At 44.2% G+C, this 115,944-nt stretch overlaps 3 protein-coding genes, 1 long non-coding RNA gene and 1 pseudogene across 10 annotated transcripts; 3 read left to right on the plus strand and 2 right to left on the minus strand.

Annotated features, from left to right (window-relative positions):
* The first annotated feature begins 6,990 nt into the window (after positions 1–6,990).
* Positions 6,991–10,667, plus strand: GPR173 (G protein-coupled receptor 173). The gene has a single exon (XM_028523271.2). The coding sequence runs from the start codon at positions 7,304–7,306 to the stop codon at positions 8,423–8,425; it is 1,122 nt and encodes a 373-aa protein (XP_028379072.1). The 5' UTR covers positions 6,991–7,303; the 3' UTR covers positions 8,426–10,667.
* Positions 10,668–12,577: 1,910 nt separating this feature from the next.
* On the plus strand, positions 12,578–18,735 carry TSPYL2 (TSPY like 2). The gene is made up of 7 exons (XM_028522532.2): positions 12,578–13,546; positions 14,768–14,845; positions 14,972–15,083; positions 15,153–15,298; positions 15,426–15,523; positions 15,819–16,477; positions 18,058–18,735. The coding sequence occupies exons 1-7, from the start codon at positions 12,761–12,763 to the stop codon at positions 18,195–18,197; spliced, it is 2,019 nt and encodes a 672-aa protein (XP_028378333.1). The 5' UTR covers positions 12,578–12,760; the 3' UTR covers positions 18,198–18,735.
* A 2,802-nt stretch (positions 18,736–21,537) lies between these two features.
* Positions 21,538–22,242, minus strand: LOC114505710 (annotated as a pseudogene).
* Positions 22,243–25,214: 2,972 nt separating this feature from the next.
* On the plus strand, positions 25,215–52,717 carry LOC118498477. Its single transcript, XR_004900963.1, has 3 exons — positions 25,215–25,344; positions 25,456–25,529; positions 51,751–52,717. It is a non-coding gene; the product is annotated as an uncharacterized LOC118498477 (long non-coding RNA).
* Positions 52,718–79,707: 26,990 nt separating this feature from the next.
* Positions 79,708–111,168, minus strand: KDM5C (lysine demethylase 5C). 7 transcript variants are annotated; one of them, XM_036016775.1, is made up of 26 exons: positions 110,510–111,168; positions 106,386–106,463; positions 103,886–104,008; positions 103,403–103,573; positions 102,735–102,866; positions 101,853–101,976; positions 101,564–101,745; positions 100,407–100,565; positions 98,507–98,626; positions 98,217–98,375; positions 97,440–97,621; positions 97,184–97,346; positions 90,167–90,286; positions 89,862–90,056; positions 86,418–86,599; positions 86,204–86,328; positions 85,927–86,074; positions 85,199–85,304; positions 84,138–84,496; positions 83,411–83,549; positions 82,755–82,934; positions 82,454–82,591; positions 81,683–82,282; positions 81,365–81,434; positions 81,025–81,224; positions 79,708–80,920 (listed from the first exon to the last, which is right to left on the minus strand). In XM_036016775.1, exons 1-26 carry the CDS (start codon positions 110,657–110,659, stop codon positions 80,555–80,557), a joined length of 4,671 nt encoding a protein of 1,556 aa, XP_035872668.1. In that variant the 5' UTR covers positions 110,660–111,168; the 3' UTR covers positions 79,708–80,554. The 7 variants fall into 7 exon arrangements, with proteins under 7 accessions (XP_035872668.1, XP_028378635.1, XP_028378636.1 ...); XM_028522834.2 differs by having other exon boundaries at positions 81,356–81,434; XM_028522835.2 differs by having other exon boundaries at positions 102,735–102,869; positions 110,510–111,167.
* Between the last annotated feature and the right edge of the window lie 4,776 nt (positions 111,169–115,944).

The following is a 115,944-nucleotide window of genomic DNA, read 5'->3' on the forward strand; positions in this document are numbered from 1 at the left end:
CTTTGAATTTTGTGTTTCCAAGGTAGGATGATTCTTAAATCTAATGCCTTTTTCTTTTGTTTCAGTCAAATGTGGAGTTTAAATTTTTTTGTAACAAATGCTCATGAATTTTGAACCCAACAGAAAATTTCCATTTTGAATATTTCAAAATAACTATAAAGCTTTTCCCCTAAGTACACACATACATTGCTGTACTCATCTTAATACGTCTTTTTTTAATACTCAACTTCGAATGCCAACTAAACATCATCAAGGGAGCCATACTTGACCTCATTTCTTTTAAGTTGAAGTTTGGCTTCAAACCCATAAAACTTGTCAGTATACCCTTATGATATTTTCGAGTGACTTCAAAATTTGTATGTAATTTTATTCATGTGCTCAAAGAGCCATTGTTTGAAACTAGTAAGCATGAGATCTGGGAAGTGAAAATCATTCACAAATAAATGCTGAAATTTTTCTTGTAGCTCCTAAATCTTTTACAAAATCTTTACACACTTAGGTTTTAAACAATAGAGAATGGTGTACTGATCCCAGTGCTTCACAGAAAATTGACACACAGGTGGGTAGTGCTTTGAATTTAATTAAGTTCACTTAGGATCGTTAACTGTGGAGATTAGACCTACAGGCAAGCTTTTATAAGGTAAGGGCCCCTCAGTGAATGAATCTTGGTATTTTTCAGAACAAATTCCAGATGTAAACTTCCTGTCATCACAACAGCAGCATCAGTCCACAGACTTAGAGTTTCCACAATGTTTCAAAATATTCATTATCACTTTGAATATTTCAATCTTAGTTTATTTTGGTGCTTCTTGCATTTATTTTCAGGACTTCTGACTAATCCTATGAACCAAGCAAGTTAATTAACATTCAGAGATGCATCAATAAAAAATGAAACCTCTTTGATTCAACAGTCTTCTGGGTTAATGTTATCTTGATGTCCTTTGACCTGTTCACACAGTCTCCTAACAGTAGTAATTGAAAGTGGCCCCTCTCCTATTCTTTTTACCTCATTGGTTTCAATGATAGTGTGGACAATTTCCTGACAGACTGCTAACATGTGAGATTCTACTGGGAGGGGCATCTTAGCTTGTTAATTGTGCAGTCCCATCACTAGCTGGTTGAGCTCTATCTAAGAATGTTCTAACCCATCTCAGAAACGAACCTGGTTTCTTAATTTGCACTTCCAGTTGCTTTAAAAAGTCCAAGTCTTTCTCTGCGTGACAGTGTTCTGTGGTCAGTTGACCAGCATGCCCTACTGGGAAATGAGTTTCTTTTGATAACCTTCCCACACATATCAGATATTTAGGCTGAGGAAGAAAGGACTAATTTGGCAGTTAAATCCAAATTTGAGACAACCTTCACTAAATTGCTTAATTTAGGGATAGTCTGGATTTTTGGGGGGGACGGGACAGGAAAGTATTGTTTGTCTTGTGCATTTCCTGATTTTGAAGCTTTAATAAAAAAGTCCATGATGATGGAGAAAGTATCTTAAAAATTAAATGTACTTGAGTATAAGATATAAAAGAGGTCAGCAGACCTTTGTGACTTCTGAAAACAGTTTTTCAATAAACAAATTTTAGGTCTGCATTCTTAAGAAAGCAGCACTCCACAACAGCCATAAAAGGCTGGCTTCCCTTCCAATGAGTCAATTGAATTCAACAACAGCCAGCCTTCATTCATTTATTGACAAATGTTTTTACCCAAGATCAAAAGAAAATGATTAATTATGAAATCCCACAAGAATCAGACTTGGCTAATTGTTAATATTAAAAGCCAGTAGCAAATAAATCAATAAATAATCTAAGAAATAACAAAAATAACATTATTGCAATGCTTGAAAGTGGTCTTGTCTTTCAGAAATACTTTCTGAAATGCTTATGTATGAAATTATATAACAGATATGCTTCAGAATATTCTAGAAGTGGGGGAAGTATGTGAGGTTATAGGTGAAATAAGGCCCTATGAGTTGATCAGTAGTGAATCTGGGCAATAGATGCACTGAGGTTCATTACAGGATTCTTTCTACTTTTTCTCTGTTTCAAATGTTCTAGAAAAAAGTTTCTTTTGTAAAGCAGCAACAATCAAGGAAATTAACGAACTAATTGCATTCCTCTAAGGAAAACCTCATACCATATGAGAGTAACAACAGCAACAATCATACAGCCCTTATATTTCTGTGAGAAAAAAACATTGTGGGAAAATAAGAATGAGATCAAATTAAAAGAAAAATAAACATTGTACACTTATAAGGGAAACAAAACAAAAAACCCCTCACTGATGATGAATGAGTGGCAATCAAAAGAATAATCAGAAAACAATCTGGGATGTTTCAACAGGAAGAGACCCAAATATTTACAACCTCTCTTTTCACATGGCCCCCCTAGAGCCCCATCTTTATCTAGCCTCCTGCTATGACAGGTGCCCACCAGCCTGGCAGCTCTGCTAATGTTTCCACCTGTGTGTGCAGGCTTTGGCTGGAGTACACATACACAGGGCTGTCTCTTGGTGTATACCTGTTGCAGGATGTGTATATCATGTAAATGTATCTATGTGTTGTGAACAAGTTTGTGTGTACACGTCTGTGAGTGTCTATACACGGGCAGTTTTTCTCTGTGTTTGTGTGTATGTCTATAACAGAGTTCAAGTGCATGTGAGCATGCTGGCCTATTTAAGTGACTTTGAATCTGAGTGTTAATGTGTGTAACAGTGTTTGTATAAGTGATGACATAGGTATGCCGCTGTTTATATACATGTATTGCAAGAGTTTGTCTGAATATGTGAGAGGATCTAAATAATCAGGTATGATGAGACAAAGGGGATATGAGTCTATGTGTGAGTAACAGTGAGTAGGTTTACAGGTGTGACTCTATTGGGATTTGAGAGTTTGAAAGTGTGTGTGTTAAGGGCATTATAATTGTTGGTTTATGAACTATTGCACGTGTATATGTGTGAGTGTGTCTGCCTGTCTGTGTATGTAATTCTCAGCCCTCTCATACCTAACACCCTCTTTCATGGAACGTATTTTATAATGCCCCCGTACTATCTGGACACAAAGATCTTAAATAATATAAGCTCTCTGCACATATAATTTCAAAAGAAAACCCATATAGTATTTTACACAATAGCCACATTGTATTCACTCTTACAAAGAAATAGAAAATAAAATGAAAGTGATATAGAAGAAAATAACTTGTATTTCAAATGTAAATGGTTGGTCATGATTCTCTCCAGGAGGTTCAGTGAAGTCATTGGAGCCATGTAACACAATGAGTACACACGGGTTAAGGAAAAGGGGAAAATCAGAAGCAGCCCCATGCAGGAAGTGCAGAAAGGTCCAGGGCTGAGATTTTTCTGAAATAATGAACAGCTCAAGGAAAGTGCTCCACAGAACAAAGTACAGGCTGCTGTGGACTTAACAGCCACGTTCCTGGATAATTCGGTGTACAGTAAGTCCTCACTTCATGTTGTCAATAGGTTCTTGAAACTGCGGCAAAACGATGTATAACAAAACCAGCTTTACCATAGGCTAATTGATACAAACAAGAGTTAAGTTCCTATGGTATCTCATCAAAGTTATAACCAAACAACATTGAATAAAATGTTATCGAGGACCTACTGTACATTAAAAGCAGGGGGGAATTGTGTTTATCTGTGAAATAGAGGTAGATGTTATGTTCAGTTTATTACAAGTCCAAAGTCCTAGGGAATGCAGGACATGATGGCTGTGTGGGACTGCCCCGCACATCTCTGGATGGCCAGTATTCTCATCCTGGGTCCTTAAATGTTAGAAAGACACCCTGCACTCCAACTATGTGACAACCAAAAATGCACCACAAATTTCCAAAATGTCCCGTAGAGGGCAGTAACGCCTTTATTGAGGATGAAGCACTGGCATTTAGGCAGGGTATGTGGTATACCTTCCGTGTGTGTGTGTGTGTGTGTGTGTGTGTGTGTGTGTACGCACAGGCATGTCACTCACACTCCACACATGGTGTCCCTGTGTGTGAGCTGGGTGCGCTCCACTGGTGCCGTTGCTGTAAGCTATGTGTCTGTGTGCATGTGTAGGTGTCTGTGTCAGGGCATCTGGGACCCAGGCTGTGCTACCAGTCTGTGCTCAGAAGAACCCTCCTCCATTGTTTGTACAAGTGCCCCAGCTTTCCAGGCAATACCAGGGTTTTGTTTGCTGTGTTTGTTTTTGTTTTCACTGAAACTCTGCACTACACACTATTTACCTTTTTGGTCTTAGTGTGTTTCTCTGTCTCCCTCTTTCTATCTTTATCTATTTCTCCCTCTCTCTGCCTCTGTCTCCACCCCTACCCCCATCTTTATTTCTCTATGTCTTTCTTTCCTTCCTGGTATTATCCCTCCCCTTCAATCTATCTACTTCAATATCTACCTATCTCTCTCCCACTGTCTCTATCTTTTTCTCTCCCTTCTCTGTCTCTCCCACTCTCTCCATTTCTCTCTGTGTATCTCTCTTTTTTCTCACTCTCTTTTTCTCTTCTTCCCTTTTCTATTTCCATCTCTTTCTTTCTGTCTATAAGTCTGTCTCCCCTTTCTGTGTCTCTGCCTTCGCCCCCTGATCAATTTCTGTTTGTCTCTGTCTCTCTGCTCCTATCTCTTTGTTACTCTATGCCTCTTTGACTGTCTCTTACATTCACTTTCCCTCTGTCTCTGTAACTCTCACCCCTGCTTCCTCTCAAGGCTAAAGAGAGTGTGTGTGCGTACACATTTACACATACCCAGCTGTCTGTGGGCTGGTCCACAGTTCTGTGTGAGCTGTCAGGCCTTCAGGGCCAGCTGAAAGGGGCCTGTCAACCCCACTTCTCCTGAGCCCCTGTCCCAACACTTTCTTTTGGCCTACTGGCCCTGGCTCTGAGACTTCAGGGCGCCATCCAAAAAGCCTGGCCCCAGGTGGCTGTGGCAGGCCAGCCTGCATTGAGCTGGAAAACAGTGCAGACAGGAGACTTTTTCCTGGGACAGAGGCGGCTAGAAAGACACCCACTCAAGCCCTGCCTCCCCCAACCTCAGGCCCATCCCAGCCCCAACAGTAGTTCTGATCTTCTCTGGCTTCTGCAAGGCCACCTTTCCTCTGCTACCTGCCCTGTTACCTTATCGCGCTTCACACCCTCTCCCCGAGCCCACACACACCAGGATTCTTCCCATTCCCTGCCAAGTGTTGCCTGTGCCCTCCTACTCATGCACTGCCTGGGCTATCCTTTCAACAAATCCTACCTGGATGCCTCCAGGCAGCCCTCCCTGAGCTACCAGCCTATTTAGTCCAAATCAGTTGGTTAACAGCTCTGGACTGAGGGCCTACCATGTGCTATGCAGCGCTCTTCTAGAGGAAACTGCATGAGTCTATAAGCCCTGCCCTGTGGAGCTTTTGTTCTCACAGGGAGAGGCAAGCAATAAAGCAAATTTTAAAAGTAAATTAATATAGTGAGTTAAAGGAGATAAATTCTAGGAAAAGAAAATAAGCAGGGCAAAAGGCATGGGTGTGCTGTTATTTCTCACCTGGATTACTGCAGGAGCCTCCTGAGTAGTCTCCTCATTTCCACATTTGCCCCCAAGGTCTGTACTCCTCACAGCATCAAGTGGGATCCTTCTCAGCCTTGAGTTATATCACACCTCGCCTCTGCCCACAGCCCCTCCCATGGCTCCCATCTCACACAGAGTAAAAGGCAGAGTCCTTACCATGGCCTACGTGATCTGGCCCTTGCCGCTTTCTAGCCTCACCTCCCACCACTTTCCTCTCACTCTGTTCTACCTACAGTGGCCCCCTTGTACTTCTTCAAAGGTACCTTGTCAGGTCCTGCCTCAGGGCCTTTGCTCTGACTGTTCCTCCTGCCTGGACTTCTCTTCTGCTAGGTACCCACATGACTAACTCACCTCCTTTACGTCTTTGCTCAGATGACACCTCCATGAAGCCTTCCTTGTCCACCTCATCTAAAATTGCATCTCTCCACCTTTAACTTCCTATCCCCCTTTCTTTCTTTTTTATTTTGAGGAACTGATCATCATCTGACCTACTGTACATCACTTCATATGTATTGTCTTTATTATCTAGAATGTCAGCTTCACAGGGGCAGGGATCTTTGTCTGGTTCACAGCTGTATCCCCAGTGCCTGGCACAGTAGATATTCAGTAAATGGTTTTTCAATGAATGAATACACACAAGCATACCTACATCTTTGTATCCATACACTCTCCACCTCACTTAAAGTAAAAACCAAAGTCGTTGTCATGGCCCACAGCCCTAGATCACCTGGCCCTGGACATCTCTGTGAACTTACCTTCTACCACAGCCTCCCTCACCTGCCCTCTTCCAACCACACTGGTTTTCCCACTGTTCCTTCAGCAGGCTAAGCACATTCCTGATCATGAATAAAGAAATTTATTTAATGAGTGGCTACCAGCATGAACAAAAAAATATGAAATAGAATAGAAACTGATGGGAGTATTAGACATAGACTCTACTATTCTTTGAAACTTTTGATTCATCAGTGTTGCATATGTGTGTGTATGTGTGTGTACCGGGTTGTGATGTAAACTCTTATGATGGGTGGTAGTCAGAAAAGTTTGAAGAGCACAACCTTAGGACTTTACACAAAGGGAAAAGAGCCACATCAGCATCCGTGCCCCACAGATCCACCAATGTAGGAAACAGGTAACCAAAGACATCTAGAGATATGGTGTGCACTCACTCGGTGAGGAGAGAGTAGAAGCAGCAGTTGGCCACCGGCAGGGCCTGAGACCAGCCAGGGAGGAAGTAGGGGGCATGGGAGGTAGGGGGCTTCACAGTCACACTAACACTGCCTTTTCTGTTTCTTCCTCACTTTTTGAACTTTCCATCTGTTTCTCCCTGTCTTTTTCTTGTTTCTTTCTCTCCTTTCCTCTCTCCTGCCTCTCTCCCTCCTCTTCTCTCCTATCTCCCTGTCCCTCTCCCTCTACTGTCACCCTCTCTCCCCCTCTTTTCCCCTTTCCTTGTCTCTCTGGTTCTGTCTCTTTATCTCTTCTTACTCTTTTCCATCCCCTCCATCTCTGTCTCAATTTTTTATCCATTTCTATCTTTATTGCCATTTTCTATCTCTTTGGTCTATCCTTTCTCACTTTGTCTCTATGCCTCTGTGTGTTTTTTTCTTCCTGCCTTTCTCTTGCCCTCATCTCTCTGTCTCTATGTCTGTGCCTCCTCCATTACCCCTATTTGCAGGTTCGGCCCAGCAGGTCAACTGATGGAGTCCCCCATCCAGTACTGGACTGGCTGACTCCATAGGGTTGGGAGCAGCCTCTGCCCCTCATTATGGCCAACACTACTGGAGAGCCCGAGGAGGTGAGCGGCGCACTGTCTCCGCCATCAGCATCGGCTTATGTAAAGCTGGTGCTGCTGGGACTGATCATGTGCGTGAGCCTGGCGGGCAATGCCATCTTGTCGCTGCTGGTGCTCAAGGAGCGTGCCCTGCACAAGGCTCCTTACTACTTTCTACTGGACCTGTGCCTGGCCGATGGCATCCGCTCTGCCGTCTGCTTCCCGTTTGTACTGGCTTCTGTGCGCCATGGCTCCTCATGGACTTTCAGTGCACTCAGCTGCAAGATTGTGGCCTTTATGGCTGTGCTCTTTTGCTTCCATGCGGCCTTCATGCTGTTCTGCATCAGCGTCACCCGCTACATGGCCATTGCCCACCACCGCTTCTACGCCAAACGCATGACACTCTGGACATGTGCAGCTGTGATCTGCATGGCCTGGACCCTATCTGTGGCCATGGCCTTCCCACCTGTCTTCGATGTGGGCACCTACAAGTTTATCCGTGAGGAGGACCAGTGCATCTTTGAGCATCGCTACTTCAAGGCCAATGACACACTGGGTTTCATGCTTATGTTGGCTGTGCTCATGGCAGCTACACATGCTGTCTACGGCAAACTGCTCCTCTTTGAGTATCGTCACCGCAAGATGAAGCCAGTGCAGATGGTGCCGGCCATCAGCCAGAACTGGACATTCCATGGTCCTGGGGCCACTGGCCAGGCTGCTGCCAACTGGATCGCTGGCTTTGGCCGTGGGCCCATGCCACCAACCCTGCTAGGTATACGGCAGAATGGGCATGCAGCCAGCCGGAGGCTGCTGGGCATGGACGAGGTCAAGGGTGAAAAGCAGCTGGGCCGCATGTTCTACGCAATCACACTGCTCTTCCTGCTCCTCTGGTCACCTTACATCGTGGCCTGCTACTGGCGAGTGTTTGTTAAAGCCTGCGCTGTGCCCCACCGTTACCTGGCCACCGCTGTTTGGATGAGCTTCGCCCAGGCTGCTGTCAACCCGATCGTCTGCTTCCTGCTCAACAAGGACCTCAAGAAGTGCCTGAGGACTCATGCCCCCTGCTGGGGCACAGGAGGTGCCCCGGCTCCCAGAGAACCCTACTGTGTCATGTGAAGCAGGCTGGTAGGCAGACAGACAGGGAGTAGGTCATGGCCACCATGATGGGGCCAACAGAAAGGGAGGAGTAGGGGCCCATATAGGAGCCTTTCTTCCTGAGCTCCAGCTCCAGCCCCTCAAACCACCCAGAATCTAGCACCTTTGCCAACTCCTCCCCACCTGTGGGGGACTTGGGAAGGGGTGTTTCTAGTTCTAGGGCCTGTCTCTGCTGCCTCTTTTTCCACTTCTACAATCAATCAGAATCAATCAGTCTCTCTCTCTTTCTCTCTCTCTTTCTCCCTCCAATTCAGAAAAAGAAAACAAACTGAAAATGCAGGTTTTTCTACTAACAGCTAAGGAGTCAGGCTTTCTTGCTTTAATGTCTCTCCTTCTGACATTGTCCAGAATGGGGAAATTTATCCTGTAAAATAGACTTCCAGATCTCTTCTGGCCCCCTCTGCTCCCATGCACCCTCCCCTTCCAAGTCCTTTAGCAAGGCCTGGATATTTAGGGAGAAATTGATCTGTTGACAAGAGGGACCAAAGGGGGTGCAGGTTCCCCAGGGAGCAGGGATGTTTAATTGCTATGTTGTGTGCAATGTTGTTTTAGGCTAACCCTGGTCCCAAGCCCAGTCTCCTCTTGCTTCCCACTATGTCCAGACATCCCAAGTGTTTCTTGAGCATCTGTCTGAGAAGCCAGGAGAGGAGGGAGAAGGCCCCCCAGGATGGGCCCAGGCTAGGTGAAGAGCAGGATGTGAGCTGCACACCTGGAGCTGAAGATATGAGCTTAGCTGTGTTCTCTCAAGCTGCCTCCTGGATTCCCAGGCTCCATCTCTTCTTTCTGAGGATGGAAATCCACTTCAGTCCCACTAGGGCTGATGTGGGTACCATACAGGCAGGAGCAGCCCCCCAGGGAAGTGTGGGGAGATAGTCGAACTCCCCAGAGTAGCTGGGTCCCAGAGCCTGGCATCAGAGGGGAATTCAAACCCAGAATTGTCTCCTGAGTTCACACTACTCTCCCAAAGATGAAAATTCTTTTGGGGCCTTGGCATCTCATCGTGGATAAGCTCCAAGGTACTGTGGATTTGAGTTCATTTCTATCTGACCTCTTTTTGTCCTCCTTAAGCCTCAGGGGCCTCAAGCCCCTCCCTTGGTCTTCTGGGCCCTCAACTCCTGACTTCCTTCCCTCCACCCTTCCCTCCACCCAAAGTGGAACAGACTAGCCAGATTCCCCAGGTGGGTGATTCCCAAGCTTCCCTCCCAGGGCAGAGTCCACTCTGGGATCACTCCAAGGCCAGTTCTTGTGGACTGGAGATCCAAGCTGGCACTCCTTTTACCTGGTCTTGCCCAGGTTCTCTATCCCCTTCTCATTCCCTGGGTGGAGGGGGGAGAACTATATTTATCCTTTCCCTTGCCTATTGAAACCCTTGTCCTAAGTTCCTGCCCTACCCTAACATGGCCCCAGAAGTGGAGAAGCCTTGACCCCCAGGAGAATGGGGAGGGCACTCTAAGCAGGAGAGACATTAATAAGCCTGGCTATGGAGTTGCCCTGGAAAGGCAGGCCAGAGTGGCTGAGAGGCTGGGGTGGGGGGTTACCTGTTCTCTCAGTGATAGTGATGGGGGTGCCTTTTCCAGGGGGTGGGGTGGGGGGATCACAGGGGTGGGGGTAGATAGGGTGCATTCAGGAGGGTTTTCCTCCATTTCTTTTTTCTAACTGCCTGGATTCACCATTGGATTTTGTAAATGGAAAACTGAAATGAACAATGCTATATTGGATGTTTTCTCTTTCTGACTGTGTGTATGTGTGTGTGTCTGTGTGGTCTGTGTGTCTGTGTGTCCTGTCTGCATGACCACATGTGGAGAGGTATGATCGAGTGTGACAGTGTGTCTGCGTGACTTTGTGTGGGGAGGCACCCCTGCTTGGTACACACATGTGAGTAAATGCCTGTATGTGGAGACATATGGCATGCACACACATACATGTATGCACCTAATTGAAAGGAGACAAACTATATGTGCCTGCAGTGGAAGGAGAGTGGTTGGAGAGATGGAACTTGAAAACCGTATGCATGTATGTAGCAGGAGGGAGACTCCTATCTCATCATGTCTTCCTCCCTTGGTCCATACTCTGAACATGGCAGATAGAATACTTGAGAACCCCATCTCTTCCCAAAGCCTGGAGCCCCCAGGTACCACTTTGAACTCCTGAATCAATCTCCTTTCCAAAACACAAACAACGTGTTCCTGAAAGTGGACCACCATAGAGAATGGGGATTGGGAATTAGGGATCCAACTTGGGGAGAACTGATAGACAGGAAATGCCCCCGACAAAGTAATGGCTTCTAGAGGGACTGCGCAGTCAGGGATAGGAGATCTTCTGAAGGGTCTACTTGATACAGCTGGGACTTTGGTAAACTTTGGCTAAATTCAGAGGGAGGGATGTCACAGGAGGAGGGAACCCAAGCCTGGGAGTCTACCCAGCCAGCCTGTTGCCTGGACACTCGATTACTTTATTTATTTACTTATTCTCTCAGAGGTGCACAGAATTGAGTTGACCATACTCCTCAGTTCTTGGCACACTGTATCATCACTGATCCATGTGAAGCCCTTTTATTCATTATTTTGTTGTGTTTTGTCCCCTTCATCACCCATTCCTGATCCCATTCCCCCCTCCAACACAGGCACCTAGTCTCCTGTATTTAACATACATCCTTCCAATCTACCATTCATGTGTTTATTTACATATATGTGTATCTGTGAAAAATATATGGTATTGTTATGTGTTTTAATTTACATAAACAGTGTTGTACTATAAATCTTGTTCTGTTTCTTTTTTCACTCAACATTCTGTTTTTGAGAGATCCAGCCATGTTGCCGTACATAGATTTAATTCATTCTAGTGGTCCATCTTATACACATATATCACATTTTCCTTATCCATTCCCCTGGTGATGGGTCTCTAGGTTGCCCCCAGTTCTCTGCTACAACAAGGCTACAATGGGCAGTTTTCCTACACTTCTCTTTAAGAATGCTTCATCTAGAGGAGGTGAAACTGAAGCTCAGAGAGAGTGTGAGTTATAAAGTAAGGAAGACATCCATGATTTGAATCCCACCCCAAGCCAGAACCCCACCACCATGGCCACGGAGACTGTCCATCTGGCCAAAATAATTTTTGAAATACAGTTAAGAACAGTAGACTGGGGACAGGGAGAGGAGAAAGGAGGGGAAGAAATATTGAGTAGATGAAGACAGAAAGTCCTAGAAAAATCTAATATATGAACTGAATCACACCATTTTAATGACGCATAGGGAGCTACTTTTTTTTTTTTTGCGTGATTATTATTTCTAGAGCCATTTTGCAGAGATGGAAAATGCCACGTCAAAACCTGACCCCAAACCAAAGGTCCTAGTTTTCTAAAGCCCAGGCTCATTTAAAACATCCTAAGCCCCCAGGAGCCTCATCAGTTTGCTGACGGACGAAAAGCTGGGGACTGAAACAGGGGCGGGGGTAGATTTTTAAAGTGCGTAGTTGCCTAAGGGAAATGGAAAGGAGGGGAGGGGAAGGAGGGGAGGGGAGGGGAGGGGGGGGATGAACGACAGCTAAGCTCTCCAATTTGATTTGAACACGTCGTACTCAGCCTGCGTTTGTTTTTGGTTTTGGGGTTTTTTTTTTTTTTTTTGGTCCTAAGAACCACTGGCAACATTGGTTAATAAAACTATATAGGTTTCAGGGGTACAACTCTATAATACATTATCTGTATATTGCATTGTGTGTTCACCACCCCAAGCCAAGCCTCCTTCCATCCCCATTTATCCTCCCTCTACCCTCTAATTCAATAAAAAAATAAGAAAGAAAGAAAGAAAAAAGAACCACTGGTACTTTTCCCATTGGATGAAACGTTGAAAGGTGAGGAAGAAGAGCTTCTTCCCCTTAGCTTTTCTCACAGCCAATTGCCCCGCAGTTTCCCTGTGGTCGCTGGGGGCGGGGGGCGGGGCCCGGGAGTCAGCCCGATGATTGGCGGGCCAAGGAGAGCCAATGGGAAAGTGATGAGGTGGGGTGTCGGCTAGCAGGTTGCTGAAGAGCGAGCAGTAGTCTGGGGAGCGTGAGTGCCGCCTCTGCGGCCAACAGCCAATGGCGAGGCATACAGGTCCCTGACGTCAGGGAGGGGCGGGGCCTGGGCGCTTGGCGCGGTGGGAATTGGGCAGGCGCTGTGGGAGGGGACGCCAGAGCGAGGCTGTGAGCTGAGCTAGTCGCGTGAAGCACGGTGGCTCCGCTTCAGGTGTGACGGGCAGCAGCGACCTGGCTGAGAGAAGTGGCGAGTGCGGTTCCTCTTGCGGTGTGAGAGCGGTCACTATGGACCGCCCGGATGAGGGGCCTCCGGCCAAGGCCCGCCGCCTGAGCAGCTCAGAGCCCCCTCAGGACGACGTGCCGCCGCCGCCGCCACTCCTGCGACTGCCCCTGCCTCCACCCGAGCAGCGCCCGAGGCTCCGGGAGGAAACTGAGGCGGCACAGGTGCTGGCTGACATGAGGGGGGTGGGACTGGGCCCCACTCTTCCCCCGCCGCCGCCCTATGTCATTCTGGAGGAGGGGGGAGTTCGCGCATACTTCACCCTGGGTGCTGGGTGTTCCTGCTGGGATCCTGAGATCGAGTCTGGGTATGGGGGGGCGCCCCCTCCCACGGAGAGCCTAGAAACACTCTCTCCTTCGGAGGTTTCTGGGGGAAGCCTGGAAATCGACATTCAGGTTTCGGAGCCCGGCAGCTTTGATGGAGAAAAGGCCCTAGAAACCTGTAGCATAGGGGGGCGGGGGTACCAGATGTTAGCCGATCTACAGGGAAAGGAAGAGACCATCATCATAGTGGAAGATGATGAGGAGAATGAAAAGGAAAGTGTGAGGAAGAGGAGGAGGAGGAAGAGGAAGCACAGGAAGGTGAAGAAGGAAAGCAAAGAGATAAATGCCGAGAAGATAGAGTACATCCTGCAGGCACTGGAAAACATTCAGCTGGACCTGGAGGCGGTAAACATCAAGGCAGGCAAGGCCTTCCTCCGTCTCAAGCGCAAGTTCATTCAGATGCGGAGACCCTTCCTGGAACGCAGAGACCTTATCATCCAGCATATCCCAGGCTTCTGGGTCAAAGCAGTATCCTTGTCATCTATACTCATGGGTCAGGAGCCCATGACAGAAAGGGGGGATGTGGGAACAGGGACAGAGTGAAAAGTGTGGGGGCTGGCCCCTATTGAAAGAATGACTAGGTTTGGTGGAGGAGGGATGGAAGGAGGGGGGAAAAACATCAGAGAAACTGGACTAGAGATGGTGAAGGGGGAGGGACACAACATAAAAACTGGACTATGGATGGGAAAGAGGAAGAATATAATGTTTAAAAATGCATCATTGACAGTGAAGGGGGGAGGGTAGTAGAGGGGCATACAGCAGAAAAATTGGACCAAAGATGATGAAAGGATGGGGGAGGGGCATGCAGAAAATAAACTGACTCAGAGACAGTGAAGAGGGAGGGGAAGGGCACCATAGCAGAGAAATTGCCCAGAATGGGTGCTTAACTCACACATGGCTCTGCAAATCCTAGGTATCTACCTAGATACTAGGGAGACCCCAACCCTGGCTGGAGAAAAGGGGGCTAGAAAGTTGCTGGAGCCCCTGAAGGGTCAGAGGAGTACCTAGGAACGGAGATCAAGAAGTTAAATGAAGGAAAGGGGAGAGTAAGAAAATCCCAGTCACTACTCAGCTCATCTCAGGGATACATACAGACATGCAACATGTTAGGAACACATAGGTTTAACATCCTATCAGAATTACATAGATACAGATCCTTGGCATCCTCATGCAAAGTATACATGATCACAGACCCTCAGTACCTAGTGTCATTTGGACATAAACCCTCAGATCCAGACACATAATATCATGTGGTCAAAGACCCATAACACCCAAATATATATTATGTGACTATAGTCCCTCAACAACCAGATATAGCTTTACTTGGACATGGACCTTCAGCCTCCAGACATACAGTGTCTTGTGAGCACAAGCCCTTGGCATCCAGAGACACATCACATGGACATAGATCCTCAGCACCCACACACAACAAACAAGAACTGTGGCAGAGCCACCTGATGCAGAGGTTTGACAGCATAAACACAGGCTCTCACCATATAGCATCATGGAAATAAAAGTACAGGTTGGGTCCCATGATGCACTTGCCCCACACATATCAAATGAACACAGAAGGAATTCTGCTCCAGCTTCTCTTTTGTTTTGCCCTGCCTGACCCGCTCTGCTTGGCCTTCCCTCCCTCCTTCTCTCAATGAACAGTCACTCCTTGACCTAAACTGCTCCCTCCCTCAGTTCCTCAACCACCCCAAAATTTCAATCTTGATCAACCAACGTGATGAAGACATTTTCCGCTACTTGACCAATCTGCAGGTCAGGCCAAAGAGATTTTCTTTTTTACTAAGACTGGACAAGGAATCTGGTCCTTGGAGGTGAGGGAGGATTGGGGGGGGGGTATGGTAAGGTGAGGATTCCATCATTACCCTCCACCCTGAGCAGGTACAGGATCTCAGACATATCTCCATGGGCTACAAAATGAAGCTGTACTTCCAGACAAACCCCTATTTCTCAAACATGGTGATTGTCAAGGAGTTCCAGTGCAACCGATCGGGTAAGAGGCACTCCCAGGGCAAATCCATGTACACTTGGCCAGTCCCCTCTCCATAACCTTTTCCTCTAGGCCGGCTGGTGTCTCACTCTACCCCAATCCGTTGGCACCGGGGCCAGGAACCCCAGGCCCACAAGCACAGGAACCAGGACACCAAGCACAGCTTCTTCAGCTGGTTCTCAAATCACAGCCTCCCAGAGGCTGACAGGATTGCTGAGGTGGGCCCTCCTGGTAGTACCAGAGAAGGACTTGCTAGGCTTGCCTCTGGGTGCCTGGGGAATTGGGAGTAGGTTCTGGGGCTTGTACTTACAGTTCTGTTTTCCCTTCCCCCTTCTCTTCCAACAGATTATCAAGAATGACCTGTGGGTTAACCCTCTACGCTACTACATGATGGGTGAAGGTGGCTACAGGGCCAAAAGAAAGAAGCAAGAAAAGAAAGAAAGGTGATGGGGGGGGTTGGAGGCTGAGAAGTGATTTGTTAGTGTCGCGTAGGATTTATTAAGCCAAAAGGGACCTTGGAGATAACTCAGTCCAATATGTTTTACAAGTGGGAAATGATGCCCAGAAATGGGGTGTGATTGGCCTGAAATTACACAGTCAGGGGCAGAAATGGGACTCTCCCCACCCTAGTTTAATCCCTGGGATCCCTTGTAGCCTACTGCCTCCCCAGTTACTTACCACCTTTCAGTAGTCTGTTTTGGGTACAACACCTCTCACCAAACTTCTGTTCAACCCCAGGCTTTCCCACAGTAAAAAGAGGAACAAGTATGAGGTGGTGATCATGGAAGACTTTGATGACTATCAAGTAATGGAAGATATTATTGGCGAGACCTCAGACAGTGATGTTATCACTGACAATGAGACCATTCATGACATCAAGATATCTGATTTCATGGAGACCACTGACTGCTTCGAGACCACTGACAACGAGATAACTGACATCAACGAGAGCCTCTGTGATAGCGAGAGCCTCTGTGACAGCGAGATCCCAGACCACAGTGAGACCACTGACAACAATGAGATTGCCATTGATTACAAAAATCCTGATGACAACAATGAGAACACTGACGGTGATGATGAGAACCCACAGGGTGGCAGCTACAGCAACAACCTGGGCAGCAGTGATAGTGACAATGATGGAGACAACGAGGCCAGTGATGATGAAGATAATGATGGCAATGAAGGTGACAGTGAAGGCAGTGATGATGACGGCAATGAAGGTGACAATGAAGGCAGTGATGATGACGACAGAGACGTTTATGATTATGTGAATGACACTGAAGAGTCTGAGAAGGATCAAGTTAACAGCAGCTACCTGTATGAATATGATAATGAGATAGAGACCTTCTTCGAAGAAGAGTCATCAATGGAGGAAGAAGAGGAGGGTAGTGAGGAAGGTGAGCTAGATCCCTCTCTTGTCTTCCCTCCTTTTTCTTTTCTCAGAGAAAAGCTGGCCAGTGTCAGGGAATCAAGACATGAGCACAATCTGCCCTGGTGGAGAAAATGAAAAAGCATTCTGTACAACTTTTAAAACAAAGGCCAGGGAACATTTAACTCACAAATGTAACAAGATCAAAGAAACATTTCATTTGTAGGTGATGGGTAACAGCAAAAGACAAAGAAGAAGGAAGAGATAGGAGAGTGTAGGTCGAAAACTGAGGACTGGTTCACATATGGGGGCGGGGGTGGGTACATGGAAAGTAGCAAACACATTGCAATTCAGTACACTTTGTACCCAACCCTGGCCTTCTGGCAATTCCCAGTTCTGTTTGGGGAGCTGAGGCTGAAATGGACATTATGCTTTGTGATCCCAGAGGAGGGAACAGTTAATTCTACCTTAACGAGGAAGGGGAAAACTAGAGAAAGGAAGTGGCATTTGAATTGGAGGCTGCATTCGTCTTAAGGAGTATTATGGGGCATTCTTGGTGGAAGGGATCACATGAACATGGAAGGGTGAAAATGTGTGGTATGTTGGGCACAGTTTCTCAAATTGTCTTCTGAGAACCCTTCACCAGTTCTGAAAGCTGCTTTACACAAAAAGGTTTAGTGACCAAATATGTTGGGGAGATACTACATATAGTAATATCTTCATGTAGTCACCTGTACATTAGCACCTTAAAGGCTCTGAGTAGTCCCACTGTAAGAAACCTATTTAAACTTTGTGGAACCCAATATTTTTTAAGCTTCTTGACCACAGAAGCTACTGCTCACCAGAAAATGTGTTTTGGGAAGTGCTATGTTTGAAGGAAAAGATGGTATTTAAGGTGACTCTCAGGTTTGGTTCTGGCCTGGATGACTGGTGAAAGGAGGTGCCATTTCCTGGGATGGGGAATGGCACGGTGCTGAGATTGATGGGATGCAGGGAGAAACACAGAGTGGAAGGGCTTGTCGGACATAAGGCGGGCCTCTGAGGGAAGAACAACCACTCCTGTGGGTTTTGACCATGCAGTCAAAAACTTCCATTGAGGGCAGGGGCAGGGGACTGAGGAAGGAGGCATTGAATGAGTGAGTAGACCCAATCTAGACATTTTCAGGTTGACTGGGGAAATTGAGGAAATTGCTGGCCCCATACCCTCCCACCAGATGACACTTCTGTTGGAGGAGAGGCAGAGTTAGCTGCCTAGCCCTAGGATGGGAGTGGGGGTGGGGAATTGGGCTGAAGAAGACAGACTGGGGCCTGTTTCCGTCACACTATGGAGAAGGAGCTGACTCCACATGAATAGGTTTATTCAGCTGAGGTCACAGCTCAGGAAAAGACACATTTGATGCATACAGTGGGAGAAAAGGCTACTTTAAGAGATATAGGAACTTTGTTTGGATAGAGGCAAAGAACTCATCCTATTCTTCCTGAGCCCCCCATCTATCCATGGTTGCTTGTTCCAAGCAGAGGTGCTTGGGGAATGATCCTTCCCCACCAATACCCATCTAACCACTCTCTTACATTTTCTGGTCCCCCCTCTCTGCCCTGTGCTGCCAGGAGGTGAGGACAGCCATGACGAGGGAGAAAGTGAGGAGGAGGAAGGAATCGAAGAAGAGTGGGAAGACTCTGACATGGAGGAAGTCCTTCAGGTCCAAAACGCTTGGGTGGACCCCGTGAAGAGAGGCAAAATCGGATAAACAAACATCCCACCCTTGCCATTGTAGGGGCTGCCTCTGTATTCCTCTCCCTCTCTCCCATTTGTCCTCCCCTTCAGCTAGGGCCTTGAAGCCCCACATTGCACTTCTGGGGGGTGACCAACTTCGTACACGGGTTCGAAGTTTATTTTTATGGTTTAGTAATTGCAGAGTTCTTTTGGGGAGCAGGGGGAGGGGGATTTCCCCTTTCCTTTGGCCCTCCCTCGCAGGCTTCTGTGTGCTGCTATGTATTTATTGTGATGCCTTGGTCAGGGCCCCTCTGTTCCCCTCCTCGTGCTGTATGGAGTGGACACCCTTGATCTTGAAGTGGGGCAGGCTGCTGTGGCCTTGGGGGCTCTGCTGCCACCCTGTTGTCCCAAGTCTCTTTCCCTCACCTTTTCCCCGCTATGCCCGCTAGCCCGCATCGGTGTCTATGCAAGGCCGCTTTGCCATTGCGGTGTTCCTATCCCCCTCCCCCAGAAGCCCTGCCTCATTCCCTGTGAACCCTGGTAATCCCAATAAAATTCAGAGCAAATTCAAAGTGCTGCTTTGAGTCTTTTGTTCCGCCAAGTGCGCTGTCCCCAGCAGTCAGTCTCCCTTGCTACAAGCCCTCAGGTACCCCGCTCTTCAAAGCACTAGCCTGCAAGATGGTAGTTGATAAAGAGTCAGTTGGGGATGGATTTGGCTGGCTGGAGTCGCGCTCGGCAGGGCCGCAGAGGTGTGGCGTCAGGCCATTGCGGACCATTCTGGCCAATGGCAGGGCGAGGTTGAGGAAGCCCCTCCCTCTCCCGTTGGGCCCGCAGTAGACTCAGCCAGGTAGCAAACAGCTTCCCACGCCTTCTCTCGCGCAGGCGCACAGAGACGCTTCGTGCCTTGTAACATCCATTTATTCAGTGATTCATCTTTTAATTTATCGTGCGTCAAACCTTTCCTCAGACCTAGTGTGAGTTGGGTGGTGGAGGGGAGAGCCAGAGGAATCCATTTTTCTCATTCGCATGTAGCAGGAAGAAATCATGTCAGTTGGGACATCACGATCTAGTATTGCAGGAGTGCTCTCTCCTTTTAGGGCAGGGGTTCAGGGTCCCTGGAGCTGGGCCAGGGAGAGAAGACAAGAAAAGATGGGTCAGGCAGAGGAGTTTGCATAGAGATAAGGGCAAAGCAAAGGGAAATTACTATGTAGCTGTGTGAGGGGGGGTGGGGTTCGGGAGTTGAGAGTCTGAAAGGCAGACATTATCTGGGAGACCTGGGAAAGGCTGAGATGTTTTAAATATTGGATACAGTAACTTTATTTCAAGGGACACCAGAAATACCTCCCAGATTCTTTCTGTATCGTAATGACAACTTATGTAGCCATCTGGGTTGGTCTTCTGCAATATACTTACAGAACTCTCCATCCAATGCCCTTCCTTTGCTGGGGGGATTCAGATTTGTGTTTTAGAGAATGCCCTCTGCTGGCTGCCAGAAGAAAGGATTGGAGAAGAGAGTGAGCAAAGCTCCACCTCAGGTTGAGAGTGGCATGATGGGGATGTATATAGGAGGCTTTTTAACTTTTTCCTTAATTTTAGAAGTTTTTAATATATAGAATTATTGCAAAGATAATAGAGAGTTCCCATATACTTTACAGCCAGTTTCCCCTAGTATTAACATCTTTCATTAGTATGGTACATCTGTCACAAGTAGTGAACCAGTGTTAATACTGTACAGTTAACTAAAGTCCATACTTTATTCATACTTTATTAGTTTTCACTTAATTTCCTTTGTCTATTCCAGAGTGCCATCCAGGATACCACATTACATTTAGTCATCATGTCTCCCTAGGCTCCTCTTGGCTGTGAGAGTTTCTCAGATTTTCTTTGTTTATGATGACCTGGAGTCATCAACATTTGAGGAGTACTGGTCAGGTATTTTGTAGAATTTTCCTCAATTGGGATTTGTGTGATGTTTTTCTCATGATTAGAGTGGGGTTATGGGTTGAGGAAGGAAGACCACAGAAATACAGTCCTATTCCCATTGCATTCACATAGTTAAGGCATAGCTATCAATATACCTTATCAGTGTTAATATTAACCTTGCTCTCCTGGCTGAGGGCATGTATGTCAGGTTTCTCCACTGTAAAATTACTCCTCTGCCTCCTATCAAACTTTGGAAGGAAGCCACTAAGTCAACGGTGTCAAATTCATTTTCACGGGGGGCCAGGTCAGCCTTGTGGTTGCCATCAAAGGGCCGAACGTAATTTTAGGACTGTATAAATGTAACTACTCCTTAACAGTTAAGCAAGAGCTTGGCACTGTCACCAGGTAGAAACAAGGTACCCGGTAGATAAAACAAGGTGGAGAGCTGGACTCGGCCCACGGGCCTTGCATTTGCCACCTGTGTACTAAGTGTAGCTCATGCTTAGGCAGTGGAGAGTTATGTTCTTCATCTCCTCAAGGGCAAAGTATTTACAGAAATGAATTAGAATTGTTCCACACTAGAAATGTGTCTGTTCTATGAGAGCTTTTAAGATACTGGAATTGACGGGCTTTATTTTTTCCATCTTAAACAAGATGTTTATTAAACAACAAGACACTGGACATAAAGGGAAAACTGTCTAGGATTCATTTCTTTTAGAGTAATGTATTCCTACTTAAAGATAGATTGCCCTACATGTGACAGTTATGTACAAAATATTATAAATTTGTCCTTGGTTTTACAATGATAGATTAAAAAAAAACCATTAAAACTCTCCAATTGAACAAAGCATGCAAGAATTTTGTATTTTTCTTTTTTCTTTAAAGATTTTATTTACTTATTTTTAGACAGGGGGGAAGGGAGGGAGAAAAAGAGGGAGAGAAACATCAATGTGTGGTTGCCTCTCGTGCACCCCCAACTGGGGACCTGGGCCTCAACCCAGGCATGTGCCCTGACTGGGAATTGAACCTGCAACCTTTTGGTTCACAGGCCGGTGCTCAATCCACTGAGCCACACCAGCCAGGGCTTATGTTGTTCTTTTTTGTTAAAAACAGAGAGAGCAAAATAACTTGCTGGAATATAAAGATAAGGGCTGAATGTGCATTCCACTAATGGAGAAAGTGGGTATTTTCACTGAACTAGTATTTATCCCCATCCTATCTCCATTTGATGTTGATCAAAACATACAATTGGTTTTCTAGCTCTCAAAGGAAATTAAACTTTTGTGTGAATAGGTAAACTGATTAAAAATGTGAAAAATAAACAATATACCATTGGCCATTTGTTGTAATTAAAAATGCAAATTCTTGCACATATACATCAGTTACTTTATGTACAAGAAAGGAATGGGGAAGGGGAAAGCAAAAGAATAGAGAAAAGTATGCTGTAGTAGTCAGGATGTGGTGAAACAAAATTGTGGTTTTCTAATTAAGAATGTCTTCTTGGTCTGGAGGAACAAAGTTCTGGAGTAAAGTAGTGGGTTCTCTTTTTGGTAGCTACCTCCTGTCTGCTGCTGCCAGAATGCATCAATTTTATTTTCATACTCCATTTCCAATTGTGCAGGTGTGTCTGTTTCATTGATTGGCTGCCTGTCAAATTGGAATCTGATCTGCCTCATTCACAAACCCTGTAGTTCACAATAGGCTTTCATTAGTTTACTATGTGGTTTATGCCTCAATCTTAAACTGCACCACAGAACCATCCTACCCCACCATCTTCAAATTAATGATAGTTATTCCCAGTCTTGACTCCCTTGGGCTTTTCATCGGCCTTGGCAAGTGCGAAAGTCTCCTCGGCTGCCACGAGATGAGCGCACAAGCAGGAACAGGAGCAGTAGAAGCTGACAGGCTTTAGATATGAAAAAAGAAGGATTGCAAGAAGCCAGGGATGACTACAAGGTTGCTGTGGATCCTTTGTCAAAGCTCCTTCCTCTCTGGGCCTCCTCTCTGAAATGGTTGGAATACCAGATCTTGGACATACACCATGATTCTGATAAATGTTTTGGGAAGAGTGTGGAGGTTTGGATGCCTCTTGTTCTTACCTGGGACTGCACTGTCAGAAGTGGGTAGAGGAGACTGTGGCCCAGAAATGGGAACATCTGGCCTCAGGGCCAGAGCTGAGAATGCAGGATCCTGAGTCAAGGCATTCTGTGCATAGGGAAGAGACTACTATGTGCAATATCTGGAGCCAGTCCCAATGAGCACATGGTGAAGTGTAAGGGAGGACAGAGCAGCAGGGACAAAGGCCTGGAGTGGGCTGGGAAGAGGTCATCCTGGCAAGAGGATGCCAGCCAGTGTGAGAGACAGACAGACTCGGTATCCTTGCTTCAATCTGCTGTGCCTCACAACATGACTCCCTGGCCCCTTCTAGAGGGCCTCAATTTTCCCATCTGAAAACTTAGGCTAATCATGCTTGGGAATCAGTCCAGGAGAAGCAACCTGCCTAAATTCCCAAGATGGAGTCCAGCCTTAAAGTAGATTCCTGAAGCTTGGTCTTCATCACGCTCTTCCCTGGTTCCTCTCAGTCTTCCTAATCAAATCCCCAGCTCTTCATCCTCTATTTGAGGCTCCTCTTCACCCACACTGTCAGAGAGGGCCTCTGGCTTCAGGGACACTGTTCAGAACTAAGTACGGGATCCTAATATGCAATAGTTAGCTAGGCTGTTCATGTCCTGCCTGAGGCATGGGAGAAGATGTTCTTTGCCTAAAGTGATATCTTGTTCCCTGTGTCCTCACACCTCAGAGTATGGTGTGGCTTCAGGTTCTGCCCAGTCTGGGCCTCCAAAAGGAATGGTCTGTTCTAGAAGGTCTTTAAGGTCATGTCCAAACTCCAAACTACAGTCCAAACTACAGGCCCCATTTGCTGGGACCCTGAACAGAAAATAGGAGGAAGACCAGGAGAAGAAGGAGGGGTTGTAAACCCAACGCACCCCAGGGCCTGTTCCCATGTTGAAGTTAATTGCCTTTGTGTCTTTCACAGCTCACCCCATTCCCCTGCAGCAGAGGGCCCTGCTCCTGGGGCTGAAGTTCCCAGGATCTCCTGGGGCCAGACCTTTAAAATGCCACTCACTTCTGTGAACCAAAGATTGGCAAAATTGAATGAAAACTAGATTCATGAATATCTCTCTTTCTTAGGTCACCAAAAGGGCCAGCACTGGCTCCTTCAGTTGGGGGTGTGTAGGATGGTTAGGGAGGAATCTTATTATTCATACGGTAAACATTTATTGAGCATCTACTGTGAGCCTGATACTGAACTGGGTGATAAGGATATAACAAAGAAACATGACAGACCAGGTCTTTGTTTTCCCAGAGCCCAGAGTTTAAGACAAGTATCTTTTTTAACCTTGAATGTATTTTTTTACTTTTTTCAAATAATTTTTTACTTTTCAATCATATTTGACATACAATATTATATTAGTTTCAGGTGTATAACCCAGTGTTTGGACATTATAACTAAGTGATCACCCTGATAAATCTTGTACCCATCTGACATCATACATAGTTATTACAATATTCTTAACTATATTCCCTACACTGTACATTCCTGTGACTGTTCTATAACAAGCAATTTGTCCTTCTGAGTTTCTTCACCTTTTCCACCCATTCACCCAGCCCCTTTCCCATCTTTCAAAAATCCAGTCTTCCACCCCTCCCCCCACCCCCATAACCACCAATTCTCTCTCTGTGTAAGAAAGTATTCCTAACACTTTTTATGCTGCAGACCTGTTTGATGATCTCATGGAGCCCATAGACCTTTCCTCAGGAAACAATATCTTTTAAATGCATAAAATAAAATACTTTAGGTTACAAACGCAAGTGATTATATTGAAATCTTGTTATTAAAATATGGAAAAAGCAAGCATGTGCTATAGTAATATATGTGCACCTCATTAATTCATTAAATCATAAGATACAATGAAGGGTCTAATGACTATCATCATTTTAAAATAGAGATGAGATTACATGATATTTCAAGGGATCTACAACATCTATAATGCGATATGAAATATCCCTGTGATTTCTATTGGTGACAGAGTCACATGTGCTACTACTGTGGTCAGTTACATTCTTTACTGAAAAAATGCTAAATCTCAGCCAGAGGAGAGTGAAAAATAAAGATATAATTCTTTTTCCTATGCAATTCATGGACCCCTCCAAAACCTGTCCCCAGACTAAGTTGGTGAACACAAATTAAGAATCTTGGGTAACAAGAAGGTCCTTCCTGTCTCTCCTTTCTTAAACAGCTGTCGTTTGGAGGACAGAAGACTGGGTTTTATTTTTGGGTCTTACTGCTGTGTAACTGCTGTATAAGCCAATCATTTTGTCTCTCTGGGCCACAGTTTCCTCAGTCTGAAACAATGAGAAATGCAAGCATTGGGATGGGAGACCTTAATTATTAATGTTCTGGGCAATCAATTTATGTTCTCTCAGTTAATCCTCACAATGATAGTGTCCAGGGAGTTTTTTTTAATTGTCTTTCCATTTCACAGATAGTTAAACTGAGGCTCCTAGTGAGGTTGTCGCTTTACCAATGAGTTAGTTAAGTAGTAGGGGCTGGTGGGTGACCAGCCGCACCCCTTTATAACTCCTTCGTTTTCCATGGATAAAATTAGGAACTACACTTTTTTTGAGCTAAAGAAACCCATCAGAAATTCCTGCAGGGAGGGTAGAGCTATAGAATCTTGGGGGCAGAGTCCTGTCTCTTAGCGGGGCAGTGGCTTACGCAAAGGGACTTGTAGGGTAAGACGTCAAAAAGCCAGGATCTCTGATCATTCGGTGACTTGTGTCAGGCCCCACTTTGGGTTTAGCGCCTGGGTGTTCTCATATAACCTCCTGAAGCCTAGTTGAATAGACCCCACAACGGGAATGACGGGTCCTCCCGCCCTATCAAATCCTATTAAAGGGTGGGTTTGGCTTGTCAGCCAATCAAAGACCCATGAAGAGGCAGAGTTTTCTTCCGCTTGGATCCCGGCCTGGGGTTGGGGGGCCTGGGTAAGTAAAAATAGTGTTTCCATCTTCAGCCAATCCCAGGAAATATAGGAGGGCACTCCTCCAATGGGAGACCCCGGGCTGTAGGTAGCGGTGGAGCCAGAGACTCAGCTCAAGCTCCAGCCAGCGGAAGGGACCACCTGGGTATTCTCAAGATCCAGTTCGGTTCCTGGAACCTGCTCGCTTGTGGCGTGAACGGCAGGAGGTGTCCGGTGAGAGACGGTAAAGACCGAGATCGGAGGCTCGGGGGAAAGAGGCGGGACGGGAGTGTGTGAGGGATGGGGAGTTGGCGAGCTTTTACCTGGGTGGCCTCTCAACCCTAGGTCTGCGGGTTGCGGAGGATTGCGCGGGTGGCAAAGGGAGGGCTAGCGCCCCTGCGGCCCCAGACTGAGACCAGGTGAGTACCCTGTGGAGCCCACCGCCCATGCCCTCTGCCTCCCCCCACCATCTCTTAGAAAACATGTGCGGTTATGCAGCTCACGTGATCATCTGTGTGTGTGTCTGTAAGTCCCTGCCCCACCTTTCCCTCTTGCAGTCTGTCTCTATCTCCATCTTTCTGTCTTTATCTTTCTATTTCTCTCCCTCTCTGAGACATACTAGACAACCCAGACCTAGAAGGCTGGATCCTGTTAAAACTAGCCATGAGACCTTGAGCCATCTCCTTCATCCATGTGGGCCTCAGTTTCCTCATCTGTCAAACAGAGATCTAATAATCTCCACCTGAGACAATACATGTGCATCATTTTGCCCAGTGCCCAGCCCCTAGAAAATATTCAATAAATAACCACGGTCATGAGTGAAAAGAATATTATCTCTCTTGATGTTTGGCTTTGTTTTCTCTCTGTCTCTGAATCTACCCCCTCATTGTTTTTTCTTTCTGAATACTTCTGCTTTTCTCTGTTATTGTTTTTTCTCCTTCTACTTGTCTCTTTTCCATCCCTAAATAGGTTGAAGGTGCATTGTTTATAGTAATGAATTTGGCCTGAGAGCAACTATGAACTTAGCCTGGGGCTCTGGGCTGTTCTGTGGGTAAGAATTGGAGTATGAACTTGGGCTGCTTCTGGCCTCATTGAGGAGACACCCTCTTTGTTCCCCAGCCTACTGTGTTAAACAGGTAGAGACCCCCAGGTGAGGAGCAACTTAGATGAAATGGTGGATCAGGCCCTTTACCCTGTATCATGTTATTCACCACAAGTAGACCAGGGGTCTCCTAGTGACATCCCCAGACGGCCCTTCAGTCCCCATCTTGAAATCCTTTTACTAGGCCTTCTGGAACTCACCTTCAACCATCAGCAAAATCCCCTCCATTCTCTCTCTGGCTTCTGAACAGTCTCTTAATTTCCTGCCATTCCTTAGTGGTTCTCATACCTATTGCATCCAACACCCTGTTTTTACAATGTAGATTGTGAAATGCCCCCTTCACTTCTGAAATGAAGTACAAAGATAATAGAATCTGTCTATACACATAATTCCCCAAAATCAATATAATGTTCTAATTGTAATATAAAAGAGAAGTAAAGGAAGAGTAATTTATAATAAAACTATATATTTTGATATGTAAAAGCTTGGATATAATTCCACAAAAAGACATAATGAAATGGTCTTGCATAAAATTATATTGGACCTGGGAAGGTGACGGCTACATGTATGTTGATTGGTGACTCAGAAACCACGGGTAGAGTGATGCAGTTTTCCTAGATGAGGAACAATTCTTCATAAAGTTCTAAACATAAAGTACATATACATAAAGTGCAATCTTCCCTGAATTTATGTAGTTGTTGAACTTCTGGAAAAGTCAGTATATATTAAAATCTATGACCTGGCCTTCATAACCTCTCTGATCTTACCTCCTACCATTCTCCCCACTTGCTGTCTCTCTGCCACCCTTCCTAGCCTCCTTTGCTCTACTTGAACACATTAGGCACACTTCCACTTCAGGGTTTTGTAATGAACCATCACCTGTACCTAGAATGCTTTTCTGGCACAAGACTCATGCCCTTACTTCCTTTGGGCCTCTACTCAGATGTCACTTTCTCAATAAAGCCTACCCTGACCATCCTTTTTAAAACTGCAGTTCTCCTCTAGCAATACCCTTATCTATTTTTCTCATAGTGCCCCTCAATTTCTCACAGAGTATAAAATTCATATTTTTATTATGTTTCTTATTGTCTAGTTTCCCATTCAATTGTAAGCTCTTGAAGAGCAGATGTGTGAGTGTGTGTGTGTGTGTGTGTGTGCACGTGCCTGATGCATCCCTACGTAAAACAGTGCCTGGCACATAGTAGGCTTTCTTAGTAAATGTTGAATGAATGAATGATGAACAGGTTTTTTACGTACATGATTGTCTGGTGGGACATTCTAAAGTTGTATGGAATGTGGTACAGTTCTTTGCTGTGTGGAGCTGTCTTGTGCAGCTGAGCATCCTTGGTCCATGCCCACTAAATGTCACCAGTGATGTCCAATTGTGGCAATCAAACATTCCCCCATAGTGTGGGGGATAAATACAGACAACTGTAATTGAACAACAATAAAGTAATCTTTAAAAATTCCCCCATACACCCCATGATTGTCCGTCCCCATACTGAGAACAACTGCTTGGATACAAACCTGCCTTTCCCCTGAGCACTTTGCTCCCTATTAGCCCCCTCATACTCCTCTTACCAAGAGGCCAGGAGATGGAGATAGTTATCCTCACTCTAATTGACCTTCCCAGACATTATTTCCCTCTATCTTAAACAACCTGCCTTTTAGAATTAAAATTTCTATTTAAAAATAATTTCGGACTTTTAAAAAGTTGTAAAAAATACAAAGAATTCATTTATATCTATTGCTCAGATTTCTCAAGTATTAAGAAATTATATGACTACAATTCAATTATCAAAATTAAGAAATTAACACTGGTACAATACTATTAATGAAAGTACAGAATTTATTCAGATTTCATCAGGTGTTTTTTTTTTTCACTAATATCATATTTCTCTTCTAGGATTGAATTCAAGATCCCACATTGCATTTAGTTGTCATTTAGGCTATTCCAATCTGGGACAGTCCTTTAGTCTTTTTTTGTCTTTCATAACTCTGATATTTTTGAAGAGCCCTGGCCAGTTATTTTATGGAATTTTGGTTTGTCTGATGTTTCCAGGTGATGAGAGTGAAGTTATGGAATTCGGGCAAGAATGCCACAGAAGAGATGTGTCAGTAGTGCTTTGTATTAGGAGGCACTTGATATCAGCTTGTCCCAGTAAGGTTTTGTTCATTTTGACTGTTTAAGGTGGTGACTGCCAGGTTTCTCCACTATAGTTACTCTTTTCCTTTATAATTAATATATAATTTTTGGATATTTTAGGATTATGTAAATATCAACTACCTTTTTAAAAAATCTCAGATCATCAGACCATACCATCTCCCACCCATCTGTGTTATAGTCAGGTACAGACAAACACATACCTAGCCCTGTCATGTGTTATCCCTGGAAGAATTTAGCTCCTAGCTTCCTGTCACTCTTTATAACATTGGCCCAGTCCTACTTCTTGGTAGTTTTAATGTCTTTGCAGATGACCCTTCCAGTGTTCTTTTCTTGTCTCTTATTTCTATGATCTACACTCCTACAATGCTTTTGCCTTGCAACCCCACCTCAGCCACGCACTCCGATAGCCATACCCTTCTTACCAGTCTCTGTGATGACACCACCTTCATAATCTGTTTCAGCATCCTGCTGTCCATCCCATATCTATTGTCCCTCTAGTTCATTCCCCCTAGCACCCCAACTCCAATAATCCTTCAGCAGCACTAGGATGGAACATTTTCACTACCCTTTGCTTCTTTCATGTTCCTGTGTCCTCCCTTGAATCAGCTTGGATTCCATGATCCATCATTATAGTCATTCCCTTGCATACATCTCTAACACAGGAGGTCCAGCCTGGGGATCTCGACTGCTTGTTTGGATAAGCTGAAAAAAACCACAAGGAGGACTGGAGAGAGCAGACATAGACTTTATCACATTACAGGGAGTACCAACAGCAGCAGATTGGCAAAGCAGGACCGCACCTCCATGAGTCCAAGACTTGTTTTAAGGGATCCCGGACAAAGGGGGCACATGTCTTGTGTGTGACTCTAAACTACATTGCCTCAGTGTGTACGTGCAAAGAGAAAAGGTCAAGAAGCAGTCACATAGGACAAGAAGCCCCTCCCAAAAGGAGATAAAGAGGGGATTATAATCCATTTCCAAAACAATACATATTCCTTCCGGCCAGCGGCCTTCTGGACAGCCTTCCATTATGGGGTTTGGAAGAGCCATATCCAGCATGACCCCACACTCCACCCCGACATTGCTCCTCCACCTCACATTCTTCATGTTACATTCTTCTCATAGGGGACCTGTGTGGTGAGCGTGTTGGCACACTGCATTAATATGTCACAGATACAGCAAAGGCTACACCCCAAGACCAACAATGCAAGACAAAACCCAAAGAGACCTAGGAGAAGGGAGTGCCACCAGGAACCTGGAGAATTCCACCAAGTTGTAAACGGATCAGAGGCTATGGACAATATATGATTAATTTCAGCTTCTAGGGAAGTTGAGGCTTGGGATACACTGTGAGAATTATCTTGATGTATGCTCAATACTTGGTGTGCAGAATGGCACCCCCTTGGGTGACACTGAGAAAGTCTAATGCCATTCTGTTCTGCAGCACAACTTTCCTCATTTGAGTTATCTCATCAGAAACCAGGGCTGTAGCATGTCTGCTGTGGTTGAGGACTATTGCAGTGTGATTTTCTAGGGCCTTAAGGGCTTCATGGGTTAGAACAGTACCCACAGGGGGCACAAACATGGCTGGGGGTAGAACCACCTGTCAGAGCACTTGACTCGATAGCATGCCTGAAATGAGTCCCAATTTCAAGGGATGCATGGAAAAGTATTTAACACTCACCTTGGGATGTATGGTTCTCCCCAGGTGCAATGCCCAGTCCAATTAAATGGGAGGTAAGGCCAACCACATTGGCCACAGGTCCACAGAGCTCCCCATGGGATGGGATGGGCCTGTGTCTCCCGAGTAGTCCATCTCCAGTGGTCTGTAGCAGTTATTACCATTATCTTCTTATATAGAACTGCTGGCATCCTCCCCATGAGCTAAACAGTGTCATTTACAGTAGTATTTCTACATTCAATACATTTGGGCAGGGGTTGTGGCACCTCTACCTGTAATGCTGACAGCCACCCCACACCATCCCAAACTGTGTACAAAAGCCATGGCCTGGTGCGGTTGGCCTGTTACCTCATGAGGGAAAACACCTTTTCATGCATCTGCTTGAAGAGGTGGTCAGGAGCCTTCCAGCCTTCAAGCCAGTCCCAAGGTGTCTGGTTCACAGGGCATATCCACCATGGTAAGCTGGTGAAGGCAGCAGTGGGAAATTCAGTGTAGACCCAGCAATCAGAACAGTTGCTGACGGCTGCTAGCCTACCGACCCACTGTAAAAAGGAGTTTCCAGAGCAGAGTCTAGGGCTGATAAGAGAGATGTTTCATAGGAACTGATAAAGGTAGATCTTGGCAGTCTAGCAATACACATGCAACATTTGGTCTTTGGTTAATATGGTTACACTGACCGGTGGATGCCCTGGCCTTTGGTTGATACCACACCTTATCTGGCCCTAGGCTAAGGGCCTCCTATGGTCGAAAGACCAAGGGAGGTATGCGTACCTGCCAAACTAGAGGCTACATAAGTTCCCTTAAGAACTGAGATTTGCTGTTTGTTGTAACAAATAAGGGTAAGGGGCCAAGAGGCCATAATGGGTGTCAGCTGCAACCCCATGACAAGTCCCTGCCCCCCCAAGGAGCAACCAAGGAACACCAGTGGGACTGTACCTGCACCTGCCAGGGCCAGGTGAGGGTACATTTCCCTGGGGGTAGATCTTGGGGCACTGGCAAGAGCATGTTATTTTGTTGTCCCAACTTGGATGTAGCAGAGGCTCCTGTGTACTTAACTGCAGGTGGATAGGTGCTGCCCAAGGTTTAGTGAGGATGGTGACAGGAGATGCTTGTTCTACCCAAGGCCATTCATTCAAGGTTCTCAGGCACACAGGCAAGTTGTCCACCCCTGAAATGAACTAGACTCTGTCTTCAGGGTGTCTTTCAAGAGGCCATTGTACCTTTCAGTGAGGCCGGCTCCAGTGGGGTTGTATGGTAGATGGGCTCTCCGATCTATATTGAGGGCATCTGCCCATTTGTGTACTTGATGTCCCATGAAATGGGTGCCTTGGTCACTTTCAATGTCATCCAGGCTCCCATAGGCAGTACAGAGCAGCTTTAGGTGTAGGATGGTGGCTCACTGTGTGGCCCGCTGGCATGGGTCTGCTTTCAGAAAGCCAGTAGTCATGTCCACACATGGGAAGGCACAGTGTGAGCTTCCAGATAGTGGCAGGGAGCCAATGTATTCAACCTGCCAGTTGGTCAGCACGGTGTCCCCCTGTCACAGGCCACTGTATTTTGGGGTAGCCAGTGAGGGTGCTTCTCTACACAGATGGTACATTGCTGACAGGCCGTGACTACATTGGAGTAGCAGAGAAGTAGGCCCCAATCTTTTACCACTTTTTATAGTCTTCTGTCCCACATGCTGCATTTTTTTTTGTGGAGCCACAGGGCCATGTCTTCTGCTGGAACCTCCTCCAACCAGTGGGTGTGTGCCAGGCCGTCAGCCTCAGCATTGCCAAGGCTGCAGAGAGGTTGGTGTCCATTGACATGGTAAAGAGTTACCATTGTTTTAGGCTGTGTTCATAAATTTTTAAGTAAGTTTTGCCCACCGCCAAGGGTTCTTGAGCCATTTGCTAATTATTTTGTTGTCAACGATGCAGCCACAGGGTCAGTCTTTTGTATACTGCCCAGCTATCTGTGCAGATGGTCACTGGCCCATGTTTTTGGGTTATGACAATTCAGATAGCTTTTAACTCAGCCCACTGACTACTTCGTCCTGAGCCATCTTCCATCCATATGCTGTCTGTCCTGGGCTGGTAGGCCTCTACCCTCCAGGAGGGTGGCTGGCCATGGCAGGAGCCACCCGTGTACCAGGCATCCTCAGGCACAGGGGCTCATCCCTCTTTAATAGTAGGCCCAGGCGTGGGAAGAAGAGTAGGGACCTCCATGCCCATGTCTTGGTAAGTAATGGGGCCCAGGAGCTGCTGCATGTTTTGGCTCAGAGGGTTCATCACTAGTTTGCTTCTCTGTTGGAGATATGCACTCCACACAGAGTGGCCATCTGTGCTACTGAGCTCTTGGGTTGGTTTATAATGTCCTGTACCCACCCAGCAATGAGATAGATAGTGTGTACTTGAACCTCAGCCAGTCTGGTAATGGCTTCAGTAGCCAAGAGAGCCTGGTAAAGAGTGTTCACTTGTTGCTCTATTGTGCTGCATCGAGCCTCCACCCCCTTCCAGAGCAGGGACCAGAAGCCATATGGCACCTTGGTGTGCCCTTCCCATTGCCAGAGGCCCCAAGTACAGCCATCAGGGGTGACGTGGACATCTAAATCACATGCCTGAGATTGATCAATGACCCCCAGTGCTTGTATGGTCCTCATTGTTTGCTTGGTGGCCTTAAAGGCCTGGTCATGCCCCCCCACCAGTCCCAGGTGGCTCCTTTGTGGGTGAGGTGATAAAGAAGGTGTACTAGCTGAGCTAAGTGTGGTATGAAAACCTGCCAGTACCCCAACAACCCTAAGAATTCTTGTAATTGCTTCAGCTTCTGCGGGATGGGGAATGCCTGAATTTACCTATCATGACAGCAGGCATCACCTTTGTGTTACCTGACCAAACAACACCCAGGAATCTGACAGACAGTCCAGGTCTGTTGACTGCCTATCCTCAACCCTGGAGGTGAGCCAACAGCTGAGGAGCAGTGCGCTTTAACTCTGTAAGAGCATCAGAGGTCAGCATAATATCATCAATGTAATGGTATAATTTCACAGAGGGTGGTATAGTCCATATAGCTAAGTCTTCAACCACAAGGCCATGGCAAACAGTAGGGCAGTGCAGATAACCCTGAAGCACAACAGTGAATGTCCACTGGTGGTCTTCCCAGGCGAAGGCAAACTGGTCCTGGTTTTCAGGATTAATATTGACAGACAAGAAGGCATTAGTTAAATCTAATACATATGTGCCCAGCTCATGGCTGAGCTGGTTTAGCAGGCTAGCTATGTTAGCCATGGCTGCAAAGAGAGGGGCAATCACCTTATTTAGTTCTCTATAACCTACAGTCATGCGCCAAGTTCCATCCAGCTTTTGAATGGGCCACACAGGTGAGTTGTAGGGACTGTGGGCTGATCTGATAATGTTCACCTTAGCCAATTCTTCTATGGTCTCCCCAATCTCCTATGGCCACCCAGATGTCAGTATTGTTTGGTGTCCACTATTCTAGATTTGGGGAGTGGGAAGGGACATAGGTTTGGGGAGTGGGAAGAGCATGCCAGACACCTGCCCCCTCAAAATGGCCTTCACAACCCATATTTGGAAGCAAAACTCTCCCATGGCGGTCTGCAGGTGCATACCAGCTAGAATGTTAATTCCTAGGATATACTCAGGGATAGGGGAGACATCCACCTTATTGGGGCATAGTGGTAAACACCCTATTCCAAGAGTAAGTATCACAGCTCATACCTGAATGTACTGTTCCCCGTACCCATCAGTGGAAGTTATGAGCCCCCCAAGTCTGTCTGGGTTACCATAAATAAGAGAGCATTCTGCACCAGTATCAACTAAAGCCAACACTCTTTGTATGTTCTTTGGGGACCAGTAAATAGCAAGTTGTACATGTGGCCTCCAGTTCCCACTGGGTCCCCGTAAGCAGGTCCCTCGGCCATCGCCCTATGCAAAGACCTCTCTTCGTGGATAGTCCTCCAGATGGGCCAGAAGCAACTCCACAAACAGGGCCACCATGAAGTCAACCAAGCAGGGAATCAGCACTGGAGGCACTGATGGGACCATTCCGGTTGGTGGTACCCATTCCAATGTTCAGACAGTAGATGTTGTTACGGGCTGGAACTGTCGCTCAGGTTTCAGTCACTGCCACAGACTTACAAGTATGTGGTTAGGCTTGTTTATCTTATTTTTACCTACCCCAGCCTTTATCAGATTATTCCATAGTTGTTTGCCAGTCATTTTCACTGGATGTTCCAGTTTACATTTCATACTTTGAATTGTTTCCTTTTTATGGTCCTTTTTTAAAGTTAGTTTTATTCATTTTTTTGTCTCAATGGCTCTGCCTTCCCCTAGGTTGATGACTATATATGCCACTTCTTGTACAAAATCACCCACCTTGGTGGACGAAATAGGCATCAGGGTGCTGAAGTAAGCTGTGGGTGCTGTTTGCACAACCCGTTCCTCTTTCCTATAGTAAATCTTTCCATATCTGGCCCATTGGAGTGTGGCTTATAGATGGTGTGTCACATGCTCCCGGATGAACTGCTGGAGTTCTAGCAGACTGGTCCGGCAAGGGTTAGAGAAGGGTAGACCCCCCTCACTAGGCCACGCCACCCTACAGCCAACCAGCCATAAGCCACATAAGCAGGGTAGTTGTGTGACGGGCTTGGGCTTCGGCCATGTGAATTCTTTGTCTGAAAGAAGGGTGGGTGGTGACGGAAGACATATGTTTTAATTCATCCCCTGTAAGCAGAATGCCATCAGTCCCCATATCCCACAGCCACAATGACCACCCAGTGATGGATTCAGACCCTTTCTGTCTGAACTTAGCAGCCAGCTCTTCTAGTTTGGCAGGGGAGTAGGGGCACACCATAGTGTGCGAGGTCTGCTGGGGAGGTGGCACTGGAGTGCCCTGTGGCACCCATGACTCTTAGGTCTTAATCTTCTGAGTCATAATTAGACAAGCCATAAGTTTTCCTTTTTCTACTTTTATTGCCTTCCCTTTCTCATCTATTATGATGTCTTCATCTGAGTCACTTTCACTTTCAGCCGTAGGATCGCACTTGTGAGGATTCCAATTAGACTGTGCCACAATCGCCCATATATGTATGGATGGGTGCTAGTCGGCATCCCAGTATCCTGGCAAAGTGGCATGCTAGGTCCTGTTAATTGCTCACTGCTCTGTTCTAAGTGTCTCCCTAGGGAGTCCTTATTGTCTGTCATTAGGAGATGCATGTTCCTTTCTAGTTTCAGTTCCTCTTCTAAATGCACAGCACGTGCCTCTGCCTCTGTCTGTCTCTCAGTTACCCTCTGTAGTGCTGCCAACGATAACCAGCCCACAGCGGCAGCAATGTGGTGGAGGTCTTTCTTTTTCCCCAGGGCACACTTGTATCCTACATGCTGCAAGGCTTGTAGGAAGCCATTGGGAGTTTCAGGGGTGTCCCCCTAATCCTATGGCAGTTCCCATGTATTAAGAAGGTTTGCCATCTCGTACCACATAGAATATGCTGGCCAGCCGGGGATTCCTCCAGGCATCCCCTGACTTGGCATAACATCACCCATAGTCAACTAAACTTGCAGAGTTTTCAAGGTATCCAAATCTTGCTGACTAAGCCAATTGTAACATAGGAGGTTGAACTTGGGAATCTGGACTGCTCATTCAGATAAGCCAGAAAAACCACAAGAAGGACTGGATGGAGCAGACATAGTCTTTGTTACAGGGAGCACTGACAACAGTAGACTGGCAAAGCAGGACCACACCTCCATGAGTCTGAGACTTGTTTTAAGGGGTCCCAGACAAAGGGGCACGTGTCTTGTGCATGACTCTAAACTACATTGCCTCAGTGTGTACATGCAGAGGGAAAAAGTCAAGAAGCAGTCACACAGGACAAGAAGCCACCCCTAAAAGGAAATGAAAAGGGAATTACAATCTATTTCCAAAACAATACACATTCTTTCTGGCCAGCCTTCCATTATGAGGTTTGGAAAAACCACGTCCAGCACGACCCCACAGCATCCTCACTTTCCTTGCCCTCTGTCACTTCAGCATACTCACGGGGCAAATCCCCAGCCTGGGCTACATCCAATTCCACCTGTTCCACTGTACTTCCCTAGGCCATTCACTCTCCCATCCTCCTAGATGAGTATTTCATATCTTTTCTTTCCTCAGATCTCCAGTACCTCTCTCCCACCCTACACTCAGGATGTCTACTTGACTGTACAATGAAAACCGTCAGAAGTAAACCTCCACAGATTCCCACAACCACATCCAACCACCAAACATCTATACTCACACACTTTGCCCTCTTTCCTGTTCTTATGGATAAACTGTCCATGCTGTCATCAAAATCTAGTGCTTCCATTTTGGCACTGGATCTTGTCCTGTCTTACTTACTTGAAACATGGCTCCAGCAATTTTCTCTTCCCTTTCCTAGATCAATATTCCCCTCTCTACAAGATCATTCCCATTAGAACACAGACATTCTGTTATTGCTTCCAGCTTTTTGTTACAGTTTTATTGACATATTTTATGTACCATAAAATTCACCCTGTGAAAGAGTTTTTAGTACATTCACAGAGTCATGCAACCACCAATTCTGGAAGATTTTTCCCCCTGCAAAAGAAGCTTCATACTTATTAGCGGTTACTCCCCATGACTCCCTCCCCTCAAGCCCTAGGCAACCACTAATGCACTTATAGTTTCTGTTTATTGATTTGTCTAGACATTTCAAATAAATGGGATTATATAATATGTTGGTCATTATAAGTGACTTCTTTCACCTAGCATAGTGGTTTTGAGGTTCATATTGTTGCACGTAGCACTTTTATTGCGAAATAATATTCCATTGTATGGGTATACCACATTTTCTTTATCCATTTGCCAGTTGCTGAACATTTCAGTTGTTTTCATGTTTGGCTGTTATAAATAATGTTACTCTGAACATTTCTGTACAAGTTTTTGTGTGGATGCCTCTATGTTTTCTTTTCTCTTGGGTAAATACCTAGGAGTGGGATTGCTTAGTCATATGGCAACTCTGTTTAACTTTTTTTTAAAGATTTTATTTATTTAGAGACTTCCGGCAAGATGGAGGAATAGGTGGACGCACCGTACTTCCTCGTACAACCAAGATTAGAAAAACAATAATTTACAACAATAATTTACTATCAGAATAACACCCAGATCTGGCAGAGGATTTATCTGAATGGAAGTCGGGCAGCCAAGAAGCTGAAGTAGACGCGTTCATCCGGACTGGTAGGAGAAGACGAGCCGGGCAGGCGCGGGGCTGGTTCGGGTCGGCGGCACGCGGAGGTCGGGGGAAAGTTTGGCACGAACTCGGCGCAAAAGCCATCCGGGGGCGCAAGAAGGCAGCGGTGATCCCTGAGTACGCAAGCTGCGGCTGGCAGACCCAGAGGGGTAGCAATTGTGGACCAGGGCAGAACTCGAGGCCTGGAAGCCCAGACAAGGGTCTGAGTCCAGGAGAACGGAACTATCGCCATTGTTTTCTCCCGTCCCGCTCCCGCTCCCACCCCGCCCCACATATAACGTCACAATCTAGCGACTGGTGAGTACCTAAGGCTCCACCCCCCACCGTAACAAGAGCAACCAGACCGAAAAAAAAAAAAAAAGGAGAGACAGGAAAAAAAAAATATGTTTTCAGCAGAGCAGATCAGCCCCCCAGGACTCATCCTTTTGAGCGACCAAGAATTAGCCAATCTATCAGATGCGCAGTTCAAAACACTGGTGATCAGAAAGCTCACGGAACTGGTAGATTTTGGACGAAATCTAGATGAAAGGATGCAGGTTACCATAAAAGAGACGCAGGAAGATACGAGGAGGAGAGCCAATAGTGAAAGGAAGGAATATGAGTCTCAAAACAATACAGTGGACCAGAAGGAAGATAGAATCAACCAAGCAGGAAAGCAAGATGAAATAAGAATTCAAAAAATTGAGGAAAAGATTAAGAGCATCCAAGACACCTTTAAACGTTCCAATATCCGAATTATAGGGGTACCAGAATCGGAAGGGGAAAAGCAACAGATTGAGCACGTATTTGAACAAATAATAAAGGAGAACTTCCCCAATCTGGCAAAGGGAACAGTCTTCCAAGAAATCCAAGAAGCTCAGAGAGCCCCAAAGAAGTTGGACCCAAGAAGAAACACACCAAGGCACATCATAATTACATTAGCCAAGGTAAAAACGAAGGAGAGAATCCTAGAAGCAGCAAGAGATAAGGGGACAGTCACCTGCAAAGGAGTTCCCATCAGACTGTCAGCTGATTTCTCCAAAGAGACCTTACAGGCAAGAAGGGGCTGGAAAGAAATATTCCAAGTCATGAAAGACAAGGACCTACATCCCAGATTGCTCTATCCAGCAAAGCTCTCATGTAGAATGGAAGGGCAGATAAAGTGCTTCTCAGATAAGGTTAAGTTAAAGGAGTTCATCATCACCAAGCCCTTATTTTATGAAATGCTAAAGGGACTTATCTAAGAAAAGAAGATAAAGAAAAGACATGTATAGTAAAAGGACAGCAAACTCACAAATATTAACAACCACACCTAAAGCAAAACCAATAGAAACTAAGTAAACAATTAGAACAGGAACAGAACCACAGAAATGGAGGGCACATGGAGGGTTAGCAGCAGGGGGGTGGGAGGAGGAGAGAGGGGGAAAAGGTATAGAGAATAAGTAGCACAGAATGTAGGTTGAAAATAGATAGGGGGAGGGCAAGAATAGTACGGGAAATGTAGAAACTAAAGAACTCACAAGTATGACACATGGACATGAACTAAAGGGGGGAAAAGTGGGTGGGAGGGGGGTACGGGGGGAGGGGAGAGAAGGGGGGAAATGGGACAACTGTAATAGCATAATCAATAAAATATATTTTAAAAAAAGATTTCATTTATTTTTAGAGAGGGAAGGGGGAGGGGGGGAGAGAGAGAGAGAGAGAGAGAGAGACCGAGACCAATGTGTGGCCACTGGGGGCCATGGCCTACAACCTAGGCATATGCCCTGACTGGGAATCGAACCTGCGATGCCTGGTTCACAGCCCACACCCAATCCACTGAGCTATGCCAGCCAGGGCAACTCTGTTTAACTTTTTGAGGAACTCCCAAATGTTTGAAAAAGTGGCTGCACCATTTGAAACTCCAATGAGCAACGTATGAGGGTTCCAGTTTCTCCATAGCCTCTCCAACACCTTTAATTGTTTGTCTTTTTTTTAAAACCTCACCAGAGGATATGCTTTATTGATTTTAAAGGAGAGGAAGGGAGGGAGGGGAGAGAGAGAGAGAGAGAGAAAGAGAGAGAGAGATCTATCAGTTGCCTCCCATAGGCACCCTGACCAGGCATCAAACCCTTTATGTAGGTATAAGCCCTGACTGGGAATCAAACACACAATCTTTTGGCGTATGGTCCAAAAAATGCTCCAACCAATTAAGCCACCCAGCCAGGGCTTATTGTTTGTTTTTTTTATTATAGCCATCCTAATGAGTATAAAGTGGTACTTCATTGTGGTTTTTTATTTGCATTTCCCTAATAAATAATGATGTTGAACATCTTTTCTTGTGTTTATTGGCTATTTGTGCATCTTTGGAGAAGTGTCTATTCAAATCCTTAACCCTTTTAAAATTAGATTATTTGTCTTCTTATTGTTGAGTTGTAAGAATTTTTTAAGCATTTTAGATACAAGTCTCATGTCAGATATATGAAATGCAAATCTTTTCTCTTATTCTGTGGGTTGTCTTTCACTTTTTTGATGAAGTTCTTTGATGCAGACGAGTTTTAAATTTTGAAGTCAAATTTATCTATTTTTCTTTTGTCATTTGAGTTCTTTATATCATATCCAAGAAACCGTTCCATAACCCAAGGTCATAAAAAATTATTCCTATGTTTTCTTCTAGGAATTGCATGGATTTTAGCTCTTACATTTGGGTTGATGATCCATTTTGAGTTAATTTTTGTGTGTGGTGCGAAGTAGGGTTCCAAATTTTATTCTTCTACATGCGAATATCTAGTTGTTCCAGCACCTTTTGTTAAAGGGTACTCTATCCCCCATTGAATTGTCTTAGCAATCTTGTGAAAAATCAATTGACCATAAATCATACATTTAAAGGTTATCATAATTTCTGGACTTGGAATTCTATTCTATTGATCTATGTGTCTGTCACTATGCCAGACTACACTGTCTTGATTACTATAGTTGTGTAGTTAAGCTTTGAAAGCAGGAATTGGGAGTCTTCTACCTTTGTTCTTTTTCAAGATTGTTTTCACTTTTCTAAGTCCCTTGCATTTCTATATGAATTTTAGGAGCAGCCTGTCAGTTTCTGCAGAAAATCAGCTAGAATAAGGATTGTGTTGAGTCTATAAATCATTTGGAAGATATCACCATTTAACAACATTAAGTCTTCCTATTCATGAACATGAGAAGTCTTTCCATTTAGACTCTAATTTCTTTCACAAGTGTTTTTGTAGTTATCAGTATGCAAGTTTTGCACTTCTTTTCTTAAATTCATTCCTAGGTATTTTATGCTTTTTGCTGCTGTTATAAATGGTATTATTTTCTTAATTTCACTTGCTGATTGTCCATTGCTAGTGTGTAGAAATACAATAGATTTTTGTTTATTGATCTTCTATCCTGCCACATTGCTGACTTGTTCATTAGTTCAGAACATTTTTTAGTTGATTCCTTAGGATTTTCTATATACTAGATCGTGTCATCTGTAGAGATGGTTTCACTTTTCCTTTCCAAGCTGGATGCCTTTTTTTTTTCTTGACTAGTTGACTAGTCAAGACTTTCCAGTGCAGTGCTGACTAGAAGTAATGACAGCAGGTATTCTTATCTTGTTCCTGATCTTAGGGTGAAAGTATTAAGTCTTTCTCCACTAAGTATGATATTAGCTGTGGGTTTTACATAGATACCTTTTATCAAGTTGAGCAAGTTCCTTTCTACTCTTAGTTCTCTGAATGTTTTTGCCATGAATGGGTGTTGGGTTTTGTCACACGCCTTTTCTGTATGTATTAATGTGGTGTATTTTACCGATTAATTTTTAGATGATAAACTAACCTTGCATTGCTGAAACAAACCCTAACTGATCATGTTATATAAAACTTTTCATATGTTGCTAGACTTGGTTTGCTATTTTGCTGAGGAATTTTATATTGATATTCATAAGGGATATTGGTCTATAGTTTTCTTGTAATATCATTGTCTTGTTTTGGTATTAATGTAATACTGGCTGCATAGAATGAATTAGGAAGTGTTTTCTCCTCTGTCTTTTGGATGATTGTGAAGGATTGATATTTGCTTTGTGTATATTTTATGTCATTTTTGTTCCTTTGTTCTTTAATTCCTCTCTTCTTTTGTGTTAAGTAGATATTTTTTACTTAAAATTTAAAATTTCCTTATTAACTATATATATATTGATTGATTGATTTGAGAGAGAGAAAGAGACATCAATTTGTTGTTTCGCTTATTTGTGCATTCATTTGTTGCTTCTTGGATGTGCCTTGACTGGGGATGAATCCACAACCTTGGTATATTGGGATGATGTTTTAACCAACTGAACTTACCTGGCCAGGGCCTTGACTATATGTTTTTTGAGTTAACTTCTTAGTGGTTGCCCTGGGAATTACAATTACCATCTTAATGTGAATCAATCTACTTTGGATTAATTCTAACTTTCAGTAGTATATAAAAAACTTAGCTCCAATATATCTCTGTTCCCTCTCCTTTGTGGTATCATCATACAAATTACTTTGTACGTTATAAGCACGTCAACACAGTTTTAATATTATTGCTTATGCAGTTGTCTTTTACAATAGATAGGAAAACAAAAGCATTATGAAATTCTTTTTTTTTCATCATACCTATGTAGTTACCTTCAAGTTACCATTTACTGTCCTCTAATTTCAGCCTGAAGCTAGGAACAAATTCTTTCAGTTTTTGTTTATCTTAACTTCTCTTTCATGTTTGAAGGACAGTGGCTAGATATGGAATTCTCCAGTGACTGTCTTTTTCTTACAACATTTTGAAGATGTCATCACACTGTCTTCTGGCCCCTTTGGGACTCTATGGTTTCTGATTAAAAATCAGCTGTTAATGTTATTGAGGATCCCTTAGATGCAATGTCATTTTTCTCTTGCTGCATTCAAGATTTTCCTTTTGACTGATTTTTGTCAGTTTCACTATGTATCTAGGTATGGATCTGTTTGAGTTTATTCTACTTGAGCTTCATGAATGTATAGATTAATATTTTCACCCAATTTGTGATGTTTTGGCTCCTTTCTCTCTCGTCTTTCTAAGACTCCTGTTAATGCGTATGTTGATACATGGATGGAGTCTCACAGGACCGCGAGGCTCTGTTTCTTTATCTTTATTCTTTTTTCTGTCTTCTTTTCATAATGGATAATCTCTATTGACCTTTCATAAAATTTACCCTTCTCTTCTGCCAGCTCAAATCTCTTGTTGAGCCCCTCAAAGTATATTTTTCATTTCAGTTGTTATATTTTAAAGTCCAGATTTTCTATTAGATTTTTTTATTTCTATCTCTATTGATATTGTCTATTTTGTGAGACATTGTTCTCATACTTTCATTCAATTCTGTAGAGATGGCTTCCTTTAGTTCTCTGAAAACATTTATAATAGCTAACTTTAAGTCTTTGTCTATTAAGTCCCAAATATTGCCCCCCTCAAAAAATGTTGTTTTGGCTGTTTTTTCCCCTGTATATGAAACATTATTTATTGTTTTTTTGCATGTTTCACAAATTTTTTTGTTAAAAACTGGACATTTTAGATACTCTAACAACTCTGGTATCAGACTCTTCCAAACTCAAGGTTTCTTATAGTTTTGGGTTGTGTGTGTGTGTGGTTGTTGTTATTGTTATTATTCTTATTGCCATTTACTTGTTTAACAATTTACCTCAACTAATTCTCTGAATTCTTTATTTCCTGTATTAGAGGCCGGGACAAAGATAGTTATTCATATGGAAAATAGTGCAATAATTCATAAACAATAATACAAGAATAAACTGTGTTTCATGTACTCAACTGTAAACCTACTTTTGCCCCAACCTCTATGTGTCCCCTGAGTTCTCTGCCAGCTATTTTTAAGTTCTTGTTTTTTATTGTTTTTATTTCTTAAGTATATTTTATTGAGCCTTGGCTGGCATAGCTCAGTGGTTTGAGCGCGGGCTGCTAACCAAAGTGTTGCAGGTTCAATTCCCAGTCAAAGTACATACATGCCTGGGTTGCAGGCATGCATGTGGTTCCCCAGCAACCACACATTGATGTTTCTCTCTCTCTCTCTTTCTCCCTCCCTTCCCTCTCTAAAAATAAATAAATAAAATCTTTTTTAAAACAGTATATTTTATTGATTATGCTATTACAGTTGTCATATTTTTCTCCCTTTTATTTCCCTCCACCCTGTGCCGCTCTCCCACTCCCCTTAGTTCATGTCCATGGGTCATATATATAAGTTCTTTGGCTACTCCATTTCCTATACTATTCTTAACTTCCTCCTGTCTACTTTGTACCTACCATTTATGCTTCTCATTCCTTGTACATTTTCCCCCACTTTCCCCTTTCCTCCTCTCTGTTGATAATCCTCCATGTGATCTCCATTTCGGTGGTTCTGTTCCTGTTCTACTTGTTTGCTTAGTTTGCTTTTTTTTTTTAGGTTTAGTTGTTGATAGTTGTGAGTTTGTTGCCATTTTACTGTTCATAGTTTTGATCATCTTCTTTGTCTTAGATAAGTCCCTCTATCTCCTATTGCTTCCATCTTTGAAAAATTATAACACTTTCTTTGTCCCACATCCCCTTGCAGCTGTGGATTAATTTCCCTATTCCCCTAACAGTAAAATTCTCTAAAAGAGTTGTCATTTTTCACTTCTTTCTACTCTCCTCCCATTCTGTTTGTTCTTATGAAATATATTGGATATATCATAAAAAGAATATATACACTATATACGTGAGTTATAAAGGTATTAATATAATGAAAACCCAAGAACTCACAACCTAAACAAAGAACAACATTAATAATAGCATCTATCCCTGTATCATTTTCTGTCCTATTCCCCACCCCCTGCCAGAAATTACCAGTCTCCTAAGTCTGGTGTTTAACATTCCCTTGCTCATATTATATATATATATATATGTGTGTGTGTGTGTGTGTGTGTGTGTGTGTGTGTAATATATATGTGTGTGTATACACACACACACATATCACACATGTACATATTTGTGGAGATGTTTCTTTTACATTGTTTATTTGACTTGGTTGTGAGCTTTGTAAAAAATAGAATCATACTCTGTGTAGTCTTCCGTGACTCGCTTTTTTCACTCATTATTGTGTTTCCAACATTCACCTATGTTTTATATGTATCTGTCGCTTGTTCGTTCTCAAGGCTGTATAATATTTCGTTGGGTGATGGTAAAATAAATCATTCATCCATTTATCTTTTGATGGGCATTTGGATCATATACAGCATTTTGCTCTCATGGACATTCTTATACATGTCTCCTGGTACACATGCAAACCCATTTTTCTATGGTATAGACCTAGAAGTGGAATTGACAGTTAATAGGACATGAAAATGTTCACCTCAAGAAGACTGTGCTGGGGACTTCTGGTCAAGATGGCAGTGTAGGCAGACATGCTCGTCTCTTTGCACAACCACATCAAAATTACAACTAAAATATAGAACAATTATCATTCAGAACCATCAGAAATTGAGCTGAATTAAAGCCTGACTACTAAAAAATTGAGTTGAATGGAAGACTGACAACTATGGAATTAAATAAACCACATCCATCCAGACTGGTAGGAGGGGCATTGACACAGAACAGGCTGGTCCCACAACCATGTGTGGTGGACAAAAATTTGGGAGGGATATCTTGTGAGCCAAGAGTCATAGTTCCATACCAGGCTCTCCAACCCAGAGTTCCAGTACCAGGAAGATAAGTCCCCACAACTTCTGGTTGCCAAAACCAGTAGGGATTGCATTGGTGGAAGAAACTTCTGGAGCCTCAAGCAGTTCCTCTTAAAGAACCCATACAGGGACTCACCTACTCAGACTCACTTCCTCTGAGCTCCAGCACTGGGGGAGCAGCTTGAAAGGCACCAGTGGCACACAGGGAGAAACTAACATGTTTGGCATCAAGGCTAGCAGAAGCCATTGTCCCTTTGCTAAGCCCTCTCCCCACAGAGCCAGCAAGCTGGTGCCATATCTGAAAATTCATCAACCTGGCTAACACTGTTTGACCCACGTTGGAGATCCCCAGACTGCCCCACCCAACTTATGGGCCCACCCAAGCTGCTTTTCCATATGAATGGCTGGTCTTGGCTCATGCTTCACAACTTCCTAAATCCTATCAAGCAACAGCTGGCTTCAGTGAGCCTCAGGCCAGGCACTGGCAGCAGCAGCTTAGACTCACAGCTTGGCTTTGCCTGGGAATCTCTAAGCCCAGCACAAGTAGCAGCCATCTCAGGTTGCTTTATAGGTCAGGCAGGGTACCAACAGGCAAAACACAGGTGGGTCTGACCTTGGCCTGCACCACCCAGGAAACCCCAGGGCCAGTGCACCCAGTGGACAGCTACAGACCACATCAGCACACCACCACCCTGCTCCTGCACAGCTGGTCCACCATGGAGGGCAGAGGTTGGTGCTCAGTGGTCACAGCGAGTTCTTGCAGCTGGCTGTCCTAAGTAAATCCCTCCCATTGACCTGCCAATAGCAACCAAGGCTCAACTACAAGAAGTGGGTGTACTCAGCCCACATGAAGGATGCACATCGAGTACCCAGCTTGGGGTGATAAGGGAGACTGTGCCACTGGACCATACAGGACACCTACTACATTAGGCCACACTACCAAGACAGGGAGTCAAAGCAGCTGTACCTAATACATAGAAACAAACACAAGGAGGCTGCCAAAACAAGGAGACAAAGAAACATGGCCCAAATGAAAGAACAGATCAAAACTCCAGAAAAAGAGCTAAATGAGTCATAAACTAAGGGGAGGGTGGTAATGGGAGGGAAGTGGGGAGGGTGGGAGGGGGGAATGGATTGGGATTAAAAAGGAGAAAACTGTATTTGAACAATGATTAAAATATAATAAAAAAAGAAAAAAAATAGCTAAATGAAATGGAAAAAAGCACTCTATCAGAGGCAGAGTTCAAAACAGCGGTTATGAGGATGCTCGAGGAACTTAGTGAGGACCTCAGCAGCATAAAAAAGACCCAGTCAGAAATGAAGGATACACTAATTGAAATGAACAATTTACAGGGAAACAACAGTAGAGTGGATGAAGCCAAGAACCAAATCAATGATTTGGAACATAAGGAAGCAAAAAACAACCAATCAGAACAAGAAGAAAAAAGAATTTAAAAAAATGAGGTTAGGATGAACAGTCTCTGGGACAACTTCAAGAGGTCCAACATTCACATCATAGGGTTGTTAGAAGGGGAAGAGAGAGAGCAAGATATTGAAATCTATTTGAAAAGATAATGAAAGAAAACTTAGCTGATTTGGTGAAGAAAATAGACTTGCAAGTCCAAGAAGCACAGACTCTCTAACAAGATGGATACAAAGAAGCCCACGCCAAAACACATCATAATTAAAATGCCAAAGGTTAAAGATAAATAGAGAATCTTAAAAACAGCAAGAGAAAAGTTAGTTACGTATAGAGGAGTTCCCAAAAGACTGTCAGCTGATTTCTCACAAGAAACTTTGCAGGCTGGAAGTGATTGGCAAAAAATATTCAGAGTCTTGAAAAGCAGAGACATATAGCTAAAATTGCTGTACCCAGGAAAGCTATCATTTAGAATCAAAGGGCAGATAAAGAGCTTCCTAAACAAGAAAAAACTAAAGGAGTTTATCATCACCAAACCATTATTATATGAAATGTTAAAGGGAATTATTTAAGGAAAAGAACAAGATCAGATCTATGAACAATAAAATGGCAAAAATACATATCTATCAACAATTGAATCGTAAAAACAAACTAAGCAAACAAGAAGAACAGAGACAGAATCATAGATATGGAGAGCATTTAATGATTGCCTGATGAGATGAGTGGGGGGTGTGGAGGAGTGGGTATAGAGGTGAAGGGATTACGAAGTATAAATAGGTAGTTACAGAATACCCATGTGGATGTAAAAAAGTACAGTATAAGAAACAGAGTAGCCAAAGAACTTATGCGCATGACTCACGGACATGAATGATGGTGGGGAGATTGCCTGAGGTCATGGGGGGTACTGGGTGGAGGGGGGAAGAGGTAAAATTAGGACAACTCTAATAACATAGTCAGTAAAGTATAATTTAAAAATAGAAAAGATTGTGCCAAAATGTATACTATTTTATTATTTTAAAAATTTTATTATTTTTAGAGGGTGGGAAGGAGAGCAAAAGAAAGGGAGAGAAACATTGATGTGAGAGAGAAAGATTGATGGTTGCTTTCCATATGTGTCCTCATGAGGGACCAAATCTGCAACCCAGGCATGTGTTCTCACCAGGAATTGAACCAGTGGCCTTTAGCTTTGCAGAACAACACTCAACTGACTGAGCCATGCCAGCCAGGGCCCAAAATGTATTTTAAACTGATAGTACCAAATTTATACACCTTTTAGCAATTTATAAGCAATCTTATTGTCCCACAACTTAATCAATTCTTGATTATTTCCCACTTTTTAGTTTTTGTCATAGTGAGTGTAAAGTGATACCTCGTTGTGGACTATATTAACATTTTTCCAGTCACTAATGTGTTTGAGCATCTTTTCATGTTTACTGGCTGCGCATGTTTCTTCTTCTGGGAAATGACTGTTAATACCTTGTGCCCATTTTTAAAATTACTATTTTTATCACTTTTATTGATTTGTAGGAGCTACTTAGTTATTTGGATACTCATTATTTGTCAGTTATCTATGTTGAATATTTTCTGTCAGTTGGTGGCTTATTTTTTTCTTTGTGGTGTCTTTGCAGCAGAAATTCCTAATTTTAAAGATGTTATTTATTTATTTACTAGAGAGGAGGGAATGAAGGGAGAAAGAGGAGAAAAACATCAGTGTGTGAGAGAAACAGATTGACTGCCTATCGCACCCCCCAAACTGGGGTCCTGGCCCACAACCTAGGCATGTGCCCTGACTGGGAATTGAACCAGCCACCCCTCAGTTCCCAGGCTGGTGCTTAATCCACTGAGCCACACCAGCCAGGGCAGAAATTCCTAATTTTAATTGTATTGAAAATTCAGCGTTTTTCTCTACAGATAACACTTTTTTGTGTGTTGTCTTATGTAACCTAAGGTCTTAAAGATATTCTTTATTTTTTTCTAATAAAAGTTTAAAAGTTTGCCTTTCACATTTAGTCCTTAACTTAACAGAAATTGATCTTTGTGTGGTATAAGGGTATAAGGTAGGGAGTCAGTTTTATTATTTTCCATGTGAATAGTTATCTGAAGTAACATCTCTGACACACTTCAAGTTTCTATATTTGTATAGGTCTGTTTCAGGAATTTCTACTGTTGGCTAACTTTTTGTCTCTAACCACAGAACAATAATTACTTTAGCTTCATAAAGAATCTTGCTATTTGATAAAGTTAAATCTTCCCATTTTATTCTTCTTTAGGAATATCATATATTCTTGGCCCTTGTTATTTTAAATACATTTCAGCATCAGCTTGTTATGGTCTATAAAAATATTGGAATTGCAGTGGATCTATAGATTAGTGAATTGATATGTTTATGATGTTGAATCTTTCCACCTATGAATATGACATATCCTTTTATTTAAAATAAATTCTTGAATATCTTTTGGTACTGCTTCGTAATTTTCTACATAAGTTGTGTATTTTTTTCATTCCTTTTATTTTTAAAATTATTTTTATTTATTTAATTTATTGGGGTGATGTTGGTTAGTAAAGTTATATAAGGTTCAGGTGTACAATTTTATAATACAGGTGTTGTATATCTTGTGTTAGATTTATTCCTTGGTATTTATGTGTTTTGCTCCTATTATAAATGAGATCTTGTTATGTAATGTGTTTTTTATTTTGCAGGGGTATAGAAATGAAGTTCAGTTTTTAATACTGATATTATAGCCATTCACTTTGCTAAATTTATTATTTTTAAGCAAACTTTTTACTTATTGATTTAGAGAGAGAGAGTAAGGGGGAAGGGGGAGAGAGAGAGAGAGAGAGAGAGAATTTTTTGTTCTACTCATTCCTGTATTCATTGGTTTATTCTTATTTGTGCCCTGACCAGGGATCAAGCCTGCAACCTGGGCATATCTTAATGATGCTCTAACCAACTGAGATACCTGGCCAGGGCCAAACTTTTTATTTTATAATAATTTTATAGTAATAGAAAAGTAAATAAAGAGATAGTGCAGAGAGTTCCTGTATACTTCTTACCATAGTATAGTTGTCAAAATTGAGAAAGCAATATTGATATATTACTAGTAACTAAACTTCAGACTTTGTATGGATTTATCACTTTTCCCACTAATGTCCTCTTTCTGTTCTGGGCTCCAATTCAGAATACTGCATTGCATTGAAGTTGTCATGTCTCTTTAGTGTCCTCTGGTCTATGCCAGCTCCTCAGTCTTTCCTTGTTTTCCATGACCTTAACACATTTAAGGTGTACTATAGAATGACCCTAAATTTGGAAATGTCTGAAGTTTTCCTGATAATTAGACTGGGATTGTTTTTGGAAAAAACACCACAGAATTGAAGTGCCCTTTTCATCACATCATATCAGGGGTATGTGATATCCCCATGCCATCACTGCTGATGCTGACCTTCATCACTTGGTTAAAGTGGTTGCCAGGTTCATCCAATATAAAGTTGCTATTTCTCCCATTTCCTTCTCTGTTCTTTGGAAGAATCTAGCCCACCTGCAAGGAGAGGGAGAGGAATTAAGGTCCACCTCTGAAAGGGGATGTATTTACATATATTACTTGGAACTCTTCTGTAAAAAAAGATTGTTTTCTTTTCTCTTATTTATATATTTATATGTTTATTTATTCAGGTACCTATTTATATCTGTGCATATTCATGCATATTTATTTAATATAATCAGAGTTTAATCTAATATATTAAAGTTATTTAATATAATGAACTCATGCATATTTATTTAATATAATCTGATTTATAAATCCAATACTACTGTGTGTTGTCTTGTTGCTCAAGTTGTTCCAGCTTTGGCCACTGGGTTTCTTTTTGAGGACGGCTCCTGTATCCTTTTGACATGCCTCCATCCTTTTGTTTTTTAGCACTTCCTTGCTGGCACTGCAAGATGCTTCCTACTCATCTTGTATTTTCCTGCCCCAAATCCTGGAATTCTCCATTTCTCAACAAGGCACAGTTCCTTTCAAGTTGTCTGCATATTCTTTTGTGTTTTCAACATTAACAACTATGTCAGCTATAAGTATTGACAGTTTTGTTTTTTCTTTTCTAATCTTTATGCCTTTAATTTATTTTTCTTGTCTTACTAATGTGGACAAGACCTCTTAGTAAGACAAGACACTATTGAATAGAAAAGATGTTAGTGGGCATCCTTGTCTTGTTGGATATTTTAGAGGAAACATCACTAACCTTATCCTGTTAAGAATGACAAGTTCTCTAGGAGAGGGGAAGGAGAAAAAAAAAGAATGACAAGTTCTGCCCTGGCTGGCGTGGCTCAGTGAGTTGAGCATCTTCCTGCAAAGCCAAAGGTTGCCAGTTCAATTCCCAGCCAGGGAACATACCTGGGTTGCAGCCAATTGATGTTTCTCTCCCTGTCTTCCTCTCTACCTTCCCCTCACTCTAAAATAAAGAAATAAAATCTTTTTTTAAAAAGAATGACAAGTTCTATCCTGTTACTTTATGCTAACAAGTTTTTATTATTGTTTTTAAATCATGAAAGGGTATAGAATTTTTTGTCAAATACCTTTTCTGGTTCTTAGGATGATTATGGTTTTTTTTCTCTAATAATGTGATAATGTGTTAATGCCATTGATAGATTTCCCTCATGTTAGACCACCTTTGAATTTCTGTTATAAATACAACATTGTTCTGATCTTTTTCTTTTTATACAGTAGAAGGTTTAGTTTGTTAATATTTGTTTAGGATTTTTATGTCTGTGTCCATGAGTGAAATTGGTCTCTGGTTTTCCTTTCTCATGCTTCCCTTATTTGCTTTTCACCTCAAGTTCTGCTGGTATCATAGAATGAATCAGTGTTCCCTTTTTTACAGAATTCTGCAAGATGCTACATGGCATTAGAATGGTCTATTAAGTGGAATTTTCCTATAAAACTATCTTGGTTTGGTGTTTTCTTTTTTAAAACTGAATTAATATTAAACTTCTAAATAAAGTCTTTTCAGATTTTTAAATGAGAAATTTGAAAACTGCCTCCATAACATGTTTATTTTATATGAGGTTTTTATACTTGATATGGCTACACACAAATTCTGATCAAGACTTTTTAATGATGTGTTCTTTAAGGTTTTCAATAGTTATGGTCAACAAAAACCTAAGTACAAGTAGGTGATAAAGTATTTAAAGCCAATTTTTAAACTATTCATAAATGTTTAACAATTGAAATGGCATCTGACAGCTTTTCTTTTTGTTTCATTGACAAATATATCATTCAAATTTCTTGTGATTATGTAATTAGACTTCAAACCAATTGAACTCTTACATATAAATTATTTCAAAATAATGATGAAGCTCTTATTTGCAGAACATGCATCATTGTTAGACCCATCACCTACAGCTAGCCTGGACACCATTAAAGGGGCCCATCAGCTGCAAATGGATAAAAGTATCTGATATTTGTGAAGACAGTCTCAGAGCTTCTACCTGGAGTTACACTCTCTAGAAGCTCCAGCTTAGCCTTCCTGCACCCAGCCCCACTCCAACTAGTCACAAGTTGGCTGTGTATGGTGTTTCTTAGCAACGAACACAGACTCTTCCAGCAGTTCCACAGGCCCTTTGTCTTCAGTGAGCAGAAGATTACAGAAACTGGCTACTGAAGAGGCTGTCCAAGTGACTGAACTCCTTCTTGGCCTGACTTAGCACACTTACTATGGAGCAGTAACTGAGTGCTGGATGTTACTCATTTGTGCTCACCACCTACAGGTACGTAGAGAGATTTGTCAGACCTTGTTTCACTAAGGACCACCCTCCAAGGATCTCTACAGGAGGCTGCATATAGAGAGAGGCAGGCTTCCTAGGGTCTCCACTGCCTTAGGTTCCACATGGACACCTCCAGGGCTGAGGGAATTTGTATCTCTTTACCTACCTGTAATCCACATATCAACTAGAAAATTCTGCCTCCTGCTATTTTTGTTTGTTTGTTTGTTTATTCATGTATTAATTTTTGGTAGGAAAAGTTTTAACTGCTGCTTCAATTTTCTTACTAGGTAGAGGACTATTCAGGATTTCTTTTTCTTCTTGTGTTAGTTTTGGTAAGTTAAAGTTTTCTAGGAACTGGTCCATTTTGTCTGAATTCTCAAATTTATTGGCATAAACTTCCCTTATTTTTTATTCTCTGCTGTATGTAATCTGTAGTTATGTCTTTTTCATTGCTGATATTGGTTATTTGTGCCTTCTCACTTTTTTTCTTGATAAATCTCACCAGAGGTTTGTCTATTTTATTAGTCTTTTCAAAGAACCAACTTTTGGCTTTGTTGCTTCTCTCTATTTTGTCTTTGTTTTCTATTTCTTTAATTTCTGCTCTTATCTTTTTTGATCTCCTTCCTTCCACATTTTTTGGATTTATTCTGTTGTTCTTTTTCTGATTTCTTAAATTGGATACTGAGTTCATTAATTTTCAGGCTTCCTTGTTTTTTGATTTGTGCATTTAAGGATATAAATTGCTCTCTAGACATTGCTTTTCTATAAGGTCAGATGTGTTGTATTTCATTATTGTTCAATTCCAAGTACTTCAACTTTCCATCTTGCTTACTTCTTTAACCTGTAAGTTATATAGAAGTATGTTTTTAAATTTCTGAATGTTTGTGGATTTTTAAATGTAGCTCTTTGTTATTGAAATCTGTCTTAATTGTGTTATGCTCAGAGGATGTGGTCTCTGTGATAACAACTCTGAAATTTATTGAGAATTGAATATGGCTTAGTACATGATCAATATTTTTGAATGTTTCCTATGTGTTTTATAAGAGTGTATGTTCTCTAATTGCTGAATATAGAGTTCTACATGTCTATTATCAAGTTTGTTAATTATATTGTTCAAATTTTCTATACTGCTTTTTTTGGTCATTATATACCAATATTGTAAGAAGTATGTTAATATTCAACTCTGATGGTGGATTTGTCTATTTCTCCATGTTCATTATTAAAATTTTATATATTTTGAGAATATTTTATTAGGAATATTCAAATTAAGAATTATATATTCCTGGTAAATATGTAATGACCTTCTATTCCTGATAATGATTTTTTTCTTGGAGTCTATTTAATCTTACATTGATATAACAACACAAACTTTTCTTCTTGCTAGGATTTATGTGGTATGTAATTTTCTATCCTTTAACTTTCAACATTTTAATGTTCTTATACTTTAATTACATCTCTTGGGAATGGCATATAGCTGGACCTTTTTAAAAAGGTAACCTGATGATCCTTGTTTTTTAATAGGCAAGTTTAATCTGTTTACATTTACTGTGATATATTTGGACTTGTTTCTACCATCATACTTTTTTATTTCTATTTCCTAACACCATCTTTTCTATGCTTAATTTTTCTCTTTTCTTGCTTGCTTTTTTAGTTTTGAGATTTGTTTGTTTGCTTTCTTATTAAATGTTTTTCCTCCCTACTGTTTAGAATTTATATTTTTCCTATTTTTTCTGTGGTTACCCTTGAAATTTTACCATGCATGTTTAATTTATAAGGCCTAAAGTTCTCCTTCTTGAAGAATACAGGAACCTTCAACTGTAGGAATGTCTCTCTTGAACCACATGCTATTGTGTTGACTGTGTTAGTTCTTTTTTTTTCTAACCTCATAAATTTTACATCATCATTAGTATTTTTTTATATGCACGATGTTTGTTTGGATTTACATGCATACATTTTTGTATATCAGACCATCATTCTGGGATCATTTTCCTTCATTATGAGTACAATGTTTAGATGCTCTTTTAGTACAGGTCTCTGGGTGTTAAATTCTCCCAGTCTTTGTTATATGTAAATGTCATTTTATCTTCAAAGATAGTTTGTTATAGGTATTTAGAAGTCTGCTATCAGCCTAATTGCTGGATAGGGGCTTGGTAGTTGTTTTTGTTTTCTTATATTCTGGCTACCTTTATTATTTTCTCTCTCTTTTTATTGGAGGGGAATGTACAGGGGGCTCTTCAGTTTTATTCTAAAATGTTTAGGCATGTATTTCTTTTTCATGTATTCTGCTTTGGAAATGTGCTTGCTTCATACATCTGAATTTGTCTTTTTCATAATTTCTGGAAACTTCTTAGCCATTATTTCTTCAAATGTTGCCTTCTCCCATTACTTACATATTTTCTTTCTAAAAATACAGTTAGTCATATTTTTTAACTTCTCATTATATCTTCCATATATTATAACATCTTTTTAACATTTTCTGTCTCCTTGTCTTCCTACACTTCATTCTGGGAAGGAAAGTTCTTTTCTTTTTTTTAATATTTTATTTATTTATTTTTAGAGAGGGAAGGGAGGGAGATAGAGAGAGAGAGAGAAACATCACTGTGCGGTTGCTGGGGGTCATGGCCTGCAACCCAGGCATGAACCCTGACTGGGAATCGAACCTGCCACACTTTGGTTCGCAACCCGTGCTCAATCCACTGAGCTATGCCAGCCAGGGCTAGGAAATTTCTTTAGATATATCTTTCAGTTTACTGATTCACTCTTTAGCTATGTCTTATCTGCTATTTAATCTGTCCACTGAGTTTTTTATTTCAACAATCATATTTTTCATTTGTAATAAGCTCCATATATTTCACTTTCTAATCTGCCTAGTCATCCCTAATAAACTGTTGTTGCTTGCTTGTCTTTGTGGTTTCATCTGTTATTTCTTTAAACATTTTATATAATTTTTGTTCAACCAATAATCACTGTTTACATAAATATGAGACTGTAAATGTTGTGTACATCTGAACCACATAGTATACTCTGATTATATATCCTTTGTTGTATACTTTTTTGCTTTCCTAGTAATTGTATTTTTCTTTGTCTGGTGTTGTAATACCTATTACTAATTATTCTCTGAAATTCTTTTTAAAATCCATTTCAGATTAGGTCGCTCCTCTGCTGAAAATTCTCCCATGGCTCCCAGCTCCCTCAGAATAAAAACCAAAGTCCTTCACCTGGCCCAAAAGTCCCTACACAGTCTGGTTCCCATCCCCTTTCTGAGTTCATGTCCTATCATTCTCCCCATCACTCGCTATTTATTCTCCAGCCACACTGGCCTCCTTGCTGTTACTCAAACATGTCAAGTGCCCTCCCTCTTCAGAGGCTTTATATTTGTTGTTCTCACTGCCTGGAACACTCTTCTTCCCAGATAATTTGATGACTTGCCCAGTCACTTCCAGTACATAAATGTTACCTCCTTAGAGAAGCATTCCCTGAACAGCATATCTAAACTAGTCCCATTCACCTACATTTTCTATCCCCTTATCTTACTTTTTGTCTTATGTTTTTATACAAAGTACTGATCACCACCAGATATATTTCATATTTATTTGTTGTGATTAGTGTCTGTCTCTCTCCAATAGACTGTAAGCTGCACAAAGCAGGGACTTTTGTTCACTGTTGTATCCCCAGTGCTAAGAACAGTACATAGTAATATCTAGTAGATGCTCAATAAATATTTGTGGAGTAAACTGAATGAATGAATTAATGTGGATGATAGAGAAATGCTTTGAAAATTAGGCTAGGCATGAAGGCCTTTCATGACATGCTGAGGAGCTTAGATGTCATTATTCAGATGTCATTATTCAGAAAGCTGTGATGAAGCAATGAGAATAGCTCCTGAGTTCTTTTGAGAAGCAAGTTCGCAGTTGGTATGGTGGTGACAATGCCCCATGTTCTCCGACTGACTCTATACCCTGGGGCTCCCAAAGGTGGACCTGCCTCTTTCTCAGACAGCCCTCAAACTGCTGTGTAGTAGTGCCAAACCAAAGACCTAGTTCGCACAGGGCCTTCTGATCCCAGCTAGGATCCCCATTTCTCTGCCCTATAAGGAACTGTTTCTTGGTTCCCAGGACAAGAAGATTGCCCCATTAGACCTTTTCTGCGGTGCTTGGTGAGGGTGGAGTGCAGGAGCTGGTACAAAGTCTGATACATGGTAAGTGCTGTTATAATGTTGGACACCACAGGAAAGTAAGTTTTACCTCCAAAACCCCTTTTTCCACTGTTAAGGCTGCAACAGATTATGAGGTTTTAGTCCCAGCTTTTCCCCTAAGGTCCTTGCTAACCAATGTGGCTCCAGTGTTTCTGTCCACTTATGACTGGATATTAATTATGTTGTGTAACGTCTAACCTACTCCCATAGTTTTTTGTCACCCACTAATTTCTCAGAGTGCTATAAATATACAAAGGGCCCTGTGGCATGCCACTACAGATATCCCTGTCCAGGCCAACATTAATTCATTACTCATTACTAGTATAATCCAACGAGCTATAAGTTCAGTTGAGCAAAATTAACTTACCATCTATTATGTGTCAGGTCTGCTCTGCACTGAGTACACAGAGATGAACAAGGTATGTTCCCAGACACAGAACCATAATTTCAGTGTGTCAGGGACAATAGTGGATACAACAGACTGTGGGATCCCCTAGGGAACATAGAACCCAGCTCAGGGGGCCAGGGAAGTTTTCTTAGAAGAGATGGCATATGTACTTAGCCTTAAAATATGAGAAGGAGACTTCTGGATGACTAACAAGGAGAGAGGATGGCAGTTCAGGCAAAGGGTACAGCATGAGCAAAGACCCAAAGATGGGAAGCAGCACAGGTGCACCAAGCTGCCTAACTACATCAACTGTTCATGTGTCTTTCTATGAGGTCATCGTAGGAGACTCTGGCAAATACCAAAATCCAAATATGAGGAGTTTGTGACCTCCCCTAACATGCTAATCTGTTAATTCTTCAGAAAGGTAATGAAAAGTTTGTCAGACATGACTGTCTTTGTGCATGTTTACACCAGCTTTCAATGTTCCTGGCTTCCTTATCTAGACCATGGTGTTCATGTGGCCTGCTTCCTTTAGAACCCCCTGTGGCTGGGGTCATTTGGAGTTTCCCTGGGGCCCATATGTTGAGATCTCCTTATACAGAGATATTTCTCTGACTCCTGACACCACCCATGGTATAGACAACCTCATCTTTCAAGGAATGGACAGGGCCTGCTCATCTTGTCCTCAGACACTGGTGTTCATCTCCTCTTGGGCTTCATTCACACCCATAATCTAAGACAAGTGAGTGGCGCAGCCTGGCAGGCCAGTTTGCAAAGCATGGTACCCCCATATCTTGGTTGTGTGACCTCACACCTGTCCTCTCTAAGCATCAGTTTTCTCATCAGTGATAAGGATCTACCACCCCCTTGGACAGTTCTTGTGGGTGTTAAGAGTATTGGTAACCTGGCTGGCGTAGCTCAGTGGATTGAGTGCGGGCTGCGAACCAGGCATCGCAGGTTCGATTCCCAGTCAGGGCACATGCCTAGGTTGCAGGCCATGGCCCCCAGCAGCCGCACATTGATCTCTCTCTCTCTCTCCCCCCTTCTCTCTCCCCTCCCTCTCTAAAACTAAATAAATAAAATTTTTTAAAAAAAGAGTATTGGTAAAGTACCTCGCACCTGGCCACCATTTACTGAACACCTACTGCTATCACTATTAAAGGGAGAACAGCATCACAGTTAAGAACATAGCTTGTAGATCAAGACCAATGTCAGTTTGGATCGCAGCTAAGCTACTTACTAGTGTTGTGACCTTGGTCAACTTTTTAGCTGTTGTTTTAACGTTTGTAAAATAAGGTGCATGTGCCTACCTCAGAGCTGTGGGTATTTTTATAGGAGCGTATAACATGTAAGTTGGGGGCCTTCACAGACCTCAGGGCCCTCTCCACCCTGCTCTCTCCAGAGACCCCTACCCCTGGTGACCCACCCCTTTCCCAGCCTCCTCCCTCTAAAGCTGGAAAAGCACTGAACTGCTCTCTCAGAGTCACAGAGCCACGTTGTTATGGGAGCTTTCTAATGTTCAACTGCTCTTGCATTTCTGGAGTTAGACCCCACATTTTCATGTTATATTAAATCTTTTTCTACTCATCCTAGATTTGGTTTGCTAATAAATTATTTAGGATTTTTGCATCTTTGGTCATCTACAATATTTGGTCAAGGTTATAGTAGGCTCATTCAATAAATAAATTAATTTTCTAAGAATTGGTCCAATTCATCTGAATTTTAAAATTAATTATACCCTCTTATTTTTAATTTCTGCTATATATTTGAAATTGCTTATATTGTTTATTTTTTCTTTTTTTTTATTAATGCCCCCAGAGATTTTTTTAGTCATTTGCCTTGAAATCTTACCATATGTATTTAACCTAAAGTCAACACTTCAACATTATAATCCCCTATACAAATAATATAAGGACTTTATAAAACACTGTCTCCCAATTTACAAGTTATTGCTGTCTACTATTTTAGTTCTTCCTTTTCTAAGGAAGTCATTAACATACACACAAAATAGACATTAATATTATTTTATGCAGACAGTGTTTGCTTATATTTAAATACTTCTTTACTAATTTATCTGCTTACCTTCCTTATACTTCAGACCTCATTTTTGGGGATGATTTTCCTTCTTGAAATATATACTTAGAAGATTCTTAATAGAAAACTGTCTCAATCTGTATTTATCTGTGCATGCCTTTATTTCACTTTATTCTTGAAAAGTAGATTTGCTTGGTCCTCAATTTTCAGTTACCTTTTTTCTCTTAACACTTAGAAGATATGGCACTGCCTTCCTGTTTCCATTATTGCTATTGAGAGTTTGCTCCTATGTAATTGTTTTGTTTTTTTTAAAAAAGATTTTATTTATTTATTTTTAGAGAGAGGAAGGGAGAAACGAAGACAGGAAGAGAAACATCAATGTGTGGTTGCCTCTCATGCCCCACACTGGGAACCTGGTCCGAAACCTAGGCATATGCCCTGACTGGGCACCGAACTGGTGACCCTCTGGTTTGTGAGCCAGCACTCAACCTACTGAGCCACACAAGCTAGGGCTGTTTTGGGTTTTTAAGTAGGTGTTCTTTTTCTCTGGCTGCTTTGAGGATCCCTCTTTGATTATTGCTTGATTCTAAGAGCTTTTTGTTATTGTTGTCCTCTAAGTGTTTCTTTTTATAGAATCCTGATGTTGCTTCATGAACACAGTTTTGTTGGTCACTCTGAGGATGTCAAATAAGCATTTTTAAGTGTTCTTTTCCCTGCATAGTTTTTGTTTTCAAATATGTATATTTGGGTGTTAGCATCAGTGAGAAACTCTCACTGATGCCAGATTTGTCCAAAGGTACCACAGATACCAAAGACATGATATATTCTGAAGCCTTGGAGTGTGTATAGATAGTGGGAGTGAGGGGGAAAGGGCCCCTCTACTAGTGTACAAGCATGGGTCAGTGCCACCATTCTGTCACCTGAGAGCATGTTAGTATGGTGACTATGGATCCACACTACCTGAGTTCAAATCCTGGGTCCGCCATTTCATAGCTGGGCAAGTCACTTAACTGCTACAATTCTTTAGTTTCATCTTCTATAAAAATGATAATAACAATAGTGTTTATTTCATAGGGTGATTGAAAGTATTAAATGAGTTGATATATATAACATGTTTAGAATAGTGTCTGGTATACAATGTAAGCACTGTATATTTGTTTGCTGTTCTTACCATTTTTACTTTTGTCCTGAGGACATTGAAAGGAGAAGAGTTTCTATGGTACCGTGAGGAAAGCACAAAGTATGTCCTGCCGCATGTCTTCCCCCAGTATCTTGGAAACAAAAGCCATTCACAAAAAAAAAAAAAAAAAAAAAACCCACAAAGCCAGGAATCTGAAGCAATTATTTGGGCAACTTAGAGTGTAGGATATCAAGTGCATCAGGTAGTCAGGTACTAAGACACTTTAAAGGGTGTGATGACTCTTTAGGCTGGGGACATACATTTGTTCCGGGGCAACACTGCTGCCAGGAGTTGATTCACAGTCCACAGGTAGGATTAACCATATCAAAAATGCTTTAGATCTCTGTTCCAAATTCCTTTGGGTCTTCTCCAGGGTGGGGAAAAGTCCCAGCCTCAGTAACCATCACAGACACAATTCCTATGATCATCTCAATAAATGCAGAAAAGCATTTGACAAAATTAAACAGCTGTTCCCAATTAAAAAAAGAAAACAGTGTTTTGGCATACTAGGAATAGAAGGGAACTTCCTTGACCTGAGAGAGGGCATACACTGAAAGCCCAGAGCTAGTATATTTAGTGGTGAAGAACTAAATGCCCCACCCCCAAGATCAGGAACAAGACAGGGCTATCTGCTCTCACCACTTCTATTCAGCATTATACTGGAGGTTCTTGCCAGTTCAATCAGGCAAGAAAAGGAAATGAAGGGCATCCAGATTGGTAAGGAAGAAGTAAAACTGTACTTGAAGATGACATCATTTTCTATGTAGAACATCCAATTGAATCTACCAAAAAACAACAGCAGCAATGAAAACACTACTACAACCAATAAGTAAAGCCAGCAAGTTGCAAGCTACGAGGTCAATATGCACAAAACAATAATACATACCAACTGTATATGGCAATAAAAAGTGGGACATAGAAATTTTTAATATTCCAGTTATAATAACATCTAAAAATGTGAATTAGGAATAAATATGGCAAAAATGAATCTGACAAGCTGATTGTAAAATGTATATGGAAATAGTAATGCCTATATAGTAATGACATATAAATAGTAATTTATATGTCAATAGTAATGACAGGGTACAGAAGCCCTGGTTAGGGTCCAGCCTTCCCACAGAATCAGGATTATCAGTGGAGCCCACATAGAAAGGAAAAACAGTGATAACAGGGAGTTCCACAAACATGTGTTCAAGGGATATGAACAAACAATTTCCTGATGTGGAAAACCCAATAAGCTAACAGGCATAATAAAGATGCTCCAATGCATTAGTTACCAAAAAAATACAAAAGAAAACTACAATAAAGTTTGGTTGGGGACCACTTTGTGTGGTTTGCGGAAACTAGCCCTGCGCAAGCAAGCCCTTGAAAGACGCCTGTAAGTCTTGACTGGAATGCTGGGAATGCTGGATGCACGCAAGACCAGATACTGGTACTAAGGGTTCCCGTGGGAAATCAGACCTAAAGAATGCATTATACCCCTTGAGGCTTGCTTTGCTTTGTATAGTCCTGTTGCCATAAATCAGTTATCTGAACCCAAAATAGAAGGAATGATTTCCTGAACTCATGAACCATGCCTTAAGGACCACCTGGCATCAGTGTGTCTAATAGACCCTGTCCTGAGGCAATGTCTGTGTTCCTTCAACTGTTACCTATAAACAATATCTGTTTTCTGTAACTATGGCATTTAGACATTGATTGATGAGTTTTGCATGCATACTGTATACCCCTGCACATACCTATCCCAATAAAAGTCATTTCACAGAAGTGCTCGGGGCATTTTCCACTAGAGGGAATCGCCACCCCCTTCCCCACCGGAACAACAGATTGTGCCCCGGATGACTTATTCTCATCCACGGAGGCTGGGAGAACTCCACAGAATGGGGCATCCCACAAAGTTTCAGTTTAGATCTCATAGATGAGCAAAATTTTTAAAAGTTGAACCATGTCAAGCCCTGTAGTGAGAATGTGGGGGGCATAGGGAGCTCATGAAATTCTAGAGATAGTGGGGGCTTTGGCATCCATCCCAGAGATGAATGTGGCAGTGCGCGGTCAAATTCAGTATCCCCATGGGCCCTCTGAAGATCCAGATCACACAGATCCAGAAAGGGCCACGTAGGAGAGTGTTGACTATGATGTGGTTTGCAACAATGGGGAGTTTGAGACATTTTGGTTGCCCATCACTGGGGATGCGCACAAGAAAATAGTGAGGGATGCACTCTATAATCAGCCTTTCAGATTAGAGTGAAATGTACACAGAGTAACACTGATGGGCTTCAGTACATAGATAGCACTGAGCCAAAAAATAATAAGCCACATAACAAAACACTATTCACAGAAGTTACAAATGCATGTGTATACACACCAAATATACATCTTACAAGAACTCAAAACAAAAGGGTATAGGCCCCTGGCAGGGTTGCTCACTTGGTGGGAGCATCATCCCACACACCAAAAGGTTAGGGGCTTGATTCCTGGTCGGGGCACATACTTAGGTTGTGAGTTCAATCTCTGGTTAGGTCGTGTGTGGGAGGCAGTCAATCTACATTTCTCTCTCCCTTCCTCTCTCTCTAAAATCAAATTTAAAAAAAAAACATATCCTAAGGTGAGGAGTTAAAAAAAAGTATGTGGATTAAATACATTAAAATACATGCCAGGGCTTGGGGAGGGTTGGGAGTTTGCAATAAACAAAACAAGAAAGGGATAAAGAAAAAAATTAAGTGGCTACTCCCTTATCTTAGGTCACCCACTCCATGACATTCATCCTTTAGAGCAGGGGTGTCAAACTTATGTTCACCGGGGGCCACATCAGCCTTGCAGTTGCCTTTGAAGGGCCAAATGTAATTTTAGGACTGTATAAATGCAACTACTCCGTAGCAGTTCAGTGAGAGCTTGGTGCTGCCACCTGGTAGAAACAAGGTGCCGGGCCAGATAAAACAAGGTGGAGGGCTGGACTCAGCTCGTGGGCCTTGTGTTTGCCACCTGTGCTTTACTATCTACTCTTCACTAAAGAGGAAATACCCACACCTGTTGTGTGTTAACCTCAGGACAGACTTCCCAGGTGAGCCTGCTTCACAGTGCCTGTACTGGGCTCAACTTGACCATATGCTGCTGAAGCTCCTACAACCCCCCCCTCCCTTTAAGCACGGCTGCAGCCTGGGTCAGGGGTGGACACACATTCCACCCCACAGAAGTTATCTGCTACCATCTACTCTTGAGGGGAGAGGAGGTCATGGGGAGATTAGAAGTTAGAGAGGCCTGCTCCCTGTCAAACCGTATTGCTACCAGACAACTCATTTCTGGTCCACACAGCAGTCCTGCTGGTGCACTGACTGTGGTGAGCCAGGTGTTTCATTCCCTAGACTCTCGCATGACCTCACCCACTGACTCCCTCAGAAGCACCTCTTGCAAACCCTTCCGGAAGCTGAAGTCAGTCTGTGACTGACAGACTCTGTTCAGCTCATCCTCTCCTGGGTATCTTCACCTAAGAGTAACTTCAGTAACCAACAGTGTGTATCCTTGTCACTCAAGTTTTCAAAATTAAACAATGTATTGTTTAGGGATACATACACAGGAAGCAAAACTTTCAAGAAGACCAAAAAAATGAGAACATCAAGGTCAAGGTAATGGCTTCCTGTGGGGCAGGGGAAGGAGGTATATGAAGGGAAACAGGAGGCTTCTCAAATACTGTAACCTTCTAGTTCTTAACCTGGTTGGTAGGCATATGGGCATTATATTATTCATCTTTAAACTGTGTAAGTTTCAAAAACTGTGCCATATGTTGAATGTATTTAAAATTTTAAAAGAAACACAGTTTTCAAACCTAATATATACAACTGACTGAACACATAGAATCAAAGAGAATCACAATAAACATCAGAATATCTGCCTATGGAGGAAGAGGGTTGGAAATGGGAGTGGAGAATGACAAAAATGGAACATATGAATAAATAAATAAAACATACACATTGTACATATGAGAGACAATAATGTGACTATGAACTAGTTTCTTCTACTTTCTGCACCTGAATTTTGAATATGATAAAGATGCCAGCCCTTATTATATCCAATTTGTCCAAAACCAATAGCTATAAAGCCAAATTGCAAAATGCTCCAAAGGTTATTATAAGTGAGTGGTTGCTACAGAAGGTTTTCCAAGGTAGAGAATTTCGAAGGCCCCTCTGAGTGGTCTTTTCCCCAAAGTGTCATCTGTGGACTGCTGCCCAATGTTCCTGAAGGATTCCAAATGCAGCCCTTGGCCTATCATCCCATTTCACAATAAAATGCAAAACACCAGTGGAGAGGGGAAGGGACTTGGGGAGGTTGAAGAAGGTAAAGAGGGTCAAATATATGGTGATGAATGGAGATCAAACTTTGGGTGATGAGCACACAGTGCAATATACACAGATAACGTATTATCGAATTGTTCACTTGAAGCATGTCATTAACCAATGTCACCCCAATAACTTTAATTTGAAAATAACAGGAGACTAAACTGATGTCCTCACCAGAGGAAAAGACCAAACCCTCATGTACAGTCCCATGTTGGACTGTGTCTCAGAAATTGCCTCTCTGGTTTAAAAATGAGAAACAGAAACCTGGCTGTTGGAAAAATGAGTGCTTGAGTAAACCTCAGTGATCCTTGGCCTTGAAAAGGATCAGGTGGGTTACACTGAGTTTATTCAGATCACCTGTACCCACTCTATGCCTCCTTTTGTCCCCCAATCATAGTGTCCCTATCTTTACTGATGGGTGAATGGACATGTCCCCTTCAACACTAAAGCTGCCCATTCCACACTGTCTCCCCATGCTGCTTGCCTCATCAGATCAGCTCTTTGCTGCCCTTTTAAATCGTGATCAAGCCAAATATCCTATTTTGTAAATGTTCTCTATTACCATGAGATGCCTCAGTGAGGTATGTGCCTTCTCGCCTAAATCTGGTGTGTCTACTCACATCTCAGGTAGAAATATTCCTTGCTAACTAAGCATGTTGCAGCCAGGTAGGTGATAGCCGGACCTCCCTAGGCCCATCGGTAACAACCTGGTCTGACCCACAATAGCCAGCTTTCTGAGTTGGGCCCTTGCAGAAGTCCCACTCAGCTCGTGCACAGTTGACTTTAACAAGGGAGGCCAGCTGCTTCCGACACTCCCGTTAGAATCAGAATTACACAGCATACGTCGCCACCTTGCTGTCCCAGTGTACACTTTAAAAATTGGCAGAAGACAGAAGAAACTCTCATGTCCTCCTGAAGCAGGATATCTTAATGCCAGCTCAGAGTCTATGCCATAGCCCCATGCTCCTGGGAGGAAAGTCAGACAAATTTCTTTCTAAGAGCAGACAAGTCTGTCCCCACGTCCAGGAACCACACCATGTTAGACAATGTGTCACCCCTTCCATGCCAGAGTTCTGAACCCACTGTCATCGGGCTTCTTTGAAGTTGATCCGACCAACATTTGGTTTCTCTGTTCAGGACTTCCCCAATTCCCCCAAACTTTGCCCTCTCCCACCATCAGCAACAGGTAATTTGGACTGTCCCTTCCTGGGTCCCGCCCTTTCTAGGGAAAGTAGACGGTGTTCTGTTGGTCCTCTGGTCCTCCGTGTGTGATTCAGTGTCACCTGAGGGCAGTAACTTAATTTATCAGCCACTTTATACAAAAGATACAATGTATCTTTTCCTACCCTGAAGTGGAATGCAATATTGATGGAACCTGCCTGCACACACAGTTCTTAAAAATCAAGACAATCCACTAACTTCAATATAAAGGGAATATACCAAGGGAATATCCCATGGTAATAGAGAGCCATTTCACAAAATAATTGCTTTTCCTGCATCAATTGTGCTAATCTTCTGGCTTTTTTTTGCAGGATTTGCACCCAGGCAGTTCAGCAGCCCCTGCAGGGGATGGTGAGGGGGCAGTTCCTCCCCTCTGAGTACCCTCATTGTGACCGCTACTTCTGGGCCCCTTTCTGCTCCCCTTGGGCCTCTGCTTTTCCTCTGCACTGGTAGGTTGTCCCAGTACCAAAACCCAGGCTGTTCCAGGCCAAACTACAGGTTAGACAGGTGACCATACAAGTCACATAGCAGGACAGGCCCGGATGGGAACACTGAAGTCTCTAGTTGGGGAAAACAGAGAGTAATGGATGCATCACCCCCTGGTCCAGCCTGACCCTAAGCCTAGTCTAGAGGAAAGGCCTGGCCTTCTACCTACCCTCCTGTCCAGAGCTGACCACAGGACAACACAGCAGATGCCTTCGTCCAGGGGTCAAGGAAGTGCTGAAAGGGTGATCCTTAGAAGAGAATGAGACCCCCAAACCAGATAAAGGGCAGGAAAGGGCTCAATCCCAGCAGTGCCCCTAGAAGTAGTTGAGGGAGTATAATGACCAGAGAGGAGACTGGCCCTGAAGACATCTCCAGGGCTTGATGAGTTCCTCTACAGCCAGCCTCAACTCCCAGTCCCTCTGGACTAGTCAGTTCCTTCTGCTCAGATCCAGGCAGATTTTTGGCACTCCCTCCAAGCCCCATCTAGCTCTCTCTCCCACATTTTGCCACTTTTATGGCTTCAGACCACCCCTTAACACTTCCAAATCCCTCCGCCCACCCTGCAACATCCAAATCCAATCTCACTCCCCTCCAGAAAACGTCCAGTTTAGATTTCCTCTTTTGACGAACTGACTGGTTGGTTGATTTCCTTTAGTACCAATTTGCCATTCTCAGGGAATGAAGCTAATTTTACTTTTTTAAAAGATTTTATTTATTTATTTTTAGAGAGAAGGGAAGGGATGGAGAAAGACAGGCAGAGAAACATCAGTATGTGCTTGCCTCTCACGTGGCCCCCACTGGGGACCTGACCCACAACCCAGGCATGTGCCCTGACTGGGAATCGAACTGGCAACACTTGGGTTCTCAGGCCAGTGCTCAATCCACCGAGCTACACTAGCCAGGGCTGATTTTCTTTTTCCATCATTCCTTCTACATTTATTAGACTTTATTAGTTAGACTTTGACTGTAAGGAAGACTTTACCTTCCCTCTCTCTCATTCATTCATTCATTCATTTGTTTATAGATGTATGTACTCATGAATTCTTATTTTATTTTATGGATTATAATTTATTATATCTATTATTTATTTTGTTGCTCAAATTATCCCAAATCCGACCATTGGGAGATCCTCTAAATTGGCTTCTGTACGCTTTTGACAGGTTCCTTTCATTTTTAAGCACTTCCTAACTCTCTGGTGCTATCCCTGGAATCAAATACTTCTTCAAAAAGGCAGCAACATGTTTAGATGGATGATTGATAGATGTTTCATAGGTTAGCAGTATGTTTATATAACATACATTGGCTTTATTGAGATATAATTAATCATCTCCAAAATATCATAGTATATACCAGCTTTGTTGAAATATAATCCATGTCACACAATTCACCCATTTAAAGTATACAATTCCGTCTCTTCTAGCATACTCACAGAGTTGTTCTACCATTATCATAATTTAAGTTTAAAGTACTTTCGTCACCCCAAAAAGGAAATCAGTACCTGCTAGCAGTCATGCTCCATTTCCCTACAACCTCCTCCACTGCCTCCCTAGACAACCTCTAATCCCCTTTATGTGTCTATAGATTTGCCTATTCTGGACATTTTATATAAACGGAATCATACAATATGTGGTCTTTGGTGTCCGGTTTGTCTCATTTAGCATAATGCTCAAGTTTCATCCATGTTGTAGCATGGGTCAGTACTTCACCCTTTTTACTGCTAAATGATAGTTCACTGTCTGGATATAGCACCTTTTATTTATCCATTCATCAGTTATGGACATTTGGGTTGTTCCCACTTTTTGCCTATCATGAATAATGGCAGCAATGTATTGTAAGATATATTCAAGAGGCTGTTTGTAGATCTTCCATCAACCTCAACTACCCTGTAGTACTCTATGGTTTGCAAAGTCTGGATGGCCACTCATATTGCTTCCAATCCTTTGTCATCAAATATTTTAAAATAACTTTAATTTTTAATTACAGTTGATGTACAATATTATATTAGTTTCAGCTGTACAACCCAGTTATCATATAAACTACGAAGTAATCACTCCAATAAGTCTAGTACTTGCCTGACACCACACATAGTTATTGCGATATTATTGACTGTATTTCCTATGCTGTGTTGCATCCCTGGGACTGTGCTGTGACTACCGATTTGTGCTTCTTAATCCCTTCACTTTTATCCTCCAGCCCTTCAACCTCCCTCCCCTCTGGCAACCATCAGTGTGTTCTCTGTATCTATGAGTCTGTTTCTGTTTTGTTTGTTAATTTTATTGTTTATATTCTGCATATGCATGAAATCATGTAGTATTGTCTTTCTCTGTCTGACTTATTTCACTCAGCACAATACCCTGTAAGTCCCTCCATGTTGTCACAAATGGCAGATTGCCTTCTTTAAGATGGCCATTGTGAATATGTGCCACATCTTTGTCCATTTGTCTATTGATGGGTACTTATCTTCCATATCTTGGTGATTGTAAATAATGTTGCAATGAATGTATAGATGCATATGTCTTTTCAAATTATTGTTTTGGATTTCTTTAGATAAATACCCAGAAGTGGAATTGCTGCATCCTTCTTTGTCTCTTGTTCCAGCTTTTGTTTTAAAGTCTATTTTGTCTGATATAAATATTGATACCACAGCTTTTTCTGGTTTCCATTTGCATGAAATATCTTTTTCCATCTCTTTACTTTTAGTCTGTGTGTCTTTCGATCTGAAGCGAGTCTCTTGTAGACAATCTATGTAAGGGTCTTGTTTTCTTATCCATTCAGCCTCCATATGTCTTTTGATTGGAGCATTTAATCCATTTGCATTTAAAGTAATTGTTTATATATATAAATATATATATACTGCTGTTTTATTATTCATATTTTTATTTTTTCTTCTTAAAGAAGATGCTTTAACATTTCATATAATACTGCTTTGGTGGTGATGAACTTCTTTAGCTTTTTCTTGTCTGGGAAACTCATTCTCTGTCCTTTGATTCTTTTTTTCAAAAATATGTTTATTGATTTTAGAGGGAGGAAAGGAGAGAAACATTGATGTGAGAGAGAAACATCAATTGGTTGCCTCCCGTATATGCCCTTACTAGAAAACAAACCCTCGACATTTTGGTGTATAGGACGATGCTCCAACCAACTGAGCCACACCAGCCAGGGCTGCCCTTTGATTTTAAATGATTGCTTTCCTGGGTATCTTTGGTTGTAGGTCCCTGCTTTTCAGTACTTTGAATGTTTCTTGCCAGTCCTTCTGGCCTGCAAAATTTCTGCTGAGAAATCAGCTGACAGTGTTATGGGGGCTCTCTTGTAGGTAACTAACTGCTTTTCTCTTACTGCTTTTAAGATTCTCTTTGTCTTTAATCTTTTGCATTTTAATTATGATGTGCCTTTGTGTGGGCCTCTTTGGGTTCTTCTTGTTTGGGACTCAGCACTTCCTGGTCTTGTATATCTATTTTCCTTCACCAGTTTAGGGAAGTTTTCTGTCATTTTTTTCAAATAGGTTTTCAATTTCTTGCTCTCTCTCTTCAACTAATGGCAATCCAATGATGCAAATGTTGGTACACTTGATGTTGTCCCAGAGGCTCCTTAAACTATCTTCACTTTTTTGTATACTTTTTCCTTTTTTCTACTTTGTTTGGGAGTTTTCTGCCACCTTGTCTTACAAATTGCTGATTTGATCCTCTGCTTCACCTAATCTACTGTTGTGATTTCTTCTAGTGTGTTATTCATTTCAGTTATTGTGTTCTTTATTTCTATCTTGCCCTTGTTTATGTTTTCTATCTTCATTTTTGCTTTCTATATTTTTGTTGAAGTTCTCACTGAGTTGCTCTCTTGTTCCTCTGAGTTCATTGAGCATCCTTATAACCAGTGTTTTGAACTCTGCATCTGGTAGATTGCTTGTGTTTGTTTTGCTTAGTTCTTTTTCTGGAGTTTTGTTGTTCTTTAATTTGTAACATGTTTCTTTGTCTCCTCATTTTGGCAGCCTGTCTGTGTTTGTTTCACCACCTTGTTTGTGAGATTTTCCATTACCCAGTGCCTCAGGCACAGAAAAGTGGAAATATTAGTGCATATATATATATATATATATATATGATATCGTGTTCTCTATTTCAAATAATAACATATATAACATGTAATAACATATTATATGTATATATAATTTGAAATAGAGAACACAGTAGATGGGATAAATAGTGGGTTGAATACAGATGAAGAATGAATAAGTGAGTTGGAAGATTATATTGAAGAATTCTCCTAGAAAGCAGCAGGAATGAATATAGAAAATAATAATTTAAAAAAACAAGAGAAGTGGAAAGTAGAAGTGCCAACATCTTGATAATAGTCTCAAAGACAGCATAGGAATAAACAAATAAATAAATGAGAGAAGAAAATATTTGAAGAGTAGAGATAAATATTCCAAGATTAAAGTTTACTGGGTACAAAACCAATTTACAAACATCACTGTATTTCTGCATGGAAGCAGACATAATTAGAAAATAAAAAATTTAGCCCTGACTGGTGTGGTTCAGTGGATTGAGTGCCGGGCTGCAAAGCAAGGGGTTGCTGGTTTGATTCCCAGTCAGGGCACATGCCTGGGTTTCGAGACAGGTCCCCAGTTGGGGGCACATGAGAGGCAACCACACACGGATGTTTCTCTCCCTCTCTTCCTTCCTCCCTTCCCCTCTGTAAAAAATAAATAAATACAATCTTTAAAAAGAAGAACATAAAAAATTTAAACTACCATTTAAATGGCATTAAAAATCAGTTACTTAGAAGTTCTAGAAATACATCTGAGGACATGTAAGTCCTTTATAAAGAAAACTATATAATTTTTTAAAAGGGGTTAATGAAGATGTGAATAAACGGAGTGATATATCATATTCATAGTCTGGTGGACTCAGTATCTCAAGGATATCAGTTCTCCCTAAATTGATCTACAGATTCAATATAGTTGTGTGTGGAAGACACAATTCCAGTTAAAGAGTTGTTGTTTTATGCAACTTGACTGGTTCCGAAATTCTTAATAGAAATGAAAAAGGCCCAAAATGGCCATGATTCCTAAAGAAGAAGTGTGGGAGGACTTGCTCTCTCAGATGTTCCAGTTCTTTAATAAAGCCATAGTCTGTAGGACTGTAGTATTGGCACAAGGATGGAAAACTAGCCTAGAGGAACAAATAGCTCAGGAAAATACCCATGCACACATTTGCATGCTTGATTCAACACAACTGTGGCAATGGAGAGCAGTGGCACCAGGGCAGTCTTTTCAATAAATGATGTTGGAATAATTGGCTGTCCAAATATAAAAAAAAACTTAATCGGATGTCTGCCTCACACTATATACCTAAAAAATCAAATAATTGACAGGTAGAATAGAAACCTAATGTGAAAAGCAAAGAAGATAACAGGATAATATATTTTTGACTTGAAGATAGTAAAATATTTCTTTTTTTTAAGATGCAAACAATTTTAATTCTTTTTTAAAAAAAAGAGTTTATTTATTTATTTTTAGAGAGGGAAGGGAGGAAGATAGAGAGAGAGAGAAACATCAACATCAACCCCAGTGCGGTTGCTGGGGGTCATGGCCTGGAACCCAGGCGTGTACCCTGACTGGGATTCGAACCTGCGACAATTTGGTTTGCAGCCCGTGCTCAATCCATTGAGCTACGCCAGCCAGGGCATGAGTAAAATCTTTTAAAAAATAAACTAAAAAACCCCCAAAATACTAATAAAAGGAGCAGATGTATAAAATTGACTACATTAAAAATAATAACTTCTTGCCCTAGCCAAGTAGTCCAGTTAGAGCATCAACCCTATACACCAAAGGTTGCAGGTTGCTTGTCAGGACACACACAAGAATCAACCAATGAATGCATAAATAAGTGGAACAACAGATCGATGTTTCCCTCTCTTCCCCCTTCCTCTCTCTCAAATCAATAAGAAATAATAATAACTTCTTTTCATCCAAAAACATCATAAACAGTACAAAGGTAGATTATAAAAATTAAGTCCTACAATTCTACAATTCAACTAGAGAAACTTAGATAATCAATAGAAAGATATGAAAAAAGAGTTGAACAAGCATTTCACCAAAGAACACACAAATGGCCAGTAAGTATATGCAAAGGTGCTCAACTCCATTAATTATCAGGGAAATACCAATTTAAACTACAGGAAATACAATTTCACACTCCTCAGATTGGCAAAAGTTCAAAATTGACTGTACCAAGGATTGGTAAGGATGTGAAACAACAGGGCCTTTCATACTCTGCTGAACCTAAAATTGCTCTAAGAAAATAAAGTCTGTACTTAAAAAAACATCTCTTTATCTCTTTTACTTATAGGACTAATGTAGCTTGAAATCAGGCATGAAGGCAAATCCTGCAGGTTGAATTGCCCAGATCTCCAGATCTCTTATGTGAAATCAAAATGCCACTGATCGGGGGAAGAGTGGACTCTTGGGAACTGGAATAGGAACACCAGGATTGCTGGATAGATCTGAGTTCCTTAAACCCCAGTCCCACTGAGCCCTGCTTGGTGGCCGCGGCAGCCCTTCTTCCCCTGTCTGGTGGGCCGGACCTCCATGACTCGGGGACCCTCTAAAGATCTAGATAATCATTCTCAAGATCTACACATATCTCCCCCTGGTGCTTCCATATCCATCACTGGATTCACTCAGATTTCTGCATGCCCCAGGGGAAGTAGAGTCGAATCTATGAGGAAAAAGCCTACATATACACAAAAATGAGAAGATGTTAGTAATTTATATTGACAAACACCTCAGTAATATGTGTGGGAATTGTTTTTATGGATAATAGATTAGCAAGAAATAAAATGTAACTTTTGATGGAGGCAAACTTTTTTATTGTGGTAACATATACAACATAAAATTTGTACATTCAGGTGACATTAATTACATTCACAGTGTTGTACACCCATCACCATTATCTAGTTCCAACACTTTTCGTCATCCCAAACAGATGTTCTGTTCCCATGAAATAATAGCTCCCTATTCTCTCCACTCCCAGTAACTTCTGTCCCACTTTTTATATCCATGCATTTGCCTATTCTAGATATTTCATATAAGTGGGATCATATAGTATTTGCCCTTTTGTGTTTAGACTATTTCACTTAGAATAATGTTTTCAAGTTTCATCCGTGTTGTAACATCTATCTAAACTTTATTCCTTTTTATGGATGAATAATACTTAAGTATATGGATACACCATATTTTGTTTATTCAGCTGTTGATGAACACTTGGGTTGTTTCCATGTCCTGGCCATTGCAGCGAACATTGCTGTACAAATATATATGTCTGAGCACTTGTTTTCAATTCTCTCGAGTGTATACCTAGAAGTGGAATTGCTGGATCATATGGTACTTCTCTGTTTAACTTTGGGAAACTGTCAAAATGTTTTACACGGCAGCTACACTATTTTGCATTCCCATCACCAAGGGAAAAAGGATCCAATTTCTCCACATCCTTTCTTCTGTTGGCCTTGTTCTTACTGCCATCTAGTGGATGTGAAGTGGTATCTCATTGTGGTTTAGATTTTTTTTTTTAAATTTTCCTCATAACTAATGATGTTTAGTAATTTTTCGTGCATTTGTTGGTCATTTATACATTTTCTTTAGAGAAATGTCTTTAAAAATTTTTTGCCCATGTTTTAATTGGGTTATTAGTCTTTTTTTCATTGACTCATAGGAGTTCTTTAAGTACTCTGGATTTTAAACCCTTGTCAGATATATGATTTACAATGTTTTCTTCCATTCTGTAGGTTGTCTTTTTACTTTCTTGATAATGTCCTTGTATACACAGTTTCTAATTTTTATAAAGTCCAGTTGATCTATTTTTTCTCTTGTTGCTCATGCTTTCAGTGTTATACTTAAGTGTCTGTTGCCAAATCCAAGGTCATGAAGATTTACCCCTGTTTTCTTCTAAGAATTTTATGGGTTTGGCTCTTGTGTTTAGGTTGTTGACCCATTTGGAGTTAATATAGGTAGTGTGAGGTAGGGGTCTGACTTCCTTTTTTTGCATCTGGAAATACAGTTGTACCAGCACCATCTGTTGGAGAGACTATCCTGTTCCCATTAAATGGTCTTGGTACTCTTGTCAAAAATCATTTGGCCATTTCACTTTGTTCTTATTTTTTTTTCAAGAGTCTTGTCTATTCAGGGCCCCTTGCAATTCCATATGAATTTGAGGATTGCCATTTCCACACTTCTGCAAAACAGCTGTTGGAATTTTGATAGCAATCATGTTAATCTCTATATCACACTGGGTGGTATTGACATGTTAACAATATAAAATGCACCAATCCACAAATGCAGGATGTCTTTCCTTTATTTAGGTCTCTTTTACTTTTTCTCAGCAATGTTTTATAGTGCTCAACGTACTGAACAAGTCTTTCACCTCCTTGGTTAAATTTATTCTTAGATATTTCTTTGAGATGCTATTGTGTATGGAATTGCTTTCTTTCAATTTTCAATTACCCATTGCTAGTATATAAAAACGGATTTTTATGAGTTGCTCTTGTACCCTGCAACTTTGTTGAATTTACTAGCTCTATGCCCTTTCTGTGTCTGAAATGTCTTTTCTGCATCAGTTGAGATGACCATGAAGGTTTTTTCCTTTGTTCTATTAATGTGATGTATGGCCTTGATCTATTTGCTGATGGTGAACCACTCTTGCATTTCTGAGATAAATCCCATTGATCATGGCATATAATCCTTATAATATGCTGTTGGATTCAGTTTGCTGGACTTTTGTTGAGGATTTTGCAGTTATATTCATAAGGGATATTGGTGTGTAACTTTTTTTTTCTTGTGATGTCTTTATCTGGTTTTGGGAGGGCCAACCTTTTTAATATAGGTGCTCTTATCAGCAATCCTTGAGGTACTGTGTTAGCTGAAGCAGCTGGGAATATTTGTAAGATTTATTCTATTGATTGATTGAAACCTAGATTCAACAGTAGCCTGTGTTGAAATGCCATATACATATTGTAGAGGGACGAATCCAAATGCCAGTGGTGTTGGTGGCAGAGCAGTGAGCATAGCTGCCTGCCAAATGTTTAGGGCAATAAGAATGTTTCGATCAATTCATCGTGTACACTCTCCCCCTAACTATGTGGATGTTTCTTTCACAAGGGCTTCGAGAAATACATTATGAGGTGTGACCAAGACTAGCTAGGTGGTCATTAAGCCTGTTTCCCTGTTCTCCTTGGGACAAATTCAGACTACGTTTTCCAGTGTTCCTGGCAGTTGGGTATAACCACTGTCTGAGTTCTAGCTAATAGAAGGTGAGCAGAAACAATCCCCACTCCACCCAGGCCTAGCTCGCGAAAACCTCTCACGTGGTCTTTTCCTCTTCTGGTTGTCTGAGATGGAGATGGCAAAAGTGCAATGCCGAGCACGTTTTGAACACGCCAGACCTTCTAGACAGAAGGTGCCTAGGCCTCTGAATCAGTTAGAAAAGAAAAGCCCGACTAGTAACACCTCTTTTGGAATATTACAAAAGCAAGTAAACTTTCATTGTCTTAAATCACAGCTTGTTTTTTTGTTTTGTTTTGTTTGTTTTTTTGTCTCAGAAGCTAACTTTACTTTAACGTGAGTGAGCGTCAGTATTCTTAAAAAAGCATTGCAGTGTTGTTGGGTTTTGTTTGTTTCTGTAAGTCAGGGTCATGGTGAATGATCATGATTGTTTGCCCCCTGATTTCAATGGAGATGAAAGGGCCACCTCCCAGGACACGCTGGGTCTGATTCCTGTAATGGCCAGCAGAGCTGTAGCAGTAATCAGAATGGCACGTCTTGTGGGGATCTGTAGTGGTTGCTAATTACCATGGTTTCCCTAGTTCCAAAATAGATGAACGGCCTAATAAGGTCCCACTTGATTTACATAACCAGAGAAAATGTAGTCTAGCAAATGGAATTCTGATCTAGTCTTCAAAACATAGAGTCCTAGCCTCTCCCCCCGTTCATGGACTACAGCCCCTTGAGTGAAGGGGAGGGTGTATTTGAAGAGGGACCTTGCTACACTTTTCACAAGGGTGTATGGTAAAGTGTCCCTCCTTGCTTCTTGCAGAGGGACCTGCAGCAAGCGCAATTGTGGCCTAGGGACAGGGAACTATCCAGACCTTTCAAAAGAGACTAGATACTGGTTCTGAGTCCACGTTAATCTCTAGTGACCGAGACTGTCTTGGTGGTCAACTTAAGTTTCAGTCCAAGTCCTTCTCTTATTTGGCCCAGGAAATCCTAAATCCCATCCAGTGGTGATTTCCCTAGTTCCTGGACACCTTAGCAGAGGACATACTGTATAGATGGCACACAGTGTGTGGGGCTACAGCTGGAGAACAAATTAGTGTGTAGAACGATCAACAGGAAAGTATGAAGAGATACAAAATATTTTTCAAAGACTAAAGGAAAGCCCTGGCTGGTGCAGCTCATTTGATAGAGCACCAGCCTGCAAACCGAAAAGGTCGCCGGTTCAATTCCCAGTCAGGGCCTGTGCCTAAGTTGTGGGCCAGGTCCCCGGTCAGGGGCATGAGAGAGACAACTGATCAATGTTTCTCTCCCTCTCTTTCTTCCTCCCTTCCCCTCTCTATAAAAATAAAGTCTTATTTTAAGACAAAAGAAATCGAGGATAAATTTATAAGTGGCCACATCGTGATAACAGGAGTTTCAGAAACAGAGAAAAATAAAAATGCAAAAGCAGATCTATTTTGTGAATGAGTGTCTGAGCTGTGTGTTCAACTGTCGCATCAAGCCTTGAGGGCATCTCTGTGCAGCAGCACTCTGCAACTCTATTCTATTTCGTTCTTGTATACAACGAAAGAGTGTATACAAGAATACACTTTATTCTTGTATAAACCGAATAGGTTTATACAAGCAGGTCTAGAAGACACAAGTTGCCCGAGCAGGTGGATCATACTCCCACTGGCTGCACTGCGATCCCTTTGTCAGTCACACCTCTGGCCTCCTGGGGCTTTTCCTGCGACCAAATGACTAAGGAAACCAATACTTAAGCTTGGCTTACAGATGGTTCTGCATGATATGCTGGTACCAGCTGGAAGTGGCCAGCTGCAGCATTATAGCCCCACTCAGGGTTGATCCTGAAGGACAGTGAGAAGGGAAATTCCCCCAGTAGGAAGACTGGCTGGTCACAAAGATGGTCAGAGGTATAGATCTCCAGTGATTCATGTAGTTTCTAATGATCTGGCTAGGTGGTCAAGGACTTGGAAAGAACAGGCCTGAAATATTATTGATAAGGTCTGGGGAAAAAGGCATGTGGGTATCCCTCTTGGAATGGGTGCAGAGTGTGAGGATATTCACATGGCAAGTGAATGAGCACCAGAGAATCCATGTAGAGGACGATCTCATCTAGGTAGAAACACGTCCCATTCTGTGGATATCAGTCAGCCTCTATCTCTGTTAACCCTTTCCCTTACTGAATGGACTCCTGAGCAAAATGGCCACAGTAGCAGGCATGGAGCTGATGCATGGGTTCCACCCACTATATGGACTTTCATCAAGGCCAGTCTGGCTCTAGCCTCTTCTGAGTGTCCAACCTGATGACAGCACAGAGGTGCCAGGCCCCTCTATGGAATAAGTGCCCAGTAACAGCCGATTACAGAGACCCCCAAATCCCCACTGGCAGGAAGCAGACTGGAAAAACTACTTGGCTGCAAACATGTGTTTCCTCTCATGAAAAAGAAAGGAAGGCATGGAGGGTGGAACCGAGAGCCCAGAGAGCAAAACCAAGAGCTACAGAGAATTATTCCCAGGCCTTGAAACCTAATCAAGGAACATCCATTTGCCCTGCTGGATTTCCAAATTGCTACAGACCAGTGACTCCGTTGTGTCTCGTTTCCTCCCTTTTGAACTGGAATTCTGTAGCAGCTATCCTGTGCCTGTTCCACCACTATATGTTTGGTGTGTTGGGGACAGATAATTTGTCTGTTTCATAGATCTACAGGTAGAGAAAAATAGTACTTAAGGAGCTGTTCTTAAGAAATACACCCAAGGAGCCTCATTCACACCTGAGATTCTGGACTTTGTGGCCATGCTGGAACAGAATGAGACTTTTACAGTGGAGCAAAACGAGCCCACTGAGCACTCAGATGAAAAAGGGCAGAGCAGTGTGCCAGGCTCCTGGGCTAGGTAGGCACCAGGGCCTGGCCTCTAATACTTGAGCCCTTGGGACAGTACCCAGCTCCCAAGGAGGAACAGCCCTTAAGGAACCAGGCATGATGGGAAACTGGCAGACTACCCCATTGAAGGAGCTTCCAGTGCTCTTGGTTCCTCCACCCTATCTTCACAGGCAGACTGAACACAAAATTCAGGACAATTTTTGTCTTGTGTCCGGGATGATTTACCATCTGCAGCGGACAGGATTCTGGCGAACAAAGTTCCTCCCCCACACAAGGAGTGGTTCTTGTTTGCCTTTGGAGAGATAAGGATCCCTTTATGAAGCTGATACAGCTGGCTAGTCTTCTTGCCAGAAAAACATGCATGCAAGCCCCCACAAAAATATGTAAACACTCCTTTGATGATCCCTAATCTACTCCAGCACCTTCACTTTGGGGCCCAGGAGAAAAAACCTGCCCAATATGAAGACATAATTAACATTCACATTTAAAGGTGAATTTGGCCCTGGCTGGTATGGGTCAGTGGATTGAGCACTGGCCTGCAAACCAAAGGGTCAGCAATTTGATTCCCAGTCTGGGCACATGCCTGGGTTGCAGGCCAGGTTCCCAGTTGGGGGCATGTGAGAGGCAACAACACACTGATGTTTTGCTCCCTCTCTCTCAAATAAAATCTTTTTTAAAAAAGTGAATTCATCTTGAAACCATTATGCTAACTGAAAGAACAGTTGAAAAGGACCACATTACTGTGTGATTCCCTTTATATGAAATGTTTCAAAATAGGCAAATCCACATAGATTAGTGGCGACCCAGAAATGGAGAACAGGGGGTAGGGGGAGCAGTGCCTAAGGGGTGTGGGGTTTCTTCTTAGAATGAAAACCCTAAAATCTTTTGCAGTGATGGTCTCACAAGTAGAATACAGTAAAAACCATTGAGCTGTATACTTTAAGTGGGTGAATTGCATGGCATGGAAATTAGATTGCCATAAAGCTGTTTTTAAAAAGTGAACTCCAGTTGCAAATGACCACACACTTGAGCTTTAGTCCTCATTCACAGGGTCAGAAAGAACCCTTGAGGGTGGAGAAAATCAGAGAAGGGTCCCCAACTGGCATATGGGTTGGACAGAAAGCTTTCTGGAAAGAATGAGATATATATTGTTTATGTAATCCTGGTCTTCAGGGCAATGGAGCATCGTGAGCAGTTTTAAGCAACAGTGACATGACTAGATCTGCACTTTAGAAACATCCCCCGACTTACTGAATTGTACATTCACAACAGGCAAGTGTCATGGTGTGTGAACTACACCTAAATAAAGCCAAGAATCACTCTAGGGGCTTGAGGAAGACAGACAATGGCTACTGCAAGAGGTGAGTGAGAGGTGTAGGGCCACGTACGGGGAATGGGGAAACTGGCTTGGGGAGTGGGGGAGATTTGGGGGTGTGCTGCCTCCATGTAAGGGAACCCTATTCCAGAGCCGGGAACTTACAGGCTGTGTTCCCACTCGCCTGCAGCTGCTCCACTGGCGGGGGCTGGAGACACTCACTGTTTTCCCCCCTCCAAGAGAAACACACTTCAGAAACATGTTTCCAAAAAATGTTGCTAAGGGTTTTATTTCTAACAAGAGGAAAATAATAAAATAAAATTAAAATAGGCTTCAGTTGGAACCAAGTTTCTTGTTTTGCTTCTGTTTTCTTTTGAACAAATTAATTACACACCAACAATCTTGTTTTATTACAACATGAACCCAGGAGGAGGAAAGGAGACGGGGCAGAACAGGGAGGGAAGGTCCAGGTGGTTGTGAGGACAAGCACCAAAAGCTTTCTTCAGATTACAGGGAGCCCTGGTCAGCTCCCTGACCGAATCATTTTTAAAAGAAACTGTGAGCACAGCTATGTGAAGTTTCCTCCTCCTGGGTGGACCAGTCAGGAGAAAGGAGAAGGGAGAGGGAGGGGAAGGGGGAAGGGAGAGGGAGGGAGGGCAAGGAGTGAGGGAGGAGAGTGAAAGGGAGAGGTGATGTTAGTGTAGCCTGGCCTGGCCAGGGCTGGAACTGGGGCAAGGGAGAGGAGATTCCCCCGGCTTGCATATGCACTGGCCTTGTCTCTGGAATGGTGCTGGCCCGGCCCCTGCCCCAGCCCCAGCCCGCCCCCCTCACCCCCCTGCCCATCCGTCTATCTGCCTCAGGTGTCTAGGAATGCTGGTTAGAGGCTACCAGGGAGGGGGACTCCAGGGGCCGGCCCCCAGGAGCTGAGGTCTGAACAATACCTTGGAGTCAGAATATAAAAGTCAAGGGACTTAGGGGTGGGCTGGGGTGGGGGGGTGGCCATCCCCCCTACTTGCCCACCTCCCAAGAAGCAGGCTTGATGGTCAGAAAGAGGATCCTTGAGGCCAAGGGGGGTTCTCTGTTGGGGTCTGTGCCAGGCTCAGCCACTGTCACAACTGTTGGTGAGGCGGCTGCTGTGGGCACGGCACATGCAGCCGGGGAGTCAGAGTGGAGAAAGGGGCCGAGGGGCCTGAACTGGCCCCTAGGGCTGGCTCCAAGCCATTCTCGTTCTCCTGGGAGCTGGGGCTGCCAGTGGTAGGCAGGGGTTGGGGAGGACCCTCAGCCCCAATCTCCTCCTCCAGCTCTTCTTCCTCCTGGGCCTCCTCGGCCTCTGGCCCTGAGCTCCGGACCCTCTTTGGCTCTAGCTCCTCTCGGGCTGGGTCATCACCCTCCCCACTCCGATCCACCTTCCGCCGCCGCCGCCTCTCCAACGCCCGGCCCCGGGCCCGGCTCCCATGGCGCTCTGCCTTCTCCAGCTGTGATCACAGAGAGGCAAAAAGAGGTGTGGGCAGGAGGTCAGGCCTGGGCTCCCTGCCTGCTTGGCCCGACCTCCTGGCTCTGTCCACAATCCCTTCCTCACCTCTAGAAGCGTGCGGATCCGCTCCAGGTCTGGAGGCTGCCCAGCCTGGAGCAGCTGCCAGATGCTGTGGTTCTCATCCAGGGTCACTTCAAGTAGGTCCCCCTCCAACATGAGCTCCTCCAGCGGGGCCCGGGTGGCCTCAGACAGCTCCAACACTGGGCCAGTCAACTGTGGCAACAGCGAGGACAGCAGCTCCAGGTCTGGGGGTCGTAGAGACAGGCGAGGTTAGAGGCTGCCCCTCGCTGCCTCCCCACTGCCACGACAGAGCCAAGGACCATGTGGACCAAGTCTGGTGATACCCAGTGAACAGCCCACCCACACCTAGACCTACCTCTCTTACCTGAGCCTTCCCCCGGGGCTACCTTCTCAGGACTGGTCACACTGTCTCCGTTCTCCAGCAGCCCCTGGACCTGCCGAAGAGAGCAAGAATGGGGAGTGGTAACTGAAGAACCAGGCTCTGTTCTCCTCGCACCCAAGACTTGGGACTCCCCTCTTTCTGGAGAAGGGCAGACACAGGCCCCCAGCAGGGAACAGCCTAGGAATTTGGACAGAATGCAGAAGGGAGCAGGCAGGATGGGCCAAAGGAGACAGAAGGCCAGAGATCAGGGACGGGGCTGGGACAAGAATTTGAGGATAAGAGCTGGGCCAGGCAGCTCACCTTCGGCATATCCTTGCCACCGCCTTCTCTCAGAGGGTCAGAGGCAGGGGCTGAAGGGTAGGTAGGGGGCTCCTCAGGTCTGGGTTCGGCCTGCAGCCGCTGGCGAAGTTCAGCCAGCCGTCCCAACAGAGCAGTCACATCCTCAGAGGCCAGCGCCTGTCTGGCACGACCTTGCCAGCTGATGGCCCTCTCTGTGAGGCACTGCAAGGCCTCGCCCTCAGGCAGCCGCACAGGCAGTCTCTGCAGGGCCACCAGCAGTGCCAGGATGGTCTCCAGGCGTGGACGCCGTGAGCGCATGCACAGAGGACATAAGAATTTGGTGTCCCACTCCCACCAGGCCAGCAGTGGGGATGAAGTGGGACTGGCCCTCGGGGAGCTGAGGAGGCGGGGTACTGACACACACCGCCCATGGAACCAGTCCTGACACAAGTCACACTGCAGAGCTCCCACCCCAGCTGGCACCTGCCCACACACACAGATGGAGGTTGCAGAGGAGGCCGTGGTTGATGATGCCAGTGGACTGGGCTTGGCAGAGTTGGTGCGTCGCAGCTGCAGGATTCCCTCCTTCTCTTTCTGCTCCCCCTCCTTGAAGGCCACAATCTGCACGTCCAGGATGAGGGAAGATCAGCAGCCCACCCCTCCCTTGTCTGATGTCACGAATACCCCACTCTCGGAGAACCAAGGCCCAGGGAGCAAGCAGTCTGCCCATGATCACCCAGCCCAGACACTCTTGTCTGCAGGCTCTTCTCTCATTCGGCCCAAGCTCCTTACCACAGAGCCTGGGTCCCTGAGGTCCTGCGCAGACAGCCCCAGCAGCTCTGTGTCGGACTTGTACAACCCCAGCTCCTTCTCCATCCACCGGCTGCGTTTGGTACTATCTGAGCCGGCGTCTGCACATGGGCAGAGCACCTGAGGCAGGCGGGCAGACAGAGGAGGGATGATGGGCTTTTTTCCCTGTTCACCCTTCTCCCCTCCCTCCCCCAGTGCCCCAAGCCTCCGTGTTCTTATATAAGCTGTCTCACAACAGCCCGGCCAGAAGCGGGGGAAGCTGTGGCTCAGGTCCCGGCCTCACCTCCAGCAGCGTGTAGCATGAATTCTTCTTGAGGAAGGTCTTAGAGGCCTTCTCCCTCCAGGAGTGCGCTGTCAGTACCTGCAGCTCTAGTTGTCTCAGCTCCTCCAACCCCACAGGTAGGTCCCGGCCCACGGCCACCAGGCCCTCCAAGTCATCCAAGCAGGGGTAGTGGTCACCATTCTGGGACAGGGACAAGAGAAAGCTCCACTCAACATGCCAACACCCACTGACGTTACTCCGTGCCCGGCCTTGAGCCAGGAAGAGCAAATGGACTCGCAGTGTTGAGGAAAACAAAACAGGGACTGTCCTATGGCGGGCGTACCCACTGGGCTCTACCCCACAACTCCTACATCCACTGGCTCAGCCCCCAGGTGTCCTGCCCATCTCCAGGACCACCAGACAAGTTATTTCATTGGGGTTTGCCTCTTCTACTCCTTGCCCCCACCATTCTCACCCTCACCAGCATCCGCTCTTCCCTCAGCCCAGCCTCCCAACCCCTCCTGACGCTGCTCACTAAGCACATTTTGCCTCTTCACAAAGTGCCGTGCCCCATTCCTCTCTCTAGCCAATCCAGCCCAACCTGATGTATGCCGCCTCTCCTGGTTGGACTGAAGGTCTGGGGTGGAGGGAGGGGAAGGGGGCGACAGGGTCCTCACTTGGATCTCATCCACATCAGCAATCCAGGCCCGAGCCTTAGCAAGAGCCTCCTTGAGAGCCTGGATGTTGGGCAGGTGAACAGGGATGTTTTCTGCCTCACGGATTATGGCCTCGAGTGTGGCTGGTGGATGCTTCTGCCTAAAGGTAGGGAAAAAAGAGGCCTTAGTCTGGGGCAGTCTGCCTGACCAGAAACCCAGCCTAACTGCCAGGTGCGTCGGCATGAGCCCCTGGGGCCGCCATGTGGACCTCCTTGCACGTATCCTGCCTATGAGTGGCTGCTAGTCAGTCACTGCTTGCTCCAGACCGCACACACCCAACTTCTGCCAGAGCCCTGGGGCCTTTGCTTGTCCACCAGTCTGCCAGCCTGCTGGCAGTGCCTACACACACAAGCTGAGATAGTCATCCTATGCTGCGGTTTCTCGGGCTGCCCTGTGCTTAATGTCTTTCTACCAACATCTGTCCATCTGCCTGTTGGTGCTTGTGCTCGTGTATGGGAACACGTCAGCCTGCAGAGCTAGTCTCCTATACACTTCAGTACCTGTCCATCTCTGCTTCCCCACAAGCCTGTCTCTGCTTCCATGTGTGTGTAGAGTTAAAAGAAAAAAGATAAGCTAGGGAACAAAATGGGGAAGGAAGAGTCCTGGTGCCCAAGGCCACCCATGGGGATCATCTTCAGCTCCTCCAGTAAAGACTAAAGGTTGAAGTTGGACAGGGAGCTGGACTTACCTGGCCTCCAGGCAGAGGTGGGCCTTTTCCTCCCAGCGTTCAGCGATGGTCAGCAGCTCCTGCAGCTCGGCCTGGGCCTTATCCACAGCAGGGCTAGGGGCTACACTGGCACCCGCAACCAACAGTCCCCGCATGACAGCCAGGGTGCCCCTTCGGGCTGAGGGGGCCAACGTGCGTTTCACCTCATCCAGCCATCGTGCCTGTTCCACCTGCCGCTGGAGCTGCTGGGCCTCGGGCACCTCCACCCCCAGCTGCCGCCCCCTCTCCAACAGGGACTGCAGTAGCCCTGGACTGGAGGGTAGTGCGGCCAAGGCCTCACGGGCCTCAGCCTGGTAGGCCTCCACCTGTTCCAGAATACCCTACCAGGACACAGATGCAGAACAAAGTCTTCAGCTGCGCCCACTCAGAGGTCCCACCACCAGATCCCCTTACCCCACCTACCTTCTCACCCTTCAGTATTTGGGGGGAGACCCTAACATGGGCTGGGCTTTCCTCCTTCGCCATGCCCCAACAGTGGTTCCTAACACTCGCTGCCTACCAAGCACCCTGGGGAATTTGTTTAAAATGCAGATTCCTGGGCCCCACCCTTCAGATTCTTAATAGGGGCTGGTCAGTGGTCCATGCTGTGCGTCCCCAGAGAACTCTGACGGACTGGACCAGGACACCCTCCCTGCTCCGCGATGCTTGGCCTTGTCACAAACCCCTCCAGTGTCCACGGAGGGGTTCTCTGTCCCACTTCTCTACCTTCCCAAACCTGACTGGGTTTCCCAGGCCCACACACACCCTCATTACTTCCCCCCTTCCCTCTCTCCCCGCCGCCAGGAACCCTTCCCTTGACTCTGCATCCTGTACTCACGCCCTGGCTGCCCGTCCCTCAAACCCCATTTCTAAGAGGCAGTCACAAGACCCTTTGCCTCCTACCTCCCATTATTTCCTTCCACACACAACCTGTCTTGCTTAAATACTTGACACTTTTTAAGGGAGCCAAAGGTGGCGTGCTGCTCGGGTCCCTCCACCCTCCTAGTCACTCAGCAGCACTCTTTGAGTCCACCTCTACTTACCTTAACATCCCCGATCTGGTGCATGGCACAAGGCAGGTTGTTCATCTGCTCCAGAAAGGCCCGGAGCTCAGCCAGGGTCATCTGCAGACCAGCTACCCTGTGGGGACTATGAAGTTTCACAGGTAGAATTTTGGGTTGGAACCCAGTCCCCTTCTTCCATGTCTGTGCTAAGACCCACTCTCCTTACACCTTTCCTCCTTGATCTCTCATGCTGCACAGCTCCCCCTACAGCTGCCCAGGGAGAGGGAAGGTTCTAAGATGCAAGCACAGTCACATGATGAGGGGAAAGAATTAGCAGAGAAGAATATAGGATATATTTCGGAAGAGGGGTACTTAGAAATTAATTGATGGTAACAGAAGCTGGACTTTTCAATCTATCCTCTACTGTGAACTCTGTGGGATCAAGTGTGTGCTTCTCTGTTCTCTTCTTGCCCCTAAACACAACTCCTCCCTGCCCACAAATCCCTCAGCCTATCCGAAACCTGTTCCAGGTACTGATAAAAAGAAACATTTCTAGCTTTCTTAGGACCGAGACACTCTGCTCCATTCTAGTTGCTTGGTTTCTCTGCCCTCCCCGACACCTCCAAGGCCACCTCATACTGCCGTACTGGTCAGCTTCCTACTGATGCCGCCGTCTGCCCAATGGCACTCAGAGTCCACCCTTGTAGTGCTTGTCCTAGGTGCTGTCTCAACAGGCTACCTGTGCCCAACACTTTGTGCTGCCATACCCCGCCTCCTGGCCGCTGACCAGTCCCAGAGCCCGGGACACGCAAGCCTCTGCCTCACTCAGGCAGTTCTTCAGTCGCTGCAGCAGCTCACTGTTAGGAAACCTCCGCTCACGGGCTTCAGACTCCAGTGCTCTCAGCTCTTCCAGGCCTGGAGAGAGAACGAGAGCAGCAAGGAGTAGGCAGTATTGAGTAAACGCAGAGGAAGAGGGTGGGGGGGCACAGAAGAAAAGGGAGTAGAACTTGCCTGTGGAGTCCCTCTGTCCCCCCCATCACTCACTGCGCTTCCGCCCATCCTCCACCTCCAGGGCCACTCGCACTTTGTTGGCCCAGGTGTCAAAGGACTCAGCCCGAACCTTCAGCTTATGGAGCATGGCAGGGAGCTCATCCAAGGTGTACCGATACCTGGAGGAAGAGGGCAGGGAAGAGCACTTCTGGCCCAGCTCTACATCTCCCTCCTCAGCCCACTTCCTCCAGGTAGGTCCCCTGCTCACCGCAGGTACTGCCGGCTACTGGAGCACTTGCAGAGGTCATTGATGTGGGAAAGGCAGACAAGGCCGTCTGGGCAGTCGTAGCAGGCCAGGGCTGATAGGAAGCATGTGGTCTTACACTTGATGCACTGGCGCTCATCATCCGGGAGCAGCTCAAAAGCCTCTCGCTCAGCTTCTGTGATGCCCTGGGGGCGTTCGACCCACGCACATTATACAGAACCAGAACAGGGCCTCAGAAACCCACATCTCAGCCACTACTGAACCCCACATCAGAAACAAATCTGTCCTGAGAGCTGTGGGGGAGACCAAGCTTCGAGGAGCACACTGCTGCTAGGAAGTCCAGACTCTCGCAGCTGGGGGAATCAGATGACCCAGGGGAAAATCAGTGTGGGCTGAGAAGAAAAATTAGGTAACATCCAGATCAGCTGAAAGGGCCTTTTGGATGGGAGAAGGTAAGGAAAGTGGTGGACCAAGGCACCAAAGAGGTGGCAAGGTATGAGAGCAGCTAAGAGTCAGGCCATGCACTGGGGAACAGTGCTGCCTTCTAGTCACTCAGAGCCACTGTGTTCTAGGCTCTATGCTGGCTGCTTAGCAGGCAGGACACACCGCGTGCACATATGTAAGTTACAGAAATAAAACTATGTGCCTGTGTCCGCTGTTAAAGATACTCTATGCATATATTTTTAACATGGCTTCCAAACCTAAACAATGACTTCATCTGTTGCTCAGACGAAGAAAAAGCAGTCCATTTAAAAAATGGAGGACCAACTGGCTTTGTGGGAGAAATGGAAAGATAATACAATGCTACCATTATGGGCAATTTTAGGGATCTTAAAGGGACATTTTGATTCTTAACAGTTTTTACCTTCTATTTTGACTTAACACCTAACCTCTGCATACGATGAGTCCAGTGCCGTTACAAATCCCACTTGGCCATTTATTAGCTGTGTGATCTTGAATAAATTATTTAAACCTTTCTAGGTTTCAGTTTCCCCATCTTGTAAAATAGAGATAATGGTATCCTCCTCATTGGGTTGTTATGAATTAGAGAAAAACTAATACCATATGATTTCACTTATATGTGGAATCTAAAAAAACAAACCAAACCAACAAAACAAAACAGAAACAAACTCATAGATACAGAGAACAAGGTGATGATTGCCAGATGGAAGCAAGTGTGGGAGACGGGCGTGAACTGCCAAGTACAGAGTAAGTCACGGGGATGCACTATCCAGCACAAGGAACGGTGGGGTGGGTGAAAGTAGGTTTACAGTTGTAACACAAATAATGCAATAATTAATAAATAATAATATAAGAATCAAATCTGTGTTTCACATACTCACAACTGTAAATCTATTTTTGGCCGCACTGGATAGTCAATAATACCATAACTATGTATGCTGACAGATGGGCACTAGACTGACCGAGGTGATCACTTCCTAACATGTAAGTATAAATGTCTATTAGTACACGTTAGACACCTGAAACTAATACAATAGTGTTATGTCAACTATTTTTTTAAATAAACTTTAAAAAATAAAAAGAGCCATGGTTGGTGTGGTTCGGTGGACTGAGTGCCGGCCTGCGAACCAAAAGATTGCTGGTTCAATTCCATGTCGGGGCACATGCCTGGGCTGTGAGCCAGGTTCCCAGTGGGAGATGTGCGAGAGGCAGAAGATGGATGTTTCTCTCCTTCTCTTTCTCCCTCCCTTGCCCTCTTCTCTGAAAGTAGATAAAAATAAATTTTTAAAAAAGAAAGAAAAAAAGACGATACACACACAGTGGAATATTACTCGGCTACGAGAAAGAAGAAAATCCTGCCATTTGTGACAACATAGGTAGATATTGAGAGTATTATACTAAGTGAAATTAGAGAAATACTAGTAGGATATCAGTCATATGAAAAATTTAAAGAAGCTGAACTCACAGAAACAGAGAATAGACTGGTGGTTGCCAGGGGCCCAGGAGGCACAGGAAATGGGGAGATATGTTGGTCAAAGTTATAAGTAAGTTTTGAGGCTCTAATGTACAGTATAGTGACTACAGAGAAAAAAGCACTCAACAAGTATTTACTGTTATTAGCTGTAATTTTCAGATAAAAATCCCCATTTCACAGGCCTATCTCATTTCACTAAGGAGGACACTAAGTCTCAGAGAGAGAGTTCCTAACTTAGTAGCCCCATGTGAGAGTCTGACTGCAGTCGATTTTGACTGAAGGCAGAGAATGCTCTCAAGATGACGCCCCCTAAGTATTTTTGGACCATGGACTCCCCTGCAAATCGGATGCCAACTATGAGCCCTCTCCCCAGAAAAGTGTACACCTGTACACACACATAGTCTTTTATAGGATTTCAAGACTGGGGATCCAGAACGATTCTCTAAGGTAAGAGCCAAGTGTAAAGAACCTGAATGACAGGATGAGAGTGGCTAGTCTTCCCACCTTGCTTTGGCTTCTTCCTGTATGCTGGCATGGCCCCAGGGCCATTTAGTAATGGTACTAAACAGAGAAAATGATGCCTGGGAATGCCCAGGGGCTCACCAACTAATGCCACAGGCTAACAGGCCCCAGACTTCTAACACTTATTCTTACTGCAGTTCTCCTTACAGCCCATGCTCATAGGAGAGTTATAACTGAGCTTTAAAATAAGAAAGTATCTCCCTAAATGGGAGGCAAGGGATCCCTATGGAGGGCTCTAAGTTACATAATTTCCTAACTAGGCAAGCTTGGAGCTTTAAGAAGGCAGCTGAACTACACTCATCTACACACACAACTGACATCTGCTTATGAGAAATCTATTAAAGGAGGACTGCCTTCTACTTGGTAATAGTCCCTTAGTGTGAGCTACTGCATCATCTGAATGTAATAAAATGGCATTTCCAAGGAAATGTTCCACATTTCATTTTCTTCCTGTTATTAGTATTTCCAATAACAGCAGCTGCTATGCTGCTAGTGCAGTAACAGATGCTTTGACATAAATCACCTTCTTCAAGCTTTACCGCCTTGCAAGTTAAGTATTTATTTCCATTTCGCAGAGTGGGAAAGTGAGACCATGAGAGGTTAAGTGGCTTAAAAAAGTCGTCCAGCTAATCCACAGGTCGGTCTGCTTTGTTGGGTTATTTAAATAATAACAGCAGCTATACTATACCTGCTATGGCTCAACTACTTAATGAACATTTAAATCTACTAAACTATTCAAAACATAAGCACTATTATAATCCCAATTTTTCGGAGAGGGATACTGACATTCAGTGAAGTAAATTAACTTGCTTGTGGGTATTGGTAAATGGTGGAGCAGAATGGAATGTGGTTACCCATCCAAACGCATCTAGCTGTTTTTATTTTTTCCCCAAGAATAGATGCTACATCTACTTCTTGGGGCTGCCCCTTCCTCCCCCACCTCTGCCATGCTAGGGTGCCTGATCCAGGGCACCTCCCCCACCACTCACCTTCTCCAGCAGAGCCTTTCGTAGACGCCGCTCCTCCTGCACCATGATGAACATCTCCTTATGCACAGCTGCCGCCAGGTTCAGGTCCAGCTTCTCTGGGCAAGCAGCCATCTTGCATATGAGCTCCTCATGGGAGAAGACGCAGTATCTACGGAGCCGGCGGTAGTGCTCTATGCACTGGCGCCCAGCTGGCAACTGTGGACAGATTAAAAGTTGAGTGTGGCCAAGGCTGGAGGCCATGGTGCCTCAGCTTCCCTGTAGCCCTCCTGCTCTTTCCCTTCCAGCCCGCCGCACTCTAGACTCACCCAGTCAGCAGTGCAAAAGTTGACAGCCTCAGCAAAATTGTAGCCTTGGTTGAAGCCACTGTGGTAAGCACGGGGGAAGGTGATAACAAATTCTCCTGCGCACTGGTTTGTGCGGACCACCTGAGGAAGGAAGGCCAAAGTCACTGAGACAGAGGGTTCCCAGTCTGTAGAAACTTGATCTAAGTGCAGGGTTCTTAAGGAGACAAAGGAAAGCCTCAGAGAACACAGTCTGACAATAGATTCCCAGACCCTCAAACTCTGAAAGGAAGGACCACTGGTCTCTGCTGTCAAAGTTTTGTGTTGACAGGTGACAGGAAAATGTGAGTCAAAAGTAAAAAACAAGCCCTGGCTGGCGTAGCTCAGTGGATTGAGCGTGGGCTGTGAACCAAAATGTCGCAGGTTCGATTCCCGGTCAGGGTACATGCCTGAGTTGTGGGCCATAACCCCCAGCAACCGCACATTGATGTCTCTCTCTCTCTCCCCCCTCCCTTCCCTCTCTAAAAGTAAGTGAATGAAATCTTAAAAAAAAAAAAACACAACAAAAAGTAAAAAAAACACACACACCAAACTATTTCAACTTCACTAGTAATTTTTATAAAGATTTAGAGTATCAGCCCTGGCTGGCATAGCTCAGTGGATTGAGCGCGGGGCTGCGAACCAAAGTGTTGCAGGTTCGATTCCCAGTCAGAGTACATGCCTGGGTTGCAGGCCATGACCCCCAGCAACCACACATTGATGTTTCTCTCTCTCTCTTTCTCCCTCCCTTCCCTCTCTAAAAATAAATAAAATCCTTTAAAAAAAGATTTAGAGTATCACCTTTCATTACCCTAGCCAAGGTTTTTTTTTTTTATATATTTTTAAAACATTCTTTTTTTTTTTTTTAAAGATTTTATTTATTTATTTTTAGGGAGGGAAAGGGGAGAGAGAGAGAGAGAGAGAGAGAGAGAGAGAGAGAGAAAGAGAGAGAGAGAGAGAGGGAGAGAGAGAGAGAGAGAGAGAGAGAGAGAGAGAGAGAGAAACATCAATGTGCGGTTGCTGGGGGCTATGGCCTGCAACCCAGAAATGTACCCTGGCTGGGAATCGAACCTGGGACACTTTGGTTCCCAGTCCACGCTCAATCCACTGAGCTACGCCAGCCAGGGCTAGGTTTTTTTCATTAATAACTATTTTTTATCAGTCATATGTAAATTTGGAGAGCCAAAGGGTCCTACAAGGTTTGTTACAAAGTCAGCAGGGCCTGCCATTCTCCACTCCCCGGAACCCATCACTTTCACCTCTTCGATTATTTTGGCATTTACCTTAACCCTGAATAAGTAACACGTCTCCATACTAAAAACAGTCTATCTCTCAATTTGCTTAATTTTCTATGCATGTATTAGTAATGTAATCCCCACCTTTTGGACAAGTGTCCAACTCTACTGTCAGTTTTTACCTTTCTGTAACTGATTGTCATACAGCCTTAAGTTCTGCTTCGGTCTGGCCGGGCTGTCCTCCCGGGACCATCGCTCTCCCATGAAGCCTCTCCTGTCTTCCAGACCCCGTGTTTTCCTCCCTTGGTTCATTCCTTTGCTGTGCTTCAGCACACAGCTTTTTTTTTTTCTTTTGATTGCATTTAGTATATTAGGTTGAAAATCATTTTGAAAGCATGGCTCTAATCTTCTAGATTCCAGCATTGCTTTGGGAAAGTCTGAAGCAATTCTGATTTCTAATGCTTTGAATTAAACCTGTCTTCTCTCTTGGGAAGCTTGTAGAGTTTCCTGGTCTCAGCGTTTGATATGAAAAAATCCACCAAATATACTTTGGTGTGAGTCTATTTTCACTCATGTACTGGGTAGGCCCTTTGATTCTAGAAACTCTGTCTTTTAATTCAGGGAAATCTTCTTAAATGATTTCATTAATGATTTGATCCTTTCAGTCTTTATCTATTTTCTTTTCGGAACTCCTATTATTTGAATATTAAACCTCCTAAACAAATTCCATTTTTTTTCTGCATTTTCCCATCTTTATCTTTTTATTCTATTTTTTTTCTGGGACAGTTCCTTAACTATTCATCTTCTAACCTTTCTAAATAAACTTTTTTTAGTTTTGTTAGCATCATTTTAATTTCCAAGAGCTCTTTTTTTCTCTGTATGGTCTTTGAAAATAGTATTTGTTCTTATTTCATGTTTGCAATATATGCCCATCTCTGAAGATGTATTAATGAGGTTTCTTTTCCTTTCCTTTTTAAAGTTTACTTCTCCCTGCCTATGCTGTTTCTCCAAGTTGCTTCTTTCCCTGTTCGGTTCTATTTTCTAGTTTCTCTGGTTGTTATGTTAATTTGTGGCTACTTATATTTAAGAGTAAGAAACAAAAAGAGGAATAGAAACTGAATATATAGGTGAAGTTTGTCAACTGTGAGCTTCACTGTAGGGTGATCTGGCTGAGCCATGTAGTGTGGGAAACTCTTAGGTCTTTCCTTTTGGGCCAGATTCCCCCAAGTCTCCCATTTTTTGCCTGAAGGAAAAAGGTCTGTCAGTGTTCTGAGAGCCAAGTGGAGGAATACAGCTGGGAACCTCAGCATCTCGTATGTATACAATAACGAGTTCTACTATTTTCACCATACCTCCACCTTCAACTGTACCTAGAAGACCTCAATCCAGAGATCTATTTTAACCTCTTCGAAAGTAAATTTCTAGTCTTTTGCTAGACTGAGGGTCACCTTTCCAGCTGCCCAGCATGGAGGGTATCTCACAGCTTCTTATATAGATATGAACCATTCCTTATTTTCACTCCATCTTCTTCACCCTCAGGATGCCTGGTGCCACCAACTACTAAACCCTTGGGGGATTCTGAGGCATATAAATCAGGTGGGTCCTCAGATGTTCCAGTACTAGTTTAACAATGAGTTTTCTTATCTGTTTTCTAATTTCAAACGTTTTGTATATCACTGTCTTCTTATTTATCCATCTTTGTTCTTTTACCTTAAAAAGAAAAAAAAACCTTTGTGCTATTTTAGTGCAGTTACACTATAGAATGGAAGTGTTCATGTGTATGTTTAATTCACCATCTTTACCAAGAAGTCTCATAAAGTTTCCTAAGATGAGTATTCTATGCTGATAAAGACAAAGTGAAATAGGTACAGTGTCAATAAGGGGACCAATAACCTTTACTCTCTAGAAGACAAAACTGCCAATACCTATCAGGAACCTAAGATGTTTATAGCCTTCAACCCAAACCCAACAATTCCCCCGCTAGGATTCTAGATTAACGTGAAGAGAATGAATATCCTAACAGGACCAAATCTTTCCACTGGTGAAAACCTCTAAACATTTATTCGGCTCATGCATCAACTCCCACCTCCAATACATTTTCTCCTCAAATACATCCCCACTCAGAGACAACATTAGCATTTTTTGCCTGTATTATTGCACTAGGCCCCATTACCAACCACCAGAATTAGTTTGCAAATCTGACCCTACCAGGAGGCCCCAGCTTAAACCCCATGGCTACATGATAAAGCCATGGCCAGATAAACTCTTCCTCTTCCTCCCAGAGTCATTGCTACAAAGGCTTTCTTGACCACCTCACCGCCCCCTTCCTCAGGACCCAGCCAGTTCATCTGCAGCACCTCTAACATTTCATTCTGTTGGCTCACTCACCTCTGTCCTCCACCCATCAGTGCGTGCCCGTAGGCAGGGAGTGGTTTATTCACCCTCAGGGTAATGACCAGAGGCCTTGCACACTGAGGGAGTTCTAGAAATACTTGTTGAATGATCTAGTTCCAGCCTTCATTTTATTGATGTGAAAACCAAGTCCCAGAGAAGCCTCAAGTGGCAGAGCCAGAAACAGAACCTAATGCTCCTGATTCTCTATCTCAACCTACCCCTTCATTTGACAATGTCCCTTTACTGTTTCCTATGTAGTTATTTTAAAAAGCTCTCCTCACTTTCTGCAGCTGTTAAAGAAAATGACCCAAATGTCCATCAACTGGTGATGGGATAAAAAAAATCTGGTATACCCATACAATGGGAAATTATTCCATTATAAAAAGGAATGAAATTCTGACACAGGATAATCATGGATGAACTTCAATAACTGCAAGCAAAGTGAAACAAGCCAGACACAAAAGACCACATATTCCTCCATTTACACGAACTGTCTACAAAAGGCAAATCTATATAGACAGAAGGCAGATTAGTGGTTGTCTGGAACTAGGGAGTTGAAATGGAGAGTGACTGCAAAAGGGCATGAAGTACGTTTTGGGGTCATGGAAATGTTCTAAAACTGGACTGTGGTAGCACAACTCTGTAAATTTGCTGAACTGTACATTTAAAATGTGTGAAGTCTATGGCATGTAAATTATACTGCAATGAAGCTGCTATTTTAAAAGACTTTTTTTTTTAAGATTTTATCTATTTACTTTTAGACAGAGAGGAAGGGAGGAAGAGAGGGAGAGATACTTCAATGTGTGGTTGCCTCTAGTGCGCCCCCGTTGGGGACCTGGCCCGCAACCCAGGCATGTGCCCTGACTGGGAATTGAACCTGCAACCTTTTGGGTTGCAGGTCGGCGCACTCAACCCACTCAGCTACACCAGCCAGGGCTGACTTGGTATTTTTTTAAAAAGCAATTATAAATAATTTGTAGTAAAAAAACAAAAATCATTCTACACTAGCACTCTCTAATATAATGCCAGCCACATATGCTCTTTAAAATTCTCTAGTAGCCACATTTAAAAAGTGAAACAGGTATAATTAATTTCAACATATTTTATTTAACTTAACATAGCCACAATATTATCATTTCAATGTGTAATTAATATACAAAATATTAGCGAGATTTTTTATATTGTTTTGTACTAAGTCTTGAAATCCAACATGTGCTTTCACTTTTAGCATTTCAGTTAGGACTAGCCACGCTTCAAGTACTCTGTGGCCACATGTGGCTCGTGGCTACCAACCTGGGCAGTGCTATTCTAGACCACACACTGATTATTGCTATGTCAACGTTTACATAGAAAAAACAACAGGTAGAAACATAAAATGTGAAGGAAATAAATACCTCTCTATTTCCATTTTTTTGAGAAGGGGACATGTTTCTTTTATAATGAAAATTATACTTATACTATATATCTATAAAAAGAAATGGCCTTCTTCACCAAAGAGAAAGGCAGGACCAGGCTAAAGATAGCTCTGGGGGAGCTCCAACTGGCTAAACTGCAGCCTGCCAACAGGAAAATATGAAAATCACAGATGTCTTGGATTGAGGGATACTACCATGAGCAAGAGAAATGCTGTAGAAGCAAAGAGCACATGTTTAAAAGGCTGTGACAAAGTCTGTTTAAAAAGAGGTAAAGACGAAACAGCTACATATATATGCATCTTAGCTGTCTGAATCCTTAGGGAGAATCCTCCTCTACTCTTTCACTTTTCCTTGACACTGCAGGTCAGGTTTAAGGAAAGGCCAGACCCAATGTCTAGTTGAGCAGAGAAGTGGAAGGGCCCTTGATCACCTCGACATCTTAACTTCCGGAATTCATAAATGGAATGAGGTGGCCATGGAAAAGGATACTCCACCTCTAAGTGGAACAAGATTGCCCAAACTATTGTAAAATGTTCCCTCTAATTCCATCGATATCTCAATCCCTGGTTAAATACCACTAAAATGCATAATAAAAAATATTACTCAAAGAGTATACAGTATATCAAAAGAAAGTTAAGGCAAGAAAACATTCAGGTGAGAACCACTGACCCAGTCCAAAGCCTTATTGTACAGATGTCCAAGGATCTCAAGGAGACATCGGTTCACATGTACTCACTGCCGACCATAGGCCCTGCATAAGACTAAGTGGCAGGGCAGGTAAGCGTGGGGGTGGTGGAAGGGAGTGGGGAGGAGTACAGAATAAGACTCAAAGCAGAGGTGGTGAATGCACTAATCCCTGTTCCTACAGGACTGCTGATCGGGCTATTTTAAGATCCACCCCAGAAAACTAGCTGATGCTAATCAATGCTGGAAATTCCCAGGGATATAAAGCGTCTTACAGGTAAGCCAGGATATACACTCACCAAAACATTTTATGGGGGGAGAGAAGTCCACAGAGGAGGATAGTATAAGCCAGGACTTTGGGTTCAACTTTTTAATTTTATTTATTTATTTATTTTTTAGAGAGGGAAGGGAGGGAGATAGAGAGAGAGAGAAACATCAATGTGCGGTTGCTGGGGGTTATGGCCTGCAACCCTGGAATGTACCCTGGCTGGGAATCGAACCTGGGACACTTTGATTCCCAGCCCGTGCTCAATCCACTGAGCTACGCCAGCCAGGGCTGGGTTCAACTTTTTTAAAATGTTGAAAGATATTAGTACTTTTTTAGTCACTTTTTCCTCCCCTTGGCTTTATGGAGATATACAATATTGTGTAAGTTTAAGGTATACAACATATTGAGTTGATAGACTTACATATTGCAAAATAATTACCACCAACTGTTGACCTGTTAAGTAAAAAGACCTACCCACTGCTCTGAGGTTACAGAATGAGGAGTCTGGCAGAGACTGCTAGTTATCCCAATATTCTCTCACCTTCTTTCATAACAACATGACCTCCGATTTGTAGCTGGTACATAATCATCCAGAACAAAAATGACATTTTCCAATCTTCCCTGCAGCTAAATGTGGCCATGTGAGTAAGTTGTGACTAACAGGAAATGACTGGAAATGATGTCTGCCCTTCAAAGTAAGGAGACCTGTCTTGCCCTGTCCTTCCATCATGTCCCTCTTCCCCTGGCCGGAATGTAAATGCGGTAAGAAGTTGTTCCTAAGGTGTTGCCCTCAAACACACGGCCCAGACAGCTCACCATCACTCCGTATCTCGAACCACTGTTATCTTGGGTCTCTGTTCAGGTTGTCAAACTGACAGCCCAGTAAAGATACGAGGGGGATGAGAAAAAGGGGAGGGGTGGATTCCAGACAAGGACCACTACCACCACTACAAAGGACATCACTAACATCATTCCTACCCCTTGTCCCTGTTTCCTGGGCACTCACCGGCACACCATGGGACATGAGGGTATTGGGATTCATGAGGGTGACAAGTTGGTGCAGGAGGTCAGGCTGGCTATCAAAGAGCTCAGGTGTCAACTTCTTCATCACCTCCTCCAAATGTTCTGCTGCAAGCGAGGGTACCCCATACCAAGTCTTTGGTTCACCCCTGTCCAAGTGGAAAGGGGACATATAGAGTGGTCACACCCATGGTCCTGAGGGAGTCCACCCTGCTTTCCTGGCTCCCCAGGGTCCCACTCACCAGTGGAGGTAGTTGATGGAGTAACTCCAGTGATCCTCGATATGCCAGCAAAAGGCAGAGAAGACCATGCCTACATAGAGCCAGGGCACCTTCATGCCAGAGATATCCGCATTGATGTGGCATAGCACGGACTGCTCCAACACTGGCATCACATTCAGGTTCCAGCCACTGGTAGCATACTCCTGCCGAGCCAAGCATTTGCAGAAAGGGGGTGAGGCTTTCGATAGGGAGCTGAGGTCTTTAGCCCAGGAAACCTTAATTTTGAGGTCATGGACCTTTTTGAAACATCTAAGGATTCTTCTCCCCACAAAATTTCAATTCAATTCAGTTTCAGGGAGGTTGGCAGATACCCACCCACCAAAATACTTGCAAGTTAAAAGACCCTGCTTTGACCCAGAATGCACCCTTTCCTTCAGGCAGGCCCGGGCTCTCACTCCTTCCTGCACTTAGCATCTCAGTCCCTGAACCTCTTGTGAACAAGCCAGGCACCCTGCTACTAGGCATTTCACACACCTTCTCACTGAATTTGTGCAACAAATGTGTAAGATAGATACGATCCCCATTCTATAGACAAGCAAACAGCCAACCTCATGACTGGAGATGCCAATGCCCTGCCAGTCCTAGGCTGTGTTCTTTGCACACACATCATCTCACCTAAACCCCGCCGAGACCACAAATGGTAAGCATAATGATCTGCATCTACCAGAGCCAATGAGTCTTCCAGACACTCAATGACTTGCCTAGGTTTGCAGGGCTGACCATGAATCATCCACTCACCTCCTCCTCAGGGGTTAGGTGCCGCTTACTGTCGCTCACAGGGAAACCGCTGCCAAATTCTTTGGAATGGATGTCAGCCCCATACTCAACCGTCACATCTTCCTCTATGCTATTCACCAGCCGCCAGAACTCCTTCTCCACAAGTTCTGTGGGCACCATCTGGGGAACAGGGGTAGCGAATGACTGTGGCCCATCGTATCTTAGCCCCACTGACCCAGGAGAGCTAAGACCAGCAGACGCCAACACCTACGACCCTAGCCCTGACACTACCCCAGCCCTCCATCACCTACGTGCACGGGCATGTTGAAGTAATCGGCTTTAAAGGAGTCAGCCATCTCGCCAAAGCTCTGCAGAGTGTATTCCCGGGTAGCCTGCTCAAAGCCAAAGGCTTCGGGGGGGCGCTTACACTCCTGAAACCCAAAGGAGAACATGTCACCAAGGCAGAGGCAAAGAGGTGAAGAAGCCTCAGAAGCAGAGCTGGAATATGGGTCGGAGCAGGGAGGGAAAATAGCCCTAGGTCTGCGCTCAGGGGTCCTGAGGCAGGCCTCGTTTAATAGCTCCACCTTTTCTTCTAGCACTTCGGCTTTAGTTTTTTCATTTCTCACGTGCTTGCTACCATGCGTTTGCTCTTCTCTTCCTTTAGGACTTTACAATCTAAACCATGGTCTCTGACTTAAAAATATACTATCCTATGCTCTTCTGCCACCATTCTTTCTCTCGAGCTAAAATATGAGTTTATACAGGGTGCTTAGGAAAGCTTTTATGCCCAGACTGGGACGACGGGCCTGGGAAATGGACAGTGAGTACTGCAGTATCTGGAAGCAGGAGAAATGAAGGCACTAACTTTTACGGTGCCAAACCCTACACTGTTCCTGTTCTTTAGATTGTCTCAGAATATTGGATGTGGGCTGACCTAACTTTGTACCTATATTCATGGTTTTACATGATAGCTATTATGTACCCCGGAGTCAAACACACACTTTTCTTATGTCTGAAAATGTTAACTGGTCCACTGGCCCACAGCTACTTATAGAGCCAAGCAGAGCTGACAGTTTTTGCTGCCTATGATACTGTTAGTATTCAAACGCCTCCCCAAAGGAATCTCCACCATCCCAAGCCCATTCACTATGCACTGCCCTGCTCTTTCCTCATCTGTGTGTGTGTGCATGCGTGTGCACATGCACACCTGGTCTCTACAACCACCGTTGTATCCCTAAGATAAGGCTAGAGAGACTCTCAATATCTGCTTCCCAGAAACCCAGAGAGAAATACAGAGGCACACTGAGAATTTGGATAAAGGTTGGAAGTTCATGGAACAGACCTGGCAGACTTTCCAGGCCTCTCCGCCCTCACTGCTGCTTTAGCTGCTCTCCTTACGGCCCTTTTGCACTAGGAACATTCTCCCCATATACCCTTGCTTCCGCAGTCCTGCTGTTCCCCAGTCTAGAACTCCTGCCTACCTTTTCTAGTGAGATTCTGCATCACTGCAAACCAACTGAATTATCACAACAGAAGGAAAGCAAATAAATTTTATACCCATATGATGGACCCCCTATAAGAAAAACAAACCACACCCATGAATAAACTTCAAAATATAGAAAAATGATTATAAAGTAACAAATGAAAATATACAGTAAGATCCCAAACTTGTTAAAGATATATATATCTATATATATCTATATATATGCAACAACAAAAAGATGAGAAGAAAATATACCAGACTATTAACAATGGTTGTCTCTAGGTGGTGAGATGATAGGTAATTTGTCTATTTTCCAAGCTTTCTAAAAAAAACAAAGAATAAAAAACTTGGAAATCAAAAGAACAATTTTTTCTTCTTATTCCTGTCCTCCAAACCTCAACCCTGACACCTACCCTTAGTCATTTTCCTCTCCTCAGAACTTGTACACTTCCGAGTTTCAAACACACAATTTGGCATTTCAGTACACTGAGTCTGTCTAATCAGGGCTCTCACCTGCCCAGGCGGTCTGGGAGCTCCCAGAGGATACAAGCAAAGGCTGAGTCTCCTCTTCCTCCTCCTCCCAAAGCTCTACCCAGACTAACCCCATCCCAGGGGCCCAAAACATGCAACTGTGGCTGAGCTAGGCGGCTGCTCTCAGTAATGCCAGATGAAGGAGGGCAAGGACACCCTATAAGGCAGACATGGACTGTGGTTAGGGAAGGCCTTACCGCCATGACACACTTTGGGCACCGCCAGACACCCTTGGGAATCTCAGGCAGAGGAGGCAGCAGGCAAAAGATATGGTAGTTGTCATCACAGCCATCACACAGCAGGAGTTTGTCATCCTCGTCCCCTCGGGAACACATCCGACATACATATGATTCGATCTGCCGGGGGAGGGAGGCAGTAGTTACCCACCAGGGCCCCATGCAGGCTCCACACAGCGGACCCCTCTGGAATGGACCCAGATCCACAGAGCTTTCCGTTGGGAACCCACAGTGCTTGCTAGTTGGATCACTCTAGAGGCCCTGGGCAAGCTGCTCATGCTAGGTCGGAGTTTACCTGCATGCACGCACCGTCTCCCCAAATGAACTGGTGGAGTTGTGAAAGCAGAGTCTTTATCGTTCAATCTTGAATCTCCCATTTTTATTCATTCAATAAACACTTACCGAACACTTACATGTTCTACAGTGTAACAGACTCTGCAGGACAGTGATGAACATAACATGGCATCTGCCTTCTAAAGGCACAAGTACACCAGAGACATGGGTTTCTAAAAATTACTGGGGAGTGTAGAAACTACCAACAGTGGCCCATAAAGGGTACTATGGGACCCTAGAAAAGAAAGCACTCAAATCAGCTGGCGAGAAGGAGGGAGAGCGCTAAGGAAGGACTCCACTGAAAAGGTAGCACTTGAAACTGAAACCTGAAAGCAAACGCAATGGGGCAGAGTGCATGGGGAAGAAATCGCATGTGCGAAGGATGGGGAAGCGAAGAGCGTGGTGTGTCGAGGAAACAACGAACACACCTACGAGTAGTTCGGTGTGGCTACGGCAAAGGAGTGGAGGGGACAGTGCTGGGAATGAAGCTAGAGGTCGGCAGGAGCTGCGTCATGCATGGCAACGAGCAGCTCAGCCTTCATCCTGAAACGAGAGAGGGAGTCTCCTTCTTTAGACCCTTGGTCTTCTCTTGGACTCTTTCTGAACTTCACATTGATAGTATTTGACAACGCTTTCTCGCTCTTTGTTCTGTGTGAGTTGGCCTGAGGGGAGGGCACACCAGGCCCTCTTTTCTGCTTAATGCAACCCAGTCCAGTGCCATGCTGGGGAAATGCTTGATGAAGGGGAAGCAGCAAAGCATGAGGAAGTCGGGGCTGGGTCCTTACAAACTGGGCATTGCTGTGGTTCCTCCGCAGTCTCATGGTCATCTTGGTGCAGGGCTCTGGGCTGTGACTCAGCTCCTCCTTGCTGTCCAGGAAGGTCTTAGGGGAGGTTGACTCCATCTTCATGTCCCCGCTTGACTCCTCCTTCACCACTACAGTGGGGGGGCACTCAGGCCCTTCCTTATCTGGGAGAGAACAGCAAAGCGCTAAGATACAGGTCAACAATCAGGGCCCCGCCTCCTCTCCCCAGGTGAGGCCATCTTTCACGCTGCTCCAGTCTTGCAGGCCTCACCTTTCTTCCGCAGAGTCTTATCCTTGGCCATGAGGCCCAGGCCCATCATCTTGGGGCCTGCCCCATAGATCTGCAGCTTCTTCAGCTCTGGATTCTTTTCAATGTCTTCCTCCGTGGGTTCCGGCTGGAAAAAAAGAAAGAAATGAATCAAGACTACTACCTTGGGCAGACTGCCCCCTCCTAAAAGGACAACAGCTTAGAGTATGTATCAGCTGAGCTTATACCAGGGGCCGATGCATAGATGGGCCAGGGCAAGAATTCAGAGCTGCTTTTTGGATATTGGGGGTAAGTGAACACCCTCCTCAGCCCTTTCTTAGAAATGAATTAAGACAATATCCCCATTTTCCCAACTCTAAAATTGAGAATATTAACTCTTACCTTAAAGTTACAAAGGAGTTTGGGGATTACTTAAATAAAAGAAATCTAACAGTATTCGGCACTACCGATAAATGGCAGTGACTTATATGATGTGCTAAATTACATGCTTTGGTGAGTCCAGGGACAGTGTCTGTCTTGTTCCCTGTTGTACTCCCAGCGCCTAGAAGGATGCCTGGCACATAAGCTTCTGCCTGAGGCTTGGATATAGATGTAAAGAGAAAGAAGAGTTCTGCCCCTATGAGCAGAGTGAGTCAGGAAAAGAACAAGGCAGGCAGGAAGGGAACACGTACAAAAGATACTGTACGGACAGATCAAGACCCAGCTCAGAAGCTCAGCGGAGAGTGGAGGGAAGAACAAGAGTGAATTCTGAGAGAGGCCCACTACTGTTCAGAACTAGAGAACTGGGAGAAGGGAGAGCAGAGCAGGGAACAGAGCCTTGGCCAGAGGGAGGGAGAGCACTCTCTCTACCCTACAGACCTCAGTCAAGAGAAGGGAAGTACTCACATCAGGCTGCAGTCTCTTGGCCCGCCGGCCATAGCTGTTGAACTTGGAAGGCTGCACCGACTGTCGAAGGGGGATGCTGTGGGGTTTGTACTCCTTGTCCTTCTCCTCATTATCAAATGGACGTGTGTTGCACTGCTGAGGACAAATAAGAGGTAGAGGTCAGGGCATGGGGTCCCAGCCCCCGACAGCAAGGACTTCCATCTCCCCTCACCCAGTGGCAACCAAAGCTGTGGTCGCACCTCCCTGACCTACACCAATAGGTCTTGCTCAGCTGGTGTGTACCACTGACACCAGCATACACTTTGGGAATTCTTCTCATTCCTTTGTTTATGCCATTCCTCCTTTCAACCTTCCCCCCTACAATGATCTCCCCAACTAAACCAGATTCCATCTCTTCCCAGACCTCTCCTCCAGCCCCAAAGGCCTCTCCCTCCTCTGAATTCTTCTACCAGTTAAAAACTTGTCACGTAACAGATGGTCAGTTGGCCATGCTGTTAACTCCAGGATCCGTGACCCTGGGCAGTGTGGGAAGAGAATGAGCACTGATAGAAAACAGTGGAGTCTAGCTCGCAGGCCTCCAGTCCACTGAACCAGATTCGTCAAGAGCAAGTGTGAAAATCTGTGTCTGGGAGAGGAAGCCTCCTTCCACCCCGGCCTGGCATCCTTACCACCAGGTTGGCTCCAGACTGGTACATCTCATAGGGGTAAACGATGCGTTCATAGTGGGAGCGTAGCAGGGAGCCAATGTTTTTGCCTGGTGGGTAGTTGAGGCGCTGGGCCACCCGGGCCCACCGACGGTCCTTGCAGATGGCTTCATAGCCACCTTCCTCCACCACGATCTGCAAGGACAAGCAGGAAGGGACGTGGATGTGCTGTGTATATGTACATGAGGGAGTAGGCCTGAAGAGAGCACGATGAGGACAACTCCAGCCCCTTACTGCACTGGGGGTTACCCCTCCTCCTACCACCAACACAAAGGTGCAAACTGCAGCAAGAGATGCCCAGAAGTTCTGATGACAGCTTGTGTGCTACCAGGCTGTACCCCTTCCACTGCAGCCTAGAGAGCCAGTGTCCAAGCCAAGGGAACCTCCAGAATACCAAGGATATTAAGGTGTGGGGTTGGAAGGAGTTTGAGAAAAACCTGTTCTTACTTTGCTGAGGCTGTAGAGGTCCAAGATCCGCCGTTCGACGTTGGGAATCTTTAAGGAGGAGCCCTGGATTTCCCAGAATTTGGCAATCTGGTCCAAGTAGTTCAGTTTCACTCTCGTCTGGGCCTAGAAAAGAAACAATTCAAAGAGGCTCTGGTCTTCTGGCCTAATCTTAGAAGAGGAGAAAGGGTACAGAGTGGACCACTACGAGGGGCCTCTCCCAATGAACCGATCTCAAACTTCAGGCAGTGGTTAGCCGCCCTCGCTCTGATCTCTGCTACTTTCTATCCATAGGATAAGCCCAAGGTCCCAAAACAGAGAGGGTCGGGTCACAACAGCCAAAGCTTCACTTGTACTCTTTCTCAGTCTCCCTGACAGGGCTGGATGAGTATCATCATCTCTTTTACAGCGAACTTCTGTTTCCTCAAGTCACACAGCAGGTACCAAGAGATCTCAATGTCAGTACGATATAATGATACAGTTATATAATACTATAATATACAATGTGATAAATACCGTTACATCAGCAATCACATTACAATGTGTAAGCAATATGCTGTACGTACATAAACTTACATAATGTTACCCGTCAAATTTATTCAATTAAAAAAGACCGTGCCCAATCTGAATGTCGAATAACAAGCTTCAGCTTTTTGTCTGCTACTGATTTACTGAACAGCCTTGAGCAAATCAGTTTTATTCTCTGGATTCTCATTTTCTAATTATAAAAGGGAAATAAAATAAGTGCCCAGTCCACCTCCCCGAGAAGGGTGGACTTATGAGAGGGACCATAAAAACCCTCTAGAAACTCCAGAATTTCATCTAAGCTCTACAAATGTTTTAGAGAATGAAGGCTCCCAAAGACCTTTTATCTCTTCTCAGGCTCCACAAAACTTGTTCCATGGCACCTGAAGGGCGAAAGTGCATGACAGAATAGCCTAAAGAACTAAGAGATGGTGTACTAAAGCAGCACTGGCACCTGGCCAACCCAGGGCCAAATGTGGGCCAAAGGTCCTAGGAATAAAGCAGTATCATACTTCCCTGAAATCTCAGTGGCCCAAGTCTATGACCACCTCACCCTGGTCAGAGGGCATGATTCTAGGGAGACCTAGATAATTCACTACCATTTACCATCTTGCTCTGACCCTATCAGGGGAAGCAGGGACAGGCCTGTTTCATAAATGAGGAACACTAAGATCTATTTGTGGAAAGAAACAACCTATTATGTCTCCTTAGATATGACATCCTTAGATGTCAGCACCCCTAAGGGTCTAGGAACTCTACTCCCTCCATCTCAGTCCCTTAGATTTCCCAACCTGGCCTCATCCCTGCCCCTCCCCCATCATTAGACAGCACTATCTTTCTAGAAAACCTGTCCTATATTAGATGACACCTTGCCCTAGTTGTACCCTACAGATCTGGTCAGACCCATTTCTCTAAGAAACTTGTACTCCTTACAGGAGATGATTTTTGTCCCAATCCACATAGCACCTAGACTGACCCTAGAACAGCAGTTCTCAATGAGAGACAATTTTGCCCCCAGGGACATACAGCAATGCCTAGAGATATTTTTGGTTGCCATAACTAGGAAAGGGTACTACCAGCGTCAATGGGTAGGCACCAGGGATGCTGATAAACATCTTGCAATGCACAGGACATCCCTCCACAACAAAATATTATCTGGGCCAAAATGTCAATAGTGCCAAGGTGGAGGCACCATGGTCTAGGAGACAAGTAAGCTTTTAGGTCGTGAGTATTCAGTTGAGTCTAATATCCCCCAGGACATCTGGTAAGGCTTGTGGGCACATAATAATGAGGGAGAGGGGTGGTAGCGTATTTCTAACCTACATGTTCCATGGGAAACTCCAGGATGTTACCTGGAACTGGCTTCAGGGCACCCATTCTCATTAACCCCAGGACATCAGTATAAAGCCCTTGGTGGAAAACCTCAGCTACCCATGCGAAGGACCTGACTTCCTACACAGAACAAAAGGAAGAGGGAAAAGTCTACTTGCCTGACCCTCTGCCCAAATTTGGGCATATCCCAGCCTCCACACAGATAAGTTTTTATATTGTTCCCGCCCATTCACCTCATCAAGCACCATGGAAAGAAGACAGGAAGCACAGCACTGTGTGGATGAACTGCATAATGAGGCCACATTCAGGTGGCCAAGCACGACAGGGTCTCAGCCAGCCCCAGACTTCCATTTTGTTGGGTCAGCTAGGATAGGTTAGTTGACAGGGGATCTTCAGAAGTAGCAAACCTTTATGAGAAAGGGATAACCCCAGCCTTTCAGCTACCAAATCAGAAATGCTAAATGCCCATGTTCTTGGTTATGTTCAAAGCCCTGAAGTTTCTTCCATGCCCTCCATGAAACTTCGCAGAAGAGAGAACAAAGGCCTAGTCAGTCAAGTACCTTAGCCAGAGAAGGCATGAGGGAACAGGGGTCAGAGCTCAGGTATCCATTCTCCCGACCCCACCAACAGCTATCAGTCTTCTCACCTCTAGTTCATTCAGCCTCTGGATTCGGGGAGTAAATCTGAAGTTGTCCACTTCCACAGCAAAGGGCGGCTGCCAGTCCTGAGGGGGTCCAAAGGGGAAAGGGAGTTGGGTTATTCCAGCATAGTGCAAGACCAGAGGACACCCAAAGCAGCTCAACACCCTCCTCACACCTTCCCAGACCTTTAGCCACCCCAGACCTTTTACCTTGGCACACACCCAACCCACTAGGCCACACGTAGAACTCACAACAGGGCCTTAGCAGTCCCTCAAGTCCACACCCAGTGCCCCAGGGACAGGCCCTGGGAAGCTTCTCTTAAGTCCCTCCCAATAGTACAGTATGCTAGAATTTCAAGAAACGAGATGGGGCCCAAAATATTTGACCCCAAACTTTCCCTACAGCCACATTAACCCTTCACCCCCAGGCACATGCTATAGGGCACGGTCTGAAAGTACTGGACAGCACACAGGGTGGGGGTCAGAAGACGTAGGCTCACGTTCCAGCTCCACTACTTACTGGCTACAGGATTTTGTCTTTCTGCACCTGTTTTCATACCTATAAGGCAGGAATATGAACTCTTGCTCTGGCTTCATCACAAGACCGACATGGAAAATTAAACTGGTTTTCAAATTAAAATGTTATTCAAAGGTGCTGTCATTAAGACTTGACATCTAGCCCTGGCCGGTGTGGCTCAGTTGGAACATTGTCCTGTACACCAAAAGGTCACAGGATCGATTCCCAGTCAGGGGACATACCTAAGTTGCAGGTTTGGTCCCCAGTCAGGGCACACACAGGAGGCAACCGATCAATGTTTCTCACATTGACACCTCTCTACTTCTACCTGTCTCTCCCTCTCTCTCCCACCACCCCCTTCCTCGAAAATCAATAAATGTACCCTCAGGTAAAGATTAAAAAAAAAAGGCATCTAAAGCTGACCCCACCATGTCACATGGGGCCCATACACATGCAGGGCAGATCAGCTCTGATTTTGGCAGGATTTAAAGGTTTGGGCCTTCATGTCTGTTCTCTCAGTTCCAAGGGCTCAGGACACACACTGCAAGGAACAGAGAACAAGAATCTGCATCACTGACCTAGCAGGCTCCTTGGGCCCTCTCTCAAACACCTGCCTAGCACAGGGAGAGGCAGGGGAGAAAGCCCCAGGAGTGAGCAGGAGGTGTAAGTGCAGGGATGTCCAACTATGGTGGCTGAGAACGAGAGGTTTTGGGGAGGAGAAGGGAAGTCAGAGAAAGGTAATAAAAGTGAGGAAGGCTGTCCCGCCAAGTTGGAGCTTGTTGTGTCCTGCGTAAAGAATGGCTGTGGAGAACCCACTCCCCAAAGCCCTGGGCCCTGCTGTGGTGCTGAAGAGAATCTACAGCAGCCTAGACCAATGCCCTCATTTTACAAATGGGAAAGAATTGTGATTTCTCCAAAATCACATGCTGAATTAGTGGGAGACCCAAGGCTAGAACCCATGCTACCAGTCTACCAGTGTTCACGCACACATGAACACATGTGGAAGGGGGAGGGGTCAGTAAAACAAAAGGATGTTGGGTCTCTCCTGCATGCACACTTTTAGAAAAGGGGCCAGAGCACTCACACTTGCATCCATATACATTCCCTCCACTCCCCAAGCAGGTAGAAACACCTGGGGCTCAGCGAAGCAGGGGCAAAGAAAAGGAAAAAGACTAAAACGTTATGCCTGAAGCCCAGACAAACTCCCTATGCCTTCTTGCCTCCCATTAGTAGGGCATTTTCCTCAGCACAGGTAACCCAGGTAGAAAGGTGCTCAGACCCCAAACTCCAGGCACCCCTCTTTTCTGCTGAAATCAAGTTCTAGATAAGAGTAAGCACAACATCAAGCAAACTGGCAGGAAATAGCAGAACCAAAATCCTCGAGCAGGAGCTGTGGGTACAACAGATAGCTGGGGGAGGTCCAGCAATACCTCTTGCCTGGCTCTTCCTGGGACCTAAGAGCTCCCTCATGCTACCACCACATTTCTGCATGCCAAACCCTCAGGGTGTCAGTTTTATCAGGATGGTGCTAAAAAGCTTGGCTACCTGAGGCAAAAAACAAGGCCCTTTCAAGCTCCCTGGGTCTACTCCAGGGTACCACTGCTCTCCTGCAACCTATCTTCCCCAAGAGTAGTAGTTTCCTGTCTAGCAATTCAGAGCCCAAATCGTCCCTCCTTGGGCAAACTTCTATTTCCAAGTACCCACCCTCACACAGGTTCCCACCCTGAGCCCAAGCACCACTTGGGTGAGTGCTTCAAATTCCAGCCAGAAGGCTTGGCTGCCAAGACAGCCTAGGAGCAGCCCCACAGGAGGAAAAAACAGAATGAAACCAGAGAGCCACATCTCCTGAACTGGAAGGAGCGCACTGTTGAGGTGGAGAAGAGAAGCGTAACAAAAGACAGCCCCCCACATACACACTAGGGACATGTCACTTTCCCCCTTCCTGGTCCCCCTCCCCCAAGGAAGGGTAACATCACTTCCACAAAGCCAGGCCACCCAGATAAATCCAAGACAGAAAAATGAAAATTCTGTCAGATGCTGCCTCCGTTGAGGCTGCCCAGGACTCCCGCTTCTCCTTTCTGCTAGCCTTCCTGACCTTTCCCTACCCACTGCCACTCCCTCACCACGGACAAGGATACCTCAGAGATCTGTGGCCAGGCTCCAACAAGGAAGAAATTAGCTTACCCAACACCTCCCAGAGGATCCATTTGAAACCAGCCTAGATCTGTGGCAGAACACCAGAAAGCACCAAGTTGAATGAGAAGGCCTGTGGTGCCCTCCTCAGGTGGCAGTGAGGCTTCCCAGCCCGTTTAAGCCAGGGACACCTACTCAAAAACATCCTACTCCATACAAACTCAATTCCTGCCCTTAGAATTCCAAGTGGTGACTGAACACACATACCATCATTTCTCCTCCATGCCAGCCTATTCTAGCCCTTGGGGGACTTCTCCTGGCCTGAAGCCAGGCCTAGGAGCAAAGATATGCCCTTTGTCATTGACCTCTGGGAATCAATTGTTCTAAAGGCAGACTTCCATAGTTGCATTCTGTTTCGGAGAGTCCAAGAATACCCTATACTCTGGGACTTCCTACATCCTGGGACAGGGCAGAGTAGAAATCCTTGGAGGACACATACCCCACCCCCAAGCCAAGTGGTCCAAGCCTCTTCACAGAAGTCAACTCTGGGGAGGAGTGATGTGCAGGAAAGGCCCAGATACTGCCTTCAACTAGAAAAAGAACGGGACCTGGGGGACGGGGGCGCCTGGGCAGAGGAGGGCAAGGGGGAAAAATTGGGACAACTGTAATAGAAGAACAATAAAAATTTTGAAAAACGAAAAGAAAAGAAGGGCACAAGTCCCTGAACCCATTTCAGGAGAGCCAGATAGGGCATTCCCCATACGACTGTTTTCCTATCTGATCTACTGGGCTAGGATATTATCGTAGATGGATTGGCCTGGCAGGATGTGAGTAAATGAGTCAACTCACATAGGAGCAAACCAATGAGTACATCAAACACCTTCACAGTCACAGTAATTACCACTGATCTAGTGCCTACTACACATAGGCGCTACCTAGTTTAATCGAATTTTTGAAATAACTACTCAGGGGACTCATTTCACAGGCTTGGAGAGATACGTTACTTGTCCAAGGTCACACAGCTGGGAAGCTACAGAGTGGGGTTTTGAACTCATGTCTGTCTCCCTTGAGAGCTGTGATCGCCCACTACAACACACCGCCTGCCTTAAGAGAAGTGGTGACAGTACAGGGGAGAAAGGCCTTATTTAGTTCAGCCTTGACCTGGGTGGTCCGGGGTAACTAAGAGATATGCGTGTCTCTATCTGTGAACTCTCCCTGGCCCACTAGGCATCCCTGCCTGGACCCTAACCAGGGATGATTCTGAAAGGCGAGGTGGGAGTGGGGGTGGATCTCTGAGTCCAGGTCCCTTGGGGGCCTCACATCACGAGCACCCCTGGCCCCAGCATCCTTTCTCCCATCCGCGTCGCACCCACAACGGCCCCAGGCACCCCCTTTTCCCCCATCTCGAGATGCCCTGCGCCCGAGAGTCCCCCACCGGCTACCCTAGTTTCTCATTCCCGGCCTCGCTACCCGGCCTTACCGCGGGTGGGCGGATCTTGCAAATGCCGGACTTTTCGGCGATGGGCCTGATTTTCGCGATGTAGCCAAGAGGGTCTCGGAACTCGGCCCAGCTAGGTTCGAACACCGGGCACTCCGGCGGCGGTAGGAAGTCGTCAGACCCCGGCTCCATGGTGGACCCTAGGACTGGAGGGCTCGGACAGCCCTTAAGGACTCATGGCGGATACCGCCGTATGAAACCGAGGCACTGCTCGGAGACTAGGCCCTAAGCGAGGTGGCCGCCGCCCGCCGAGGGCTAAGGGGGCGTGTTGAGTGCCGCGCTTTGAAAGGCTCAGGCTGACGCTACTGCTGCCGCCTCTTAATCCTGCTCCGTTCCTTCCAAACTCTGCCGCTGCCTCCCAACTCCTGCAGCCTTCACCACTACAGTTACCTCCCAACCGCCGCGGCCTTCAACGCCGCCGCCGCCGCCATCTTGGTTTGTCAGCGTCCTCCCCCTCTTCACACCACAACAAACTGGATCCCTCCGCGGGTTGTCCCTCTCAGTCCCGGGTATCTTGTGTGAGGCCAAGCCCCAGGAAGCTTTCACCCCGTGAGGACCGAGTATAATGGGCAGGCGTGGGTTCCCTAATTGGGAGCTGAAACTCAAAAGTACTTCCCAGACACAGATCAAATAGTTCTCTTCTTCGGCGGAGGAGCAAAATTGTAATTAATATGCCGGATCCTTTTTCCGGATGGACCAGCGGTGCACGTTTAAAGGCCAGTGGTGCGCATGCGCGTTATGAGGAGAGACCGGAAAAGAAGCAGGGGTTGGTGGGCGTTAGGCGAAACTGACACCCCTCCCTCCCCTGATGACCTCAGCCCTGGTTGGAGCCCCGCCCCAATATTCTCTTTCCTAGGGTCTTTTCGTTGTGGGCAATTGCGAGCCAACCCTTCTGCTCTGGAGCTTTGAAAGAAGGAAGGCAAGAGGCTGCTCACTCCCCGGGGATTATGGATTTTTAGAATTCTGGGATCCAATGAGAGGAAGAAAGTATTTATTTCGTCAAGGTTATGTGTAGAGGCCTCTCAAAGATGGGGCTTCCATTCTTACCCCCAAAGAGTCATTGTGAATCAGCATTTTAATGAACACTTTCAACTGTTCTGTATGCACATTTGTGGCATGTACTCCTACAAAATAAGCCTGAGTGTATATATGTTAAAAACTTGAATGTTTAGCAACAGCTTACTTACCTATCACCTATCGGTCCCGCCATATGAAGTACTGTTTGTGCATCTGTGAGCCTACAGTGGACTTACCAAGCATCTGTGTACATGAGTTATATTTGTTGTGTATAGCCTGTCATATGCTTTTGTGTACCTACCATGTGTACACCTACTCCTATTATGTACATATTCATTGAGTACAGGTTTATCGTAACTATCTCAAGTATCAAACCAGTACTTTGCCCATACTTGAGGCATCTACTGCATTTGAGAATCATCTTTGTTATTCAATAGTTGTGGGCCTACTGCATAGAGTTTGAACACCTACTGTGCACATATTACAATACTTGTATACATGCTGATGAAGTGCTTATTTTGTGTTCACCTATCAGATTGTATTCCTTAAGGCAGGGATGATGTGGCTTTATACTTCCTTAACACTTGGCATGATAAACATGCCAAGTAAATTAATGTTGAGTAAATTAAAGAAAAATTAATGTGTATTTTTGAGCAGCCTTAGTATATATTGACTGAAAAGAATATAAACTCTTTGCAACATTTTCTGTGTATACTGTACTAAGCATCTGCTATATGCTTGAATATGCTTGAAGGGGATATGGAGTGTTATTCCTTCATTCAGTTAATTGTTCCTAATCACATACTGTGTCCCAATCCGGTACATCATTTTGCCTGCTTCAGGACTGAGCTAAGGACACCTGTCTGCAGGAGCAGGGCACACTGGTAGGAGCTTACACTCTGGGGTCAGAGAGGTCCAACTTCTAGTTCCACCAGGTCTCTGCAGTTTTCTAATTATATGATCTTGGGCAAGTCCTAACCTCTGAAACAAGTGGGGGTTATAATTCCTACCTTGCAGGACTGCTGTATGGTATCTGGCACATAGAAGGAGCTTAGTATATGTTAACCGTTATTTTTATTTCTGAGAGTCTACAACCAATATATCAAATCTCACTGAGAATCTCTTTTGTTCTAGGCATTGTGCCTAGTGATTTCGTATTTTTTGTCACCTGAATCCTTATATTGCCTTAAATGTTTGGAATCTTTATTCTCACTTCATTTGTGAAGAAACTTTTCCCGAGTAATAGAAATGGTAAGTGACATCTTTCTAGTTTTCTAAGTGTCAGGAGAAACCTCAGTGCCTTTCCACCAGGAACACAAGTGAATGAGCCAATTGAACAACTGTCTGGATGGGAAACAGAAAGCTAGGTGAGGTGATGCTAATAACAGCAAAATCACTAGCCTCTCATATGTGTAAGAATCAGACAGTCCACACAGCTCTTTCATACCAATTATCTTCCTTAATCTTTGCAGCAGTCTTGGGAAAGATGTAGGTTAATTTACCCATTTTGGAGATAAAGAACCATGTTCCAGAAAGATTGAACAATTTGCCTACTGTTACACAAGAAGTTGCTGACTCTTGGTCAAATGCTCTTTCTTGTCATTTGCTCTCATCAGGAATACCAACTGGGCAGGAGAATGAAGAAGGTGGGAGAATATGCCAAAACCTAGGCTGAGGGCTGAGAGAAGTTCAGCATTTCCATCTGGAGGCAGCTCAGTGAAGGACAAAGCACATGCATGAATCAGGAGTTGGGAGACCAGGTTTGGTCCAATCCATTCATTTACAAATATTTATTAAACTTGTACTATGCACCAGGCATTTTTCTGGGCCCTGGGAATATAATGGTGACCAGGACAGTCATGGTTCCTGCTTTCCTGAAGCTGATATTCATCTACTAAGATCTGTCAACTACCTCACCTCACTTCCCTGAGCCTTGATTTTCTCGTTTATCCAATGAGGCACTATAATCTCTTCCTCAAAGGGTAGTTATGAAGATTAGAGATAATGATGACCGACATTCATAAAGGGCCAGGTGCTATGAAATAGGTATTGTTATCCATGTTTTACAGATGAGGAGACTGAAGCTCTGGGAAGTATTAACTTACTCAAGTCACAGGGCTAGTAAGCAGCAGAGCCAGAATTCAAACCCATCTGTCTGACAGCCATACAACTCTGCCCATAAAAGTCTCAGATGGTGCTCCTTCCCTAACACAGAGTAAGGTGCCCAGGAAATTAATTCCTTTTCCAAGTCTTAGGTCTTGCCCTCATCTGGGCACTGCAGGGTTAAGAACTGGGAAGCACCAGGGAGCTCACCTTGGACAAGGGGCTGGAAAGCCCCTGGGAAAGAGGGTCTGGCCTGGAGCTGGTGCAGAGCTATCACTGGAAGGCTTGGTGGACTCTTGACTACACTCACCCCATTCATGTTTCTTGGGGGAACTGGATGAGTGTGACTTTGTGCCTCACTTTTTTGATCTGTAAAATAGGGTCCCTTCCAGTTCTGAAGTAGGTGTGAGCTGTGAGTTCTGACTTGTAAAGAGTTCTGGAATCCATCTCCTCCTAGCATACCATTTTCTAATCTTCTACCCCTGTGAGCACCATTTAGTATTCATAGCCTGTATTGAAAGAGATTCCTCAAGGTGTCAAGGTATCTGTGTGAACTCAGGAACCATATAATGGAGAGAGATAGAGAAATATAGATGTATATTATGTGCTTAATACAAGTAACAATAAAATATATTAAAAATAATAGTAATTCTAAATGAATTATAATAGTAGTAGATCATAACTCATTGAAAAAATAAAAATCCATATCTCCACATTGATATAAATGATGGAAAAGGGAAAGCTCTTTCTTAAAGGAAGGATGGAGTTAGAAAATCATTGAGAGATGCTTAAACATTTTTCAAATAAACAAGCAAACTCTTAAAGTAGCTATAATACTTAGTGCCCAAGTCTTGGTTCCTGAGTACCATTCTCAATCCAAAAAGATCCAGGAGTTCTTGGAAAAACTGGTTGATGCCAGGCCTGGGGCAGAGAAAGTACAAGATAGGCCTGGAGCATCTTGTGGTTCCTGAAAACAAGTGTTCAAAGAAAGATGGGGACCTGACAAAAAGGCACAGGCACCAGCTTGGAGCACCTCTGGATGGCCAAATATGAGGCATCTGAACATCAAAATAAAGAATGATATTACTGGATTATATATAACCCATTGAATAAAATAGGCAACCATGAGTCCACAAGGATAGACATAAATACATAAACGTAGGGGAGGGGAAAGCTCTTCCTTAGAGTGGAAAGCCAATTAATAGAAGTCAAAGGAATGATGGCATTTGAGAATCACTATTTGGCTGCCTGGAGAATCATCAGTGAATGCCAAAACTGGGGGGTGAAAATTTGAGGAGTAATAGAATATTGACATTTTTCAATGCATCTCTCCATAAGATACTCATTAATTACAAAGGGAAAAATAGTGACTTTACAGTGGAAACACCACGTGGCCCAATGTATCACCTGGTCTTACTTTTGCTCTTACTGAAGTCCAGGTGAGAAAACCTGTGGCAGCAGAGGAATGAGGATGCATGCACCTTTCGCCTTCATGCTGTCACTCCTGGGCTGCCCTCCCCTGTTCCTTTCTTATTAATCCACGAACACATTGTGGACACCCACACCTCCATGCCTTTTCATATGTGGTTCTCTCTGACAAATGCCCTTCTTTACCAGGTCAATTCCTACTCAACCTTCAAGACTCAGTGAAAGGGGCAGTTTCAGAAACACTTCCCTGACCGGTGGGTACCCCACCCCACCCCACCCCACCCCAAGTTGGGTTTTCCTCTTCTTTGCACTCCCATCATGCTGTGCTTTCTTCCTGGCCCATACTTATTATACTGTATTGGCATAGTCCCACCAGCCTGTCCAACTCCTCAATGTCTCCACCTGTACTGTCTAATACGGTAGCTACTACCCACATGTGGCGGCTTAAATTCAAATGTAAAAATTTGGTTCCTCAGTGGTGCTAGTAACATTTCAAGCAGCCACATGTGGCTAGGGGTTCTTGCATTGGACGGCACAGTTACAGGACACTTCCACCACCACAGAAAGACCATTGGACAGCACTGGTCTGAGACAAAGGTAAGAATCTCAGGCTCTTTGAGATTCTAGGACCTTTGTGCAGTCCTAGAATGTGTTGTCCCTCCCCATCCACATTCCTAAAGAGAATGGGAGTAGAACCTTTAATGTGAGAACAGCCGATGGGCTTCTTGACTTCAGGTCCTCAGAGGTCAAAGCAATGTTAAAGAGGTGAGGAGCTGAACTATGCCTCCACTGTCTGATCAGTGAGCCTCCTGGGGAGAGGGGGGAGATGGGGCAGCAACAGCCCAGTGCTGGGACTGCAATGAGGAGGG

This window comes from Phyllostomus discolor, chromosome X (genome assembly GCF_004126475.2).
Source record: "Phyllostomus discolor isolate MPI-MPIP mPhyDis1 chromosome X, mPhyDis1.pri.v3, whole genome shotgun sequence".
In the NCBI taxonomy this organism is placed as follows: Eukaryota; Metazoa; Chordata; class Mammalia; order Chiroptera; family Phyllostomidae; genus Phyllostomus; species Phyllostomus discolor.

Coding starts and splice junctions, on each gene's coding strand:
- GPR173 (XM_028523271.2), top strand. CDS start 7,304: ATGGCCAACACTACTGGAGAGCCCGAGGAGGTGAGCGGCGCACTGTCT.
- TSPYL2 (XM_028522532.2), top strand. CDS start 12,761: ATGGACCGCCCGGATGAGGGGCCTCCGGCCAAGGCCCGCCGCCTGAGC. Junction 15,299..15,425: donor AGGCTGACAGGATTGCTGAG/GTGGGCCCTCCT, acceptor CTCTTCCAACAG/ATTATCAAGAATGACCTGTG. Junction 16,478..18,057: donor AGAGGAGGGTAGTGAGGAAG/GTGAGCTAGATC, acceptor CTGTGCTGCCAG/GAGGTGAGGACAGCCATGAC.
- KDM5C (XM_028522833.2), bottom strand. CDS start 110,659: ATGGAGCCGGGGTCTGACGACTTCCTACCGCCGCCGGAGTGCCCGGTG. Junction 90,287..97,183: donor TCATGTCCCATGGTGTGCCG/GTGAGTGCCCAG, acceptor TTCCTTCCTCAG/GTGGTCCGCACAAACCAGTG. Junction 83,550..84,137: donor CACCTCTGCCTGGAGGCCAG/GTAAGTCCAGCT, acceptor CCCTACCTTTAG/GCAGAAGCATCCACCAGCCA.